The sequence below is a fragment of the Melanotaenia boesemani genome, chromosome 2 (genome assembly GCF_017639745.1).
Source record: "Melanotaenia boesemani isolate fMelBoe1 chromosome 2, fMelBoe1.pri, whole genome shotgun sequence".
NCBI classification, from domain to species: domain Eukaryota; kingdom Metazoa; phylum Chordata; class Actinopteri; order Atheriniformes; family Melanotaeniidae; genus Melanotaenia; species Melanotaenia boesemani.
In genome coordinates this window covers 33397685-33498934 of record NC_055683.1, presented here as the reverse complement: position 1 = coordinate 33498934, position 101250 = coordinate 33397685, and the positions used below count along the sequence as shown (strand labels likewise).

General features: G+C 38.5%; 9 protein-coding genes and 1 long non-coding RNA gene across 17 annotated transcripts; 5 read left to right on the top strand and 5 right to left on the bottom strand.

The window, feature by feature from the left end:
- Positions 1–3819: 3819 nt before the first annotated feature.
- On the bottom strand, positions 3820–24184 carry map3k3 (mitogen-activated protein kinase kinase kinase 3). Of its 2 annotated transcripts, none has more exons than XM_041971350.1 (17): positions 22815–24184; positions 19155–19234; positions 18517–18638; positions 16131–16171; positions 15588–15687; positions 14431–14544; positions 14101–14221; positions 13191–13324; positions 12727–12800; positions 12452–12519; positions 12185–12280; positions 11924–12085; positions 10956–11104; positions 9688–9819; positions 7748–7877; positions 7416–7593; positions 3820–5852 (listed from the first exon to the last, which is right to left on the bottom strand). In XM_041971350.1, exons 2-17 carry the CDS (start codon positions 19156–19158, stop codon positions 5624–5626), a joined length of 1854 nt encoding a protein of 617 aa, XP_041827284.1. In that variant the 5' UTR covers positions 19159–19234; positions 22815–24184; the 3' UTR covers positions 3820–5623. The 2 variants fall into 2 exon arrangements, with proteins under 2 accessions (XP_041827284.1, XP_041827278.1); XM_041971344.1 differs by having other exon boundaries at positions 22827–24184.
- A 3316-nt stretch (positions 24185–27500) lies between these two features.
- limd2 (LIM domain containing 2) lies at positions 27501–36112 on the bottom strand. Its single transcript, XM_041973488.1, has 4 exons — positions 35927–36112; positions 28652–28696; positions 28301–28437; positions 27501–28194 (listed from the first exon to the last, which is right to left on the bottom strand). The coding sequence occupies exons 1-4, from the start codon at positions 35927–35929 to the stop codon at positions 28035–28037; spliced, it is 345 nt and encodes a 114-aa protein (XP_041829422.1). The 5' UTR covers positions 35930–36112; the 3' UTR covers positions 27501–28034.
- A 1475-nt stretch (positions 36113–37587) lies between these two features.
- On the bottom strand, positions 37588–44899 carry ddx42 (DEAD (Asp-Glu-Ala-Asp) box helicase 42). The gene is made up of 18 exons (XM_041999001.1): positions 44811–44899; positions 43793–44020; positions 43524–43674; positions 43298–43359; positions 42892–42928; positions 42420–42572; positions 42198–42302; positions 41833–41952; positions 41563–41739; positions 41325–41453; positions 41110–41209; positions 40966–41013; positions 40769–40866; positions 40352–40628; positions 39896–40122; positions 39669–39779; positions 39399–39512; positions 37588–38887 (listed from the first exon to the last, which is right to left on the bottom strand). The coding sequence occupies exons 2-18, from the start codon at positions 44002–44004 to the stop codon at positions 38291–38293; spliced, it is 2718 nt and encodes a 905-aa protein (XP_041854935.1). The 5' UTR covers positions 44005–44020; positions 44811–44899; the 3' UTR covers positions 37588–38290.
- Positions 44900–44906: 7 nt separating this feature from the next.
- Positions 44907–53047, top strand: strada (STE20 related adaptor alpha). Of its 4 annotated transcripts, XM_041999013.1 has the most exons (13): positions 44907–45015; positions 45624–45689; positions 46091–46148; positions 47610–47638; positions 49674–49776; positions 50084–50205; positions 50418–50526; positions 50646–50769; positions 51185–51356; positions 51522–51626; positions 51883–52136; positions 52229–52271; positions 52789–53047. In XM_041999013.1, the coding sequence occupies exons 2-13, from the start codon at positions 45678–45680 to the stop codon at positions 52942–52944; spliced, it is 1287 nt and encodes a 428-aa protein (XP_041854947.1). In that variant the 5' UTR covers positions 44907–45015; positions 45624–45677; the 3' UTR covers positions 52945–53047. The 4 variants fall into 4 exon arrangements, with proteins under 4 accessions (XP_041854947.1, XP_041854955.1, XP_041854974.1 ...); XM_041999021.1 differs by lacking the exons at positions 46091–46148; positions 47610–47638 and having other exon boundaries at positions 44908–45015; XM_041999031.1 differs by lacking the exons at positions 44907–45015; positions 47610–47638 and having other exon boundaries at positions 45618–45689.
- A 698-nt stretch (positions 53048–53745) lies between these two features.
- Positions 53746–60666, bottom strand: rnf113a (ring finger protein 113A). Its single transcript, XM_041999052.1, has 10 exons — positions 60518–60666; positions 60018–60097; positions 59826–59924; positions 56789–56896; positions 54761–54870; positions 54555–54661; positions 54348–54437; positions 54174–54267; positions 53994–54100; positions 53746–53885 (listed from the first exon to the last, which is right to left on the bottom strand). Exons 1-10 carry the CDS (start codon positions 60621–60623, stop codon positions 53818–53820), a joined length of 969 nt encoding a protein of 322 aa, XP_041854986.1. The 5' UTR covers positions 60624–60666; the 3' UTR covers positions 53746–53817.
- Positions 60667–62094: 1428 nt separating this feature from the next.
- On the top strand, positions 62095–74309 carry rundc3aa (RUN domain containing 3Aa). 2 transcript variants are annotated; one of them, XM_041972125.1, is made up of 11 exons: positions 62095–62349; positions 69818–69933; positions 70565–70698; positions 70788–70873; positions 71028–71117; positions 71744–71824; positions 71927–72092; positions 72178–72335; positions 72468–72581; positions 72736–72842; positions 73977–74309. In XM_041972125.1, exons 1-11 carry the CDS (start codon positions 62243–62245, stop codon positions 74117–74119), a joined length of 1302 nt encoding a protein of 433 aa, XP_041828059.1. In that variant the 5' UTR covers positions 62095–62242; the 3' UTR covers positions 74120–74309. The 2 variants fall into 2 exon arrangements, with proteins under 2 accessions (XP_041828059.1, XP_041828051.1); XM_041972117.1 differs by having other exon boundaries at positions 69818–69945.
- LOC121631305 lies at positions 63261–67034 on the bottom strand. Its single transcript, XR_006008716.1, has 2 exons — positions 66853–67034; positions 63261–65850 (listed from the first exon to the last, which is right to left on the bottom strand). It is a non-coding gene; the product is annotated as an uncharacterized LOC121631305 (long non-coding RNA).
- A 2041-nt stretch (positions 74310–76350) lies between the features above and the next one.
- Positions 76351–85353, top strand: fam117aa (family with sequence similarity 117 member Aa). Of its 3 annotated transcripts, none has more exons than XM_041995682.1 (8): positions 76351–76864; positions 78021–78163; positions 80812–80907; positions 81068–81181; positions 81523–81639; positions 81849–82074; positions 82211–82385; positions 84100–85353. In XM_041995682.1, the coding sequence occupies exons 1-8, from the start codon at positions 76741–76743 to the stop codon at positions 84311–84313; spliced, it is 1209 nt and encodes a 402-aa protein (XP_041851616.1). In that variant the 5' UTR covers positions 76351–76740; the 3' UTR covers positions 84314–85353. The 3 variants fall into 3 exon arrangements, with proteins under 3 accessions (XP_041851616.1, XP_041851608.1, XP_041851625.1); XM_041995674.1 differs by having other exon boundaries at positions 78018–78163; XM_041995691.1 differs by lacking the exons at positions 76351–76864; positions 78021–78163 and adding an exon at positions 79932–80311.
- Positions 85354–85914: 561 nt separating this feature from the next.
- Positions 85915–93236, top strand: slc35b1 (solute carrier family 35 member B1). The gene is made up of 9 exons (XM_041971225.1): positions 85915–86468; positions 87014–87105; positions 87300–87430; positions 87552–87582; positions 88114–88274; positions 89983–90109; positions 92000–92106; positions 92267–92420; positions 92794–93236. Exons 1-9 carry the CDS (start codon positions 86344–86346, stop codon positions 92844–92846), a joined length of 981 nt encoding a protein of 326 aa, XP_041827159.1. The 5' UTR covers positions 85915–86343; the 3' UTR covers positions 92847–93236.
- Positions 93237–95377: 2141 nt separating this feature from the next.
- Positions 95378–97521, top strand: ndufa4a (NDUFA4 mitochondrial complex associated a). Its single transcript, XM_041974814.1, has 4 exons — positions 95378–95533; positions 96221–96309; positions 96753–96813; positions 97239–97521. Exons 1-4 carry the CDS (start codon positions 95492–95494, stop codon positions 97293–97295), a joined length of 249 nt encoding a protein of 82 aa, XP_041830748.1. The 5' UTR covers positions 95378–95491; the 3' UTR covers positions 97296–97521.
- The last annotated feature ends 3729 nt before the right edge of the window (positions 97522–101250 follow it).

The following is a 101250-nucleotide window of genomic DNA, read 5'->3' as shown; positions in this document are numbered from 1 at the left end:
GGGTATAAAATCAAACTTATAGAGACAGAAACATGGCAAGTTGCTGGTTTGTTACAGACAGTAAAACTACAACAGTGGTACATAAAGGATTTCTGTTAAAGTCACAGGGAGTGGAAACCAGTGGTACTGGGAGACAGTGAATAAAGCCTTTAAAGTCTCTGACTTTACTATCTGAGCTCTAAGTGTTGTTGCTGTAAAAGAAGAAAAACATCAACACAGTGTCTTGAATCCCAATTGGTCTCTGTTAATAGAGGTTAAACGAGATGGCAGACTAAGTCTGGCAGAGATTTGTTGATTTAAAAGGCTCCATCTCTAAGGATTAATAGCATGGTTGCATCATTATGGTGACACTAATTGTCTTAGCCCTCTGGATTTTTTAGACAATCACTGCCGTTGCCTTAGATGTGGTCACTGAGGTAATACGTCCTGATGATTAAACATTCACACAGAGTGTTAAAGTGGGGATGTAGCCCTCTGCCTCTCCGCCCTCCCTGCTTATAGAGTCACTGAGAGGCCAAGTCAAACAGCTGATTGATGTCTTTGACATGAGGAGACCGTCTCATCTGCAAGACATACAATAAAAAAGAGTGTGGGGCAGAATCTTAATGTGCCTAATCTAATTTCAGGCCAAGCCATGGCTGCCAGATATGTTTGATGACCTTGACATTTAATGTGACCCTCTCAAGTACCATACTTCAACTTCACTGATGTCTGAATGTACATGACCACATACCAAACTGATTCCTTACCAGTGAGCAGGAGACACGACCGTCTCAGCCCTACCTTCCTCAATACATCAGGGCCATACATGGTGTAATTTAAAGATGAGCAATGCCTTGACTGAGAATGGTGATTAGTTTAATAATTATATATACAAACTTTAGATGCAAACTTTTAAATTAAACAAGGTTAATACCAATAATGCTTTAAACCACATTAGACAAAATGTCTAAGCACTGTATTGGTGTGTAGCTGTGAAAAAAACACAAACAGATCACAAAGAACTACAAAAGTTCAACTGGTCAACCATATAAAAGCAGAAAAAAACACTAAAAACCTGTAAATAACAAGTAAACGATTCACTCTGTTAGTTGTATGCAAGCCAGTGGTTTTAGAAACAACCCCCCTTTTTTGGGCTTGACTTGTTTCTCTTTGCAGGTGGTTGCAGGCAGTTACATGATTGCCCCTCTCCCTCTTTGTCACTGGCAGTGAGCTGGTCTGTGACATACAAGATTAAACAACAACAAACAAAACACACAAAAAGAAACATAAAAGTTACTTAATCAAAATTTTAAAAGTTCCTTTATTAACAAACAGCCTTATTAATAAATCAGAACTAGATAATCATCATCCTCCTTTTAGGAAAAGCTCTTCTCGGGCTTGTGTGGATGTGAATGATTGCTGATTGATTTCTTCCTCACTACTTTGAATATTTCATTGCTCTCGGTAGATGGACATGTTTTTGTTACTTCATAGCTACCAGCATAGATCAGTCAATACTGAACTTGGGCAGAGGTTTAATCCAAGCTCCGCACCATGGGTGATTGGGCCTTTTCCTCTGCAGCTCCAAGGCTGTGGAACGCCCTCCCCTACCACCTGAGGGCCCCACAGGCTACAGACGCTTCCAAACGAAACCTAAAAACCAATTTTCTTTTACAAAAGCATTCTAAACATCTTTTTTAAGATCTCATTTTAATTTTAATCTTTTAATCTTATTTAATGGGTTATTTTTTTTCTACTGTGTAGCACTTTGAGATTGCTGAAATGTGAAGTGCAGTACAAATAAAATTATTAGATAGATAGATAGATAGATAGATAGATAGATAGATAGATAGATAGATAGATAGATAGATAGATAGATAGATAGATAGATAGATAGATAGATAGATAGATAGATAGATAGATAAATAGATAGATAGATAGATAGATAGATAGGCCATAGGCTCTTGGCCATATTAATAATGTTAATTACTTTTTTGAAAAATTCTTGTTTAAGTCCTAAACTTTACTTACTTTTATGGGGAAACAGATCTTATGTATATTCAGTCTAGTTTATTTTTATTGGACCTTTCTGGACCTTTTTCTGTTTAAAAATAAAAATAAAATCTACTCTCTGACTCGAACACAACTTACAGTCTGTAGTGCTTTTATTGTATCCCTCTATAATAATAACTGGAGTGAACAGTAGGTAAAACTAGCGTAAATGATCAACTATTGACAGTTACATTTCAGTTATAATACTGGCATTTATACAATAGAGGAGAGATAGACATTTCATTTGATTAGTCATTTTTTTCATTTCCTTAGATTTTGTATAAAGATTGTGTGGATGCGTACAGTGTCTGATAGTATCACTGCACCTTTAAGGTAGAACAATCTTTTTAAGTTTATGGAGTCAGTGATCCTATTTGTTTCTAATATAACCTTACTTAACTTTAAACTGTACAGAGATTTAAAAAAAAACAACAACAACAAAAAAAAGAGAAACCAGTGCTAGTCTGTAGCCTTGTAATAAACATGTAAGTAAAGGATCTGAGTTCCTCTTGCACCACTGGTAGAGTCTGGACCTCGCACACTTAAGAGGTATTAAGCACAACTGAATTCCAGGGTGCCAATGAAGCTGGAGGCCTGGGAGGGGGGGCTTAACTGGGACAAACTGGCCAGCTGTATGACTCAGCACCACTAGGTCCAAACAGAGCATAGCTACAAAGAGAACTGAGCAGGTTCAGGCCTGAAGCTCTGGTGTGCCTGTCAGCAGGAATGCTGGGGGCCCAAATATACTGCATAGACATATCTGAAAATCCCACACTCACATGACATTACAAACACACCACTGAGTCCCAGACCCAAACTATAATCTGCTACATCTCACAGAAAATGATAAAGTATTAATACTAAAAGGCCACTGCTCTGTGAACTTAGTGCTAACATCAGCAAGCTAAAATGATACAGGTCATTTACTGATGTTTCCAAGATTATTCATATTTTTTACATGTTAGCTTGTTGGTATTTGTTTATTAGCCTTATGTGGGAGTGTTGTGGTATTAGAGATATATTTGCACATGCTGTTGCTTTCTATCTGGTCTATCTTTGTCTCCTTTTCCTTCTCTTTACTGTCCTTGTCTTTTCTGTTTACTTTCTCCTTTCTTTTGCTAGTTATAAAATCAGCTTAAATGAGGCACGAGTCTGCAATCCTTCTATTCAATGATGAAATACTTCACTGGCAGTTTATTTTAATCACATACGTAAAAATAGTTCATGGCAAAGTTAACTGGATTCATCATCTGACAACCTTGGATTTATGTACCAAATATGATCCTGTTTATGGTTATCTGGCTATCTTGGTCATGGACTGCTAATAAAACTGACCAAATATGTCACATTTTTGATAAAATAAGCAGTGTTTTTAGAAGAGAAAAAAACTAATTCTCCACTGTAATTGTGATACTTGTGTCATCCTTGTTCAGAGGAAAAAGAAGAAAATGAGATGTAATAAAAACAAACCATGGAAAGAATTACTGCATCACACCAGTCTTTTAAAAATGGCCTTTTGTTCATTAGTTTGTTTCCCCTCTCACAGGCAGACACAACCATAGAAATCTTCTTCCTGTGAATGCCTCCTGTTTTTCCTCATTTAAAGAGTGAAAGAGTAAAAAGAGAGGACAAGGCAAAATGAGTGAGAAAAGAAAAAAAATGAGTCCATCAATCAAACAGTGCCAACAGTGAGCTCAGTGTCCTGTCCCCTTCATTTACAGGACTCACTGAGGCTGAACAAGAGACTGTTGTCTTCCCATGTGTTTGACTACACTGAAAACACAATTTAAATTTCAAAACAATTTATTTGATTTGAGAGAGGATATGAAATACAAATATATCACATAATATTCTTTTCTTGCTGTAAAATAAATTTGATACATTAGACTTTGCACTGCAAGTCTTGTCATGATAAGTATTGTACATTTACATAATAGATTTCTAACAACTAACTTGAAATCGTTTGCTTATCCCAGGGTCTCTTTTTTAATAACTGCATCAATTTCAATATTAAATACTGTCTGGCTGCATATAGTGTGTAGCAGCCCCATAGAAAGGTTTCTTGTATTAGCTTTAAGGCAACAGCAAGGCCTTTGCCCAGAGAGCCATTTAATACTGGATATGTTGTCTGAACCCTGGGACAAACAAAGTCGTTTTCTGGGTAGAAGAGCGGACTCTGACATACAACACTGGCTCGGATCCTGCTTGTCTTTGGCTCACATACATCCCGTAGTTATCTTTCTAATAACACTGAAATTAAACACATGCAAAATGTCTTTAACTGGATTTTCTTTGCCTGTTAAAGATTTCATTCTCTAAGTCTTCTTGGGAGGTGGCAAAGGAGTAATGCGAGGGTTTTACTGTCCTCTAAATGTATAAGATAAAATAAAAATCTGCACTGGAGCAAGAGCCAGGCAGCCAGAGTTCGTTTTCCACCCATTTCTCATTTATAAATCTTGATTCAATTGTGTCTGCAAAACCAGCTGCTTTAATATTTAAAAACCCTACGTCTTTAAAGTATCATTTGATATGACACAGTTTAAATATAAAAAATATATTTATACATACATATCTCCTTATAATATCTACTTGGAATGCCATGGGGATATAAATAAAAGTGAAAGAATTTTCACATTAAGAAAAAAAAACAAATTTTAAGAAAACCCCATAACATTCATTTATACATAAAAGTGCATCTGATTTAAGATGATCCTTAAGGCAAGACCTCTTAGTCAGAGATCTTCAGGTCAGATACACATGAACAGGTAAAGGCAACAGGACTCACCTGCATTAAACACTTTTAGTTTGTATAAAATTTAACCGCTAGCATCATCTGCTTTATTTTCATATATCACTGAAAACAAGTCCAAAATTTCTTATTTTTTCCCCGTTTTATGCAATTTCTTAGCTGAGAACATCTGTGATACCGAGAAATAAGAGGAAGGTTAGTCTAAGGAGAGGTCAGAAAGCACCAAAAGACAAAAGAAGGCAAAAATATTAAAGAAAAAAAAAATCCATGGTCACCATTTTCAACACTGAATCTTTCAGATAGCTTAAATAAGACTTGGAGTTTTGAAATCACTTTTTTGTATTAAAAAGAAAAGAGCTTTAGGCCTGTTGAAGCTTAAAATGGTACACAGCTAAACTTTTAAATATCTGACATTTTAAGGATTCTTGGTATTTTGTGTAACTACACAAGGAGAGACTGAAAACACAGGAGTGTCCAGAAATGGCGCCTATGGTTTGATAATGATGCCCATGGAGTATCTGCTTAGTATCTGAAGCCCACCAAATACTTATTAATTAACTTAATAACTTAATATGTGCTTCCCCCTTGTGGACACACTTATAAGAGAACACATTCATAATTATTGTTGAAGCAGTGAGATGAAAAATAATCTGTGATTTGGATTTACTTATAAGACAACTAATCTCTTGAGACAATCTTAAGCTGAATCGAATTAATGTTGGCATCTGAATCACTCCTGTGTCCAATTTCTGCTATGGAAGAGGTTTATGGAAGCTGTAGATACTCTTGCAGCTTTTTTTCTGACTACACTGTGGTTAAAGTTCAGAAACCAGGCAGGTCTCAGCACAGAATCTGGGAGAAGGGATGCCTGAGCAGCTCCTCGGCACTGGGCCTGTGTTTGGCCTCCACAAAGATACACCGGACAAAGTCTCTTGCATGGTCAGAGGTGTGCGAAGGAAGCAGTGGATTTGTCGGTTGAGTGGCAATCTTGAATATAGCTGCCATGGCCTCATATTCAGCCCATGGAGGTTTTTCTGTGAGCATCTCAACGACTGTACAACCAAGGCTCCTGCAAAACATGCATGACAGTTTTTTCTTCAGTTTATCTTGCATCAGTACCACATAACAAGTTGAAACAAATACCACATATTTAGCCTAAACTTGAAAACTAATGCTACAGAGGAATGTTTTTAGTTTCAACTCCCTCATTACTGTCTGTGGAGGACCTCCTGTTTTGAAAGTACAAGCCCTTGTGGGAGCATAATTCTTTCTGCAGCATAGGCTGAGAACCCAAAACATACCAAATCTGTAGCAACCTGCTTTATTGGCATTCACACAATCATATCATTCATCTGATCCTATTACATAGGGTAAGAAGATCTACTCCGTGAGTGTTAAAGTGATACTAACTGTGGAACTTCTGCTTTTTAAAAACAACAAAAAAAACCTAATTTATGAGCTCAGGGTGTCAGCCACATTGGTATTTTTCCTGCTCTACAGTCACGTCTCAACCTGCCAGTCCCCAGTCTTAGGATATTATATTTTGATAACTGAATTTGGTTTATAATCGAGCCTCTGCATGTACTAAACCTGCATCCCTATTTCAAAATGAGCTGCTTTTACTGAGAGTTTTCCTGTCGAAAGAATTGTCACGTTATTTCCTCTACTTCCAATACAAAAAGCCATATTTGTTGACTTGCATGTGCTTGTTTCATTCCAGCAACATCAATGAGCAACATTTTCTTTTACAGCAACAAAAGCTCCATCTTTCCTGGATATATATCATTGGTGTAGCAACACTTGCGTATTGTGGTGTGTGGTGGACAAGTGGCAACACCATACCTGTACATGTACTTACATGTATATGGCATAAATAATTTTAAGGAAGATACTAGCATAAAAGTTAAAGCTAAGAAGCATAAGTAGTTACTATACACACAAAAATTTAGTAAATCCTACAAAAATGATATCATAATAACTGGATCATTGTTTTTATAAGCATGAATGAATGATTATTATTATAGTAAAAAATACATAAAAAATTACCCTCTAATGAGAAGCGGGTGACACATTTCTATACCTTTCGCCCTTACGTATGTGACACATCTGCTTCTTTTCAGATAATTACAGATCAATACTTAATATTCACAGGATTCATTTTTAGTTTATATTAATCATCTAATGTCAGGTTTAGCGTATTAGTCTTGAGCACTACTTTTAAAGGAAGTAGGAGCAGCTAAAGTCTCATTTCCCTCTAGTCCCGTTACGACCTTTAATGTACAAAGCTGAAGAAATATCTGGAATTTTAGTTGTAACCAGAGCACTTAAAGAAGAGTAAAGACTTAAAATTACCTTCTTTAATAAAACAAGTACAGTATAAATAAATAAATACACATTTATAACAACTCTGAAAGAATAAATTTAATTATCTTGTATAGCACAAAACCCTTTTGTGTTCTACGGCACCTGCAGCTGATGCATGTGCAACAGCATTAAGCCTGTCCACCAGCTCCACAGCTTCTACTCTTATGCTACCTGTGCAGAGTCACCTCAGATATGTGTCAGTGTGCATTATTGCAAGATAAAATCTTCAACATATGTTTAAGAAATCAGGAATAAGATCTGATCTTACCAGACATCAGCCTTCCTGCCATAGCCCTCTCCACTGATCACTTCCGGACTCATCCAGTAGGGGGTGCCGGTCACAGAGCGGATGCTGGTGCCAGACATGCAGATGGTCTGAAGCCTCTTGCTGGCACCAAAATCTCCAAGCTTCACGTTGCCTGCTGAATCCCGCAGGATGTTTGCACCTGAGAGCCACAGTTTACACAGAAAATGTGAATATTATATCTCATCCACCATCTTCCACACATGGCAAGACCCAAACATCTGAGCTCCAAATTGATATCTAAACATTCATAAACTAAAAATTACAGTACTCAGGCTGCAGATTAACAGGGTTACCTTTTATGTCTCTGTGTACAATCATGTTGCTGTGCAGATAGGACATGCCTTCCAAGATCTGTCTTGTATACTTTCGGGTCACGTTTTCTGTCAGGGCCCCGTAGGCCTTCAGCTGGTCTTTGACTGAACCCTGACAGGAAAAAAACAAACAAAAAGAACACAAGGATTCAAACTAACGTCTTTATGCTTATTTGATTTCATTAATGTTTTCATTTTCACCAGCTCTTTACGGGTGAAGGTGTAGCAACTACAGAAATTCCATATTAACAGTTAATTTTTTGTGAAGTCTGAACCAATACTGAAAGAAAAACGTGCAGATGCAAAACAGAAGATTACAAGAAATAAGGAATGCTAGAACAGCAGATAAAGCATCAGTATAATGGTAAGAAAAGTAACTGACCACTGTGTATAAGCAGCCAGAAATGGTTATTTCTTTTCCCTCCCTTTTCATTTTTGTTGCTTTAAAAACAACATAACCCACCGTCTCTTTATTACACCACTGTTGTGAGCCAAGACTAAAACAAACGATGTGTTATCTGCAGTGGTGGAGGAAGTAGTCAAACGCTGTACTTCGCTAAAAGTATAAATAAACAGGCAAAAATGAACTTGATTAAAAGTAAAAGTAAACTTTTTATTTGAGCAAGAGTAAGTAAGTACTTGCTTTTAAATATACTTAAAGTATCAAATATAAAAGTACTTGCTGAATGTTTTTCTAATGCATTAATCTGCAATATAATAAAGTGTGCTGACTATATGTCTTATATTTTAACACATCAATAGTATGGGCTGTGCCATTTTAATTCACAATGATACAGATGATGCTACTGGTCACACTGGAAAAAATCTTAGGTTATTGTGTTTACCCTCTGTGAGACAGTTCACACTTGGACTTAAGTTTCTGTAAATCATATAAATAATTTTTTTTAGGGGGTACCTGCTGTTACATGCCATTAACAAAGTAATGAGGAAGACTGACTCCAGAATCACTTGTTTTACCACCAGTTAGTGCTGCCGATGCTGAAACTGCAACTGTGGGTACGCCCCATTCTTGTTAAAGGAGGGTCTAACATTACTTGCTTTGATTGGTTTGGTGGACCCAACCCCCTCCCTCTCTTTGCTGATCGCATAAATCCCTACAGGACAAAACAGAATCTATTTTTCAGTACTGACTACCAGACTATACACTATCCCGTTTATTACATGGTTACTTACCAAAAGAATGGAAGAAACTTCACACAATATTTAATTTTAATTATTTTATGATTGTGTCATGGCTTTAGTCTAGAAAAATAGTCCTTCTACCAAACAGAACTTGAAAATTACGACATATTAGATAAAAATTACCATGAATTTCTGTTACAATAAGTGACCGGACTACTTGAGGAATGATATGAAGGGTGTGAATCAAAAGCTTATAGTGGTGGTCATTATAAGAAATATCTGCAAGCCCATTTAATTTAATGGAATTTTATGCAGCGCTCTGAGGAACCGTATAATAATTTAAAATAAGACAAACAAACAATAACGCCTGCATTGTGACTGAAACGTGTAACGCATTGTAGAAATGTAGTGGAGTAGAAAGTAGAGATATTTGCAGTAAAACTTTGTAAAGTAAAAGTCAAAAGTATCCACAACTAAATCTACTTAAGTAAAGCACAGACACATCAAAAACATAAGTACAATAATGAAAGACTTGTACTTTGTTTAATTTCATGACAGGGTATTTGACGGGTTTCAGGAATGATTAAAATATTGACACAATAAGCACTGGGTCTTCTGGTTGACTTATCGGAGTTTAATAAGCCTTTTTACCATATCAACATGTGCAATGTGACTAAACAGACTCCGGTTACAGAATAAACTTCTCTATTTTGACTCACAAAACCAACCACTGCTCTGAACCCTGGGTGAACCTGCAACACAAAGCTGCTGGTACTCACTCCCGGCATGTACTCCATGAAAATAGTGAGGGTCTTCTCATTGTGGTCCCTCAAGCATCCGTAATACTGAACGATGCGCTCATGATGAAGATTCTTCAGGAGCTGGATTTCACACTCCAAAGCACTGACTTCCTGTAGAGATATATAAAGAAGGAGTACATTAAAAACACTGCAAGGAAATTAAAAATGAAAGCTTTACCCTCTGAAATGTGAATTTTTACTATAGGCCTTAATTCACCGTTTTCATTTACACACAAAGTGCACTTTTTGGCTGTGGCTAATCCCCCCAGACTTTGTCATATTACTTACTACTGATCACAAACACACGTAACCATAAACACAGGAAAGACAAACAGAAATTTCTGGCCGCATGTGGAGTCTGCCAAAAAAGCAAAAACTAAAGCAGAGGCTAAATGAAAGTCGATAGCACAGTTTTCCAAAACAAGTTCCTGTGTTTACCTCAGAGAATGAGGCCACAACAGAGACAGAGAGGAGAAAGGGAAGTCAGAGAGACACAAAGTAATCCCAAAGTCCCAACACAGAGGCCAGTCTAGCGTAACAACTGATTTGCATCTGCTACAAGCTCGGGGTTGGAGTGGGGGGTGTGAAAGGGTGATAGGGGGTCAAGGCAAAGTTGACCAGTCACCCTCCATCATCCCAAAAAGGCTCAGCACCTCTAGGATACAGGAAGTGACAGTGCATGTTTTCTCTACAGCAAACAGGAAAAGACAGAGAGGAAAGATAACCTCTACGATGCATTCCACTTGTTTGGTTATTTCATTTCTTTCCGGCAGATTGGCTTTTATTTTTGTGTCAAGGAATAAAATAAAGTTTGTGGCTTTGTGGACTATTACTAGAGTAAAGATGTTTTAAGATAGTTGACTTATTAATCCCATGCTCAGTCATTCAAGCGAACTATCGACATTCCAGCACAATGACCCAAACAGATTAACATATGAGGTCATTCTTGGCACATTTATAGCTGGACATTGGGGTAGATTTATTATTCATTGATGAACTTATGTTTTATATTAAACAAAAAAAAAATAACAGCAATGTTAACATTAATGAGTTTTACAGTCAAAGCAAGGTGATGTCATTTGAGTTGATTTTTTATGTGCAAACAGGGGAAACCTGAATGATATCTAAAGACATTTATTTATACATCTGAAGTTGTAAAAAGAGGTGGCATCAGGGAGGAAAAAATAGGCAAATCTAGTGTAAAATCACAGTGGAAACACAGGTGAAAGTCAGCTATAACCTCTCACCTTGCTGGTCTCAGGACTGTCAGGATCAAATTGGACTTGTTTGGCAGCCAGCTCTCTCCCAGTATCCACATCATAACACAGGTAAACCCGACCAAATGCACCCTGGCCAAGAAGCTTCCCCCGACGCCACGTCAGTGGAGCACTGGGCGCTGGGAGGAAATAAAAACACACAAACACTCAGCTAGTCAGCTAACTTTTCCATAAATATACAACAGGTTTAACAAAACTTCTGAACAGACAGCCGTTTGGACTTTCTCCTTTAATACACAAGTTTTTAACAACTTCTCCTTCCAGTTTTTATGTGAGCTAGACCGAACATGTCCAGGTCTCTCCTGCTGCAAGGTTATAATTAAAATTGTCTACTGACCTTGGACATTACGTCACACTGGAACAGTTTTCTCCAAAATGTGAGTTTTATCTTGAAGAAAACTTAAAAAAAGTCTATATTTATTTTTACTATAACTTTTTTAGCCTGAGCCTTATTTCTAATTTAGACTGAGACTCAACTTTGATCTTCAGTATGTTGAGTAAAAATCCACGTCCTAACAATTTCTAAAACCTTACCCTGACAAGGACATAATCTGCAAAGTCTAGACATGGTGCAAGTTATTCTGCTTTTATATAGCAGTATTGCATCTTGGGGAGCTCTGCTTGAGGTTGTGCCTGGAATTATAAATGATAAGTTAAAGAATTAATTACCAGATTTAAGGTGTTATGTGTAGCTGTGTTGTTTATCCTCCTAGTTTAAGGCCTGACTATTATTGGGTTTTTTTTCAGATTCAGCTCTGTCTTTCTGTCTAGCGACTGGACCAAAAGCTCCATAGCTACTTTTTGGATTAAACCAATCATTTACGCTGTGACTATACAAGAGCAAACTGCAGTGCAGGTACCATCTATTTATGTTCATTTGAGATTCATAATCTAACACTGACGAATGCTTGCTGGAGTTCAGCTGCATCAGTACTCACATTTGTGGGCAACAGAACGATCTTGGGGACGCAGCCGGCCTTGCGCATCAACAAGCTGCCAGCTGCCCAGACTCTCTTCACTGCCGTTGAGTGATCGCCGTGAGGGCACCAGAGTGAACAGGTTCCCATGGGGACGACGAATGCGTGGAAATGTTCGACGACCTGAAATAGAGAGTGGCTAAGATTTACAACAAACGGACAGGAGTAAGGGAGGAAATATTAGAAAATTTATAAATTCAACTTAAATTTCATTAGTCTTACCTTCACTGTGATCCTTACAATGCAGGGAAACATGGTACCTGCGAGGAAAGGTGCCTCCCTTTCCTGCTACCCTGTCATATACATGATTCTCCCTGTCTGAAAGCACACAAAACTTCAAAGGTCAGCAGGTGCAGTTTTTAATTCAGTCAACTTTGATTAACACCAATACTCTGTAAGACTATCAAACATTATTTACAGTAAGATGATTCATGCAATAACAAAACATTTTTCCACAGCTGTTATTTAAGCTGCGCACTAAGCTCTCACCTGAGCATTCTTGACGATTATCAGGGTAACTCTTAGCTCTGTGCATGCGAGACTTCCTCATTGAGGGGCTGCAAGAGAGGAAAAAATAAAAAGATTTCAACTATTTTCTCATGTTGTATTTGGATATTTACACATAGCATATTGTAATGGGTGTCACACATTCAAATGCTACTGATGAAAATGTGACGAAAGATAACAAAATGGACAAGGAGTAACAATTTCCTGGCAACAAAAAGCATCAGTGTTATTTTTTAACATGAGAGTTTGTTCACCACCTGTCTGAGCTGCTGTCCAGCGACTGGCAGCTTCCAGAAACTGAATTTTCTGCACTGCTCCAGGGATCCAGCACCTGTGCAGAGCACAAAAGTGCAAATATACTTTGTGTTTACATGTTCCAGAGAGAAATAAAAACATTTCTAAAAATCTTTTTTATTGGAAAATTTTAACTTGAAGTGTTTGGATGGATGAATATGGGGACTCACTCTGTTAAATTATTTTTTAAAATATATTCAATTTCTTACTCTAACCTTAAATCCCTCATCGTCAGCTGAGATTCTACTGCATAGCCCATAAAACTGCATAGCCCATTAAAGCAGAACTTGCAAAGAAGTTGGGATAAAAGTTGAACTAATACAACTCGCAGGTTTCACCGTCTCCCTTCCAGCTGTGCTTAAGCTCTTCTTCAGGCTTGTAACCATGTCAACAATAGAAATGGATTAGTATTAAAGTAATGACTCACGCATTGATCACTGGTCTCAGGAATGAACTCCCCCTCACTGTTTATGCTGGTGTATGAACCTTGGCGGGCAATCCTTTGCTGGCGCTCAGGCACATAACCAGGAGGCGGTGAACTTCTCCCTGTGTTCTGAGAACCTGGAGAGATATGATGAATATTAAGAAAAAATATTTAGTCATCTGGTCTTCATGATACCTGAGTGGTGTATGAGAACGTACTCTGAAGGCTCCATGAATGTATATTTTTTATAACCTGATTCTTCTATGCTGACGATAACTAAACTTTTCAAGAAGTATGGAAAGCATAAAAGCAAACATAAGATAGACGTCACTGCAAAACCCAAGAACACATTCCTTGCAATAACATTTGTGACACAGGTGTCTTCCTTCTGAGCTACATAATAAAAAAATAAAGCAAATAAAAGTGTTGACTGCTGATTTCCTGTGTTAAGAGCAAAGACTGAGACAAGCTTTAAGCATTTATGTCCTGCAACTGGTATAAACTGAAGCGCTAAAGCCCTCCTGTCCTCAAGGTTAAAAAAAAATAAAAAATAAAAACCAGACCATTTGTCCAACACACTAATAGCTTGCAATAATCTGATTGGGTGCAGTCCAGCAAGCTTTGTCTAGTAATGGCGAACAGGAAAAGGAAGAGGACCCGTTTCAAGAAAGGGAAGCAAAACAGAGAAGCAAGAGGAGAACGCAATAGATAGAGAAATTGAAATAGTTTTGAAAATAAATAAATAAATAAATAAATTTAAAGCAACTTAGCAGCTACTTGTTAATAAATAGCTTTCTAATATTTTGGCTTCTGAGCTATAAAACAAGACTAGATCTCCACTTTTGAATCAGAGTGTGAAAAATGTTCCAGACAGTAAAATCTGAAATGTTAAATGACAATTAAATGCATGTACCAGTGGATAGGTGGCGGCCCCTTGGCTCGGAGGACTGGTACACTGTACTAACGTCTCCAGTGGACTGGGAGGACTTGATCCTCACCTGCTTACATGGTGCATGATGAGAAGGGGATGAAGCCTGTAATTAGGGGCAAAAGAGGAACGGAGAAGGGGAGGTTTGAACAGGCTTTAACACATGACTAAACAATTGCTTCATAAAGGCAAATCCACTAGTGTAACATATGAATCAAGAACTAGTACTTTTCACAATGTGACTGCTGTGAGGAAACAGCAGTGGCGTAAGGGGATGGTGCAAATGCATGCACAGTGTGTGTCTGTGTGTCTCACATTGCTCTGGTCCTGAGTGAGAAGCAATATCCTGATGCTTTTCATGTTGGAGCTTCGGTCCAACAAGTCAATTGCCTTGTCCAGGTCATCCTGACCCTGCAGGGGGATGGACATCTGCCGAGAAACAAGACAAACAAGCATACACACAAAATCAACAGTATCCACAAACAAATGCATGCCAAGATTAATAAGCTTACAAAGCAATACGATACATTTTAAATGCCTAAATATTTAATCAACTGAGGAAACAGAAGAACATTTGTGAGCAGGAATGTGCAATGATTACAGGAAAAGTGGACATATGCAGTGCAGACATGACAACACATGCTTATGCAGCATGCAGTGGTACTTATAGGATGTTTTCAGTCTGCAGGAACCTTTTCATAGCTCATATAACCACAATTAAACTGGTATTTGTTATGTTTGGGTGGCTAAGTGGTTTCAGGGTTGCATTGGGTGAACTTTTATTGTGAGCACATAGACTACAAAATATGTCCGACATAATTTGACAAATAGTAAATAAAACAAGGTGAAACATCCATCAGATCTACACAAATATATATCCAGGTGGCAGTTTGCAAAGCTGTAAATACATTAACTTCATATTACAAAATACACAAAAGGTAAACACATTTCTATTGCTTTTTATAACTTTTCACTCTCTTAAAATTTCATCACTTCCCTTTTAAGCTTGAAACCCCTTTGAAAAGAGAACATTTTACAGAAGAAACAAATGGCTTTGGCACACGCTTGACGTGGTTTACAGAAGCCTGTAAGCTTCCTTCTCATTGCTTCACTCATTTCTATATGTAGCTCTGACTTTTACAAACTTTAAAGCAATATGATTTATCGATTTGATAATTAGAGTATAAAAACATTTAATAAACTAATATTAAATAATGTCTTGTTACATAAAGAGAAGACTAAGATTAAAGCTAATCCCTTTTTAATTAGTTAACTCATAGCTATGAAGAGCAAGAACCCTATCATGTGACCATAATTTTTTCTCTTGGCATTTCAATCAATCTTTTTTCAAATGTCCAAAAAAAAAACAAAAAAAAAACAAACAAACAAAAGACAGCTACTGGTGAGAGGTGAGGATAAAAGATAGCTGAAAGAGAAGGGCAGCAAAACACAAATAAAATGCTCCACTTTACCTCATTGTTCATATAATGCAGGTCCAGTTGCTGGCCAAAGACACTCTTGACTTTTTGCTGAATTTCCTCAAACTGCACAGGTTTTCCAAACATCAAGATCCTGCGCATAAGAAGTAAGAAATCACACAGACAGAGAGATTACAAGAGATTTGTACCACCTGGTACGGAAACTGTTTGAGTTACATGCACATGTGCAAACAAAATACACACGAGCTGCTGCTTTAGTGTGTGCAGATTCTTCTAAGTACACCTTGCATATTTGTGGTTTGTGCTGGCAGCCACATGCTAACCACAGTCCTTTCCATTTCCACTCTCCAGCTTACATACCAGTCAGATTTGAGTGCTGGAGTGTGTGCTCTTTCTCATGAACTGGTGAACATGTGACAATAACAGCATGCCTAAGTGAGCATGTTTATATCTCCAGAGTATGTTTCTGCCCTCTATCTCATTTGTATATGAATGTGTACAACTGTATATCTATGCACAATGTCTACACACATACACACACAACACAGATCTAGATAAAGGCCAATCTGCACTCACCTCCTTTCTCCCGAGAACTCAAACTTTATCCTGACATCGTCCTGAGAGAAAAAGAGAAATGAGCTAAAAAGAGTGCTTTAAAACTGACTAGCATGTGTGATGTTTTCACCAGTTGATCTTACATGAAACATTTTTTTTCCTGACGATGACGGGGCCTCTTTTACTACTTCGTCATTTATGAGAACCCATTTTCACTACTAACAAGCAGGGTAATTGAGGTTGTGGGAGAGAAGATCATCTCTTTCAGGTGGAAAATCTTTTGTTTTCAAAGAATACTTTTACATTTCAAGAAATGCACTCGTTTGCCCTTTTGGGGAGTGTTAGATGAGAACATTGGCTCGTGACTAATAAGTAAATATTAAGCAAGAGCCAATCCTGCTTGGCTTATCTTAGACTGGAAACTGAGAGATCATCTAGCTTGGACCAAGCCAAAGGTAGCAAGCTATACTTAAGAACACCTCTCAAACTCACCTAGGAAATTGTTTCCCACTTGTTAAATTTGCACAAAAACAGATGGGAAAATTGCAAACTGGGAACATCTCTGTGGCATTACATCCAATTTGGAATATGATAAATTTCAAATCAAGGAAAAGCAAAGCTGCCTGTGGTGACGATGAGTTTGCCAGATTAATCAACTTTGTAGGTCTCCTGTAGGTCAGGAGAAATATTATTTACAATGTAATTAAACCCAGAAAACAGGGTTCATATGTGCCCGTAGAAATTAGGATTAAAATAATAATTTTCTCAGCATTTGCAATCATTCTATAATTTTAATTTAGTGTCTGTTGTGGTTGATTTCAATTTAAGGAAAAGCCTTTAGAGAAGAGGACTCTTTCCAAATTTCTTAGTTTCTTCAGATTTGATTTCACACAAATTATTTAGGAGTAAAAGCAGCTTTACCTAGTCTTTATAACTTTTTTGCAATTTTGCTGATACACCAACAGAAATCATTATTTAGGCTCAATCAGAGTTGAACAAAGTCTTGTTTTGCTACTGACTCCTCTATTTGAACTTATGCACTTTTGATCTATATGATCTATATATATATATGTGTATGTATATATATATATATATATATATATATATATATATATATATATATATATATATATATATGTGTGTGTGTGTGTGTGTGTGTGTGTAATCATTTTGAGCAACATTTTGATAATTTTGAGAAAAATCACCATAAAAGTGGACCAACAGTGTAACAGGCTAAAAATAGTTGTTTCTCCTGTAAATTAGCTTAAGTCAAGTTATATAGCCACGGCAGTAGGGTCTCTTTCTTTTTAAACTAGAACTGAACCCCTGCATTTGCAAAAATAAAAAAGTTCCTATGTAAATTTAAAATAAAATATGACAAAGCCTACCACAATGTGATGTCAAAATGTTATTTTTACTTTTGTGGTTAATTGGATTGCCTATAGGTCGCTACAATGACAGTCTGCTCTGATAAAGCATCTCAGCCTTTTTTCTGCTTTCCGGTTGGTGGATTAATAGCAGCGTGGTGTCCCTGCTTCAACCACATCCGCAAATTTGAGGCCGGGAAGGAGACAAAATTTGGTCCATTTACAGGACTGAAAAGCAGTCCACTGGTAAGAATGCTGTTCATCATACTGAAACCTTGTTCACGGCTGTGGACACTGGGGGCGTGGAGACAGCAGTTAGAACTTGCAAGTACTCTCCTGTGAGACCGTGACATTTAAATGGACGGAACTCCTTCAGGAGTATGGGACTGGTTGTGGCCTCAATCGCAAAAGTAGTTTCTCATCACGTAGAGGATGCACTCGTCTTCATCAGAGAGCCAGTTCGGTGGATTAAGAGCCGCGGCAGCAGAGATGATGCCGTTGTCATCCATTCTGCGCTCAGTGTTGTCAGCCAGGGAGACAGAAAGTCGCACACGAAACTCCTCTGCCTTGCAAAGGCCTCCATCACCTGTCTGAGACACACTGACCCCCTTGAATGATGCTGAATTTTCTAACTCCTCCCTCATGCGTTTTGTGTTCACACCGTCGGCTTTCCTCATTGATATCAGTGCGCTCTGTGCCCGCCCGCCTCTGACTCGCTTCCGCAGCCCAACCAGACTGAACACGGATCCCGTGTATTTTTTTTTTTATAATTACAACGTAATGGTAAAAATACTTTGGGTGGGGAGGGGAAGGGGAGTATTTTGGCACTCGGTGTCCCCAAGGGCAAAAATAATTCAGCAGAGGGTAGGATGTAAAAACCAGAAGGGGGGAAATCCCCACCATCCCCACGGGCAAATTGCACCCTGTAGATATATATAGAGGCTCAATTCCAAAATTATGAGAAGAACATTGTTTTAACTTTGTCATCACAGTCTTCTAAGAAATCTTTTTATTTGAATTGTGATCCACTGGTACTGTACCTGTCTGTTTACTGTTGCTGGTGTCTTTGGTTTGCTGTTGTCATAAGACAACAAAGGCTGGCGCCGTGTCATCTGGAGGGCAACTAAGTCCTTCATTATAGAGTGGAGAGCCTGCCTCTCATCTGGAGACGATAGTGAGTTGACAAAATACACAATTAAATTATACTGGATTATACATGGTGTGTGTGGCAGATGGATGGATGGATGGATGGATGGATATGAGCTCTTAGCTGCTTTAAAAGATGTGTGCAGGCAATTAGTCTGTCACCTTTACCTGTGATCATATTAAGCCTATCCTGTGACAGGAATAGTATCTGAGGAGGAAAAGTAGTGCGGTGTTTTTGATATGCCTGTTCCCAAGTTTGATCTCAGGGCAAACTCTGCTTGGCTGTGCTAACTCACAGAGAAAACATTCCCTTGTGTAGCTTGGACAGACATCATACAGCCCCAGGGCAGCTGAGGGAACCAGACCCCATTGTGAGAATGCCAAAAACCAATCCTTCACCTGACAATGTCTGGAGCAGCAGATTGCACGGTGCTTTAACCTCAGAGATGCTGTTTGGTGTACATGTATGTCTTTTTAAATCTTGTGTTCTGGCTAAACTATGTGGTTAATGTCTGTTTAACATCAGACTTACTCATTGTGGCGATGTTTGTGTACGAAGTCCACAAACCAGTCTTCAGACTCTTGTTTCTGCTGAAGCAAACTACTGACAGCCTGTGGTGGTAAGAAAGCAATTAGTTTAATGTTTCTGGAGACAGTGCAGAAGGATGTGAATCATTGAGCCATACAGGATATGACAGTATGACCAAGGTTATCAGTCAGTCTTACAAAAATTGTCAGTCCCTCAGACCTGAAATTATTACCTTATAGATAAAAATGATTTCCTCTTTTTTCTTTTGTCCTTTTTCTCTCTTTTTAATAATTTTATCTTCAAAGAAATGTTCCTTTCTTGCTTTTATCCTTTTTATACATTAGGCGATCAGTTAGAAAAGGAATCAATATGAAAACTGGGGACTGGCATAACAGAATGTCTGTATTGCATTCTTCATACATACTATTCAATTTACATAATAATATTTAATGTCAGAGAACCTCATTTCATTTACAGCACAAACCCCTTCTCATGCTAGAGTTCTTGCTGGCACAAAGCCTTAGCTTGCAGAGTACAGACTCTTACATTTTTTCCTTACTAAAAGTCTGAGTGAATGAAAATGAGTGCAGTGCATGCGAAAATGTGTGTTTGCCCATGAGAAAGAATGACAATTGGAAACGGCTGAAATTCAAGCTGCACTGGCAGCAATGGCTTTGGCTCAGTTCATATGGGAGGAATGTTCTGTATGAGTTTTAAACATCTACCAATTCTAAAACAGCTCTGGTTGCACAAGTTGCAAAATCCTATCTCAGGTGTGCCATAACGCCACGGTTGTGGTTAACAAGGCAACATGATCAACCCTAAACATTAGACTGAGGCATTTCTTTCAATGAAGAGGGTTTCCTTAAAATTTTTACTAATAAAAACATGTACATTTAGCTAATTCAAGAAGGCAGTAAAATAAAGAACTGCTGTATTCCAGTGACTTCCTAACTGCTATTAGGAATAAAATATAAACTAGAGTTGCTGCTTGTTTCTCAAGTGTCTACAAACTTGGCTTCATTTTATGCAGAGCAGCTTGAGGACGTATACCAGGATGTGATGCTTCACCCTGACATGTGCTACAATGTTCCTCTAAATATTATGTAAAAAACAAAACAATTTGTATTAATTTTATGGCCAAAAAAGTTGAGGAATACTTTAACTGTAAATGTAGATGTGACCAAAAAAATGAAGGTCAAAGAAGGCTAAAAAAAAACTTCAGAGCATTTTCTGGCTTTCTTGCCTGAGAATGGAGGCAGTAAAAGAGGTTTCCTTTCTAACTTCACAGAGTGCTGTCTCAGAGAAAAATAAAGATGCGGCAAACTTCTGTAAACAAAGTATGCAGCACTGGCACCTGAGGCAGCTCATTGACTTTGTGAATTTCTGGGTAATAATCACCCACAGGAATGCCGGGCATGTCCGTCTGTGGTCGGCAGAGCGTGGCTACATTGCTTTAAAGCTTCCGCCTCTCTCATACTGCCCTGCTAACAGAGAAGGCACCAAAGGCTTTCAATTGCTGCAACTTAATCCTCACGGTAATTTACTTCCAATGAAAGATCATTAAGTTTAAAATTCTCACTGTTTCATCACTGTAGGGTCACTTGAGGTAACACAGATCCATTATCTTCTGAATTTGATGATGAACAATTCTCCAAAAACATCAGTAAAGGTGCATCAATTTAGGCAACTTATCGTCAACTATGAAAACAACAACCATTATGCATGACTGGCGTTACCCTTTTTTCTTTCTCCAACTCTTAACTGGGGGTTGTTCAATTGAGAACAAGGCTGCTCTCAACCAATCATGTCAGCTGCCCGCTTTATTTTCCTTGTATTGCATTTCCAGGACTAGCAGGATTTACATGGATTTTCCTCTACCCTCACTCCTCTGTCTGCTTTGAGAGGTGTTTAGTCTGAAGCTGTTTTTCCCAGCCACACTCCTCTCTGTCCCAGGCCTGTGATGCATCTGAACTCAGGGCTTCACAGTAAAATCCCCCAGCCTCATGTCTCTCCTGTTTCGGGTGCACATGTGCTTTTGGTTTAGGGCAACCCACCACATTTAAATATTGCAATCTCAACAAAGAGCCGGTGCTTGCTTTGGCAACATTAAGGTTCAAAAAGCCTTCTGCAGTGTTTTCACAACTGAAAATACACTGAAATATACATTCAAAAACTGTATCAAACTTTTGAAAATCCTGCTCAATTGGATTGACATACTAAAACCACTGTGTAGAAATATAAAGAAAGGCTGAGACATTTTCAGGAGAAAGGGCCGGCTCACTGTTCTTCATGTCTGTGTTGCAATTATAAAGATTTTGAACACAAATAGACAACTTTGTTTCAGGCTACTTCGGTATATCCTGTCAAAATATAACACCTATTGCCCAGTTTGAGTTACCCACTGAGAGAAACACACCTCCACAAAACGAATCAATGGCTTGGTCCTACTAGAATTATTAGAAATAAATTTGAGTGGGCTCAGGAAGAATCTGGTTAGAGTTAAGGGCATGAATCTGATAGACTGCAACACCTGTCACATTTTTACAGCCCTAATTTGTCTCCTCTCAGTGGTGACGAGCCTGTGTATATACTCCTTTTGTTATTATTGATTTTTCTGATTTCATTTCATCTATTTTTTTAAATTATTTTTATTCTGGATGGATGTCCTATATGCTCCTAGAAAATACTGATATTAACATTGTTCCAAGGACATGCATATGCCCCTGTTACACTGGTGCTCAATAAATAGCTGTGATGGTGACTGACCACATATGGTGGTAAAGATGTGAGCTGTTTGCTTCCCTCTCATTCTCAAAATTAGTAAACATTTGCATAGTTTAATTCAATAGTCTGGTGAAAAATCTGGCAAATAGTGTAATAATACTAACTGAGTAGAAGGAAAAATGATTACTTGACTCCAGTAATAACAAATTATCAAAAGTGAATCGCTAATAAATACCAAATAAGATCAGTTATGTGCAGATAATAACCATGTAAGCTGGTCATTGTTTCCTAGTATTGATGTTATTTGAATTTAGTGTTTGTTTACAACAATGATGCTTGTAAACCCAAGAAATGTTTTCATTTATATTCAGAAAAACAATGTGTGTGTCATTTAAAACCTTGAATTAATTGATTATAGAATATAATTAATATTCATGTAGGAAATCAAGGTCTTTATGTTAATGTTAACTGTACTTGAAATGTAGTTTGCCTGAGAATAAATACAAACTTATACCCTAATCTATAAGGAACCTCATATCAGTGGTGTTTCAAATAAATACATTTAGCCTGTGTATTAGTCTGCTCTGTTTGTAAGTTATTTGTAGTGTAACTTCAAATTATGTTGTTGTAAAAAGGCAAGCATGTCCAGCCAATCTACCCTGTAAAAACAGTTAAAAATAAATAAATAAATAAAATAAAAAATAAAAAACAATAAGCCCTGAGTGGGTAGCTGTTTTAAAGTCTAACTGGAATGCATTTTATAGTTTTTCCCAAAAGAAAAGTTATGAAAATAACATTTTCATGAGGGAGCTGAGCAATAATTAAAGAAACATGGGTGCTCTTGCGTGAATTAGACGTAACAATTAATATTTAAAACTTACAGTGTACCATTTCTGTGTTTTTAAAAATTGTTTTTCCAGTATTACTTGAACGCACCAGACACCTCACCTGTCCTCTCAGGTGTGGACGAGGCCGAACTTCTGCACATAGCCAGCTCTGGTCACCGATGTCTCGCGGCTGCAGTGTAGGTCCAGCTGTTGTTCACGTCCATCGGTGTCCTGGTTCAGACCGACACACCGGAGGGCAGGTATGAGTGACAGTTCGCCATGGCGGGGCTGACCCCCCCACCACACCCCCCTAGGAACCGGGGTTTGTCTTCTTTTTTGACAGAAAGTTAAGAGCAAAAACTCTAACGGCTTTTCCAGGTGATAAAACGAGTTGTGAGCCGTGAGATCCGAAGAGAAAATGTCCCTTTGGAAAGCCTACATCTAACTGGTCCAGCTGTGGCCCAGAGTCAAACTTCTACGCCACTGCAGTCTCGGATCTTTGGAAAACAAAGATTTCCAAAACATGTTCAGAAGTCTCCCTGGATGTCTGTGTTTTCAGGCTTTCCAGGCAGAGAGACGTGTTAAATAAGAGCAGACACTACTACACAAGGTGCAACAGTAATCGTATGGCCTGTATGAAATCCATTTGTGTGTACAGTTCGCCAGTGGGAACGACTATGATTTCCGTGATTTCGATGGCCTCTCTTCCTGCTAACTTTGCAGATTTTCTCGTCTGTGTTGCCAGGTTTGGGTCTAAATATTCTAGGCTGGAGATTTGTTTTTTGTTATAGCTGCACTTATTACAAATGCATCGTTCTGCAATACTGACAATGATATAAACTTAATCATGTAAAGAGAGCCTTAAGGCCTGGTCTAAAGAAAATGTACAGATTAATTTAATCCAGAACACAGCGTCGTGGACGATTGCGGCTGAAACAAAACACACTAAGCGACCAATGGCAGAGAAAACAGTACTATTACGCATTAATTATATACCTAAACGCTATCTGTTATTTGGTCGGTTTTTACGACAAAGTCAAGTTTATTAAAGTCCATCGGTGTTTAGATTTTTCAAAGCTGCAAACTCCAAAGTTGCGTATCCTAGAGTTTTCACGTGAAAGCCAAACTAAAATTGAAAAATATATTGTAAAAACAGTCGTTGGTCTGCGATACAGCTCCTGGAAGCAACAGTAGTCAAGAACAGTCAAGAACTTTTCACAACCAAAACAACGCAAGAAATAATCTTCATCCGAATACGTCAAACTTCCTGACAGACCAAATATCGTCACCGAAATCCGCCTTTACGCTCCCAACAAGTTATGAAAATTGTTCCCCGAGGTGGTATCCATTGTTTTCCAAATGCTTGACTTTCCTACGTCCATACGTATGTAATAACATTGACTTTTCTCTCCGGGGAATTTCTGATTGCTAACTATCTAAATTAGCGCCGTGCAGCCTCGGGGACGCGCTGTTACTTGGTGGAGGTCTTGTTGCCGGAGCGCGCACGATACTGTTAGTGGGGCGGTCCGTCTGTGACGTCAGTGATGTGTTTAAAGCTCTCAATACTATTGGAAGATCTGAAATTTAAACTAAAATAAATAAATTTAAAAGTATTAATTTCTGAATTATGTTTGTAATAGTTTCGGTACCTTTAATTAGAATATTTAATACTTCGTAATAAATTATTAGTGCAAGTTCTTGTTCAAAAAGGGGATGGCTGCTGGCAGGAATGACTCCCTGTACCTTTTTGTCTTATAATAGGCCTAAAAAAAACCTCTCAGAATACACAGTTGCTTCCTCACCGTGTTGTAGAGGGTGTGGAAAAAATGTCCAGCAACTTGTGCAGCATTCGTTTCTGGACAATCAGTTCCCGAGTTGTCCCCAGTACAGAACCACCTTCTTGATCAGTTTGTTCAGTTTCATTAAATCTCTGGTTCTGCTGCCCTAGCAAATGGCTGCATAGCAGATTGCACTTTTCACAACACACTTACAGAAGATGTGCAATATTTTGGTGCATATTGGTGCATATTATACAGCCTTGGTGTTGCATTTTCAGTCCAGCTGAACTTACAATGTTTTACTTGTAACAGAATCATACCAGTGGGGTACGTCACCACATTTCTTTTCAATATTAAGGTTGGCTCATTCTTAACAAGGTCTAATCTTTTCTACCTCCTGCCTGAAAAGTCTCTGCTTTTATATGACATCTTGTTTGTGTGGTTTGCTTGAAGTGAAGAAATTAGCAGAAGCTTTAAAGTGGACAATGCTGTTCTTGTGTTTTTATTACATTCCCATACAATTGCTTTGGGTTTGAACTGTTTTTTGTTTGGATGCCAAGACTTTGGTATAGTTTTTTAGCTGGGTTTCTTCACGTCCTTTTTTTGATGTTAATAGGTTTTATGTTGGTTTGCTGTTTCGTAGCATGCACAACGATTTTCTGTACTGCATGTATCTCATGCCGCCTTTCCCCATTACAGGGGGTTCTCATCAAGAAGAGGTTAAGGAATCTCAACAAAAAATTTAATTTTATTCAATTAATTTAACTCTAACCATAGATTTGTGTGTGTGTGTGTGTGTGTGTGTGTGTTCTTGAGTGCCTAACAGCTACCTTTGGAAAAAAAGAATTACCAGTGCCTAAATTAAACACAGAGTGAAATCAATTTATTAAATCAACACCAGCATTTTATTGTATTTTTTTTCCAAAAGCACGTAAAAAACAAAGATTAAAAACAAGAATATGCACAAAATGATTGCGTATATTGGTGTAGAAAGGGGGCGCTTACATTTTAAAATGTTCCATAGCACAACTAACCAACAGACAGAAAGGGGGGATACAGGTGAAAGACTGCAAACACAGTCTAAGCATCCTTTTGCTGTAAGGCCACCTGAATCCACGTCAAGTCTGTAATACAGAACACACTTTTAAAGGTGTATACATTTATAACGTCTCGGTGACAACAGCAATGAAAAGTAAGTTCACATAATGTTTAGCACAAGAATGAAATGACTCATAGATTTAACATTAAAACATTACATTGCAATCATTCACCTGAGCCTGTTGGCACCAGTGTAAAGTGTACCTTGTATGCTCTATTACACTTGGGATATGCAATTCACAGATTTTGCTGTTGTACCTTGGCGAACTGCTTAAGGAGAATGACAAAGAAAGCATTTTTAGATACAATTCTCTTGATCTTAAAGCATTCTCCGGCATCCAGAGGACCATTTTAAAATTACATAAGAAAATAGGCAACATAACACAAAGAATTAGGAAGATTTTACACGTGGATAAAATGGTTACATAGGGGAAAAAACAAACTGGCTGCTGGTTGGGTGAATTAATCCTATGTCAAACTGGGGCTCTAGAGTGAGGGAGTCTGTTCTTGAAAAAGGCATGAACAGAAGATTTCTTAACAGAGATCTGTTCACTCATGTTGAAAACACAATAAAATCAGCTATTTCTTTCATAAGGCTTCTCTTTAAAAAATTATCTGCTTAATTTTAGCTTTCTTTTCTACACAGCATGCTCAAATTCACAGTAAACCTTCTGTCACAAGAAAAGTACTCTGCCATTCAAGTGTCATCAGTAATCCCACACTTTCCAAAATAAGTTATTTAGATGGCTTTAGACTGTGTCGAATGGAATATAAACATGGAAACCTTGTTTAACTGAACTCTCAAAGGTGTTACAATTAAATGAGAAGAAAGGCAGCTGGTGTGGAGCAGCTGCACTCCAGACTGAGGCAACTTATTCAAAGACGCAGAAAAAAGGCTTTGCTGAGTTCATGGACAAATATTTTCCCTCTCACAGTAGACGTTACTAACATACTTTCCCCAGCAGGGGGTGCTCTTGCCTGGGTTTTGCATGCAACATGCAGGCACACATCAGAGTACCCATACAGTGACAAACTCCATCCACTTATTGTAAAATTAATATTAAGAATAGGTCCAGTCGCTAAGTTGCACATAGCTAATAAGACGAGAGATATAAGGAAGGCATTAATTCAAAGGGGAAAGCTGAAGGGAACAACTGGACACAGTGACTGGACAGATATGTTCATGTCTCCATAAACGACTTAGTTATATGAACACACTGCTTTGGAAAAATCACTACACATCGACTAACATGCATTAAACAACAAAGGAGTAAAACCGTGGGATTTCCTGTGAGGCTCAAGCTCGTCCAGCAATATTATTATTTATGACATATTTATAATAATCATCAGTGTAACCAAATATCCATAGTAACTACATGTTTGATAGAACGGACAGGACTGTGTGAATTAGGACTCAATTTTCTTGTGATTTTCAATTATTTTGTTTGGTGATCATGTGCAAGATAAGAGTACAATTAGGTGGGAAACGTTTACAAATCACAAACTACAGCTAAAAGTACAAATAGTGCACAAAACACAATCTGACGAATCCATTAAAAATTTCATCAATAAAAGCAAAGAGGATATCAACTTAAGATATTCCCTTAAAGAAATCATTTGCTATGTATCAATGAAACAAAACCATTCAGAACCAAGTGTTCAACATAGTCATAAGATAAGGCTGTTAAGACTCAGTCATACCAAAATGCAAGGAAAGAATAAAGTGATATTTAAAATAAGAAAGATGGGATGAAGTGAGCACAATAAGCATGAAAAAGTGTAAGAATAATAAAGGAACCCGCTAAAATCAAAACACGAGGTGAGTGGTTGCTGATGTGCATGGTTATTTTACAGTACTGTGTACCCTGTTTGTTCCTTGTACATATGAACCCAGACTAACTTGTCTGACGGCATTGTCATACCACTGAGGTCGATCATTTTTTTGTCTTGTTACAATGAGTGAAACTATTAAATCTATGGATTTTTTTTTTTAGTCCTTGGGCAAAAATTGACCTGAGCATGTGCTCTACTGCAAAACATTGATGCTTTTATACTCAGCTGAAGTGTTTGCCTGAGTAAATATTCCAAAAAAAAGGGTGCAAATTATTAATTAAACTGAAAGACTAAAGTTAAAGTGTATTTTATTACACTCGTCATGCCAGAGAAGACTTTTGGTCACACTCAACTACCAATTTCAAGCAGGAAATTGGAAAATAACCTTAAGGAATTAAAGTTTTTTAATTAACTGTATCTACAAAAATTTTAGTAGTAATGGTTACAACTGGCCAGTCATTCCCAAGCTTTTTGTTTCTGTGTTCATGGCATTTTTTAAAAGCATGAGAGAGTGTGAGATTTAACTGTGCCCCCAGCATATGAGGCATTGTAATATACTGGAGGTGTTAGGACAAGGAAAAAGAAGAGGCAGATCTAGGCCAGGACACAGGCAGATATGACTATGGGGTCTGTGTTATATTATCTGTCTCCTTGGAAGCCCAGAGCTCTTTGTGCTGCTTGCGTCCAAAGCCCTCGTCATAGTTGCCTTTGCTTTTGAAAAGCTGCTGGTAGTGAGGTTTGCAGTAAAACTCGCCTTGAAGAGCTGCAAAGGTGCCGAGGCTGCCAGGTGGAGAGGAATTAATCAGTTAGGTACAATGCAAAGATGTTGAAGAATGAAGATAGTCAAATAATCCCCCCCCCCAAAAAAAATCAAGTATTCAGTTACCTGAGTTTGGCGTTGCAGTGCTTGCAACAGAAACATGTTGAATGGAAGACCAGGTTGTTGGCCACCAATCTCTCCATTGGGTAGACTGTCTTCTCACATGATGAGCACACTTCCTTTTGTGTCTTAAAGCTAAAAGACTGAGCATATAAAAGCATCCAGTTTACTAATAGACACAAACTGGTGGCAGTAGAGGTACTGATTTCTAGAAAGATAAAATGTACTTAGAAGAGAAACAGAAAGCAGTAAAGGCCTGTCTGGCTCTCTTGTAAGGTTAAAGTGGTGCATGAGTAACACACATGGATGAACAGACTACTGAGATCAAAAAAAAGACCCCATGTCCTGTATATTTACCTTAGATCGCTGGACAGGTTTTTCTTCAGTGGCGTTTCTGGTGTCCTGGAAAGAAAACAGGAAAAAACTAATTCAACATTTAAACAAATAAAAACATTTCTGTCATCTGTAGTAAACCAGCTCCATAGGTTAGTCAATAACTAAAGACAGAAGCAACAAAAGAATCTCACAATGGTCATTTAGCTGTGTCCTCTTTTTACCTTTTACAGCGTGTTTTTATTGTCAAGCTGATATCTTTCTCTCTCCGCACCTCCATTAGCTCCATCTGTCTCTTTGCACCCCAGGGAGAGGATCAGGTGCCTTCTGTCTGGTCATGTGAGCCGAGCTGTGGGTTGCTCTGCATGGAGCTGCTCACAGCATAGCACAGCTCATAACCAGCTCTCAAGTTAAGACATTTGAAAAGGCATGTCTTTTTAAGTCTCTTACAAATTGAAGATGTGGTTTTGAAGTTAAATTAATTCTTCTTAATTCTTGAGCTCTTACTTCAACCCTTAAATCATGCATGTTTGTCAGTTTGTTCTTTGGCTGACATATAACACAGGTCAGCACTTAATCTTGCACACTGTAAGTGTTGATACTTCTAACACGTCATTGTAGTTTGACAGAAGCAGCTGAAAGATTGCCAAGGTACTGAGAAGGTTAAGAAGAAAATCTTGCTGGAGGGAGAAACAAAGTTTTGACTGTATCTTCTTTCTAGATTACTGTAATAGCAAGTCTCAAGCAGAAACAAACATGATTGCATCTTGCAGGGCTAACTGGTTATTCAAGTGGTTAATAAACACAGAAAAGCATCCATAGTAGCTGCCACAGAAAGCCCTCAGTGCATAGATGAAGGGAAACCTCTGTTAAGGCAGAGGCAGAGTAAAGTCCACTGCAGACTTCGCTAAATGCTTGTTATGTAAGGCAGTTCGGCCGGAGCTGGAAAACAAGGTGGAACTGGATGGGTAGGGAAGGGGCTTGGAGCTACTAGCAGAGTTGCAAAAAAGGAAGATCTTAATATTAAAAACTTTAAAGTCAAATAAAGCAAAACAAAAATGGTCACACAAGTGGTATATGTATATTTAAGATGATGTCTGACATAAACTTCACATGGAAAATACTAATTATGGTCTGGCTAGAGTTTTTACTGTTAGATTTGTGGAATTTTTCAGCAGACATCAGTACACATGATGACTATCTTCAGTTCGGTATTAACACAGCTGACATATTACTCCTGCTCATTAATGTGTGACACTGCATAAAGCCCAAGTAACCACAGTTATCAATCATGGCTAGGACAGCAGGTATAACAATAGCTCTGACAGCTGACATGTTTATATTGTTTCTTATGAACATACTGGTTTTTCACCCTTCCTGATCTGTATATCTCTAGTGTTTCCGCTTTTGGAAAGTGGCACTCTGATTAATAATCTAAACAACATCAATGCTGCCTCTAATTTGCATCCTATTTTTGACCTGCTTTTTTTCATGCACCATTTTACAGCTGAGCAGGGGGAACAGCATGGGTGTTGTCTGCACTTATGCCAACCCGGATGATATGGTTTTGAAATGATTAGTTCATTAACAGAGAGGCCATTACAGCTTCCTGTAGATGCAATCACATCCAAACAGTTGGCCGTCTCCTCTTCATCCTCAATCCCTCTTGACAGAAGTCGATGCATAGCTGCTAACTGCCAGACAGCTCATATTTTTCTTGTTTCTTAATGCACATTGCTTCCTGTTACTGCGGTACAACTGCTCAAGCAGGACGGCTTTGATCTTCCTCCTCAAATTTTTCAACACTATTGAAACTGAAGTTTGAATGTGTGACGTTCTCGTGTATGAACAGAAAATTTGCCTCAGTGAAAGGCTGCAAGAGCATGGAAATTTTGTAAAAAAAAAAGATCGTAAAAGTTGTAGTCACAAAACGAAAATGAGGATGCAGGGATGTCCAATGTTTTTGATAAATAGAGAACAGAAAGATTGTTTTGAGTAAGCAGATATTCCACAAACATGTACATCCTGCAAGACTTCAGATTAAGTTGGGCCATCTTGTCTTCTTTTGCCTTATATGTACACAGACCTACGCTGCTACCAAGCAGCTTGAGTGTGGCAGGAAGTTGTTATGACACATCTGGTTTCCTCTGTCTTACAGTCTAGAGACAGTAGTAACTCAAGCACTAATCTATTTTTTCCAGTAATTTGCAGCAATTTTCTGCAAAAAAGATCAAAGTGCATAAAAATAATTATCTGTTTGTATCCATAGAAAAAAAAAATCAATGAATGCTCCAGACCAACAAATAGAACAAGATGTGAATGGGAAATAAAAAGCCATTATGAACAAAAACCAAGGTGATGATGAAGTGGGTTTATAGTTTGAACGGTCGGCTTTGCTTTGCCTAACACTGTTTTTTTACTATGGAGCAATCTGACATACCAGAGAGGAGCTAGAGCCAGCTGGAGAGTAGTTATCTTACCAAACAAAGGGCACTTTTAGTTAAGTGTTTAAACGGTCTTGCAACAGAGCTTCAACTCTAAGCTCACAACATCAATTCCTTCCACTGAGCCCTCACATCACTGTTAATCTTCACTGCACATGTTAGCGAGTGTGTTTATATTCACGTTGCAAACACCCGGATATTTGTGGAGTAATAGCATCAGGTGTCTCTGTTCTCTTTGAATATGTTCAGAGAAACGATTTTACAAGTTTGTATTTACACTTATTACACCCACCATCTTTCTGAAAGTAAAATATTTAAAATACCACTCTCATGCTGACTCACAGCCACGGTGGCAAGTCTCAGTTTAAGTTTTCTACACTTAGTGTTTTCTATGAATAGAACAAACGAGCCAAGATTTAATTCAAGTGACCTTAGAAGGTGCTGATAGGTGAATTCTGCTTTAGGATCGATCAATTATGCACTATTTTGGAGGGAAACCCTGGCCCCATAACTACCATGCTACCAAGCTTAGTGTTTACAGGAGCTTTCTTGTGATATAAATAAAAACTTTCACCAACTGCAAGAACTCTTGCAAGTTTTACATGGATTAAATTTTTACATGTGCACATTTTTTCTCTGCAGTGCTAAAAAGTCAAACCCCACAGCTTCACATTTGATTATCACACTGTGTTGCAAGATTCTCTTCTACATGCCCTTTCAAGGGCATGAGAAGAGAATCGTTACGTACGTTAACAAATGTCTTCTGTCATTTTTCCAAAATAAGGCTCCCAATCTATCTCAGTGCTTATTTTTAGAAACATGACGATTGTCTGGGACAGCAGAAATATAAAGCATCTCACTCTTCAAAAACAAACTGTTAATAATAAGCATCTTTATTAGCTATCAAGCTCTTTGATTTTAAACTCGCCAAAATACACGATAATTCCAGAGTAGTACTCCAAGCATTAAGCCATCATCCTTAGTTTTAATATTTTGCTGATTATACCCTACTATATATCTCTTGTTGGACTTGCACGCCAAGACAATGATCTAATTCCTAAAGCAGCTGCTGCAGGGAAGATAAATAGTTTTCCTTTGACAGTAATCTTAGTTCAGTTAATAACTCTGAGTAATCAGAAACCAAATAAGTTACATAGACAAACACTAAAGTTTAGTATGAAGCTTTTAAAAAAACTTCTTTGATGGGGAAAAAATGGCTGAACATGTAGTTTAGACACTTGACTGGCAATAAAAGCACTAAAAGTTGTATGAAATGGGCTCATTTGTGGAAGCATAGATGAATATTCACCGCAGCAGTCTGCAGAGTAATCACATCCAGTAGTCTGCTAAGTGTCTGGTCAGCCACTACTTCTCTTCTGTTTCTGAACTTCCTGTATAGAAGAAAAACGTGACAGAGCATTTTTCTGTGTTGGGAGGCAAAGGACATCCATCGCATGTCTCTACGTCTCCTTTGTCTGCTGACAGAAACTTGTTTTTTCACTTCCTGTCAAACATACAGACAAAGCTTCATGAAACCATATCAGTGGGGAATAAGCAAGGCTGGAAAACAATCTAACACTAGAATCAGGTGATGCATTTAGCTGATCATACATTTCAGTTAATGTTCTAATGTTTGAAAAAATATTTTCTGCTAATATTTTCTGTTCTTTTTTAAGCCAAACTAAAGGATTTCTATTGTAACAAAACCAAAAGTTATTTTTTGTAATGCTTCACTTGCGTACATCATTTCTCAGGAGGAGGCTGCTTTCACACTGAAAAAGTTGTGCTGAAATTTTCATGTGAAAGTTTAGTTCCTTCTTTTAAAGCACCTGCCTGAAATCCCAAGGTAATCTGATCATTGTATCAGATATCAAAACCAGGATTTAAACTATTTATTGTCTGTCCTGAAAGAAGAATAGATTGCATTCCTTTCTTTTTGTCCATAGACCTTTAACTAAATGCAACTTGAGTCTCATAAATAATGCTTGGTGCTGGAATGCTACACCAGCTGATCTCTATGTGTTTTCTTCTTAAAATTTAAAATATCAAAACCAGTGAGGGCCTGTGTAAGAATGTTCTGGAAATATTTAGCTTGTGTAGACTTGACACAAGGAGGGACAGCTTGTCTTTGCAACCTCACTGAAGATGGTGATGAAAGTGCTGCAAGTGCTACACCTGATCAGATGTTATCACTGGACTGGAGAAGAGAGAACATTTCACAATCAAATTCTTCCTCCTGACTGGAATTCAAGAAAACAAGCCTTGTCCAATCTTAGGTGGGAAAAAAAGGAAAAAGACTTAACATGCAAATGTCTGCTCTGCAATCACAACAGAATTTCCATGACAAACTTTGCTTCTATCAGGGATCAACCACGGCCAAGAAACAAAGAAATTTAACGCTCTTTTACTCTATAAGGCTCATAAGTAATTTGTTTTCATGTTTAAGTAAGATAACTTGAGATTACAGACAGTGCTCTACAGATGTGTAAATCTGAGTTTAGACATTTGCTGACTGCTGATGACACTGTGGAAAACTGGAGTATTTTTATAACAGTTGTATCTGTGGTAATAGTAGGTCAGTACTAACAGCCACAGTGACAAGAAAGTTATGGTGATACAAGTGACTGTACACTATTTATATTTAAAATAAAAACAAAGTTGTAATAACTGTGAGTCACACAGAGTTCAAATGGCATCTTGACTGCAAAGGTTGAAAATATCTCCTTTCAAACTAAGGTGCATGCATGTCTGTGATTTCAGTAATGACAGTTTTCTGAAAGTTGGAAAGTTGGAAAATGATGACCTCTTCTTGACACAGCTAATTTTACTTGCAAAAATAAATAGCTCAAGCATAACACTTACATGTGAAAGAAAATGCAACCACTTAATTATCTTGAAAGCAATAATTCGGAGTATCAAACTAGATCTTTGACCTTTTGGGAGAAAAAAAATTCTTTTGACCAGTTTTGCCTAATGCTCTGTTCCATGCTCCGGACACATTTCATCCTGTTTTACACATCCGACACTAAGCAAAACCCCCGTCCTGCAAACATATGGAACTTCTAGCATGCACAACAAATCAGGTGAGCCATTCAAAGTAATTGTTTGACATAAGAGCATATGAGAATCAAATGAGTGACAGCAGTCTTTATGACAGCTTTGCACAATGTGTCTCTAAAGCCTCATCAAGTGTTTATTTTTGGGGCGAACACATGACACAAACAGAAAAACAGTTAAAAACCCCTATAATTCACCAGAATACTGACATATTTATGAGCCTGTAGAGAAGGGTGTCAATCTATACTATCAGTTCTTACAGTAAGACTGTCAGTTAGTCAGACAATAAGGCAGTCCACTGACAGGAAATGAAAACAACTGTGTACTTAGTTAAGCCTTGTAGCCATATGTTAGGACAATAATTACAGGCTGCTGAGGCTGTGGTGCCTTGGATGGATAAAAAGTGGTTTTACTAGACCACATAGCTGTAGAAAACTATGTGACAACACAAACATAAGAAATAAATCATTTTTTCTTGATCAGATACATGCCAAAAATCTATTGGCTCATTTAACTATTTGGAGAGAATTATACTAATTAATATTCAGAAAAAAGTGGATGCGATCATGTGCGATATAGTGTTATAACGCATTCAACAGTCTTACTGTCTTACTGTAAGAACTGACTGTACAGATTGACACCCTTCTCTACAGGCTCATAAATATGTCAGTATTCTGGTGAATTTAAGGGGTCGGTTTTTTCTGTTTGTGTCATGTGTTTGCCCCAAAAATAAACACTTGATGAGGCTTTAGAGACACATTGTGCAAAGCTGTCAAAAGGACTGCTATCACTCATTTGATTATCATATGCTCTTCTGTCAAACAATTACTTTATTTGGTAGATTTTACACTTCAGTGGAAATTTTAAGGATCATTAGTTTCAGATTCCAGTAAACACGGTTGCTTCTCTGACCTATGATCAGGTTTCTGGATTATATGTTTTAAGCACATATCTTCTTATGGAATCAAAACTGGATAAGCACTTTTTAAAAACAAGAGAAAGCATTATTGAGTGGTATGTAAAATCCTTATGCAGACTTTGATCCAGTACTGGTACCAGTTAAAAACTTTGATGTTATTATGCCCATGTATGCAGGGACAATACCAAAAAGGATTTACAAAAACCTGAGTAATCAAGATAAACCTAAGATGAACCATGAGAACAAGGAGGATGCCATGCCTGATCACTCAGTTCAATATGTGTATAATTGTTTCTGTTTCAATGGGCTAGATTTGCAACTATGGCAAGTTAATAAGCCAGTTGTTAGACCTTACCTCCAAAAAAGGGTAGTTAAATAAACTGCTGTCTGGTAATAGAGGCTTGAACAAAACAAAAACATTGATGCATGACACAATGTCCAAGAACAAATCAATTTTCAAATAGATCAATAAAAAGGGGCGAATTATACTGATTATTATTCAGAAAAAAAGTGGATGCGATCATGTGCGATATAGTGTTATAACGCATTCAACAGAGTGAAATAAAATTGTTTAAATAAATTAGCCATCAGGCTAGCTAACGAAGAGAGATCACACTAATCGGCGCACTGTTAGCATTTTTTTAAACAAGGTAGCGGGCATTTAAATCATCACACTTCAGAGCAAATTCTTCCTTATGTCGAAACATAAACAGGAGCATACATTACAAATCATGCTCCTGGGTAGCTACATTTTCCCGAGTGGACGGACATCATCACATCACCTCATCTCACAAAAAAACAGGAGCAGAGGGAGAACGGCGGAGGGAGGAGAGGCTGCAGACACACGGTGCGAACCAACGGACGAGAAAAAGCACTCACCATCTGCGCTTCTTGACTGGGGTACACTGGTTGATAGGAGTCTGTTTAGTCAGAGGCTGAGGGTAGATATTTGCTCTCGCTTTGTCTTGTCTGTGAGGCTTTGTTGTGGAAGATATACCGGTGCCGGTGAGTTTCTAAGCTTCGTTCCGCTCCTCGTCTCGCTTTTCAACAGAACAGTTTCTTCTTCAGCAGGATGTCGCACGCTATTGGTTCTCATCTGTTCTTGGCGCATTCAGGTCTTATTGGACAAATGAAAACTCAACAGGAAAATGAAGCTTTTGCTCTAATAACAGATTAACAACAAAAAATTTGAAAAGTTTAAAAGTGGCGTTTGTCATAATTTTGCATTTCATAATTCAACTGTTGAATATCTGTTTTATTTCTTAGGTTTATATAATTGTATTTTTGTTGTTATGAAGGAAATCATAATTCACGGATTTGTTCCTAAACACGCTATGTGTTTATAATGTTGCCCTATTGCCGTTGTCTTAATAATGCTATATCATAAATGTAATATTAGATAAAGAATTATACAAAAACAGTCCTCTCAGAAAGTCTTGAAATGCAATATATGCTCTGTTTCTCTCCTTAGCCTGCCATCTTTGCCTTATGCACAATTTATGAGTGGTTGCGAACTCAATGAGGAGTCAAGGAGAAGATATTGGAACAAGGATCGTTTGTGTTTAAGAGAAAAACCTTCAATATATAAATGCGATTATGAGAAAAAGAATAAACAATTAAGCCTTAAAATGTGTTATAACGATACAGCTGTTATAACAATGTAAATAAATATTTACCAGCATTACTTAAAAATAAGTCACACTTTCAAAAAGTACAAATATTATTGGTGCTCCTCTCTTACATAAGGACTAAATGTACACCTCATGTTATGTGTATTTGTGTTATAGGAGAAATTAACAATACTGGTAGCCTCTAGGATTGAATATTTATAGTCATTTCATATGGAGAATTTACACTTTGGAGCTAATCTGGCAAAGGAAAATTGAAATCCTGTTTAATGTTGGGATAGCTTATTTAGAGTCTGCATTATATTTTCTACAGTTAAGACATGATCATTATTATTTTATAAATAATTTTGAGAATGTTAAAAGAATGAAACCCAACAGATAAAAAAAAGTACAAATATGCTTAAAAGAAATGGCTGTTTTTAAATGAAAACTTTAATATTCACCATTCCTGTTTGAAAAACAATAATTTGATTTAGTCAAGCCCTAAAGCAAACATGGGAATAAATTACCCTGAGTAAAATATTTATCATCTGTTAACTACCAGTTATTTGTCAAATGTAACATGTAAATAGCTTCATGTAGTTTGTGGTGCAAGGTAACAACATGATGGAGCTGAAATATTAGATATTGTAAGAGTTATTGCTCTTTTGTGGCCCCTAACAAAGCAAAAATACAATGTTTTTAATTTTTGTAGCTTTGTGTCACCAGTGCCCATTTTCAAATGGGATATATGAATGCATTTCATAGATTTGATACAAAATTTGTCATTAGACAACTCCCCTCTCTCCACATTTCCACATCAGTTCTAACTCGACATGCTGGAAGTGCTGCATTATGAATTACACTCCAAATTTAAATCAATCTTGACATTAATGAACCAATTCAAGAAAAAGTAGAGAAAAAGATACAAGAGAAGATATCAAAGGACTCTTTTTAATCAAAACCTTTTTCCATGTGCTAATGAACACCTGAAAACCTGCTCAAGCAAAAGTTTCTTGGTAAACACTTGAGAGCGTGGACTACATGCCATGAAAAGGCACTTTACTAAAACTTCAACACAAGACACAAGAGAGCTACACAGGCGTTTTTACATGTATGTATAATTTGAATCATGACAGATTGCCCTTCAAAAATGAATTGTTAGAGTTGTAGATCAACAAAATGCAGACATATAAACACACTTGGCAAAACCAATGGGGAAAAGATGAGAATCAGCTTTGCAAGTAAAAGGGCAGGTTAAGAGCTCAGAAAGAATAAACACCACCACATCTTAGACGGTTTTGTTTTGTTGTTTTTTTTCTCACAGAAAGGTTTATTATAGCACTACTGCTTGATTAAACCTACAATAACATCAGTATTAATGGTATATGTACAATGGCTCTCTTTGAACTGTCTGTGCTAAACAAAATCAGATAAATTCTGACATCACAAGATCCTAACAAACCTGAGAGGACCGTCAATACACTTTCAAAATAAACTAAATTCCCCCTCCCGTGACAGGTCTGTGCTTGTGTCAGCCTCCAATATGCGCTGCTATCTGCCTGTAGAGATAATCTTGTTATAGAACAGTAAGTGGGTTGCATGTATTATTTTATAGGATGTTATGACCTTTTCATTAGTTGTCCCATCTGCTTTTTCTACGTTTTGGTGGGTTGGGGACAGCAAAGCTATCATCTCTTCTGTCCCTCCCTTCTCCACTCCCCCTGTCTCCCCCATCCCTATCACTCCTCCTGTCTTCTCTGTCCCTCCTGCTTCCGTCACCATTACGACTATCACTGCTACGGCTGCTGCTGTGGCGATCCCGGTCTCCATGGCGGTCACGATCTCTGTCTCCATGGCGATCCCGGTCTCCATAGCGGTCTTCACCACTGTACCGATCACTTCTATCACTGTGACGATGGTGACTGTCTTCGTGGCGTCCCCTGTCCTCCCCATGTCTGTCCCGTGAGCTCTCTTTCTGTGAGGGAGGAGCAGGTGGAGGGCTGATGTGCTGTGAACTGCTCTGAGTGGCGGGCACTGAGCTCAGGGAGCCAGCACTGGTAAAACCAGCCATTGAAAAGCTGGCCATGTGCGACCGTTCTGAGCCATTGGCAGCCTCTGTTGGAACAGAGTTCAGGCTGCCAGCACTTGTCCAGCCAGATGAACTGCTAGACTTGGTGCTGAGCTTTGGAGGGCCACTGGTTGCAGCCACAAAGTGACTTTTATACTGAGCCTACAAGAAAACAAGACATTCAAGTAATTGATTGACTGTCTGGAAATACAAATTAAGGTTCAAAATAAGGATTTTTGTAACTTTGAGTCATTAAATGATCACACTTTGAAAAAATGGAGATTAGACTACTGATCAACTGTTGTTTTTGTATACAAGTCTAGAAATTTTTTATCTCTGAAAGGTTATTTTGGACCAAGATTATGTTTATTTTTTTCTTTCTTGGATAACATGAAAGAGAAGTAATAATAACAGAATATTTGCAGGTTGTTCATAAATAATAAAGGCGTCTTTTTTAAAACGCTTTTAGGGCACAATAAGAATTTCTTATTCTTAAAGTACAAGAGTTTATGCTGACTGAAAAGAAAATATAGTAATTTCAAGGCTATGAAGCCAAAAACTGGCATAGTATTCCAATTAGGTATAAAAATAACAAGTGAGGACAGCAAATGCAGACTCAAAGCAAAAACAATTGCTGAGCACAATTACAGGAAAAATTTAAAAGACTGTTTACCTGGAAGGCTTGTTTCAATGCAGACATACGATCCCCCATTGCCCCAGTAGCTGGCTTTGTATAGCCTTCATAGCTACTAGAGGAAGACAACAAGCTGCTGCTGCTGCTACGGTCCTGTAAGGACAACGAAGAGATGTCCATGAGTCAGAATTTCTACCAATCAAACTAGAGAGGTGTAGTGCGAAATATTCTGTTTTAAATATGAGTATTCTGTCATTTATTTTGCAGTATATAATAAATATCATGTTCATGCAGTCATCTGCAACTCACTGAGCTTTCAGCTCCCAGGCCTGGTCTTTCTTTGTAACCAAGACCACCTCCACCAATGTTCAGCTTCTTCCCTTTACCACCTTTGAATCTTGATTTCCTGAACCAGGGATTCTTGGGAGGAAAAAAGAAGACAAAAAAATAATGTGAATAATCACTGAAAAAGAAAAGTATCTCATATAGTAGTCCAGCTGCTATATGACATTTTAAGTATTTCACTCATTTATCACCTGCATGGCTAAATCCATTAGTTCTTTTGAAACAGCTTGATTCGCGCCCTCCAAATTTCGCACCAGGTCTCCAGCAAATGTGGTGTCTTTGTTGGTGAGGAGGGTGAAGGCCAAACCTTTCTCTCCAGCACGACCGGTTCGACCTATCCTGTGAGTGTGTGTGTCAATGTCCCGGGCCACATCGTAGTTCACTACTGTGCGAATAGATGGGATGTCGAGACCACGGGCTGGGGAAGGGAAAGGAAGGAACAGAAGGTGGCAACCATTAAAACACATTACATCTAGAAGTTGATACTCATTAGTTTTGCCTGAATTTTAAACACACATCATATTAAGACCAAGTATTGAGAAGCAACTTAATACTCATTTGAACATTCAACAAAAAGTGAAAAGGAGTGAAAGAAACAGGAAGTTAAAACTTCCCCCATCTCCAACACCACCTCCTCTTGTACACACCAGCTACATCAGTGGCCACGAGAATTGGCAAGTTCTTCTTCTTGAAGTCACTGATGACTTTGTTCCTCTCACTCTGGTCCATGTCTCCATGCAAGAGGCCCAGGCTGTAGCCCTCTTGCATTAAGTTAGTTGCCAGCTCTTCGGAGTTAGCCTTCTTGGTGACAAAAATGAGGACTGAGCCAGTGGAGGTGAACTCAACCAGCCGCCGGGTCAGCCAGCCCCATTTATCTGTCCCACTGGGTAGCAGCTCCACCATCTGAGTCACGTCCTCATTGGCCTTTTCAGAAGGGAAGGAAACGTATACACTGTATTTTCTTAAAATTTTAAGACATACAGTAAAAGAACACTGCAAGAGAAATTAAACTATTTAAAAGCATATCACATACTCAGAAATAAGCTACAGAAGTTCCACATTACCTCTCCAATGTCTCCCTGAACCACACGAATAGGATCAACCAAAATGTCTCTTGCCAACCTCTCAATCTTCTTTCGAAAAGTGGCGCTGAACAAAAGAGCTATGAAAGAAATGGTTTTATGTTACATAAACACATGCTCAGATGCTCTGATAATAAAAATTAGACATCTTAAATAATGCTCCATAGAAAATTACTCACTCTGCCTGTCAGGACGAACGTGACTTGCAATCGATCTGACCTGATATTCTGAAAAGGAAAGAAAAATCATTTGAGCATTCTGTTAAACTACAACCAAAGCAGATCTACAAAATCATTGTTTCAGCACTGATAATGGCAGCCCACCAAAGCCCATATCAAACATGCGGTCGGCCTCATCAAACACAAGGTATGTCACCCTCTGCAGGGACGTGGCCTTCTTTTTCACATGATCAATGAGACGACCCTGCAGAAACAGACATTAGATGTAAATGCCTCATTTTTGCAATTAAGTGGTGATGATTTTGTCCAAAGGCACCCCCTCCAACACAACACAAACACAAAAAAGTTAAGTTTCTTACTGGAGTGCACACCACAATCTCTGCTCCCTCCTGCAGAGCTTTGGCCTGCTCCCACATGCTACCTCCTCCATAAACAGCCACAGAGCGCAATGAGTAGGCTTTCCCAAAACGCTTACATTCTGCATGGATCTAAAAAATATTTTAAGTCATATGCTTTAGCAAACCAGCTGTCTTAGTAATTTAGTTTTTAGTTACCAATACAGAAAATGCAACATATACTTTGTCTTTCATTCCTCACCTGCTGACAAAGCTCTCTGGTGGGACACACAATAACTGCAATGGGTCCTTCCCCAGCTTCCAGCTCCTTTTGATCCATGATATGAACCAGCATTGGCCAAATAAAAGCTGCAGTTTTGCCACTGCCAGTTTTTGCAATGCCAATCATGTCACGTCCAGACAAAGCAATTGGGACACCCTAAAATCCAAATTAGAACCAGAATTCCTTTTGTTATAATTCACACTTTATTTTCAACTCTGGCAATCCTAATGCTTGAAGCTTGTAATATACCTGGCACTGAATTGGTGTGGGCTGAGTGTACTCAGACTTTCGAATTTGATGCATCAGCTGCTCATCGAAACTGAAGTGTGCAAAACTGGTACTAGGTTTTGGAGGAGCAGCACCAGATACCTAAGAAAAGGGGAAGAGGAAAAACACACACACACAAACAAAAATTAAGAACAATGATATTGACAAGTACAACCACATATACTTGATGAAGGCTCAATGCTTCAAATATCTTTATTTCACAGACAATGTTGCTGGGAATGAAGGTATAACCAGATTATTACAGTGGTCAAAAGTCTTTGTGCAACACTTTATTCCTATTTTAACATTATATTATTAAACGTTGTTGAAATGAAAAACAGACTTACTCGCAAATTCAGTTTCTGCCTCAACTCCAGCACTTGAATTCCAGTGAGGTTGCTAAGCTCCTCGTGCTCATTGTAAAAGTTTTTCTCAAAAGGAAAATAATCAATCTGTAAGACAAAGACCATTTTAGCTTTTTTGTTAAGAATAACTTTTACATAACATAATAAAAACTAATTATCATTACTAACTAAAACAATCTGTTATTCAGTTTTCATTAACTGTACCTCTGAGTGGTCAATAGGGGGAAGTGGCATGATGATTTTCTTGGTGGTGGACGGAATTGGGTTGCCATCACTGTCATAGTCAATGTTCTCCTCCTCTTCTTCTTGGGTTAGCCCAGCTGTCGGGTTTTCTGCCATGTAGCGGAAGTAGGCTTCCTGCAGAGAGTATAGTATTTCATGTGAAAAACAGAGCCAATTTGCTGCTTTCTAAAGTCTCAAATGCTCTACAACAATAAAACAAAAATGAATGCTTAAAAAATGAATATTGTTTACAGTCTGAGAAAAAAAAAGAAAAAGTTACATCCTGCTAACACACTTCACCTGCATGAGAAATATAACTACAAAATGACAATCCTAAAAGCAACCTGCATGGTCAGTTAAAAGGGAAAGCAGGAAACTTTATGAGATTAGAGAGGGTAAAGGGAAGTCCTCTCTGATCATCAGGGTGGTTAAGAACTTTGGAGGGCTTACTCACTTGTTCATCCTCCTCTTCAATGTCATCACGAATACCCCTGAAATGACAAGCGGAGAAAAAAAAAACTTCCCTGCGGCTTGTTCACACACAAAAGACAGCCCACATCCCATAAAGATTTAGGCCTGTGTACTTACCTGACAATAATAATTCAGTCAACAAAGTCATTGATGCATGTATGCTTCTATTTTACCCAATCTTTGGAGAAACTTAAAGCTTCTAAATTTTGCCCATGTTAAACATTAAAACAGAAAGCAAAATTAAATGCAAATTAACAAAGTATCAATGGCCGTACACAAATCCCAACAAGTATAAATTAAATTGTGGGCAATTTGTTTTGTGTTACAGCATTTTTAAAAAACATAATTAACCAATAAAACTTAAAAAAGAAGTAAATGTAGAGTCTTACTTGGCTGACTTTTTCTCCTTTTCCTTCTCTTCTAGTTTCTTCATGTCTTTAGCTGCTTGATTCTAAGGAAAAACAAATATATGTATACATGTGTAATTTAAATCAAGCTTTTATTTTGTGTGACTGTTCTGTCACAGGTAAACTCTAACGAAGGGAACACCGCTTTGGTGTAGACTGTATCAATCTTACATTGACCATAAATTGCCTTTAACTGCTTTTCTCTCACCTCAACTTCTGCCATGAAAGCATCCAGTGGGTCATCTTCACTATCTGAGCCACCACCCGACTGCATCTGCTGCCTTGTGGGGGAGTTCTCAGCTGGAATGTATGGAAGATCCATGTTGCTGCCGGACTCCTCTTCATCATCCTCAAAATACCTGATGAAAAACAACAACATTTTACATTCATTCCATACAACAATTCACGTTATAAGCTGATCTCAAGAGTTGAACTTAGGATATGTATAACTGTTTGTATGTGATCATTTTTACTCACGCATTTTCTTCATCAAAATTAGCTCTTTTTGTCCCTATTTTATAGAATGATGGGAGCTGCTGGCCCTTTCCATATCCACTACTTGACCCTGGAGCTCCAAATGATGTGTGAGATTTCTGAGGACTATGAGGCTCCTCTTTCTTCCCTGCGAGGGAAAAACCTCCAAAGCCAAAACCTCGCTTCACACCTGGACCACCTTTGTTCCAGTTCATGGTTATGCTGTGAAAACTAAAGATAAATAAAGCATTAAGTCTTAAATTTCCTCTGCAAGAAAAACATTTGACTCAGTTCTTGTTTAAATCATGAAGACATCTCATACACTTTAATCAACAAGAACCATCAACAACAGATATGGACTCTGAAAAACATTGTTTATTGGTGATACAGAATAATCAATTAAATAATAATCTTAGTCACGAGTTTTTAAACCAATACCTTCCACAGCTTATTCTTTTTTTTTAGAAGAACCACACACTTCAGCCTTACATGAGGCTGTGCAAAATTAATATGAGATCAGTTTTGCAATATAAATGTATAAAAATACTTGCAACTAATAAAACAGCATGAAACACGTTCAAGGGGGAGATATTAGCTAACTGTGCAATAAACAGCACCTTTATTGGGCGTATTTTAACTGAGGATGCGTTAGCGAGTAACATTCTCGAGCTAACAAACTGACGTAAGCGCGTAAACAATTAGCTAGTTAGCCATTAGCTAAATACGACGTTGTACAGCAATTCACCAAAGTGATTCCTTTTTAATTTTTATGTCGGCTACTTTACATCACATCAATTTGACCATAACAATAACCAGGATCTGATCTATCTGTAAAATATTAGCATTAGCTCAAGGCCGCATAGAGGCCGAGATGAAAGTGTGCGAGGGGAGGGTCGACACTTTACCGTGATTGTTGCACACTAAGGGAACCTCATAATCGAAGACAGTACAAGGTAACACTTTGTGATGACTGAATAAATAAATTAACTTTAGGTATATATCTCAGGTCGTATTTATTTACCTTTTTCTGATGGCTGTAAATGCTTCTGTGTTTCTATCCGACCCAGAGGTGTTTGCGTCATCTGCGTGCGCAAAGTTTTCCTGCGAGCTTGTCGTTGATTGTGCGCGACACGGACAACGTCAAGGCGGACAGGATGGCTCGATAACAAAAGAGGCTGCCTAAAATATAATATTTCTTCATTCATAGCCATTTTCTAATTTAATCGGTAAGTCATTAAAACATTAAAGCAATGCTATATTTTTCTAGTAAAATAAGCCGACGTAGCTGCTATAGATAACGAGCTAGCTTGCGCACTCCATCATAGTAACATAAGCGAGCTTTTAGGTCATTATCTACTTGTAATAACTCCATGATCTACTTTTAAGAAAACGACACTCAGCATTTTGTAAACCCGTTTAGTATGTTCGGACTGCTACGTTAGCTATTGTAGTCATTTCTGTTTGCATACTGATGAGAATTATTCCATTGCCAATGCTTCCTTTTTTAAATTGAATTAACACGAACTAATAACACAATAAGCCAACTGGAAATGTTTGAAAGATTTAGGAGTGGTATCATCTCAACCAGACAGAGCCATATTTCATTTGCTAAAGACAAAACAAAACAAAACAAACAAACAAAAAAAGGGGGCAAAATACCCTATATAATAGCCTATATATCTGATATAAAACAAAGTTCAGTTAGAATAATGAAAATGGCAAACGACAATTGTATGTGATTTTGTTGGCAGGCAGAGACCAAACATGACATCTTCCTAATCATATTTTTCCTTTTTCTATCTGCGACTATTTTTATGTTATTTATTTTTAACAGATAATTACCCTGTACTTGTTTTTGGCATCATTTGTGACAAACTCAAGAGGACCAATGTCTTTTCTTGTAAGTGTTTACCAAACATATTACATTATTGACATATGTTTAAAGGTCTGGCTTCCTTTACTGAGAATAAATCTAATCTACCTAGTACCTAGTATCCTAAAGATAGAATTTGTGTAACTGCATGTTTGTTTTGTTTTTTTTTTTTTAATGAATGTTTGCACCAAATTTAATTGGGCTGCTTAAAGAAGAAAAGTATATTATTTTAGATAAAGCTATCCATGACTTTCACTTCTCAGCACAAAATTTTAGAAACCTTTACAACTGCAAATTAGGTTGTCATCATTGATCATTGTAGACAGCAGCAATAATTACTGTGTGTATGTTCTTTTGTAATCTTTTCTTATTCTTGCTTGCATATCTCTCTTTTTTCATGCCTATTATTAACCCTCTGTGTCTGTCAGCGTTGGGTATCTGAGAAATTGAGTGTGGAGAGCCTACGGGATTTGGAGTTATTTGGAGGTGAGACTTAAGTAGAGACAGCGCTCAATAAAAGAGCTTAGCTTGTCCAAGCCACTGGCTACACATTTTGTTGTTCATAAGCACAATGAGAAACTAACATTTAGTTCTCATGTAAGTTAATTAAAAAGTCATCAGTCCTGTTTAACTTTTGTGAGCTTTATTGCTTCATTACATTTGCTTGTGTCAGTATTTTGACAGAGGACGGCACAAACAAAATCACTTGCTAATTAATTTCACATGTGTGCTTGAAGCTTAGGCTATGACTTCATTTATAGGAAATGTCCTTCAAAATTACTTTGGCATAATACAAAATACAAATAAATGAATGTTTATGGTAATTTATTGATGTTTGAGGGATATTTTTGTTATATGTTTTGTATTTTATATCTTTGCAACTGAAATAGTGAAAGTATTCAGAGCAATTTGCAATTTCATCAAAACAAAGTTGATCGAGCTTGTTTTGTTTTTTGTTTGCTTGTTTTTAAATCTAGTAAAGCAGCTGTAGTGAAATGTCTTGTAGGACTGGCTAATTTCTTTTCTTATTTTTTATAAGAGTTTATTATTTAATTTCCTGAATTATGTCTGTATAGCCATAGTCTGGGTTCTCAGTGTTAATTTACATTGACTTACACTCCTCCATCTCTAATGCTCTGTCAGTTAGACTACAGGGTGGCCTGAGTCCTAAAAACATCCATTTCATTAAATAATGTGCATTAAAGGGGGAAGAAAACCAAACCATCAAGAAAGGTTCATTGTACTCTATACATGTCACTTTTGTAAGGAAACTGTTTCAATTAAACATTTAAACTGTGATTTTTTTTTTTTGCCAAAAATGTTTTTATTTGTCAATAAGTTTTGTTATTAATACCACTATGTAGTTCTTGATAGAGACAGGGGTTATGACTTGCAACAGTTGACAGAGGTGACAGAAGGCAGACCATGGAATTGGACGTTTTGTGATGTAGACCCTAATCATTCAGCTAACAGGATGACTCATCAGTCAGTATTATAATCACATTACTGTAGTTTTTACATACCATGGAAAGTTCCTGGAGGGAATTATGTTTTTTTTATTATTATTTGCAAGCTCTCTCATTTTCATTGAGTTTCTTCCAGATCATTGCTCAGTACTGCATGTTTATACAAGCATTTCATTTCTATTTTGGTTGTGCTCAATTCCCATTGCCTTAGTTAATTCATGTCAGGAACCTGCAGAGTACCTATATTATTTTTTTCATTTTCTTGTGTACTGTGTCACTTTGTGGCTGGTCACATGAAGGACAAAGCTGCTGATCTTGATAAATTTGAGGAAACCTGTACCTATTAAATTCTGCATGATGCAGTAAAACCTCACATCCAGAAGCTGTGCTTTCCAGTTGAAAAGCTTCTCTAAACACAAATCCTTCTCTTGTTTTATTTGTGTACATGTTTTTATGTCATTGACATGGTTTTCTACCCCAGAGCAAGCTCAGGGATTCTCACACAGGAAAGTAAGTGTGGTACTCCTGCCACTGCATCATCACTGTTCATGTTCCTTGTTCATGTGCGTGCATGCACGTATATGTATGTGCGCACACTGATTTCAAGTGGAATCCACATTAGCTCAAGGCTTTGCACATTTATATATGCATGAGTGTCCAGTTCATGACATACGCTGCATATGCTTGCAGTTTAGACAGTCTTTTCACCTCACTTACAAGAGATGAGAGTTTATTTGTGTATTTGTTTGCCCCGCCACCCCACGCCACCCCACTTACACACACTCACACACACACACACACAGTAAATAAATAATTCTCTCATGCAACCTATTTTAATCATTGAGTGTTTTGTGTGTTATTTAAATAGTGTGGTCCAGGCAGCTCCTCTGTTTTAGATTTGGATGCATTTGTAGCCCCACTAACAGTCCTAACACATTTTTAAACACATTTTGTGTTGTGACAATTTCTGTACGTGCTGGTGGTCTGCTGTTGCGTTGATGGTGAACTGAAGTAGTGTGACTACAGTCTGTAGATCGATGGAGTGTGATGCTTTAAGCTTTTGCAGCTCATGGCAACCCATTCTAAGTCTGATTACAGTGTCACTATCAACTATACCCCATGTGATTTTGTATGTAATGTTTCTCCAATGCTTATAAACCAGGCCAACAGCTGGGAACATCAGGGGCATCAGTGAATGCATGTCTCTCTTGTATTTCTGGTGTGTCATGCACGCCGAAAAGATACCGCTCTCCATCAGTGAGAAAAATTACTCTGATTGGCTGTTGAACATTGTGTATTAATGTGATAATATTATATTTCAATGAGTGAAGCTTCTATGCTTAATGAAAGCACAAATGTACAAAACTATTCACGAGATTTGTGAGCTGAAATTGAAACAGTTGTTTGGTTTTAGTGTAGTTTAACTTCCATTTAAACACACCAAACTGAGAAAGTACTATGTTAGATACTAAAACAGAACTAATAATGATCTATTTTATATAAGCAAATTTAAAGCTTTGTTTACATATATGCCTTATTGAACAAGGTCAGTGCTCCTTTCTGAACTAAAAAGTCCTACTCAGACTTAGACTGTGCGTTCTGGTTGGCAGTTGGATGGCATCTTTGCAGCTATTTATTTAATTGTAGCCATCGTTGCTTGTTTGTTTTGTTGACCATCTAGCTAGCAGCGGGCTCTTTGTTGACATAGATTCTTCACATTCGTTTGGTGTAAAAGAGCCCTAAGCAGTGGCTGCCAGAGCATGTTTTACCCCCCACTCTAAGACTAAACTTTATGCATCTAAATTATTTTGAGTTGCTTACAACAGAACGATGTTTGGTTTTATTTTTGATAATATTATTCTGTGTTCCTGATCTAGAAGTTTTCTCTGACTTTAAGGATAAACTCATATGAAGCTGAATGTACGTCTTCATCTGTTGTCACCATGGAAACAGCCCAAACAATAATACATTTTCCCTCGTGTGCTTTCACAGCTTGCTACTGAAATCCGTCCATTTCCATAATTTCAACATAAACAAGCTGACTGAATTGAGGAATCTTAGGTGCTGAGAGCTTTTCTTTAAATGACTTTCTGGTCTAAAAGTCTAAAATTTGAACTGAGCCGAGCATAGACTACATTGGCTAAGCAATATCGTTCAGTATTTATCAGATTTTCTATTATAAGAGAATTAATCTAAGGAAAACCATTCAAGAGACATATGTCAGTGTTTCACAAATATTGGTACTGCAAAGTAATTGTTTATGGCCACTGAGCAACATATAGTTTTTTCTTAAGTAGAACTATGTCTTGACTGTTTCAGCTACATTTGATGCCTGTATTTAATATTTACTTTGGAAGTTATGGGTTGCCATTATGTTAACATTACTAATGTTTTCCAGTTTCTGTATTTTAAAATGTCATGGTAACACTTGGGTTTTCACATATTAGTCTGCAGATATTTGTTGATCAATCACATGGTCTTTATTTCAATCCTCTGTGAAAAAAGAAGCCAGTTTTTTCAGTCTGTTTTCTCTTTCCACCTCTAGGCCCATGAAGAGAGTCAGGAGAGTCTGACATCACTCCCCCGTCGAGACACCATGGGCAGCTTCCTGCCTGATAGCAGCTCATATGAGCTACTGGCTGTAATTGGTATGTAGAAGCAAAAGTCATACTGATTTACCTGTTTGCATTGTAATTATACAAATATAACTCTTTGATTGCCTGTTTTAAATGGCAGTAATACATTTGAGGCTTTATTAGCTAGTGTATTCTGCTGTGACATTCTTTTAAAACCAACCCACTGCCAGTAATATCTGCTGTACATCTTGGATAGTTTGTTATATTTATAAGCAAAATAATTTTTTTTATTATTTGTATTTGATTGTACATTTGTTTTAATATTAATATTCAGAGATGCTCAATATTATTTAAAATGAACCCCATGGTTGTGTTTTAGGGAAGGGCTTAGATGACTTGATGACAGTGAACTTGGCTCAATACAGACCCACTGGGGAGCATGTGGCCATTCGACGGATTGATTTGGAGTCATGCACTAATGATATGGTTACCTACCTGCAGGTTTGTACCATCTTTCTGAAAGGTATTCTTGACATAGCTCTTCTGCTATCTTTACCATATCTCAGTGCTTTGTTGGGAATTCCTGGGCAACCCATGTGTCTTTGTTCTGGTCTCTTTCTTCTTCACTGCCCAGCCTTTTATGCTTGATTATATTCAGTGTAACTTGTGATCTTGACATAATTAGGGCCAATTTCCTTTTCTATTCCAACTAGGGTGAACTACATGTGTCAAAGTTGTTTCATCACCCCAGTATCCTACCATACAAAAGTGTCTTCATTGCTGAAAATGAGCTTTGGGTTATTACACCATTCATGGCTTATGGTAAGCAATCAATTACACTGACATTTCTATGTTATAGAAGTATGTTAGCAGTGTAAAGCAGCCCGTGTTAACAAAAGAGTGACTATTCTTCTTATCATTATGTGTGTTTGATGTTGCAGGATCAGCAAGAGATCTCATCTGCACACATTTTGCAGATGGTATGAGTGAGCTGACCATTGCATACATTTTGCTAGGCATGCTTAAAGCTCTTGAATACATCCACCACATGGGATATGTACACCGGTAAGGCAGTCTGCTATACATGAGACTGAAAAGATTGTTTTTATTGGCGATATAGGTACTTTTTAAGATGTGTTTTGCAGATTTCATGGCAAAGAACCTAAATGATCAATCTTGCCTTTCTGTTTCATTATAACTCTGTTCAACTTGACCAGAACAATTATAATGTATATGGGTAAAAAAAAATTGTACATTAATACATAGTCATTTGGAATCAGAATAAAAAGCTGTCTTATATACCTTATCAAGATAATATGTAGTATATTAATCTTTCCATTTATATATTTGTATATTTACTTTTTGGTAAAAGTTGTCTGTACTTTAATGCCGGGATAATATTTATTCACCCAACTACTCAGTGAGACCTAACATATAACTAAATAACATATTTGTTGTCTTTTCTGTTTTGATCACACAGGAGTGTGAAGGCCAGCCATGTCTTGATATCTGCAGATGGACAGGTCTGCATGTCGGGTCTGCGAAGTATCTTCAGTCTTATCCGTCATGGCCAGAGAGCTAAAGTGGTCCATGATTTCCCCCAGTACAGTGTAAAGGTGCTGCCTTGGCTTAGTCCTGAAGTACTCCAACAGGTACTTCTTTTTCACTGCCGCATGAGACGGTGCTGTCTGCTCTCTGTTCCCTGACAGACAAATTTGGAAGTACTGTAGTAAAATGTGAAAGGAGTATGAAATTATTGGCAATTATAAGAAGAGCAATGCTAAAGTAGATAATATTATTTTAATTGTTTTTCCCAGAATTTGCAGGGTTACGACTCTCGATCAGACATCTATAGTCTTGGCATTACAGCCTGTGAATTGGCCAATGGACACGTGCCCTTTAAAGATATGCCAGCTACACAGGTCAGCAGAGATATTCTGTCTGTTTTGCTAAGTCATGTTTTGCAGATTAAAATGTGGAGATTCATTTATTGGTACACAAAATGATGGTATAAATACACTAATAAGTGTTGTGTTAATTTTGACCCTTGCAAAACATTATTGGGACAAAGTTCAGTTTACAAACTGGACATTGTAAGCTCCTATGAACTGGATGGTAAACTACCTTTTATCTAGAATCTAAAATCAGAAGATTTAGACCAATAATTCACTTTTCCAGATGCTGCTTGAGAAGCTAAATGGTACAGTGCCATGTTTGCTGGATACCACCACTATTCCCCCAGAGGAGCTGTCCCTGAAGCCGTCCCGCTCTGGTGCTGACTCTGGGATCTGCGAGGGTCCAGGACCAGCAGGCGTCCGACACTCTAATGGAGAGCCTTCCTCATCGTCAGGAGGACATCCATATAATCGGACATTCTCTCCACAATTCCATAACTTTGTTGAACTGTGTCTACAGCGAGACCCAGAACACAGGTTGGCCGAATTCATTATCATGTTTACATATTATGCTGGAAATGCGTTTTGAAATCATTAAGACTAAAACTTGTTTTGTTTTTTTTTTTCAGACCATCTGCCTCTTCTCTCATTGGCCATCCCTTCATCAAACAGGTATGTTAAGATATCAGGGTTATTCATGGATTTTCTCTTTCATATTTTTTCTGTTACTTTGCAAACACCAAACATATGGATCCAAAGACAACTCCAGTTTAAGTAAAACTGGTGTGAATTTATTGAATCAAGATTAGCTAATATTTTTTTAGTTAGCACAATGCTTCACTTTCAACATTTGGTATGTTTGGCTTTGAAGTTGAGAAATTGTTGCCTTCAGCTGCTTTTTGTTGCATTCCAACTTTTATGGAATTGGGGATGTACCTCTCTTCATTTGTTTTTGTGACTTTTCAAGCAGTTTTTGACTGGAAAGCAATGTTGGCTATAAATCTTGAGGGGCCACAAATTCCAGCGACTGTGGTGCCATCATTTCTGATCATAAAAATGCTCCAAACTACCACATTTCTCTTTTAAAGTACAAAGATTTTATACATATATATATATGTTTCTTTCTTTCTTTTTTTTTTTTTTTTGATGGAAAAATAAGTTCTGGACTGTCTATGTTTTGCTTTTTCAGATCAAACGGCGACCGTCTGAGGCGCTGCCTGAGCTGTTGCGGCCCGTGTCACCCATCACTTGCTTTGAGAGCTCCCAGCCTCTGGACTCTCCTTCTGGACTGGCAAGTCTGGAATCTGGTCTCAGTCACCTGGATGTGGATGACTGGGACTTCTGACAGTGGAGGACTTGGTATGAGAGACGAGCATAGGATTATACTGGAAAAACTGAGCAGACGCGATGGCTTTTTTTTTTTTTTTTTTTTGTTATGATCCTCTGGGGAAAAAATGGCAAATGTCAGAGGATTTGCTGTTCTTAAAGGTGAAAAGCCAGCATCCACTTTTTCTCTTTCTAATGTCTCGCTCAAGGTTTTGTTCTTTACACATGAGCAAACTTTTGCACTGCACTGATGGCCTCACTTTCTCTGACACATTAACATGCCTGTTTACAGATTGTATGCTACAAGCTCACTGGAGCAAAAACAAAACAGGACTCCAAGAGTAATGAAAATGATTGAGAAGCTGCTACTAAATATTCAGAGGGAACATTACCTTGTGTGAAAATAGACATGTGATATGGCCCATCTACTCAGAGACCACCATATAAGTGCATGGCAGTCCTTACAGCAGAGTGGGTTGGGCCTCTACACCAGATGGAAGGTTTTTTGATTGTCCTTTGGGTCAACTCAATGAACAGTGTGTCAACATGTTTCTAACTCTCTGCCTGTATTACAATATAAACTCCATCTTTCGCTTCAGGTGTCTCTTTTGATGCACAGGTTAAAATTGTTAAATGTTAAAAACAGAAATGTGCATTTTCTTGAACTTCTGGGTGTTACTCATGTTAAAGTGAATGTTTTATTGGTACTTGTTTTGTCTGCATGTTTATTTCAGAGGGCAAAGTGTTGCAAATATAAAACTTGACTTTATGATAAATTTGTTTGAGGTTTGTTGTTTTTAAGTTAATGAAACCATACAAATCTTCTAGAAAACTTTATTAAAAATTTACATAGAGGAACACACACAAGGGAAGGTTTGAAAAGGTTTAGGCTCTAATTTTCCTCATCTGATGGCGGCTGGTCTGTTGCAGCATTATGTTTCTCCATCTTGGCCATCAACTCTGAAATAAAGGGACAAAAACAAAACAACAAAAAAGACATTAAGCTGTTATTCACATCAGATAACTTCTGCCAGCCTTTTTCCCTTTTTTTTCATAAACCATGCTTACCTTTAGCGGGGTTGAAGACACCATTGGTTTGAGTGTTGCAAACATAGCAGCGCTTAGATTTGCGATAATGCTGAAGGGCACAGGTCTCACAAAAATAGTGCTTGCACCTGGGAGACATTTGCCTGGTTAATACATTATATTTGGTAATGAACACAAAGAAAAGTTAAAACTTTAACTTACTTTGTGACAATGGGATTCTTAAAAGATTCCCTGCAGATGAAACACTTGAATGGCATATCCTCCTCATCACTGCTCACCTCATAGTTCTCATCATCTGGGGAAAAAATAGCTGCATACTTAAGAAAATGCTCATTTAAGCAAAGACATTATTTTGCAACCACCTCATTAACTCACCATTTGCTCCATATCTGCCCTCCTCTAGTTCCCTTTCAATCTGCCAGCCATGTTTGTAGTCTGATCTGTCGTGAAGAAACTTGCAGCTGTCTAATAGCAGGAGAAACATGAAAAACACAAGTGAATGATCAAAATATCTGAAATTTAATGGATTTTTATTAATTCCATAAATTACTCGTACTATAATTATCCTGACTGCATACTCGCCTCCAAAACCACAGAAACCAGTCTCTTTGTAGTCTTTGCAGATATCTGGCTGGTAATCCCATCTGACTGTAGCTCTCAGGTGTTCAGGGGCTCTGATTGGCCCTTTTCTGTTTGTTTTTTTAAAAAAAGAGATTGAACAGAAATATTATTTCAGCACTCATAGCTGATGTCTTCTGACTTCATTTGTTGAATATGCCTTAACTTACCTGACCATGCCAGAGGAGGCATTGCCCATGGTGGTGTCTTTAGGCTTGATAAATTTTTGGTAGTTGTTGATGCCACGGTAAATTTTATCATCTTCTTTTCCTGTTAGCTCCTATCACAAGACATTATAAATAAAGTAAACTCGTCTGATTAAGATCAGCTTTGGGAATTTTTTTAAGTAGAACTTAATTCTATTCTATTTCTATTCTACAGTCATTTAGCAGACACTTTTATCCGAAGCGACTTACATTTGAGAGTAAGAACAACATAAGCATGAATTCAAACAAGATGGGACATCATAATTAAGTTGTAGTCAGACTGCTCTGAGTCCAGTTGGACCCAGGTACTGTCATGTAGTGCTAGAGGCAGTGCATATAATTTTTTTCATTTTAGTTTTAAATAGTTTTTTGTAAGTCATTTTGTTTAAATACAAGATCACAATTTCATCAAACAATATCATCTTGGGCATAAGTGCACACAGCTTCTCCAGTACTTGGTCGAGCCAAAGAGCTGGACAAATCTTTCTAACTCATTCTGTTGAGTAGAAGAGTTAAGCTAAGTGTGGAAATGCTCCTTAAACAACTGAGTCTTTAGCTTGGCCTTAAAAGTGGATACGGACTCTGCGGATTGGATGGAGTTTGGTAGATCATTCCACCACCGGGGGACAACAGAGGAGAAGAGTCTAGCTACTGATTTTGTGCTACGTTGTGGTGGGAGCACTAGGCGTTTTTCGCTGGCAGAGCGTAACTGTTGAGAGGGAGTGTAGCTCTGGATTAAGGAGTGAAGGTAGACAGGAGCTGTTTGGGTTATTGTTTTGTAAGCCAGAAGCAGAGCTTTGAATTTGATGCGTGCTGCAACTAGAAGCCAGTGAAGAGCGATTAGCAGCAGAGTCACATGAGCTCTTTTGGGCTGGTTGAAGACCAGACGTGCTGCTGTGTCCTGGATCATCTGCAGAGGTTTAACTGAGCATGCAGGCAGGCCAGCCAGTAAGGAGCTGCAGTAGTCAATGCGTGAAATGACCAGAGCCTGGACCAGGAGCTGGGTCGTGTGTTCAGTCAGGTAGGGTCTGATCCTCTTGATGTTGTAGAGAGCAAATCAGCAAGACCAGGGCAACCGAGGCAACATGGTCCTTAAAGGTCAGTTGGTTGTCTACCATGACACCAAGATTCCTGGTAGAAGATGTAGGCACAAGTGCGATTGAGTCAAGCTGCACGCTTATCTGTGGCGGTGAAGAAGGATTGGCTGGAACAATAAGCTCAGTCTTGGACAGATTTAGCTGAAGGTGGCGATCCTTCATCCATGCGGAGATATCAGCAAGGCATGCTGATATTCGCATTGAGACGGCTGTGTCGTCAGGTGGGAAAGGAAGGAAAAGCTGAGTGTCATCTGCATAGCAGTGGTAGGAGAAACCATGAGAGCTAATGACTGCACCGAGTGAGGAGGTGTATAGTGAAAAGAGAAAAGGGCCAAGCACCGAGCCCTGAGGCACCCCTGTTGTCAGCCCATGTGATCTGGACATTCCCCCTTGCCAAGATACTTTAAATGATCTCCCTGTGAGGTAGGACATAAACCACGAGAGGACAGATCCTGAGATGCCAAGCTCCGAGAGTGTGGAGATCAGTATATGATGGCTGACAGTGTCAAAGGCAGCAGACAGGTCCAGCAGTATGAGGACTGAGGATTGACCAGTGGATCTGGCAAGCCGTAGGGAATCGGTAACTGACAGGAGAGCAGTTTCAGTAGAGTGGCCTTGCCTATAGCCAGATTGATATGGATCAAGCAGGTTGTTGTCTTGGAGGAACTGTGAGACCTGACTGAAGACGGCACACTCTAGTAATTTAGACATGAATGGAAGCAGTGAGACAGGCTTAGTTAGCCATTTATGCAGAAAATGTATTAGTTTCTACATGAAGTGCAACAAACTAGAACTTTCATCAGTTAATAAATAAAAGGTGTTCTTATATAATAATAATAACAATATAATAATATATTAGTTTCTGAAAATGAAAAATGGACTGTTTATTTCCTACCTCCTGAATTTTCTGACTCCTCTCAAAAATGGCCTGAGCGTCCTTGTCTCTTTCTGTGTCCAGTTCATACGTAGCAGTTGCACCCATGTCTTCAGGTCCCTCTGGTTTCTTTATACAACAAGAACAGATTAACAGCAGAAACAAGGTCTAATATGTAAGTAAAGCACCTTTTATAGTGGGAAATCATGCCGCACGTGTAAAAAAAAAAATCATCAGAGCATATACACATACACAAATGAAAAAAAAAACAAAAACAAAACTATACAAATAAAATAAGGCAGGTCATGGCCACTGAGCAGCCTCATCAGACAGGATGAGAGTTTGGGTACCTTATCAGCACCTTAATAGCTTTGAACAAAAGACATGCAGGTAAAACTCAAAAAATTAGAATATCGTGCAAAACTTAATTTCAGCAATTCAACTTAAAAAGGTAAACTAATATATAGACTCGTTATATGCAAAGTGAGATATTTCAAGCATTTATTTGTTATAATTTTGATGATTATGGCTTAAAGCTAACGAAAACCCAAAAATCATGGGGAAGGTTGCTGACCTGACAGTTGTACAGAAAACCATCATTGACACCCTCCATGAGGAGAGAAAGCCTGCTCTTTTCTGATGAGAGCAAATTTTGCATCTCATTTGGAAATCAAGGTCCCAGAGTCTGGAGGAAGAATGGAGAGACACACAATCCAAGACTCTTGAAGTGTAGTGTGAAGTTTTCAGTCTGCGTTGATTTGGGGAGCCATGTCATCTGCCGATGTTGGTCCACTGGGCTTTATTAAGTCCAGAGTCCATGCAACCACCTACCAGGAGATTCTAGAGCACTTCATGCTTCCTTCAGCAGAAAATCTTTTTGGAGATGCTGACTTTATTTTCCACTGGGACATGGCACCTGCCCACACTATCACAAGAACCAGAACCTGGTTCAGTGACCAATGACTGTGCTTGATTGGCCAACAAACTCTCCTGACCTGAACCCCGTAGAAAATCTATGGGGCATTGCCAAGAGAAAGATGAGACATGAGACCAAGCAATGCAGAAGAGCTGAAGACCACTATTGAAGCATCCTGGTCTTCTACTACACCCCAGCAGGGCCACAGGCTGAAAGCATCCAGGCCTTCCTGCACTGAGGCAGGAATTCATGCAAAGGGGGCTTAAACTGAGTACTGGGTACATACAGTTGTGTTCAAAATAATAGCAGTCAGGTTAAAAAATTGAGTTAAGCCCAAAGTCCTTATAATAGTTTTTATTTCCATGCATTGGTAACACTGCACATTATATTCTAAATCAAAACATGAAGAAAAAGCAGACATTTCTTTAATTATGTTACAGAAAATGAAGAAAAATGAACATTGGGCTGTTCAAAAAAATAGCAGTGTCTGCATTTTACTTTACAAACTCAAATATTTACTGTATGAAATGAAAAATATCCAGGATTCAGCATTCCTATGAATCACTAAACTAATATTTAGTTGTATAGCCACAGTTTCTGAGAACCGCTTCACATCTGTGTTGCATGGAGTCAACCAACTTCTGGCATCTGTCAACAGGGATTCCAACCCAGGATAATTTGACAACGTCCCATAATTCCTTTGCATTTCTTGGTTTTGCCTCAGAAACAGCATTTTTAATGTCACCCCACAAGTTTTCTATCGGATTAAGGTCCGGGGATTGGGCTGGCCACTCCATGACTTTAATTTTGTTGTTCTGGAACCAAGCAGCTGCTCGCTTACTGGTGTGTTTGGGGTCGTTGTCTTGTTGAAACACCCATTTCAAGGGCATTTCCTCTTCAGCATAAGGCAACATGACCTCTTCAAGTATTTTGATGTATCCAAACTGATCCATGATCCCTGGTATGCGATAAATAGGCCCGACACCATAGTAAGAGAAACATCCCCAGATCATGATGCTTGCACCACCATGCTTCACTGTCTTCAGAGTGTACTGTGGCTTGAATTCAGTGTTTGGGGGTCGTCTGACAAACTGTCTGCGGCCCTTAGACCCAAAGAGAACAATCTTACTCTCATCCGTCCACAAAATGTTTCTCCATTTCTCTTTTGGCCAGCCAATGTGTTCTTTGGCAAATTGTATCCTCTTCAGCACATGTCTTTTTTGTAACAGTGGGACTTTGCGGGGGGCTTCTTGCCGATAGATTAGCTTCACACAGGCGTCTTCTAATTGTCACAGTACTCACAGGTAACTTCAGACTGTCTTTGATCATCCTGGAGCTGATCATTGGCTGAGTTTTCACCATTCTGGCTATTCTTCGATCCATTCGAATGGTAGTCTTCCGTTTTCTTCCACGTGTCTCTGGTTTTGCTTTCCATTTTAAAGCATTGGAGATCATTTTAGCCGAGCAGCCCATCATTTTCTGCACTTCTTTATACGTTTTCCCTCCATTAATCAACTTTTTTATCAAAGTACGCTTTTCTTCTGAACAATGTCTGGAACGACCCATTTTTCTCAGGTTTTCAGAGATTTCATCCTTAAATAAGGGCCACCTGATTGACACCTGTTTTCAATCACAGATTGAATGACTTCACTGATTGAAATCCACACTGCTATTATTTGGAACAAGCCCCTTCAATTCATTATTCAATTACACAAACTCAGGAGCATGCATATCATGAATGTTGGCTCTGTTGGTTTTCTAAGACCCCACTACAGCAACTGGTAGATTATTTGCCATGCAGTAATATAATTTCTACCAAAAACAGGTTATTCATGTTGGACTGCTATTATTTTGAACACAACTGTATGTGTGACTATACTCTTCAGGTGGTCAACATTTCTGTATTCAAAATCCTTTTTTTAATTTCATGCAATATTCTAATTATGATTTTTGGGTTTTCATAAGCTGTAAGTCATAATCATCAAAATTATAACAAATAATTGCTTGAAATATCCAACAAAATAAATTAAGTTTTGCACGATATTCTAATTTTGAGTTTCACCTGTATGTTTTTGACTTGTATAGTCTGACCTTGGTATTATAGCTTTATCCTAATAAAGACAGTGTAAAAGAGCAACTTACTGCTGACCGCGTAGACTTGTAAGAAACTGTGACCTTCTTGTCCCCTTTGTCATCCTCACTCTCACTGGAGGTTACATCGTCTCTTTCCACTTTTTTTGTCTGTGGAAGAAAAAAAAGAGAGAAACAGATTTACACTAGTCTTGCTGTTTCACTAAAACTGCTATTATGTTATTTCTGCTGTTGCTCTTGTACCTTCTGAATCATGGGGTTGACTCGACCGTCTTTCTTTCCTCTTCTGACGACAGCGCTCTGGTCCTCTTCACTGTTGTCATCTTGAAAAGGAATAGGTGCAACTTGTAAATCCACCAACTTCTTGTATTTAATACAGAACCCGTGTAGCGTACATTTGGACCCTTATTATAAGATTAACTGCATAAACAATACAGCCTGTCGAAGCAGGAAAACCAAGTCTAAAATCTGTGAAACCTTGAAGCAACACAAATCTTTTTCACGAATACTAAATTCAACTTACTTAAGAAACAAAAAAATCAGTATCAAGAAGTAGACAGTTTGGCTCATATTAACTACGATTTAGTGCCATTGTTAAAAAATAGAGAATCCCTGAGACAAACATTCGCTAGTTAGCGTTTGACGTCCCAACAGTCGCCAAGGAGCGATGATACAGGCGTTGTGAAACTGGCATTCACATCATTGAAAATAACAATAACGTTAAGCCACTGAAGATTTATCACCTTTATCACTATCGCTTGCTTTCCTTTTTCGTCCGGAGAATTTTTTGGTGGACTTTTTAAACAGAAAAGTACAAGACGGAGGTTTAGTCTCTTCTGGTTCCGCCATCTTGCTAACAATATATAAATATCCGTGGTCTCCACAGCGCCCTCTGCTGTCCCGGAGTTAAACCGTGCAAGTCGCTCTACATGCTGGAAAACGACAGCAGCTTACATTAAATTGATTTTAATCTAGAGCCATTTTTTAAAAAATAAATAAATTAACCAATAAGTAAATTAAATTAATTTATTTCTGAGAGCAAGTGGTGTCGATGAAAGAGAATCGTAAGACACAAGAACCTTGATGTTAAAATAAGAAATACTTTTGAAAGGGAAAATACATACCTTATAAGTTATTTTTGTTACTTTTTATGAATATTCTGCTAATAATGGCGTATGGTGTAATTTCCAAATATTTCCAACAAACATTTGATAGGGGAACTAGATGTAAACCTTCTGTGTTTCAGGCTTGAAAAAAAGGAAATGCAGTAAACATAAGTAATAGACTAGTAGTATTCAGTTGTGATTTTCATGGTTGTCTCTCTTATCTCTAATCTGTTGGTTAAAATGTATTATTTATTTATTTATTTATTTGTTTATTGTGTGTCTTCTAGAGAAAGGATATGGATATGACTAAAATTACTACTATAATATTACTACTACTACTACCATAATATTTCTAATATTACTACTATATCCTCCTGACTACCAGTAGTATAAATCTGTCCACTGTGGAGGACATTTGTAAAGCTGAATATCTCCATCCCCCTTTCACGCTATTAAACCCACTAATTTTGTTCTCTAAAAAGGACATCCAGGGCTTTTGAATGGTACCACATTTATAGGGGTGGGGCTTTGGGAACATCCTGTTTTTCCTCAAGGAAAATGGCATTCATTACCACAATCACAATCCACAGAAGAGGAAAAGTAAGTGCATAACTTCTTTTTGTTCAAATGTAATCCTGAAGTATTATTGTAATATTTATTTATGATATCTCTTGAGAACACATTAAACCATTTTCTAAATGAATATAACAACATTTTACCACAACATTTAAGAGTTTGAGAATTGTCTTCTGTAGTTCTGTATTTTTCAATTAAGAAGAACGAGTTTCATTGTCAGAGTTTTCTCATTACCCTTCAAACAGTCGGGTAAATTTAAAAAAATATTGATTAAACAATTTTTTTCTGGTAGTCAGGAGGATATTACTACTACTATATGACTAATATTAATACTATATTAATCCAAAATATTGCATTTCCTGTCATTTAATGAAATATATCACAAATGATTTAAATTTATGTTTTTAGTATTATTTACCCTAATCTTTAAAATCAGTGTGAGAATGCAAACATCATCTCCGATTTTATTTCTGTTGTCTCAAGTGCTTTGTATTCATCGAATGAAACCGGAAATTTGGAACTACTCGTAAAAGTACTATCATCACGCTGAAGCGCAAATAAATAAAAGTAGCTCATTTTTAGTTTAATTTTGAAAGTTAAAACCGGAAGTAACACTAATCATCGTGTTTATCTTTACCCTGGTCCTTTCTACCCTGTCCTCCAGCAGCCGGTGCAGCATCCGTTGCTTCGGCAGAGGACAGCGGGTGTTGGTAGGTCGCTGTGCCCGCGGAGGGAAAGGTCCTGGCCTGGGCACGGTTTCAAAAGAGGCCCCGGGGCCGCCGCTGGATGGAGTCGGGCTGCATTCAGACAGCAATGGCTATGGGTCTGACATCGAAGAAGGCGTCTGCTCGGAGCGTCGCGGTGGAGCGAAAAAACCTCATCACGGTTTGCAGGTATAGCTACATCACGAAACCCATCGACATACTGTTTATTTATCAGTACCTGTCCCTGCATGCCTCCCAGTTTATATGATTAATCTGAACACCACGGAGGGTTTTTTTTTTCATTTAAAATGCCCATCCCAGAAATGATTCCTGTGATGAAACAATAGATGGATGAAAAATTATACTGAATTATCGACACATTTCTGGAAAAGCAAGAGATGGAGAAGAGTCAGGTGCGTTTTCACCTTCACAAACCCCTGCCATCACACCCTCTTCTGGAGAATAGAAATTAATATTGTAACCTTTATTCCCTGGCTACAGTTTGCAGAAACATTTCTTATAAGACTTTGTATTTGTTATTATATTTAATGTAATGTAATGATGTCAGCATAATGTCCAGTAGATATAAAACAAGCCAACAGCAGATTTCCTCCCCCATCACTGAGAGCTGGAGTGGCTGAATGGGACAAGGGCATTGGAAACTGTGCAAGGACTCCTCCCTGCATCATTGGTCCTCCGTCCTCCTTCATTCAGCCTATAGAGTGCTGACATGGACTGTGATGTACAGTCTTTACGTGGCTCTGATAAACCACTATCCTCAATTGTGTTCAGACTGAAATTTCCTTTTAAAATAAAATTTCCCCCCCAAATTTATATGATTGTTTCAAATGTATTTGATATCTTTGAATATAGACATATATAAATGTCATTATGCATTATAGTGTTACATGTTATGTGAAATCACCAGTGACTTGTTGGAAAATTTCTGCTTTACACTAAAAAGTTTTCACAAAATTAGCATTCATGCTAATAATTTGTCTGTTTATTTCTTGGATGTTATGGCATCAATATGTAAATATACAGTAAATATACGTGTAGTTAAAACCAGGGGGAAAAAAGCCCAAACTCTCAGGTATACACACAGTCAACCATTTTTATTCCAGTTCCTTTCTGTCCAAGGTCTTGTCTGACATGTACAGAAAGGCTAAACACACAACATGAAGCAGAGCATGCCTGCAAAGAAATAAAAGTTTTAACAGTAGACGCAGAGAAGGTTAGCAGGGACACAAAAACACAGTTGTTTGCACCTTTTCCTGATCGTGCAATTGCACATGTAATCATTTAAGCATTTTAACGACAAACAAACCAGACAAGACAGAAATAAATCTCAAACAGTTTTCCATCAGTAACGCTAACTACACAGCCTCTTTCCTTTTACTAATGACGTTGATTAGCTTCATCTTAAGGGGATTTTCCTCCAGGCGTGTCTGTGTCGCTGCCCCATCTCCTTATTAATCACTTCTAACTTTTTATGTTGATCTTCCAGATGCCAGTCTGATCAGAGTTGATTAAAGTAGACATAGGTTGTTGTGTGATCGCTCAGATTAAGTGGGGAGAGATCCTGAATCGACAGTGGCCCTCTGGCTGGACAGTAAAGCTGGCTGGGCGTTGTTGCTGAATCCAGGATCCAGACTCGTGACTTCAGACACTGATATTTCCACAGCTGAATTTCTGCCTGGCTACGGTAGCAAAGTGATGTTAGTGCTTAATTAGTACACCAGGCCAAGCTGTTATTTACCCTAACACATATATGCAAATATGTATAAAGTTTGACCTCTTTTCTCTTGCTGTAAAAACATACTTGTTTAACATACAGTCACACACACAGATTAACATTTTCATTTCTTAACAATGTTTTTTTTTTTTTTATTGAGAAAATGGACTGTTTCTTGGTTCTGTGATTACTGGCAAAATCAACCTGGTATCTCGGTCCTCTTTAAAAGTTCTACACTTTTGGGATAATGCGGGTCACTAGAACCAGGCACAAGAACTTGGCTAATCTCTGCAGTGTTTCAGTGCCTTGTTTACAGTGGTGCACATAACAGAACCTGTTACAGATACATGTACAGCAAAAAGGCACTTGTACATTATGAGGAAAATCTGATGAAATGTGCATCATTTCAGGGGAACAGTTTCTGCAAAAAGCCTGCGTCAGGGTCTCAGAGGCATTACAATGAAGTCATCTCATGATTAACTGAAGTCAAGATAAGAGATAAAAATAATATAGATGTCTAATGTCAGGTGAAAACTGGCAACATTAAAATGAATGAATCCAAATGTTTTTTTGGCATAAGAGTGTACACTCTCAAGTTGAAAGTAAAACACAAATATTGGCTGTGATTATATGTATATGTATTTCAGTCTGAAAATTTAAATTTTAATGGTTATGAAGAGACTTTGTGATGTTTCATATTTCCAAAGTGACAACAGTGTCATCATGATCTGTTCACTGTTGCCACTAGCAACAGGCTCTCTCTTAACATAGCTTGGCTGAGGCTTCCTGCAGTAAGTGGTCATTTTCATGCAACTCCTTCTAATCTGAGTTCAAACTGAACAAATCTTTTAGGGATGATCTGTCAGAAAATTGCCTTGTGGGTTGTTATAAGACTCGTTCTGTTTTGTTATGTGTAAAATTAACTGTTTTTGGTGCTTTACTCTAGCTAAGGGGCTCTCATGCCGTTGTCCGTGACTGCAGGAAGACTGTTGCTGTGGGCACGGTGAACCTGAGAAAGAATAGATAAGATGAGTGAGACAGGTCTAATTTAAAGTGTTATCCTTTCAGCTACTTCCTGTAAACAAAAAGGGATCAGGGAGGGAAAGACTGGAGGCTGATGGGCTGCATCTTGGCTGAGGTTTGAGTTTTTCCGGGGCGTGGCTCAAGAGAGGAGAGTACTGTTTCTGTACTGTTGTAAACACAAATGCAGATTCACATTTCTTGGATGTGCTTTTGCAAATGGGTGGGTCTTTGTCCTTTTTATTATTATTCTTATTCTAAGAGACAGTTAGGTGCGATATTTGCATCATTTTGTGCATCTTTATACCTTATTTTTGTTCCATTTAAAAGACATAAAACATATATGTTTTTAGAATTTGCATATGTAGAGATTTTTCTGCTTCAATGGAGTCTTCTTTTGCATTTTTTAAAAATAATTTCTGCACCTGTATTTATTTTTACCATTACCATCAAGTATCTGAAAATACAGCAGAGGTTTCCATATGTGTGTCTGAACAATTTGGACACCAGTCATTAGCTGAAGAGCTTTCTCTCTCACCTTTAAAATCTGTTTAACACCCAGTTAATAATTTAACCCTGCTGTTATATACCCAAAGATCTGATTTACACTCTCAGCGCTTCTCAGCCAAACACCCTTACTGTCCAACTGACGCCCTGATCTCACTACACCTCCTCTTACCATGAAACACTTTACTTGAACACTTGTTTACAGAGGGGTTGGTGAGAGAGAAAGACACCCTGCTATAACTTTTACAACTTTTGGATTTGGCCCAAATTTTGATCCATATCTTAATATTTAATGGAAAATTTTTTTCTCATGACTTTTTCAGTCCAGTGCAGGACAGGACGTCCCCCCCAACAGTTCAGTACTGGGTGGTGTTGCACAATGCTGCCGCCAGTGAGGAGTTCACCCGTGTCATCTGATCCTGCCAAGACTGAAGAGAGAGACAGAAATAAGAGGAGAGAGAAAGAAAAAGGAGTCAGGAGGGCTTTTAAGACAGGAAAAGGGAAAAAAAGTTGAGAGTTGGTACTAGGTTTTGTGTATTTGAGTTAGGTGTCACTGAGGATCAGTGCAGTTTTTGCTTATCCTGTGTGGTGCTGTGGCTTTGGCACAATTGTGTAAGTACAGTAGAGTGGCGAGAAAGGAGAACAAGAGGGCATTTAACGAGAGCTGAGTGGGCTTGGCAGAGATCCAGGCTGAATGAGGGCGGCACAAAAGAAGCTTGTCAGAAGGCTTTGCAGTTGTTTTTCAGTGTCAAATCGTACCAAGAGCATGTTGCTTTTCCACGCTATCCATTTGCATTTGAGACATTCCAGCAATTCCTCTTCAGATCAAAGAACCTGAGTTAATTTACAATAATCTGCTTCAATCTTTCTCTTAAGATAACTTTGCCAATGCATTATCAGGTCATGCAGACCTGATAATGGTTCTTCTGTTATGATTTAAAATGACATCACATTAGAGGGATAGCTTAGCCATTAATCAGTGGTTCCCATGTGGTTTTCTAAGAGCACAGCACTGTGTATAATGAGGAGTTTCCTGCTTTCATGCATTCTTCTATCAAGGGATATAATAAGTTTTGTTGGAAAATTTTGTTGCTTTTTACCACTGCTGATTTTAGATCTCAGTCAGGAAAATAATTTTTCCCCTCCCAATGCATCATGTCAGATGGGATTCATTCTGTCATGTCAGCATCAGCATCAGCATCAGCAGCCAGGAGCAGATATTTTTGGGGAGCTGAGCAGTTACTGAACCCCTGCTGTAACATGCAATACTTGTTCTTACTGGCATCACCTCCCAGTTTAATATTTGCAGTATTGTGAGGTAATGGCCATTTTACAGATATATCTCTAGATATCTACAACACATAGAAATGCTGCCTGACCAGTTTGTCTTTGCAGAAAAGGTTATCAGACAGAATTTAGACTCCACTAACCTGTCTCCTTGATAAATCCGGCATGAAAAAACAAAATCAAAGTTCCACAAGTAAATTTATTCCAGTTTTTGCCCTCAGTTGGAGTCGACCCTGTGCAGATGCTGTAGTGGTGTCCATATGTTCTCTGTGATGATGCTGTTTTCTTGTGACATTTTGCGCCAGTCCCCCCACCCCGTGATGTGGTCCCCTTTCATCTAGAGCGTCTTGCGTTTGGGAAATAAGGCTTTCCGAAAAGATGTGGTAGTGGTGCCTCTGCTGAAGGAGGCGCCACCTAAGGAGATCTTGGTCTTCCCACTGGTGATAGTGGAGGACCCCAGAGATGTTGTGCTCCTGCCCCGGGTGATGGAGGAGTTCCCCATGGCAAGCTTGGTCTTCCCCCTCTTTATGGTGGTGTTGCCCAGGGTTAAGGCTGTCTTCCCCTCGGTAAAACTGGTGTTGCCCATTGAGGAGAAGCTTGTCTTCCTGGCCCAGATTCAGCAGCGGGGTTTGGGACTCACTCGACGCAAAGCATCTCACACTCATGCAGCACACCCTGCCCTGCAAGCCTTCGGGGTTAATAGTAACATCAGCTGGGATCCAGAGCAGACCAGAATGCTAAGCATGGATAGTGCGACCCCCGTGTCACATAATGCCTTCGTTGAGCTGGTCTACGTGGGCTTTGGAAGGCCACATACCACCCATGTGTCCTGTGAATGGACAGAGGCAGCCGTAGGTGGCCGCAGCCTATCTGGGGGGACTTGGACAGTGGAACGATTGTCCCATCACCACGACGACACCGGACGATTGAAGGACACATTGTTGCAAAGAGGACAGTCTGCGGTGACATCACTTTCTTCTGAACCATTGTTCCCTATAGCCTCTGATTGTAAGACATCCCCTCTGCATACAGCTGTACACACCATATGTAAAATCCTTTGTACACTGTCACTTTCTACAGCCTGAAGGCTAGATGAGTTCCTATTCTTAACATGAATTTGAGGCTTTGATTGTGCCTTTTCTATGCATATTGCATCTTTTCCGTTTCAAATATGGGTGTGGTTCCTTCATTTGTTGTGCATCTTCTTGCATCCATTCCAACTCCTCAAAAATCCACTATTTAGTTTCTTCCATTTAATGAAATCGTATATGTCATAAAAATATCAATATCTGCATACAAAACAATCAAGCAAAGCAGTGTTTAAACATGTTACCTTTATAAGCACTGTTACATCAATTAACTTTTACAGTCTTGTCGAAAACAGAGTTTGCCGTTGAATGCACATTGGCATAGTTATGGAAATGCAGGAGGACCTATCGGCATGCACAAAACTCCTACATTTATACCAACGATGTGGACATGTTGACGGCTGCACAATACAACAGAGTAGTGTTGATGAAAACCACACATGCTGTCGTGTCTCCACATATATCTCACATTTCGGGTCACACTTCCCCTCCCTGCCAAGTCAACACACCATAAAGCCTCATCTCATCACTGTCACATTTGTATCACATGCTCAGCAGGGCTCATGTCTGCTTGCAAACCCATTAGATCTGCAACTCATTTAGCACCCTTTTTTTCTTTTTTTTTGGGGGGGGGGGGGGAGACCAACGCTTTTATTTTGCACAAGCAGATAACATATGATTAAATAATATCTTTAAATATCTGATAAACATTGAAACATTGATCACAAACACAGCAGCTCATTTTTACTGACTTCTAAAACTACTGACCTTCTAAAACTGACCACATAGACATATCCATGGTTTCTTAAGTGTGTGCAGGATTCAAGTGTGAAAATTCCAGTAGATGTTGCTATGCGTTTCTTTGCCTCTGACGAGGGTGGTTTTGACCACAGACACAGACTTGGTCCCATGGCTGAAGGTCAGAGTGATGAGAGAGCTTGTGGTCTCCCCTCGTGTCACAGAGGTTTTGCCCACTGCTACGCTGGTGTTGCCCAAAGTTACGGTGGTTCTGCTCCAGGAGATTGAGTATTTACCCCAGGAGATAATGTACTTAGTCCTCAGGATTGAAACCCTGCCTTTGGTGAAGGAGGTCTTGCTTGACGAGAATGTAGTTTTCCATTCTTTGTTAGAGTCTTTTTTGGACTGCTTGGCTGCTTTGAGTGTCTCAGCCCTGGCTTCCGGGGTTCTTTCCATCTAGGTGTTCCTGCGCTTGGACGTCAAGGCTTTGCGGAAGGAGGTGGTAGTGGTTCCCCGGCTGAAGCTGGCCCGTCCAAGAGCCACAGTCGTCTTTTGCCTTTGAATGGTAGAGTCTCCCATGGAGGTGGTGGTCACTCCCCTGAAGATAGAGGAGTTGCCTAAGGAGACGGTAGTCTTTCCCCTGGCTATGGAGGTGTTTCCTACCGCCAGGGCAGTCTTGCCCTCTGTGATGCTAGTGTTGCCCATCGAAGCGGAGGCAGTCAGCCTGAGCCTGGGTGCCAGCTCTCAGCGTACACGCTGCATAGCAGTCCTTCTGTGGTGCAGAAGGGTGAGCCTGTGAGGTCAAAAGCCAAACTAAAGCAGCAGCAGCTTCCCTAAATAGATCAGACCACAATGTATAGATAAGGGGGAGGGAATTATTTGATCATTCTTTGATGCTGGTCGGTCCCTCAGAGACAAGACCCAAAAGGACCTGGACACAGCATGCACAAAGACTGAAAAGACAGGGGGTTAATTGTGTTGATTTCATGATAACACTGCCAAAGCACTGAAGGGGGTGCTTTGTGTAGTATACAAGACAATTGGGGTGACCTCAGTATGATAAGATGGCGTGGTTCCCAAAAAAAAGAAAAAAAAAGCCCTCCCTGCCGTTGTTGAAATACAGTAGTACATTTGTCTGCTTTGGTACAGTACAGCTCACAGCTGTGTGGGATGTTCTGCACAAAAGCAACTGTAAATCTTTAACACGTGCATTTACATTTCTTCCCTTTATGTTGTGTTGGGATTTTACTCAAGCCTCATGGTTTGTGTGCTTCTGTTTCAGATTCTCTGTGAAGACTCTCCTTGAAAAATACACAGCAGAGCCCATAGATGACTCATCCGAAGAGTTCATTAACTTTGCTGCTATTTTAGAGCACATCCTCAGCCACCGCTTCAAAGGTAACACTGCAGGTAACATAAAACAGCAAACGAGGGACAAATCAGTTCACATGACTGTGTATGTTAAGTAAAAACATTTTTAAGATCAAACTTAAACAGAACTTTCAACATTTACCATTGAAATAGGCTGATATGATTGTTTAACAACTATAGCAACTAATAATGTACCATTTTGGCATTTTTAAATGTAATAAAGCCAATTATGTAAACTTACTCAAAAATGTCACCACATCTATTTTTGATGACAAAACTCTACATTTCTGAGAAATGCAGTCTTATTTGTTCTTGAAACATTATTGGCTGCAGTTATTGAATTTTTTAAAGGATTATTTTAATGCTAAGGTAATAACCACCCAATAGAATAGTAAACTATTACATTATTGGCTCAAAAGATTTAATTACATCATTGACAAGTTATTACTGTATTGGCTTTATTACATAAAAAAATGTCAAATTTATTGCATGACTGGCAAGTTATTATGTTATTTGTTATTGGCTGTTATTGCATTATTGGTTGTTATAGTCACTTTAAAATGGGTCTGATTATACAGTCAGCTGGACTGTGTCCATGGCTGCGTACTATAGTTTGGCATTCGGCATTTTTCAATGCTGTGTTTTACTCTTGAATCAGGATCTGGAAGCTGGTTCAGCTCAGATGGACAGCGCAGTTTCTGGGAATATATTCGGCTGGCGTGCAGCAAGGTGCAGAACAACTGCATTGCCAGCATCGAAAACATAGAGAACATCAGCACGTCACGAGCCAAGGCAAGAATAATTTGTATGAACAACTGTGTGTGTGTGTGGGTGAGTGTGAGGCCCTTCTGTTCCTGCTGACTTCTTCTGTCGGTTTACAGGGTCGGGCGTGGATTCGAGTGGCGCTGATGGAGAAACGCCTGTCTGAATATGTGTCCACTGCTCTGAGGGACACCAGAACAACCAGGTCAGATGTTATTGTAACTTTTTTTTTATTTTGAGAGATCCAGCTGCAGGTTTTCTTCACCACAATATCAAAACAAACAAAAAACATATTAACATTTCCTCCATTATGATACTTGGCAGTTGATAAATGAACACTTCTTACCTGCACCTGACAGGAGGTTCTATGATGAGGGAGCCATTATGCTGAGGGAAGAAGCCACGGTCCTAACAGGCATGCTGATTGGACTGAGTGCCATTGACTTCAGGTGAGCTAACCCAGAGACTCACACCAGGCTTTTTAATGTTTTTAAAGAACCTTTAAATTAAATGATGGTTGCCTAACTTTTTCTTACCTGTTATTTAGTTTGAGGTGTAATAAGAATCAGAATATACAGGTTTTAGTATATTTTGAATAAGTTGGTATGCTCACAGGTGTACACTACTTACAAAAAAAATTAGGGATGTTTGGCTTTTTGTATGATGTCAGAATGAATATAAATAGACTAAAACTTTTACAACTTAATTTGACTTTCTCCAAACTTGTGAAAGCACATGTACGACGTTTTAATGTTTAAGTATTTATTGCATAAAATGCTGTTTTCTAACAAGGTGATTAACCACAGAAAAACCCAAAAGAGACATCTGAACCATGAATTTAAATAGTAAATAGTATTTAAAGAGTCCTCTTTTTGACATGGTAAGACCAGAACGACACCCAACTACCATTGCATGATTCTACTCAAATGTCCTGCATTCATGATATAACATCGGTGTAGATTCAACCTTTTCCATTTTGTGTGAATTTTAGAATATTGCCTTGCCTTGATGTGAGTTGTATATAATGCACAGACCAAATGTACATACAAATGCTAATAAAGAAACACCTGTGCAGTTTTTGTTTAAAGGGTGAGACTCTGGATGGGAAATCCCCCGCTGTGATTGACTACACACCCTACCTGAAGTTCACTCAGAGGTGAGGCTCATCTACCTGATCTATTTAATCTATGTTAAGCTTTACATGTGTGTATGTGAAAGATGTTTAGTGAAACAACGCTTCTTCCTCTCTGTTGTGCAGCTATGACTACCTTAGTGATGAGGAGGACCGGCGCAGTGTTGACAGCAGCAACAGTGAGGAGAGCGTCCCCGAGCATCCCTACATCCCTCTGGTGACAGACGAGGAGAGCTGGAGCAACAAGTGTCGCAAGATGGAGCAAAGGTTTAAGATTGTTTACGCCCAGAAGGTGACTCCGAGCAGCCTGTAATTCCTGCTGTTCCTTATTAATTTCTCCACAATTTTCCTCATGTGATCATGTGTGTGCTGTCCAGGGTTATCTGGAGGAGCTGGTGCGCTTGCGGGAGTCGCAGCTGAAGAATGTGGAGACAGAGAACAAGCGTTTCAGAGCAAATGTGGAGGAGCTGACAGTGCAGGGCCAACAGGAGAAGAAAGAGCTTGAGGCCATCATCCTGGAGCTGCAGGCACAACTGTGAGGAAGCACAAACTCTAGATTAACTTTTTTTTTTTTTTTACTTTCCTTTAACAAACCCACAATAACATAATAGAGTGTTTGTAACAAAGAAAATTAGATCTCTTATGGTAGATTTTGTTCACTCATCAGCTCTACCCTCATGCCATGTGATTCCTCCCATCTGGCTAAAGATCTTTCCATCCCACTGGTCAACCAGTGGTCCACTATCACAAACAATCGAGGTGATGTCAAGCTTTTCCGCAGGTAAACAAACATGACTGTATTTAGCCTGTTAATCACACACTGAAGATCTTACGTGAACCAAGTGAACCAGGGATTGAACTGTCTCATGTATAAATGCCATTAATGTTATTGTAGCTGCTTTTCTTTGTATTAAAGTGATATTTGTGTTGCACAGGAGGAGCTTCCACAGTCTGGAGCAGCTTTCTGCTGATGTCAGTCTCAATTCTGACTCCCTGAAGACTGATGGGAGGCAGAACGGAGATGCTGCCTGGACCTCAGCAGGTAAAACTGCAGAGACGTTGCACCCCAAAATGTTTGCTGCATCATTTAATGTGCAGTGAGTACTACAATAAAAACAACAACAACAACAACAATAATAATAATAATAATGATATTAATAATAATAATAATAATAACAATACATACTGGGTGCCATTCATGATACTCAAGGGCACCTTACGGGAAGAAAATTAAATACATTGAATTAAAATACATTAACACATTTAAAACTTACAACATGTGAGCAACTGGTCACAGGGAGTTGCAAAGTTTAAACAGATGGGTCTTGAGTTTTGCTTTAAAAAGTGGAAATGAATGAGTGTTCAGGCGGAAGCGAATTCCACAATTAGGGAGCAGAGCTGCTCTGCTCCCCACTGTAATAAGGCGAGCAGAGGGCCTGTGAGACAGATGGAAGAAGAGGATCTAAAAGTGCAAGCAGGTATGGAAATATGGAGGAGGTCAGAAAGGTAAGGAGAAGCAAGGTTGTAAATGACCTTGTACTGTAGGTAAGAAGTAGTATTTTGAAGTCAGTGCAGTATGTGATGGGAAGCCATTAGAGCTGCTGCAGGACAGGAGTGGTGTAATGGGTCGATGGGGTCCTGGTGATGTGTTTTGAATTCTGTACCAGCTGAAGTTTATGGAGGATTTTCTGTGGGAGAACAAACAGAAGGGAGCTGCAGTGATCACGTCGAGACATCACAAGACTGAACCAAAATGGAGGTGACTTGATGGAGGGATGCAGACGGTTATGTTGTTAATATGACGTGAAGGAGATCGTGCTATGGAGGATGACACCCAAACTCTTGACCTGAGACGAGGGGGAGATGGCAGAATTTTCAATGAAAGTTGTGAAACTGTGGGATTTAGCTAAAGTGGATTTAGTATTTACAAGTAACATTTCTGTTATATTACATTTCTTCTTAAATCACTTTTGCTATTTATTATAATGGCATGTTATTCCTAGGATGTGCATGAATGTTATTGTACTTTCTCCACCACTACATAGACAGCCATCCATACACATGTATACACACACATTCCAATGAAGCCCTGTGTGCTGTGCTTCATGTAGGCAGCTTGAACTATACATAATCATGAGTTGAATTTGATTGTGTTTTCTGTGTTTTGTTGCCATAGGAAAAGACAACACTCCCTCCATGCTGGGTTTGTGTGGTTCTCTGGCCTCTTTACCCAGCTCCAAATCCCTGGCAAGCCTCAAGTCAAGTGAGTGTTTGGTCAACATCAGCACTGAACCCAGTCCTGCGCTCTCTCCCAGCTAGGAGCTCCAGACCAACAACAACCAAAATTGAACCCCCAGCCTGTCTGCCTGGTGATGCTGCGTTGATCATGCCCAAGCACCCGACTAAAGCCCTGCTCCCGCCATATTTCCATCTCCATGAGATTTCAACAGGAAAGTAATGACAGAACATGTGGATTTTTTCTACATGAGAGAGAAATCATGAAGTTGAAAGGATCCATTTCTTGTGATTCTATTTTTTTTTCTTCTAGCCTTATCCACTCAACTGTTTGCTTCTACTCTACAACCACCACTTTGAACTCTCCATGAATCCTTTCATCCAGAATCATGAAACTCATCCAGTCACACCTGCAAGACCTTTTCTGAAGCATCCATCTACCTTCTAAATGTCTCCATTTGCTCCTTATTTGAATGTCAGTATTCTTCCTTTGGCATCAGTTGTGTGTTACGTCACCTTTTTGGCATATTTTATTCTATTTTTGTGTCAAAAGCACCTGCAGCAGTTTTGATGAAAACACATGTAACAGATTTTATGATGATTTAAAGAGAGAGTAGGTTTTACAGACCACTTTTTACAGTGTCAAAGCAAAGACAAGTCTGTTTTTAAGAGTTTACCTGAATGGTGTTTTGGGTATATCACCCCTAAAAGTGTGTCATTCTGGCTTAATCAATCAAACAACACTTAATTCTGTGCAGCCATTTATTGATTCTATCAAATCTTAAGCTACCACATACAGTATGATCATGTGGTTGGTTTTATCCGGTACAGCAGAGCAGTTTGTTCTTCTTACATGCATACAGTTTGTTTTTTTCTTTAATTGTCTTGTCTTGCAATAAACTGCCTTTTCCATTATCTCTGCTGTCTGTGCGGATTATATCAATGATTGGCTTTTTACTGACACTAACAAGAGACTAAAAGTATTTCTAAACAGGAGACTAACTGGGATGTTGAGCTGCTAATTGCTTTACTCTGCCCCCATCTAGTGGTGCACCGTAAAATACTATGTTAAATGAAAACTGTGTTGTTTCAGGACATCCTTAAGGTCACAATATGGGTGGGGGGCGAATTAAAAATGACTAGTTGGCAGTAAAAGTAAAAACTATTTTCCTCATGACAGAAATGTTGAACCTTGGTGTGGTTTATAGGTTTATATGTAAAACAATTAATACATAAGGCTTCTTTAGTCCCCTTTTCTGCTGTGGCTTCACAGAAAACAGTCTCTTCCTGTTGCAGAGTAGATAGTCCTCTTTTGGATATGGGAGACCTGACTTGCTGTTATTTTGCTTACTTAGCCACAGATTAGACAGATTGTGACAGCACCACATCCCTTCAGCATTTCAAGGATGAGTCAGTATAACAGTTTAAATTAAAGCACCAAAATGTGCACTTGGTCAATATGTTTGTGCTGTTTAATATCTTTATGATGCTCTAACATGGTAAACATAGTGTGTCCATCCAAAGTACATGTGCAAACATCATGAGTAAACACAGTAACATTAAACCTACAAGCAAGCGTTCCTTGGTTCTGTATTGCTTACATGAATATTGCTGTAAATATTTTGTTGAACATATTTATGACAATAAGTAGCATGATCTGAATTGATGTTTTTTTTAATTACTTCATCTCAACAACTGTAGTTCTATCATAATAAGTTAAAAAAGAGAGATAAAGATTGCCTAGGAAGGGACAATGACGGAAAAACAAGAAAAAACAATGAAAAGAAAAGTGTATAAGTGTATATTGAAAAACTGTAGTGAATATGATGCTATAAAACATATATAGGATAACACAGAGCATCTATTTATTTATTCTATTAAGTCGAAGGTCTCTGGTGCATCTTGGGGGGGAAAGGGGCACTTTACACGAGAGACCACAAGCCATTTATAAACATATTAATGGCGAAAATTGTCAAGGACCTCCTGAGGCTTTGCAGTGAACTTTAGTGGTCTCTGCACCACACTTTGAGAGACCACACACGCACGCACTCAGCCACACATAAACCCTGTGAATGGATCCAAGGTTTGGACATGGGTTTGAAGGGGAGGGGGTGATAGATGTCCTATATCCCTCAAAGTTGAAACAATCTTAACAAAGTGGGTGGGAACTTTAAGTTTTTTTTTCTTAGAGGGAGGGCTTTCCTTTCAGCAGACAGATGGATATGATGACCAATAAAAGCTCAGTAATATTCGGCAACAACCAATCACATCAGCCTCCATTGGAAATACACGCTAAACGGGGTCGTTGTGCAGGTTGAGCTGTTGTGTTGTCACTTTACAGACAAGGGAAACGAGCAGCAATATGTGAAAAACGCACATCGTCTCTGTGAGTGTTCTTTTCTGCAGGATGAAGGATAATACGCGGTTTATTGTGATGCGTTTAAGTGCAAAGCTCACTTAACTCGTCTCTCCGCTCTTTCCCCTCGAAACTTTTGGGCTGTGTATCACGAAAAATGATGCTGATCATCACAAAAGAAAACTCTAGTAGTTTATCCATCAAGAGGACTGATCACATTTTTTGAATAATCGCTTTGGAGTAATTGAATGTATTCAGGAGGGAAAGCTGTGCCAAGCAGAGCTACGGGAAGCAGAGAAAAGTTGTGTGTTTTCATAAGCGCAGTTCGGCTGTGGGAGCAGAGTGGGGGATGTCGGGCAGGAGTGGAGGAGCGCCCCGGGGGTGCAGCAACCCCAGTCTGCAGCCCCTCAGAGCCACAGTCCCATACCAGCTTCAGAGAGGCTCAGCTCTCCTCTGCAGGGAGGTCAAGACTGGTAAATACACAGACAGGAGGAGGGGGCTCAAATCTGCATTTGCTTCCATGTGGTCCAAAGCTGAAAAGTTTGTTTTGTGTCAGTCTTTCAACGTTATCCTTGGAAAATACACGATAACTAGTTTATATTTTGACGATCATACAGAACTGTTAATGCAACATAATAGATTTGACTTTCATTCACCAAAATAGAACGAAATGATAGTAATTATAGCTAGCTGATTGACATAAAAATATATAGATTTAACTCAGTTGGTTAGACAAAACAGGGGTCTTTTTCCTTCCTTTTTATAATAATAATTATTTTAAAATGATGTGCTGGAAGAAAAACAACCGTGTTATTAAAATAGCATTGAAAAGAAATTACCTGCTTTTCTTCTTTACAGCTTCAGTTTGACCAGCTATCTGCTATCTCTATCACTTGGTTTATGGTCTAAAAAAGTACAATTCCAACACACTATGAGAAAGCTAAGTCAACAATGAATGCTGCGAACCCTGAAACATAACACTCTTTTCATAATGTTATTTGGACACTCAGCTGCCCCTGTGCACTCTGACCTGCAGGATTTCTGCTGCATGCTTGATGCTAACACAGCAGCAGCTTTAAAGGCCTCTTTGTTTCTCTTGGAGGGCTTGCTCTTTTAACTGTATCATGAAACTCACATCTGCATGTTATTTTTACGCCCTGTCTGCCCTGCAACCCTGGCTGATGACAACATACTGTGGGTGTGCTTTCAGGTGGATGGTAAATAAACTGGTAGCCTGGGGTGAGTGTTCCCAGTGTTTTGTAGCTGGATGGCTTTTCTCCAGGTCAAAGGCATGATCTACACCTGCCAGAGGCACAAAAAGCTGCCAACATGCACACATTCACTTACTCACACATTTATACTGCAGTGTACGCTTATGGAAGGGAGGAAACCTTGGAACAATGTTGTTAACAATTACCATGGGTGTTAGAATACTGTTGAGTCTCTTAGAGGGAGTTATTTACACATAAGTGTCACATGCTGTATTACTACAGACTGAACTTGAATACACAGGCAGGAGGTCATCATTTTTGCAAGACCGGGATGGTTTTTGCTCACAATGGGTAAAAGCTTACATACTGTTAACATGCTCATTAATTTAACATGTATTATTTCTGTTTCCAAAAGCAGACAAAACCACGGCTCGTCCACCAAAACCCACTATCCGCCGAACTCTTTCTTTGGACACAATCGTGGGACCCTATCTGCAGGGACAGTGGCCCAAAGAGGCAGAAGGCACTGTGGTTACCTGTGCCAATGACAAAGCCACACAGGTAAATATTAATATATAATGAAACTAATCGACTTTTGATGGTACTTAAACATTACACCGGGTCATGATAAATAATACTAGTGCGACTGTGGTGCAAGAACTAATTTCCCATAAAACCTGTTGCTTCATGTTGCAGGGAAGAAAAATCAAGCAAGCCTGAATCAAATGTTTCTCAGATCTGCCTCTCGTATATGTTAAGTATTTCAATAGACGACAAAATATCTGATGTTGGCTCTGCAGGTGTTTGGTGGTTCCAGTTTGACGCGGCGGGTGGAAAGCAGCCAACTGGAAATAGTCGTTTTTGTTCTTCTTTAAATTCTGCTGTTCTTCCTTCGCTCCCCCCTCGACTGTATCTGCCCTAAACTAGTGCACAAAGCCTAGAGTAACATCACCAAGCTCCAAAGCTTCGTCTTTGCTCCTGACACAGTTTAAACCCACACGAACCCCCTTTGCCTCCATTGTGAGGAACAGACCCCTCCTGACCTCATTATACAGACACCCCATCCCCCAGCACTCTCCTCAAGCACACTCACACATGCACACCACCAACCAATCTCCTTCTGCCAAAGCTCCTCTGCATTATGTCAGATATAACTGCCTTTTTTTTGCAGCAATTTCATTTCTTATCTGGCACACTGCTGCACCTTTTCTCTTATGACACTAAAATCTTACTGAGGCTGATTCCTATTTCTGCAAAAATGATGATTAATTTAACTTTTAAAGTTAGTTAATAATTCATTTAATGAGCAAATGGTAAAAGCAGTTATGACATCATTCACAATCACTTGTAGCTTTTTTATTTGGAGGTGAATACTAATGGCAGCATGCTAACATGATGATATTTATAATCAGTGTAGCAGATTGCTAAGTAGCATAAAACCATAAAACACATGGCACAGCTGTGGCTGATGAGAATGCAGGTAATTGTAAAATCATTTGTAAAGTAAAACTTTTCTGACGGTACTAAATGAAACTTCACCAAAGTGACTGAAATTCACTCTGAGCATGATCGTCTGGAGCCGTTTTGGTTATAAATGGTCAATTTTCTGCATACATATATCACCTTGTAACCTTAGCTAGTTTCTACAAAAGACTTTACATGTGTTTCCCATCCACCCATTAGGACACACATACACAAACACACGCACATACCAGTGGCAGTGTAACTGCCATGCAAGGACTCGACTCCCATAGGAAGTAACTCTGGGTTTGGTGTCTTACTTAAGGACATTTCCAAATGTGAAGGGGCTGGAGATGAAACCGCCTGATTAGTAGACAACATATACTCTTTCACATGAACCAGAATAAATAAATAAATAAACTTTGGAGGATCAGATATTTCAGCCTAGACCAAGCAGGATGTGGACCAGCTGACTCACTGACATTGCTGTCTGTAATGTTATTATATGTTTTGACATTACACAGGGATAAAGTAATCAGTTAATTATAACTTTAACTGCTAGATTAGTAAATGATTATATAATTCTGAATTGCACTCCTGATTCCACTGCAAACAAGAATTAAGGACACACTGATAAGTTGTCCGAGCTGAAACGTTAGCCATCCAATCCAAATGCTCTGCTACCTTGAAGTCTTTTTATAGGTTTGCGTCCCATGATCCCCCTGCTCATGTTTTGGGGAGGGTGGGGCTGTTGCTTTTGGATGATGTCGGGGGTTATTTGGTAGCTGTAACTCTATACCAGTGTCACTGTATGACTGACTCACATTGCAGTCTGACTTATTTAGCCAGACACTGGACATTTGAGTCAACCGAACAGAAGATGGTGTCTGCTTTTTCCTGATGGCAGTTATGGAAGCAGTAGAGTTGTGAAGCTGATAGCTTGAAAGCAGGATATAGTTCGTAGGAGAGAAATCAACGATGAAGAATGAGAGCTATATGATTGTATGTATTGTTAGCTGAGGCCGGCGTATGAATAGAATGGATACTGCCGAGTGGATCACATTATGTGGGAAGCAGTTGACTGATGGTGGAGCTACCAGAACATTGAGTATCTGATCCTGCTGGTTAATTCCAACTGGAATTTACCTGTCCATAATGAATGACCAGTTACATGCTCACAACCAGCAGTCAGTGGTGGTCAACCAGGCTTTTTCTGGTAGAAGATCAAGAGTCAATGTGAAGAAATTGGTATGAGAATAGGAGTGAAAGTATTATGTTTTGGTGACTAAAAGTGTGTTTATTTGTGGTTTGGCTGGATTGTTTTCCCTCCACAGTTCCTGAACTTGTGAATAACAGAGTTAACACATGTTTATAAGTGCAGTGAAGTGTTAAATTTGTATTTATAGACTAGAATTGTGTGGTTTGAATGTTATCTTGTATGTGTGTGTGGAAAGGGGTTATTTTGCAGCTCAGAGTGGTTTCTTGTTGCCTTCCTCTGTACAGCTGTTATGGGGCAGGTGTGGAAGACAGCTGTGGGGCTCAACTTCTGTGCCATATTCACAAGTGGTTCTGCTGATAGGAGTTTGCTGTTTCAGCAGAAAATGTAAAGGGCATCCAAATGGTCAATACTGTGGTCAGTTAGAGATACTGTCAAATTGGCCCTTTTCTACTGTTGTTTTCCCCCAACAGCTTCACAGATAAAACACTGGACTCCCTGTTCACCAATCTGTAATATATCTTTTTCAAAGACTCCAAGTTCCTGGGCGGAGGAGACTCGGGGAAGGAGAAGCGTTGGTGGACACAAACGCTCAGCATCTTGGGGCAGTGCAGAGCACCTGAGGGAAGTAAGTACAATAATATTTATATAATAAATAAATTAAATGATAATTTATTCTGTTCTCCCGCATACTCACACATGGTCTCACACTGATAGCATGACACATTAACAGTCCCTGAGGGCAAAGCTAGTGACCTAAATATTTTTTATCTCCAATTTGCCCTCAGGTGGCCAAGCTGAGGCACCAGTTGCAAAAGCGCTCCCGGCATGCACCTCCTTCAGCAGGAGATGGGCTCTCCCATCAACCCCTGCCAGCAGGTCATGCAGCAGGCATCACTCAGGTAGCCCACTGATCCTTTTTCCATAATGAGTTGCAGATTAAAAACATATCTAAAAAAGTGTTCGCAGTTGCTATCACTACCAACCTGCCTTCCACGAGCAGACTAGGATGAAGGTAGTAACAGAGATATAAAAAACACTGGCTCTTTTCTTAGGACTGGCTGTCATCAGCTCTTCAGTGATGCTGCTGTGCTGTCTGAAAAAGAATATTTGAAACCAACATGCCATACTGTTGCGTTCAGACACACCCCTGACACAAAACCACACATTTGCATACGTGAAAACATTCATACCTAGATTCAGACATAGTAACTTTGCCTGTATTTTACATGTTCTTCCACAGACAATGCCCCTGATGCCACTGAACAGACTGGCCCCTCGGCTACGAAGGAGTGTTGAAGGCCTCAGCTTAGAGCTGGAAGAAGTGTTTGTGTCTGAGAAACCAGATGATCAGCATGAGGTTAGATCAAATTAAACTGCAAGACTGATGAACTATAAACAGCAACCATTATGGAATATTTAAAATTGGACTCGAAATAGCCTTGTTTTGTTGAATTGATTGTATTTTTTTATTGACAATATGTTATGTGAATTGTTTTGATTATTGTTTTAGTACCAAGACACCCACTGAACTCAAATCATTGCACAATTTCTTCCTGAATAATCCAGATTTTGGATATCCCAGATGGCCACAGGGCTCCTGTTCCTGTCCAGAGGTGCAGCAGTGGCTCACAGAGTGAGCCCTCACCAGGACCTCTGGATCCTTCCCTCCTTTCTCCTTCTCAGTCCCCTTGTACTCTTGACCCAGCACTCCTGTCACCTCCAAGTTCCCCATGTCCACTGAATCCATCACTTTTGTCTCCCTCGCATTCACCGTGTCCCATGATAGAGCCAGGTAAGATGGCTGTCTGTTTTTTATGGTGTTCTGTCAAACTGTCCTAAAGCAATATCTGAATATATTTGTGTAGTTAGTGATTTGATTAAGTTCTGGTGTTTATTATCAAAAGTGATAGGTCTGCTTCTTTATTTAGAATCTGTGGACTGCAGAGCCTCCTGTCCTTCCCCATCAACATTACTTCCTTCATTTGCACTGGATCCACCTCTGCTGCAGCCCTCCTCCTCTTCCCCTCGTCCTAACAAAAGCTACGCCTTTCAGCGGGAGCCACCAGAAGGGTGTGAGCGAGTTCGAGTTTCTGAGGAAGCAATGTAAGTAACAAGTTTTAAACCAATTATCCATAGATCATATCATGCAAGCATTTTCTATTTACTACAGCTTGGATAAAGGGGGAATGCGGAGCTTTAAGATTCAAGGATGAAGTGCAATTAATCTGCAGATGTTTTGATTATATAAAGCTAAATGCCTGTTAAAGTTTTCACTTTAACTACGTTATTGTGGCGTTGAATGAAGGTACATAAGATTAAAAAGAAAAGAGTCACGACCTGGATGTAACTAAGAAAATGAACTTGGGTTATTTCTCTTCAGTTATGTAACAAAAAAAATTTGGTCATTTATTATTTTAAAGTTTATTATTCAAACATCTGCTGGAGAAGACTATGCAGCGCTTAGAGTCTCTCAACATCAATACAATATCTTGGCAAAAGATTAATGCAATTTTGGATGGAAATAAAAAAATAGTAAGATTGCTTAAGCTTACTGATGACATATGACATGTTTTATTACAACTTTAAATTAAGTTGAGAACAAAACAAAATCTCACACAAGTCTCAAACCAGCTGTAAGACGAAGTGTGGCAAAGATAATTTACTGTTATTATCATCATTGTAATTTTTATTATGATCATTATCATTAATAATAATTCATATTATCATCTTATTACCTGTTGTTATCTTTCTCCTATTTCTAAGACAAAGGAGTGCTGTAAAAACGGCTGCTGCCTCAGTTTGCCTGATCCTGTTTGTGTTTATGTTGTTACTGTCTAGTCTTGGACAGGTTGTACTGGAAACACAAATTTCCCTGAGGAATTTCCAAAGGGATTAATAAAGTATTTCTGATTCTGATTCTGATATTATATAGGTAATTATTATTATAGGGGTGCACAGTGGTGGGGTGGTTAGCACTGCTGCTTCACATCAAAAAAGTCACTGGTTTGAGTCTTGGTTGGGGAGGGGTTTGATCAGAGGTCTTTCTGTGCAGAGTTTGTATGTCCTCTGCATGTATGCGTGTACTCCAGCTTCCTCCCACCGTCCAAAGACATGCATGTTAGGTTAATTGGTCACTCTAAAATTCTCTGTAAGGGTGAGTGTGTGTGTGAATGGTTGTTTGTCTCTCTGTGTTGTCCCTGCAATGGGCTGGCAACCTGGCCAGGGTTTACCCTGCCTCTCACCTGCTAATTGCTGGGATAGGTTACAGGTAGCCCGCAACCCTGAATTGGACTAAACTGTATAGAAAATTAATGAATTATTATCATTGTTCTGTTTGCTATTTTTATAGTAAATTTCCTTTGGGATAAATAAATCACTTTTCATCATCATATTATATGTTGCGGTTAAATCTGAAATAATGGCTGATTAATAGGCTGATCAATTGAGAAAAGATTTAACGCCAATTAATTTATTTTAAAATAATTTGTTTTTCTGGTTTCAGTATTTTCAGTACGAGGAATTATTTCTTTCTTCTGATCGCTTCAAAATGCTGACCACATATTTGAAAACTACTTCTTTATATTTTAGGGAATCATCGATTACTGACGATTATTATTATACAAATTTAACCTAATCTTTTTTTAAAATTTATTTGAAACTTTTCACAATTTTTTTCCATTTCACTGACTTGTATATTATCAGCTGAACAAGAAGTTTTACAAATGACTCTGGAAGCCCAAACTGCTTTCATAATTGTGGTTTTCCTTTGAATATGTACTTTCATACAATCTGAGCACTCCTGTCTTTTTACCTCCAGGTCTTCTTGTCAAGACGAGCATCTCCTCCAGCCATCTTGCCCCGACCCCAATAAAGTCAACTTTACCCCACATGGAGGCTCTGCTTTCTGCCCTGTCAGTCTTCTGAAACCCTTGCTGCCCTCCATGGACCTCCTTTTCCGTGGCCTGTCAGTGTCTCCCGTGACGGGCTGCTCAGGTCAGGCCTCTCCTACCAGACACCTGGGCATGCAGTAGGTGGATATCTGAGCAAACTTTCTCAGGACTGAACCACTTTGCACTGCCAGGACCTGGATAACTTGGATGTTTTTATATGCAGCTTGACAATGGACACTTTTTCATCACTGCATGCCATGATCACAGTGATCATGGCAGACAATGCAACCTCAAACATTTGTTGTTGTTGTTTTACTTTAGAATAACTGTGGCCTAGAATGTGGCTGGATTACTGATAATTTCTACCTATGATGGGTTGATTTAGCTGACTTTTGTTTTTTTTTTACCTCATCAGTACTTAGTCCAGGTGTTCTCCCCGATGAGACATAAATTACAATGCAGGATTTAAGTTTTAGAAATGATAGGGAATGGTTGAAGAAATGGACATATATCAAAGTAATTTTTGTTCATTTTTATGAAACAGAGTATCATTTTAGTTTTTGCCAGCTATTCAGACGACTACAGTCTGGGAAGCGATATCAAAGTAAGTGAGTTTACTGTCAGAAAGCCTAGCACTTAGTGTACTCATTAAAACAAGATTTACTTTCTGACTGGCCTTGAGTGTTGATCCATACCATCCCAGAGCCTTGTTTTTTTTTTTTTTTTTTTTTTTTTTTAGATCAATATTCAGCTTAATTTTAGAAGCTTAACATATGAAAATCAAAGTACTGGTTGTGATTCTTAAATCTATAGTTTAAAATGGAATATTTGGCCTATAGATTTTAATGCCATACTTTTCTACAGATGTTTCTCAGAAGATATATCTATTTTTGTATCTTTGAAAGGAGTTATTTAGTGTTAATGTTAAGCATTCATCAAAGAAATTTACTAGTCTTTCTCTTTATACGGTTGTACTTGGGTTGAATGCAAGCTGGAATGGAAATTTTATTAGCTTTACTTGTCTACAACAGTTATTGTAGCAACCAAACTGCTTTGTAAACTTTTTATTGTTTGTCACTCCAGTTGAGAATTTGCTCTGAGGCTTTTTAGAGCCAGCGGTTTTCGTCATAAGGTCTTGATTGAGAGGTGTTTGAATTATTATTAAAATGCATTAAATACCAGGTTTGTCAGCATGTTTCAGTGTATCACTGATTAGACACATACCTAATATGAATAATTATGAGCCCATGTTCATACTTAATATAATTTCTTTTTGTGTGTGAATTTAATTTTTTTTATAATTTTTTTTATCTCTCTACAACATTCATTGTTGTTGTGCTTCCCTTCGACACGTGGGTTTGCGGTTTGCAAATGTGAGAAACGCCTTTTTCTCCCCAAATCTACTTTGTGATTGGTTGTTGGTGCCTCTCTCTTTCCTGACATGGACCAATGAATTTAATCCACATCCTTCTACGACAAAAAGGCACGCGACGTTTTCAAGGATGGACCTCATATTTTGTAGTAGCTGTCTTTCATGTTGCCCAAAAATTCACTGTGGTCATTAAAATGTTTAAATAGCAAATAACATTTGTATATCGTTAAGTGCAAATACAAAATCTTTAATATTACAGTAAAAATGACACCGTGTTTTTACAATAAACATTTACTGTATTAATATAAATGTTAATGTTTGGGCTTAGCTGGTAACACCTACAGGGTCCCTGTACATTTTTTTACCCTTACGGACCCTTTCTCCCCTTAATCTCCACTGAAAATAAGGTTTTATAAGTGAAGGAAGCAGAAATTGCACATAGTTGGTATCATCTCTTCCACTTTTCCCCAAATAGGAATAACATATTTCTTTTATCTTTGACTTCGCGGTCAGTCGGATGATGCACCAGCAACAATGACGTGATATTTATTTATTTATTTATTTTTTCTGCGAGTCCTGACAATCTAAGACAGCGCTGTGCACAAGAGGGTTTGCCTATACATAGATATAAATATAAAAGTAAAAAACCTTCAACTCTTGGAAAAACAACAATTGACTTAAAAACGCGAGCGCCATTTCCGGGCTCGTGACATCGGCTATAGTGGAGCGGGACGTCGGTGTGAGGGGCACTGGGAGCGGAGCGGTGTCAGTTAACATACCGGTTCTGGTGAACGACAGTATGGCAGCGGGAAAAGGAGCTGGGAAGCCCTCATCGCTATGGGACAACATGCAGATACGGTTTATCGTTTGCTTCCTTGGAGTTTTTGTGTGTTATTTTTATTACGGAATACTACAAGAGACAATGTAAGTGGTCACCGATAAACCATCTGTTTAATAAACTGTCATTCTGTTGTTTATTAAAGATTAGAGGTAGCACACAGCAACAGTTCTCAAAACAGTAACCTAATTTGCACAGCAGATCACAATATCCTGTAGCTGGGGATTATAGCTAAACTTTTTTAGATAAAGTTCCAACATGTAGCTAAGAAATAAAAACAAGACATAACTAAGTAGTTACTAAGAAAACACGCACAAAAGTTCTACCTGTATTGCTCGTCATACCCTAAGGCTGGACACAGATGGTATGTTATCCAGCTCACATGGGAACATGGATCATATCTGGTTTCAAATGTTAAATAGTCTAACCCCCAAATACATGCTTGATAATACATACTGTTATGGTGCTTTATTTACACATTTACTTCCAGACAGTTTTCTTCTCATCAAGCTCTTGATAACAGCTGCAATATGACACCTGCAACACAGTTGTTCCACAAAAACATGTTCTCTACTTTATATCAGTTATCTTCAGTCTGATTTAGTTTGTCTTGTTTCTTTGACTTTTGCAGCACGCGGGGTGATTATGGTCAGGAGAAGTTCATATTTGCCCGGACATTGGTCTTCATCCAGTGCATCATCAATGCTTTGTTTGCTAGAATATGTGAGTATTTGGTGTACAAATACATGAAAACTAGATTCTGTGAATGTGCTAGGCAGCATAACAGGGAAGACATGGTGACATGAGTCTAACATACGAGCCAGTTAAAAACTGAAGCATGTGAATTATTTATTATAAATAATATTGATGATGATGATAATAATTATCCTCCTCTTTATAATCCTCTTTAAAATCAGTGATCCAATTTTTTGAGGGCTCTAAACCAGATCGCACAACAAACTGGCTCTATGGCCTGTGTTCCCTTTCTTATCTGGGAGCCATGGTGTCCAGTAACTCTGCCCTTCAGTATGTCAACTACCCCACACAGGTGAGTTTGCTCCTTTGTAAATGGACCAACATTGAGCCGAGGTGATTCTTTTGAAATGGATTAATGTATTGTCTGTGCTAGGTATACACTTATACTAAAGTAATTTTTTTTGTTGTGGTAGGTGTTGGGGAAATCCTGCAAGCCAATACCAGGTAAAGCTGATAATATCAGTCTTTTTTTTTCATATTTTACTATCTACTTGTGTATTGTTTACATAAAAATGACACGATTACACTTTAAGCTACACCCTGTAGGAGATTAGTAGGCAGCATGTGATGAAAATTCATTTGAACTACATGCTCTGAATTACACAATCTAAAAGGGCATTGAGATTGCAAAATCCTTGAACAATAATCAAGTGTGCTCTTGTACATCGGCTCATTGCAAACAGTTAAATAACAGCAGATTAGAAGATTATGACTTTGCTACTGCTTACTTTAATGTCACTGGACTGCACAAGTTTCAAGGTTCTCAGCTGTGTTGTATTAATTTTTGCTAATCTGGAAACTGTTCTGAAGGTTATCTTCCCATTCAAAGCTTTATTATCTCTTGTTGCAGATCAGAGCACACACTGTTTCACCGTTCCATATGTTTCGCTCTCAGGGTTGAAGGACAGATGTGTATTCAAGATGGTAAAAGAAGTAAAATACATACTTCCTGTTGTTTTTCTTATGTTGTTGCAGTGATGCTCCTCGGTGTGACATTACTTAGGAAGAAGTACCCACTGGCGAAGTACCTGTGTGTGCTGCTGATTGTCACTGGTGTTGCTTTGTTCCTCTACAAACCCAACAAGAGTTCAGCTGTTGCTGATGACCATATTTTTGGTTTTGGAGAGATTCTGTTGGTGAGTTACATCATGGCTCTTTTGTACCTTGTTTTCCATTAGAAAAAATAAACCCTCAACTGTTTATCATTGCAGTGTGTGTGAAGCTGTGATGGCATAGAAACGAGGCACACACCTTCCTTGGCTTGGGGGAGGTTCGAACCTGGGGGGCTGTGGCCTTTCTGAGTGGAGTTTGCATGTTCTCCCCATGTATGCATGGGTTCTCTCCGGGTTCTCCGGCTTCGTCCCACCGTCCCAAAGACATGCATGTTAGGTTAATTGGTCACTCTAAATTCTCCCTTGGAGTGAGTGTGTGTGTGTGTGATGGTTGTTTGTCTCTATCTGTGTTGGCCCTGCCATGGACTGTGACCTGTCCAGGGTGTACCCTGACTTTCTCCAGTTAAAATGTTGGGATAGGCTCCAGCTTACCCGCGACCCGTAATGGACTAAGCGGCAAAGATAATGAATGAATTAATGAATGAGTTTGAAGCAGGCTTTTGGTATTAAACATTTTTTATTTTTTTATTTTATTATTTTGTTCAGGGCACAATAATAAGGACAAAATTTAGCTCTCAATCAATACTTGGACTTAGTTAACATGCTCATTTATTTATTAGTTATGCATGACACTGTGGAGTCCTTCCGCTTCCTGGGCACCATCATCTCCCAGGACCTCAGATGGGAGCTGAACATCAGCTCCCTCATCAAGAAGGCTCAGCAGAGGATGTACTTCCTGAGGCAGCTGAAGAAGTTCAATCTACCACGGACAATGCTGGTCCACTTCTACACTGCCATCGTGGAGTCCATCCTCACCTCCTCCATCACCGTCTGGTACGCTGCTTCCTCTGCCAAGGACAGGTGCAGACTGCAGCGTATCATACGTTCTGCAGAAAAGGTGATTGGCTGCAGCCTTCCTTCTCTCCCAGAACTCTACTCCTCCAGAACCCTGAGGAGAGCAGGGAGGATAGCAGCTGACCCCTCCCACCCTGGACACCATCTGTTTGATCCCCTCCCCTCTGGCCGGAGGCTGCGGTCTATCAGAACCAGAACCTCCCGCCACAAAAACAGTTTCTTCCCCTCTGCCATCAGGCTTTGGAACTCACCTAAAGACTTACCTGACTGACAACGCATTAACACACTCCCCCTTCATTGGTCACTTCAATTTGTACATTTTTATTTTTATACTACAGACTGCACATTTCATTTAATGTAAATACACTACTTTACTCTTATTTATTTTTATGTACATAATTTTTATTTCCACTCTTATATAGTTTTTCAGTCTTAATGTTATATGTTCAGTTGGCTTGTTCATATCTTTATGGTTCATATTTATCTATTTATATGTAGGCACCGTCAAATCACAACAAATTCCTTGTAATGAAAGTTACTTGGCAATAAATCTGATTCTGATTCTGATACAATAGATGATCCAGGGAAAATCAGTGATTTATGTTGTAAACTGGGTGCTAGAATTACAGATGACTGCACAGAACAGGGAAGTGTATTGTGTCCTGTTACGGAGGAGTTGTGGCGTACTCCTACAGGTGATTCTTTCTGACTAATCAGCCACCTTTCGAACCAGCTGGGCTAGCTTGAAATCTCAGATGAGACTAAGGCATTGTGCTAATGGAAAACCAAGCCATACTACATCATGTTAAAGAAAAAAAACATGACTTCTTAATGTTTGTTTAATATTTTGCTGTGTGTTTGTTTTGCTGTATCATAGTTGGTGTCTCTGACGTTGGATGGCTTGACTGGTGTGGCCCAGGACCACATGAGGGCTCGCTTCCAGACGGGTGCCAATCATATGATGCTCAATATCAACATGTGGTCCACTCTGGTACTGGGACTCGGTGAGACAGCTGTGCTCTCTTTTCCAAACTCTCATCAAATTGAATATGCACCACTGAGCACCAGAACCATGGAGGGAATTGATACCAACCAAAATTACATCTGGTCATTTCACTGATTTCTTTTCTTTGTTTTTTTTTTTCTTCTTAGTGCTGCCAGAGAGGAGACACTAATGAGCAAAATCATTGTGGTGTATTTCAGTTCTGCCAAATTACTGCAGAACAAAACATAAACATTGAACGCCTAATGAGTGTTACTTTATAGAAAAAGTTTCAGACATTATTACAGACACTTAATTAGGCTATTTTTCTGACTATTTCTTATAACATTCTTTTTTTTAAAGGGTCCAAATCAAGTAATCCTCTCAAACATTTTCCTTGCTTTTTACTTTGGATTTTAGCATTGATAGCTGAGTCATAGCATCGCTGTTGGTGCAGTGTGTTGTGCTGTCACAAATCCATGTGTCATGAGTTGTACAGATGATGATTTACACAGTGAATGCTTTTATTAGCCCTGTGGTTATCTGCTTTGATGCTGTAGCTAATGGCAATTTATACAAATAATAAAATAACTGCAGCATTTTAGGCAGAAGACGTGAGCACAATTTTCTGAGGAGCTAAAACTCATTTATTTGGTTCAGGTGAGGTGTTAAACCTCATCTTTGTAGATAAGAAATTCTGCACATCAAAGCCCACATTTCTGTGAGGAGATTGTTATAAAATGTTGAAGAGCAAGCCAGATAAAACAAGCACGATGTAATGATGAGCTCTCTAAAGTTGGGAAGTAACGTGACGTAAGATAAGAATCAAAAGGTCAGAACCAGTATAGGAGTTATGAGGCTATTCAAACAAACATGCAACACATGCTTTCTCTACGTACTGTCCTTCCTGACAATCTTCTTCCCTTTTAAAGTACATTTGGAGTGCAATTGAATGGTCACTTTTTGTTCTGGAGGCTTCTTAAGTGAGTGAAATGTCCCACATAGAAGTGGCATCCATGATAAGAGCTGGTTGAATTCTCTAATTCCCTGCACAGGAAAGGTAATGAAGTGCTTCCTTTATCTCTCTTCATTATGCTGGACCAGCCGTTATCAAAGCAAGGGACACAACGCCGTGACACACTTCCTGTGGTCCCTTTTTTCTTTTTTTTAATATACATTTTTTTGGTCCATTTTAAAATTATTTTTACAAATTTTCTGCATTTAAAAATTTTGGAAAAAAGCTTTTTCTTAATGATAGCAACACATGGTTAAACCATGAGCGATTTATTAAGTCTTAAGCACTTATCCTCTGTTGTTTTCTTTTTTGTTTTCTTTCTTCTGCTGTTTTTCTTGACATGCCTCGATGAGCACAGTCTATTTTTTTTTTTATCCTTTAAATCTTAATGTTAACGTGTGTGGTGTTGTATTGAAATTCTTAAATAAAGAGAGGGAAAAAGGCTGCTGTGGACAGCAGATTCCTGTAGGTAAATATGAGGACGGGAGGGTGATGAAACATTTTAAAATGACAGTATATTTAATGCTTGTCATGTTTTGAATCACCAACAGCATTAAGGAAATATTTAATAGTTTATTGGGCCTTTTTTAGATGGCATGAAACAACATTTGAAGATGCAGGGGACGATGTTTCTGATATGCCTTTTTGTTTTTGTAGTTGTACCACTCAGTCGAGGCCCAGTAAGGGGCAGGTGAAATCTTTGTTCGTTTGTCCCTTCTAGCTGTTGCTGCTCCTTTAAACCACTTGGTGGTGCCATACACTTACTTTATTAACTTAGATTTGATTTTTCTCAGGACATTCCATTAAAATGTGACATTATAATCAGTGACAGATGTGTGTTTTTTCTTTCTTTATTTCTTTAAATGACATTTATGTGATCCTCCTCTTTTCCCTCAGCTGTCTTGTGGACAGGGGAGGTGTGGGATTTCCTTAGTTTCACTGAGCGCCACCCTAAGATCTTCTACAATATTCTTCTGTTTGGACTAACGAGTGCTTTAGGCCAGGTGGGTAAATGAGTGGAAGGATTAATGTGGTAATTTTAATCTGGCTGTTTGAAAGAGTGTGAAATATTACTTTATAGGGAAATGGGAAACAATTTTAGAAGTAATACTTTGCAAAAGCTAATTCACTTAAATTATAAAATGACTTTTCATCTTTTGCCAGACCTTCATCTTTATGACGGTAGTGTACTTTGGGCCCCTTACCTGCTCCATTGTCACCACTACAAGGAAGTTCTTCACCATCCTCGGTTCTGTTATTTTATTTGGCAACGTCATGAGTACAATGCAGTGGGCCGGCACCATCATGGTGTTCCTTGGTGAGTAGTTTAGCACTTTGCTGCCCTCTGTGGATTTCTTGTCAGTGTCTGTTTGCTTCTTTTTTCTTTCTACCTGCCTGTGCAAGATCCCACATGTTCCTTAGTGAATCACAGCAGATTACAATGCTAACAGGTGCTTGCAAAAACACCATTGCTGTTTGTTAAACAGTCTGATCCAGCAAAGAAATAATTCCCGCAAGCAGTGAGAACATAGCTGAATACAATAAAGATAACACTAACTGCATATGGTAGGATACATGTTTGAGATTTTATTGCATCCCTCCCTAATGCTTTTGTGTAGATCTTCAGTGTAAAAATGTCTGTCCAGATGCAGTGGATCTGCTCGTTATTCATTTTGATTTTCCCACTTTAGGTCTTGGATTGGATGCTAAATTTGGCAAATCCCCCAAGAAGACAACACGCTGAAACACCCGGAGCACATGGGAGCAGCAGACTAACATTATAATGCAAACAGAAACACTTTATAGCCATTATCTTACTTTCAGATGACATCCTGTACTGATAAACTGTATGTGCCTATGGTTCATTTGATTATGGTTAGATATTTCACTGTATTTAAAAGTCATCATAGCTTTCAGCTGCAGCTTATTATGTACTGTTGACATATGGAAGAGATGTGTTCTACGTGGGATCATACTTTTGTAGAGGAATTTGAACTGAAAGAAATATAGAGGGCTGAGATGTAAATGTCAAATGTATGTTTATTTTCTTGTCATTTAAAAAAAAAAAAGTAAACGGTTCTATGTAACTTGTTCTTACATCCAAGTATTTCTATTTTTATTTTCTACAATTTTAAAGTAACTTGCCATTAAAGGGAAATTCTTATAAATGGTGATTTTCTCAATCTTTCCCCCCCTCCCAACTCTTGCTCAGTTGCTTTGCATCATAAGTAGTTTTCAGCAAATCCAATCAAATTTTATTTATAAAGTGCTTTTCATGCAAAAAGAAACACAAAGTCCTAATAAAAACAGTTTTGGGCATGTTAAAAATCAAACTAGCCTTCACACGCCGAAGTTCATACCAGTTTAAAAACACGGTTCAGTATTGTTTCTTTTACACAAAAACATACACAGAGTGCACAAACATGGAACACATAGTTAGACATAGCCTTTTTCAAAAACAATAAAAACTACCAAATACTAATTATTTAAGTGATGCTGCAACCAGCAGAACTCACTGGTTCTCTTGCACCCAAGATGGAAGAATCACTGCAAATCAGTAAAAGGTAGTTCTGGATTGTCCTTACTGGGATAAAAACTCATCCATTGGCCAAGAGGGGTCAACAAAAATAGTTTAGTTTCAAACATAAAAATGATGTCCATCATTTGGTGTGGCCTTCTGCTGCTTGATTATCAGTTCAGGATTGTCTTAATTTTTCAGAAACTACTGATCTGGGATTTGTATGCACAACCATCTCTAGCGTTTACACAGAATAGTCCAACAAATGGAAAATATCCAGTGAGTGTTAGTTGCCTGGAGAAAAACGCCTTGTTGGTGTCAGAGGAAAAAGAGTGGACTGGAGATGATAGAAAAGCAACAGTAACTCAGATAACCACTGGCTACAACCAGGATATGCAAAATACCATCTCTGAACACAAAACATGATGACATTTAAAGTAGATAGGACACAGAAGCAGAGGACCACACCAGGTGCAAATGTTGTCAGCTAGGAATTGTAAATTGAGGCTATAATTCACACAGACTCACCAAATTTTGACAATAGAAGATGGAAAAATGTTGTCTGGTCTGATGAGTCTCCATTTCAGCTGCAACATTCAGATGGTGGGGTTTAGAATTTGGCATAAATAACCACAGTGTACCAGCCTCCTGATGGCTACTCCCAGCAGGATAATGCACCATGTCACAAATCATCTCCAACTGCTTTCTAGAACATGACAGTAAGTTCACTGTACCACAACGGCCTCCACAGTCACCAGATCTCATTTCAAAAGAGAAGCTTTTGGATATGGTGGAATGGGAAATTCTCATCATGGATGTGCAGCCAACAAATCTGCAGCAACTGTGATGCTATCATGTCAATGTACCATCAAGGTAAACCTTCTAAAGTACTATTTGTGTGTATGTATATACACACCTTTCCTCCTGAATATTTCCCAAACTTTTTGTTGGATTCTACATTTATCATTTTAAATATTTTCATAATCAATAATGGAATATTTAGATTAGTTTGAAAACCATTTGCTGTATTGCTGTTTAAAATACTAGCTTCAATTGCATTAACCACAATTTGGATTTGCTGCTGGCAATGCACCTGGAGAAAATAGATTTATAGTTGAAAACATAACACAGAAAAGCATGTGGATATGACGTAATTAATATATTAATATATCTGGGAGAAAATATCTCAAAAGATGTAATTACGAGAAAAGAGAAATGAGTTGTGTTTTCTTGAAAACAGCCCTTTTCTGTCTGAATGGAGTCAACAGCGACCCCTACTGTCAAGTTTATAATAAAGCATATATCAGAGATCCTGGCAGTTAGCTGTTGTCACCATCATGTAAAGAACTTATTTAATTCGAATAAGTTCAGTAAAAAAATAATCAAATTTCTCTTTAAGTATTGCGGAAAAAAGACACAATAATAAGTTCAGCTACACCAGATTTAGGGAAATAAACACGAACGCAACACGGATTATGAACCTCAGACTAAACGCGAAAATGAATTGAATGTCTGGTCAGTATTGGTTTATGGATTAAATCAAGTAGAAAACAGCCAAATTAACACGTTTTTATTTTTGCCAGTGTAAAATTCTGCGACAAAATGAAACAGACGCAAAATAGTCTTTTTCATTAAACCATGCGAAATTACGCTTTAATTTATTAAATACTAACCAAATAAATTATATAGTCGAAACACAAAATTTATAATTGTGTATTTTGCTGAAAATGTCTGTCAGGCAGTATTCGTAGTGATCTACTTATGTGACTACGGCCTTCTTCCGCCCAATCTCGTAGATTATTGCTCACGGTTTTGTGGCATCTGCAAGTAATCCCTTTATTTCTAACCATTTCTCACCCACACACATCAAAATGCTCGCCACGGTTCGCAAACAGCTGAGGAGCCACCCAGCTGTAAGTATACTTAATTTATATCCGGTAAATATTGGCTTTGATGATTTATACAGAAAATGGATCATCTGATGTTTAGTGGCTAACGTAGCTTAGCTAAACATGTTAGCAGTTTTAGCTTAGCGCGCTAGTTGTTTGACCGCACTGACTTTGAGATGCTTGAAAATGGGATTAAATGAATATTTAACAACACACGCGCCATAACTCTCGGCTGATGTTTTGAAGTCAGATAACGTTACGACGTCATACTTAAGACAGTAGTTGATTATTAGCTCAGACGGCTGTCTGCTTCTCTATAAAGAGCTGCCATTGACTAGTTTGGTCGTAGTTGGTGTTAGCAAGTTGCCTTGTTTACTTAAGTCAACAATAAAAAAAATTAATACAGTTTTGAGTTATGTATAATTTCTGAACGGGTGGACTCTTTGAAAAAGTTAATGCAAAGATGGAAGAGTTTACTGATAGAAAACAGAGGAGAGGGTTGGTTAAATCAGGCCTATTTCAAGACAACACAGGTAGGGTTCTCAAGGGCAGATGCTTTCAGACCAAGTAATTCCAGTCTGTTATTAAAAACTGCTATGTCTTGTCTGTTGATACAATCTTTAGTATTACTGTGATAAGATGGGGTCTGCCAAGCTCTCAGTTTAGCTTTTTAAATGATACATTTTGCCATAATGTCTCTGTCATTTACAGCTGATCCCCCTTTTCATCTTCATCGGTGGAGGAGCAGCCATGTCCATGTTGTACCTGGCTCGTCTGGGCTTGAGAAACCCAGATGTCTGGTTAGTGTTTAGCCACAACTGGAGTCCCTATTGATTTGGTTGGCTGTTAGGAAAAGATGCTAAAATCATGATAGTTTTATTGTGATTGTGGCTGATTTGAAGAGATTGATTGCCTTCCACCTTAACTCTAAAACACACAAACATATGCTTGTGTCTTTGTTTTTGCTTTTAGCACCTCCATGAGCGAACTCACTTGGCATTAAAGTCTCATTCTGATTTTGTTACATTGCAATTACCCTTCGTAATGCACCCTTAGTGAAAGAGCTGGTGATACAGACTTATTTATACTTAAATTATTATGAATGAAGCAATGTACACAGTTTAAATCAGTTAGTTGAAAAAGGAAAGCTTTATTGTACCTAAAACTGTCAGCACTGACAACTATGAGTGCCTGACTTCAAGCATTTTTAAAGATAAAAAAATCCTTTTGTTCCTCCTTGCAGCTGGGATCGCAAGAACAACCCTGAGCCCTGGAACAAACTTGGCCCAACTGATCAGTACAAGGTAAGTTTCAGCCACAGTTGTGGTGTTTTGCACTCTGAAACCACCAACAGTCTGCAGCTGACTGAGTGTAAGTGGTTTTACTCACTACACATCGTATGGAACTTTGCCAGAGGTGCTGCAGATCCGTGGATAAGTCTTTCAGCTGGATTAATCAAAGTGTATAATCAAGTTAACGCTGACTTGTCTTAACAAATCTAATGAAGTCATTAACTCTGTAAGCTTGATTGAAAATATTTTAGTTTTTTTAAAAGAGAAAAACTATATTTAAAAAAAATTCAAAAACATAATTCACATATTTGCATGATAACATTAAAATTGTACGGGTGTCACTTAACATTATGCTGCGCCAGTTTCTCTAAAAGAAATAGGATATAATTTTATATAGTTGTCTGTCTGCTTGTTCTAAAACTGCTTTATATTCTCAGTTCTACGCAGTGAACATGGATTACAGCAAGCTGAAGAAGGATCGTCCTGATTTCTAAAGACCTTTTCGGCTGGATCAAAGAACAACAATCAGTTGATCTGCACAAAACGGCCACATTGGGAACTTCCTTTCTCCAGGAACCAGGAAGATGCAGAGGCTAAATCCGCACAGTTCTTCATATTTAAGTTTCCTCATTGCATCACATTGGCTTTTTTGAATCAACTGATGTCTCATTTTCATTGCTTGTCAATTAAATAAAGGAGTATTTCTCCTCTGTACAGAGATTATTTGCTCTTTGTTTTTTCCCCATTTATTTGCCTGTCATGTTTAAATTCTGTTTCTGCCTTCATGAGCATATTACACATATTGCATCATTCTTCAGACCATCCTCAGTGCTGTTTACAGTTGTGTCATGCTGTGCTGTTACTATTTCTGCTTGCTTTCACCACATTTCACCTTTGTTCTGCCTTAAGCCAGCTACCGCTATATGTGCCACTATTTTTAGCTGCCATCCATGGGACTCATGGGGGTCAAATTTTCAGCCTGACCCTGTCTGAACAGTGGGCTCTCTCTGGTGGCAGCTGTTGCTGTCAGAAGATGTGCGATAAACTTAACATATCGGTTACATTTTAAGAGGCTGCCCAGTGCTGCTTATGTATGTGTCTAAACTGTCAAAAGATGCTAAATTCATCATCTTTAACGCAATGACTGAAACAACTTGGCTTTCTTTAGCAAAGCAGCATGTTGGTAAGAGACACACCAAGCAGAGGGAACAGGATGTTGTGGTGGGGCGTTTGGAGGTGTTTCTCCTTATAGAATGCCATCACTCTAAGCCAGATGAGTTTGTAAATGTCATCAGGCCAGGCTGTTTCTATCTGCAGCTTTGAGAGAAGCGACAAGGATGAGCAGCCAACGCAGTGCAGAAAATGTCAAGGAGACCTTCATATTTGAATAGAAGCCCACATATGAATCTTCACCCACCCTCTCTAACGCACCTGCCTTTCTTGATTTGTTTTATTTTTGCACCTTGGGAAATATAAATTAACTTGGGGAACAGCGTGTATTACTTTCTCATTTTGAAACATTTGAGTTCTTTCACCATGCTCCCTGCTTCGATTGAGTAACCAGCATCTACTCACCAGTCACTACAATCAGCTCAGATAAGTTCTTGAAAGTGGAAGTTCAAAGATGCCTAAAATATACTTGTAACCTTTGATTTTTGTTTTACTTCATGGATGCAAAATGAAGGCAAACAGCCTCAGCCAATAGATAACACAGCATATCTCTTGTACTTCAAGCTATCACAAACATTAAGTTTGTATATAAAATGACTTTGCATAAAAGTAATTTTTCTTAAATTTACTGCCAACCATTTGTATGATTTACTGATGATTTACTGTTACATTTTGTAGGATTTTTTAAAAATGAGGTTTTGCTACTAATTGAGAATAAACGCAATAAAATGAGTGTTCTTTTTCCTTTCATGGTTTTATATTGCTACCCTGCAAAAATAATTTACATATGTTATCACCACTATAATATGTTATCCCTGCATACTGGCACAAATTACTGCTGAACTGGATAGGATTACTTGAAGCAAATGTAAGATAATACAAAGTAATTAGGTTAATCTGAAAGGGTGGGCCAGTAAAACTTGATGTCAGAAACATTCTTATCTAGACCACGGCTGTGTACAACGCTAAACATTATCAAAATATTTAGTTCCCAAATCAAATTAATGACTCCTGGTGGGTGTTTTAAAACACCATACATTATGAGACTCTTTTGTTTGATATTTTGACTTATAAAGAGAGATGGTTCTTTTTTCTTACAGTCTGGTCCACTGTTGCCAGCTCAGGAGCTTCCTTCATCATCAGAACTGAATCAGCACCAAGGGTTGGCTTTTGATAGACACCTGAAAGGTTAAGAGTCCAAATGGCTTCATTGCAGTGAAATCTCTGAGGAATCTGGCTGAACACAACTGTAAAACCAAGCTGACCTGTCTCTTTAACCTCCTTCTCCTGACCTCTGACCCCTCAGTTCTATTCGGCCCTTTTGTGCCACTCTGCAAAAGTCAAAGTGAAAAACAAATAATGGGGAAAAATAATGGGAAGCGTAGCATAGGGCAACTGCTGCTGCTGCAATAAGTCTGCAAAAGGTCACATCACAGGTCAGTCCAGAAAAATGGGGGACTGCAGAGAATCCTGCTCCACTTATACAAGGAGAGTCCAAATCAAAGCGTCATAGTGGTTGTTGGAGTTTCAGACTGTGTATACAGTGAGAAATGATTATAAAACTTACCAGTTATGATTCTGTGTGAACATGAAGCATGCATCAACATGCAGCGTGGACCAAGTGTACAGTTCTCTGTCAGAAACAGAAAGATACCTGATGTTCTTTTGAAAAGTATTGTATTATTATTTTTTGTTCCGCCACGAAGGCTATTTTTATTTTATCTGTAATCAGAGAGGTTCAGCCACAAGGGTTATGTAAATAGATGTGACATTTAACTCATGAAATTACTGCTTTATTTAATTTGTGAAGCTGTCACTGCCAGAAAAAAGTCACTTGCAGTGTTCTTTTCCTATATTTCATTAATTTTATCTCCAAAATACATATATGTATAATATTCTTGATGTTTGCCATAGTGTTTATTTATTTATCTATTATTCTAAAGTCAATTTATTTATTTATTTTGACTCATATTTAGCTTTGTTGCTCTTACAGCAAACACAACAGCTCACATTTGATTAGAATAGCTTTAAGGGTGAAAAAATCTTTAGTTTTTATTTAATTTCATCTCTAATTTAAGATGAAAATATCTTAAGAACTTTTTTGTTTGTTGTTGTAGTGTCCTACTTAGATGAGCAGATACATTAAATCACATAAACTTGCTGTTTACAGGTATTGATCTACAGCCCCATTTCCAAAAATGTTGGGATCATGTGTAAAATGTCAATTTTATTTATAACGTAATGATTTTTAAATCTCATAAATCAATAGTCCACTCATACAAAACATTAAAAACATATCAAATATGGAACTTTTTACTATTTTTTTAAATAAAAAATATAAATATTGGCGCACCTTGTAAGACCATAAAAGAAAAAACAACTGGAGGAACATGTTGCAACTCATCATGTTAGCCGACAGGAGCACAATCTACAGACCGATAAAAGGGCCTAAAATATGACTACTGAGTACCCCTCAGTGGCTACATACTTGTAGCAAAACATGTATTCAATCCACTTGACTACAAATATTCTCCTGTAAATCAGTCAGAATCAGTTTTTGAAATAAAGGAACTATATAAGTGGCTAACATAATGAGCTTTTTCAACATCTGAACACTAATTTCCAAATGAATACTGATTAATCTATAATTGTTACACCTGCAAAAACCCTCAGAATGCTGCCAATATTCTCATATCAGCAATGTCTTATATCTATGACTAGTAAATTTAGTTAATCTGGCCACATTTCGGTCTATATGTAGCTGTATGTTGTACACACCTGCCTTGCTTTTGTGTTTGAGTGTTTTATTCCTCTTATATTAGAAAGTATACATGCATGTGAGTATATGTTTTATCAGTGATTTATATTACTTGGCCTGAGTCTGTATACTGACAGTGTACTCTAATTCTGTTGTACATTCTTGTGTAATGACTATGAAGGATATCCTATATCTTATAACACGTAAGTTTGGCGTTACCATTGCATGGCTAACTATTAGCTTCCCTTGGCTAGTGACTCATTAGTTTAGACACCATCTCTGTTACCTAGAAATTTGGATAGACTGGGTATTCGCATTAATAGGGTGGCAACCAGTATATACTGAAACTGACAGCCAACTAAATGGTCTTTTCTGTAGCTTGTCTTCTTGACTGGCAGTTTGTGCCGTATGCAACTTTGTTACTACAGCCCAAGACTCCCATATTAACTTCACCGGGACTTCCTGGTAAAAACAAAACAAAAAGAATTGCTCATTTTAGCGTGTTTCTAGTTTATTGTGAA

Excerpts from the sequence above, each read along its gene's own strand:
- map3k3 (XM_041971350.1), bottom strand. Across the intron at positions 14,545-15,587 it reads TGCATTATATGAACAATGAG|ATGTCCATCCCCCTGCAGGG; the intron begins GTAAAGTGGAGC and ends GTTTCTCGGCAG. Across the intron at positions 5,853-7,415 it reads GGCAGGAAGGCTGATGTCTG|GAGCCTTGGTTGTACAGTCG; the intron begins GTAAGATCAGAT and ends CATGTTTTGCAG.
- limd2 (XM_041973488.1), bottom strand. Across the intron at positions 28,438-28,651 it reads AACCTGTCCAGCGATCTAAG|TCTTTTAGCTTTAAGACACA; the intron begins GTAAATATACAG and ends TTATATGCTCAG. Across the intron at positions 28,195-28,300 it reads CACTGCAACGCCAAACTCAG|CCTCGGCACCTTTGCAGCTC; the intron begins GTAACTGAATAC and ends TCCACCTGGCAG.
- ddx42 (XM_041999001.1), bottom strand. The coding sequence starts at position 44,004 with ATGAACTGGAACAAAGGTGGTCCAGGTGTGAAGCGAGGTTTTGGCTTT. Across the intron at positions 39,513-39,668 it reads GCCTGGGAGCTGAAAGCTCA|GACCGTAGCAGCAGCAGCAG; the intron begins GTGAGTTGCAGA and ends TTGTCCTTACAG. Across the intron at positions 38,888-39,398 it reads CATTGAAACAAGCCTTCCAG|GCTCAGTATAAAAGTCACTT; the intron begins GTAAACAGTCTT and ends GTTTTCTTGTAG.
- strada (XM_041999013.1), top strand. Across the intron at positions 46,149-47,609 it reads GGATTTGGAGTTATTTGGAG|AGCAAGCTCAGGGATTCTCA; the intron begins GTGAGACTTAAG and ends TTTCTACCCCAG. Across the intron at positions 50,206-50,417 it reads ATATGGTTACCTACCTGCAG|GGTGAACTACATGTGTCAAA; the intron begins GTTTGTACCATC and ends TATTCCAACTAG.
- rnf113a (XM_041999052.1), bottom strand. The coding sequence starts at position 60,623 with ATGGCGGAACCAGAAGAGACTAAACCTCCGTCTTGTACTTTTCTGTTT. Across the intron at positions 60,098-60,517 it reads AGCAAGCGATAGTGATAAAG|ATGACAACAGTGAAGAGGAC; the intron begins GTGATAAATCTT and ends TTCCTTTTCAAG. Across the intron at positions 54,662-54,760 it reads GCCTCCTCTGGCATGGTCAG|AAAAGGGCCAATCAGAGCCC; the intron begins GTAAGTTAAGGC and ends AAAAACAAACAG.
- rundc3aa (XM_041972117.1), top strand. The coding sequence starts at position 62,243 with ATGGAGTCGGGCTGCATTCAGACAGCAATGGCTATGGGTCTGACATCG. Across the intron at positions 70,874-71,027 it reads AGGGACACCAGAACAACCAG|GAGGTTCTATGATGAGGGAG; the intron begins GTCAGATGTTAT and ends TGCACCTGACAG. Across the intron at positions 72,336-72,467 it reads CTGGAGCTGCAGGCACAACT|CTCTACCCTCATGCCATGTG; the intron begins GTGAGGAAGCAC and ends TTCACTCATCAG.
- fam117aa (XM_041995674.1), top strand. The coding sequence starts at position 76,741 with ATGTCGGGCAGGAGTGGAGGAGCGCCCCGGGGGTGCAGCAACCCCAGT. Across the intron at positions 76,865-78,017 it reads CTGCAGGGAGGTCAAGACTG|CAGACAAAACCACGGCTCGT; the intron begins GTAAATACACAG and ends TGTTTCCAAAAG. Across the intron at positions 80,908-81,067 it reads GTGCAGAGCACCTGAGGGAA|GTGGCCAAGCTGAGGCACCA; the intron begins GTAAGTACAATA and ends ATTTGCCCTCAG.
- slc35b1 (XM_041971225.1), top strand. The coding sequence starts at position 86,344 with ATGGCAGCGGGAAAAGGAGCTGGGAAGCCCTCATCGCTATGGGACAAC. Across the intron at positions 92,107-92,266 it reads TAACGAGTGCTTTAGGCCAG|ACCTTCATCTTTATGACGGT; the intron begins GTGGGTAAATGA and ends ATCTTTTGCCAG. Across the intron at positions 92,421-92,793 it reads CACCATCATGGTGTTCCTTG|GTCTTGGATTGGATGCTAAA; the intron begins GTGAGTAGTTTA and ends TTCCCACTTTAG.
- ndufa4a (XM_041974814.1), top strand. The coding sequence starts at position 95,492 with ATGCTCGCCACGGTTCGCAAACAGCTGAGGAGCCACCCAGCT. Across the intron at positions 96,310-96,752 it reads TTGAGAAACCCAGATGTCTG|CTGGGATCGCAAGAACAACC; the intron begins GTTAGTGTTTAG and ends TCCTCCTTGCAG. Across the intron at positions 96,814-97,238 it reads GCCCAACTGATCAGTACAAG|TTCTACGCAGTGAACATGGA; the intron begins GTAAGTTTCAGC and ends TTATATTCTCAG.